At 40.4% G+C, this 144,179-nt stretch overlaps 3 protein-coding genes and 1 long non-coding RNA gene across 5 annotated transcripts; 3 read left to right on the top strand and 1 right to left on the bottom strand.

Annotated features, from left to right (window-relative positions):
* Positions 1 to 41,635: 41,635 nt before the first annotated feature.
* On the bottom strand, positions 41,636 to 137,536 carry LOC137768481 (uncharacterized). Its single transcript, XR_011074753.1, has 4 exons — positions 137,454 to 137,536; positions 130,177 to 130,288; positions 81,461 to 81,584; positions 41,636 to 42,748 (listed from the first exon to the last, which is right to left on the bottom strand). It is a non-coding gene; the product is annotated as an uncharacterized lncRNA (long non-coding RNA).
* Positions 57,430 to 60,727, top strand: NPVF (neuropeptide VF precursor). The gene is made up of 3 exons (XM_068550108.1): positions 57,430 to 57,567; positions 58,750 to 59,156; positions 60,676 to 60,727. The coding sequence occupies exons 1-3, from the start codon at positions 57,430 to 57,432 to the stop codon at positions 60,725 to 60,727; spliced, it is 597 nt and encodes a 198-aa protein (XP_068406209.1).
* SPMIP4 (sperm microtubule inner protein 4) lies at positions 84,564 to 122,067 on the top strand. The gene is made up of 10 exons (XM_068550013.1): positions 84,564 to 84,611; positions 85,303 to 85,460; positions 93,156 to 93,332; positions 101,159 to 101,230; positions 103,247 to 103,276; positions 109,000 to 109,181; positions 111,501 to 111,589; positions 117,929 to 118,103; positions 118,392 to 118,483; positions 121,242 to 122,067. The coding sequence occupies exons 2-10, from the start codon at positions 85,327 to 85,329 to the stop codon at positions 122,043 to 122,045; spliced, it is 1,755 nt and encodes a 584-aa protein (XP_068406114.1). The 5' UTR covers positions 84,564 to 84,611; positions 85,303 to 85,326; the 3' UTR covers positions 122,046 to 122,067.
* Positions 137,537 to 137,633: 97 nt separating the features above from the next.
* CYCS (cytochrome c, somatic) lies at positions 137,634 to 143,798 on the top strand. Of its 2 annotated transcripts, none has more exons than XM_068549173.1 (3): positions 137,634 to 137,766; positions 139,142 to 139,318; positions 139,432 to 143,798. In XM_068549173.1, exons 2-3 carry the CDS (start codon positions 139,150 to 139,152, stop codon positions 139,578 to 139,580), a joined length of 318 nt encoding a protein of 105 aa, XP_068405274.1. In that variant the 5' UTR covers positions 137,634 to 137,766; positions 139,142 to 139,149; the 3' UTR covers positions 139,581 to 143,798. The 2 variants fall into 2 exon arrangements, with proteins under 2 accessions (XP_068405274.1, XP_068405275.1); XM_068549174.1 differs by lacking the exon at positions 137,634 to 137,766 and adding an exon at positions 137,929 to 138,225.
* Positions 143,799 to 144,179: the final 381 nt, after the last annotated feature.

Genomic DNA, 144,179 nt, shown 5'->3' with positions numbered 1-144,179 from the left:
GGGAGAACTTCACAAGAGGGCCGAGTAAGAAGCAAAGAAGCATCAGGTCTGTTGGGCCCACAAGCCCTAGTTTGCGCCACGTATAGATATGGAGTCCAAATGAATACCATCCACATGGTGCTGGAATCTCAAACGGACATATTACTGTGAAAATTCACCCTAGACAAGTGAAATCCTGGGGACACCCAGACAGGACAAATATAAACCATCTCTGTAAACATACTCCCACAACCCAGGGCACATATGACTCATACATTATGATAATAATCCCAGCTGAGGATGAGCCCATAAGCACAAATTAAAACAACATGCGAGAAGAATTCACTACAAGAGGGCATTATCAGGTACCATGAGCAGTGGATTAGCAGGCCCCAGAACACAGGATAACAGAACAATCCCAAGGAGACTATCATTTTATTTAAGCCTCAAAGCAATTTACTAGATAAGAAACCTGAGACTAACAGGTAATTTAAAGATGTGGAAACTGAAGTTCAGAGAGTCTAAGTTCTAATAAGGATTGAGGGCTTAAGTCCAGTCCCAATACTTTTTCTACCACATCACATTATCTGTTGTTAATAAATGTATGACTAACTCATACCCTAGTTGGATCAATTCTTTGATTTGTTTAAAACAGAATAGAGAGAAGTGACTTTCTTAGATTGGGAAGGGAGAATTCTCATTCAGTTAATTTGATCTTAAGCAGTCCTTTTATCACACAACAAAGGAAGGAAGGTAGGTAGGTATCTTTGTATACTCAAGAACTTTTATTGGGGAAAAAGGAAGTGACAGTGTAAGAAGTTTGAGGCAGTTGGACAAAATGGGAGGTAATAGGTAAATATCCATCTGGATTTCCAGAATGTTCAGAAGACAAGGATTTATACCTTGGCAATTGTCTTTATTTTTCTAAGGTAGGATGTCAGGTAATCACTGGAACTTGAGCCAAGATGAGGTTCTGCTTTTACTCAGAGCATCATCATGGTGTCCCTGAAAGGCTTCTTGAAGTTGCAGCTTCTAACTCACAAACCCCCATGAAGGCTGCTAAGGAATTGGTGTATAGCTCAGGCATTACAGCAAAGCCATAATTTCTTATCTCTTACCCCTTTACTAAATTACAATTAAATTCCATCATTCAAAACTGCCTGATCTTGAGCCAGATGCATATATCACAAGAAGGCATTAAAATCTGACCTTTTCCAGTAAGAAATGTCATGAGTCCATCACAGAAATGTAACTCCCTTTCAAATTAGAGCTAAGAAAGATTTGAACTTCAAAGGGGAACTCTTCAATTACAGGTGAATCAGAGGACTTTTCTAGTAACCTCTTAAAATTATGAATTCTAAAGAAAAAATAAGATGACTTTTGTGTTTCAGAGCACAAGTAAAACTGAATGAGTAAATAACAGGTGGGAAAAAATGCTACATACAAAAAGTGAAAAAGGACCGCACTGATCCATGTGTTTGAAGTCAGTTCTAAGTTTACTGGAAACTTGAAAATCAGTAACATTTCAGCAGAGGCCCTAAAACCCAAAACAATTATCCATTGTCTCTTTTACTGGCTAAGATTTACATCTAGTGGCTTCATCAGTATAGATAGCACAGAGACTGCAAAGAGTACTGTGGGGCTTGGTGATTTCAGAGCTTGCTCTTGGAATATTTATCATTTTAGCTCAGTAAATAGCTAGTCCTCTGTCAGCAGGGAGATAAGCAGGCACCCCTATCAGTCTTGGTACTTTCAGAAGCACACTGTGGAACATCCATCTTCCCTCTGATGACCATCCATGCCCAGAAAGTAAGTATTTTAGACCTTTGTAAAGAAGAGTCATTCAAATAAGAAAGAAAAAACTTAACTGAATAGTAACAAGAGGAAAGATGGGGACTGGGAGCAACCAGAGACAGAGATTCAAGAGCAATGGCAGCTGGGCTCTGCCATGGTTGGGGGCTGGGGTGGGGGTGGGGGGGATGGCTATGAGGCAATTCTAATTGAGTGTAGACTGAGGCCATACATAGGCATCTCAACCTCCATCAACACAAAAGCAAACTTGGTGTCCAAGGGAAGCAGGATGGCTTTCCCAACATCCATTTATGTCTCCATTTAATAAATACTTATTGAGTTCCCACTGTGTATACATACATATCAGAGACATATCATGAGTATAAGGAGAAGGAAAAGAGATAATAAAGCATATGATAGGTAGAAAAAACAGGCCAAAATAAAATAATAACTAATTCGAAAGAAGAAGAAACTATGCCAATTGTGGGACTCTGTAGCTTCATGTAGAAAATAGTATTTGAGCTGGGCCTTAAAGAAAAGGTAAGATTTGGACATACAGATACACTATGTGGGACTGGTGTCCCACCCCCAGATATTTTTATTTACTTAATCCAGGGTAAGACCAGGCATGGGTGGTTTTGCTTTTTTGAACACTTCCCAGGTGATTGTTACGTGCAGCCAAGGCTGAGAATCCTGAGCTAGAATAGGGCAGACATGGAGACTGGTAGTTTGTACCCTTGGAAGTTTGTACCAAAACTTTGTAAGAATACCAGCTCCCAGTGTGTCATGACTCATGAATTGACACAATGCCCCACAGATAAGCTATAGGAAGAGAGGCCAAAACAAAATACTGACTTCAACATAATCATAGTCCTTTGGGAAGTTCCATTTATCAGATGAAAGGCAATAACATAGGACATTTATGGACACTGTTTGGTGCTCTGGTGGACTCCCTACCAGAACAGCTCCCACTTGAAGGAACTAAATGAAGAAATGGCCACACGGAATCAGGAGTGGACAAACTCACAGAATGTGCACAATGCTACTTTTGGATCTGTGTTTGAGAATAGAACCAGGAACACCCAATGGTCTCACCATTGTGGTGTTCTCTGTGACAATTCAATAAAGCAAGCATGAGCTTTTCTCAATGAGAAGGCACCTTTCAAAGTCTGAACTTTAGAAGGTATGATATTGTAAGCTTAGGTGGGCCAAATATTTGCACTGGGCAGCAGGGAATCTTCCAAGCGTGAGGCTTGTGATCATGTCTGAAAAGAGTAAACATGGAATCATATGGCTTTAGAGTGGCCTCCTACTATAAGTAAGTAAAGTAACTTGTGCTCCACTTACCTACTGCTGTATGAAAAATGACTCAAAAATGAAGCGGCTTGAAAGAATTTATCATTCTTTCTCATAGTTCTGTGGGTTGCCTGGCTCAGCTGACTGATTCTCCCTTGGTTCTCTCACACAGTTGTGGTCAGACAGTGGCTGGGGTCATCTGAAGGCTCCACAGGACTGGACATCTAAGATGGCACACTCACGTGGCCACTCGCTGTGAGCTCAGCTAGACCGCTGACTGGAATGCCTACATGTAGCCTCTCTCTGTGACTTGGATTTCTCACAGTATGATAGCCAAATTCCAAAAGACAGGAAGTAGAAGCTGCCAGTCTCTCAAAGTCTGGGTCCAGAAACTGGCAAATACCACTTCCACTATATTTTGTTTTTGTTTTGTTTGTTTTTTTACCTGTGACAATGATCAATTTATTGCCTCTCAGCTGTGTAATTTCTTCTTTGTCAGCGGAACTGATGTTAAGCTTTGTCAGTGGAGATGCTGGAGGAGGAAGGGGCTTTCTCTTCCTGGTTCTGATGTGCTCCTGTTACCTCGTAGCTTCTGTAGCTCCTGGCTCTGCAGTGCAAAGCAGCCAGCAGCACGTAGCAGCAAACAGCTTCCCCTGGCATTCCTTTGGTTTGGTTCACAACAAATTCTGAGGAGTGCCACTTCCCCGTGGGAGGTTTCTCCAGGCACCTCAGAGGGCAAGTCTCCAGCAAGTTCCAGAGCAAAGATTTCCAGCTCGTTCTTCTGGCACAGCATCAGAGCAACTTCACAGTCATTTAATGGTCATGGCCATGCCCTGACTGTATTCTGTTGATTAAAGCAGTCACAGAGCCTGCCCAGATTCTAAGAGAGGGGACTTAGACCCTATATCTCGAAAGAGGAATGTCAAAAATACAGCCATCTTTAATCTTCCACAACTTGTGAATAGATTAGCTCTTATTCTCAACACCATATATTTGAGCTTTAAATGGATATTTTTTTCACAGTTCTTTAATAGCAACTCCCACAGCAAATAAAAAAGAGCAATACTACATACAATACAAATATAAAAGAGTAATATTGTGTTATTCTTCACTGCAAGCTCATCACCTAGAAGTCTGAGTTGTTTCTTTCCAGCAGTCAGGATGAGTTAGCACCAAACATCTCTTCTCTCTGCCTAGTTCCCTCAGTGACCAAAAACATTATGTCTACAAAGACAGGGGCAAAGACAGGGTAAGAAGGACAATAAATGGACCAGGACACAGATCAGGCCACACAAAAGGGTCAAATCCATAGCCTGGGTTTTACGGCCACTCTAGAATGTTTCCACAGATCGTGACTGCTGGAATTCGGCCAGCGTCAGCCCCACAGTCCATGATGATCCAGCGCTCAAGAGCTTCTGCATCGCTAAATGCTTGCGGGGCTCAGAAATCAATATCTAATCACACTTAAGCTGGAGCCCGATATTCTGTACACTCAGCAGTGTAGGTTTCTGGTTGCTGGGTACATAAAAGTTAACATGGGAAGCAGAACATTCGTTGGAATGAGCTGCATTAAAAATATCACCACTCTGGTTCAAATCACTGTTAATGACATTATCGAGTGCTCATTTTGCAAGGGTCCCACTTTACCAAGAGCTATAAGATGGTACAAAGGAAACAGAAGACACTTTTTTTTTTTTACCTCAGAAGCTAATGTTACCTTTTTCTTTTCTCGGCCCTTCACTAGGAACATAACAGCTAGATTATGTCTCAAAATCTGTCAGCTTTAAAATCCTGAGTAATGGGAATACCAGAGTAATGGGAACATCAGCTACACCTGGTTTCCTGGTAGGAAATTGCTAGTCTCTTTTCAGTGAGGAGCATATCAAGAAACCAACGAGGCCTTTTAGTAAGCTGTTATAGAGTCCCAGGTGTAGCCAAGTCCCTACCGTCCCTTCTCTGTCCCTAAGCTATATAATTCACACCAAATTCACAACGAAATCCCTAATGAAATTTCTAGTAGCAGCTAGACATCTAGCTGGGAAGTTTGTACATCTAGTGATGTCCCTCCCCTTTTTTATAGGCTGGCTCCCCTATCACCTAAGACACGGATTTGTGTAACACTTCCCAGATAATTGCTTCTCAAACATTAATGTGCACACAAATCTCACCTGGGGATCTTGCTACAATGCAGGTTCCAATTCAGCAGGTCTCAGATGGGGTCCTGAGATGCTGCATTTCTACCAAGTTCCCAGGTAGTGTTCATGCTGCTGGTCCTCAGACCACACTTTGAGGAGCAAGGATAGAGGTCACTATGGAGAGAGCTTTACCTGCTTCCCGCAGTGTTCAAAGGAAGAAAAACAAAACAGAGGTCTCCAGTTCCCTATCTTTTCCTCTCTCTCACTCAAGCACTAGAGACTATATGACAATCAAGCCTCAGGAATAGCCTTGGGAACCTCAAAATTCTCCAAGTTGGATATGAAAATTAAACTCCAACCATGGTCTCAGGTTTAAAATATTAGCCCAGTTTGCGGACACCAACAACCAGAAAACACTGAAAACTTAATTTGAAAGTTTTGAATCTATCCTCACAGTCATGAATATCAGAGAATCACTTTAAATTCACTGTCTTTTTTTGACACCAAAAAAAAAGAGGGTGCATGTTTGCTTGCCTTATAGGTCCTGCAAATTTGTTTCTTGACTGAGAGTTTAAGACAGAAAGTTAGAAACTAAACTTTTTCCTAAAGCATCTATATAGAAGCACAGAGGTTTGGATTTTTAAATTTATTTTGGTTTGAATTATCTAGATATTTGTCCTGACTCCTCAGATCATGCTAAGAACTTATACTGTTGAGGCTTTGTCGTTTTCCCCAAGTCTTTTATGTTCCTTATCCGCATATCATCTTAGGTCACCCTGTCCCTTAAGGTCCATAATATTGGTTCAACCTCCTGTTCGGTACACTCTGGAATGCCTGCCCAGGACCTCTTTGTGTTCCTGGGGGAACTTATGTTCTATGCTTATTTCTATTTCAAATTATACTGAATGTCTGTTCTCTGTTTTGTACTTCTTAGCTTTTTTTTTCCCTCCTAGATTATCCACAACCCAGCCCCTTCCCACCTTCATTTCAAGCTCTTGTGTTTTTTTACTGAAGGTCATAAGTGGAGGATTTTACTGCTGCACTGCAAACAAACAAATTTAAAGCATGTATCACACAGCACTCTTCTTGAAAATTCTGTCAGGCGCCTGCCTTCAGTATATCTCTGGACCTTTGGCCTTCTTGCTGATTATTCCTCTTTCCTTCCTTCGCATTTCTCTCTCTGCACCGCCTCTCTCCCTGATTGCCCCTGAACAGTCCAACTGTGTGTTCACCCCCAGTTATGCAGAGCAGTTTGGCTCTCCACATCCTCTATTCCCAAACTGTGCCAAACTCACTTTTTAGGCAACACGCTAATGAGGTTAAGTCCAACCTTCGGGTGCTAATTTGTTTATTCTTGTTCCACAGATGCTTTAACCCAAAATTCACAGAGCAGTTCCTGTAGTTCAAGTGAAAAAGTGAGAGTGGTTAGTACAAGGGCTCCAAAGCTCTTAGTAAACCTATCCAAAATACATACCACTCGTTTGCATGTATCGATGAAGAGATCGGTGGACACAAACAAACACTCAATTTTGGAAATCACATGGCAAAGCTTTGCCTTTTTCCTCTAACTTAATTCATTCAGAAAAAGAGAAAAGCACCTTTGACATCCAAGAAGCTGACCTAGTACTGTCAGCTGGGCCTTGACATTGTCCTGTTGAACATAAACAGTTTCACAGAAAATCATCATCAGACAAGGCCACTCTGTGACCAGGATGGAATAAGACAAAAACACAGCCACTTAGTAATCGCATCTAAACACAGACAAAGCGTGAACATTGTCCAGACCACAAAATACCAGACAGCCTGGCTAATATGAGCGACTGCTGCTTCTTTCCCAATTACAGCTTTAGCTTTGCCGCACTCCCTATAGATAAGATTTACAGGGATATTCAATAATAGAATTGTCCTTGATTTCAGAGAGTAGCAATCCAGGATGAAAATCTGCTTCCTTGGGTCTTCCCCCAAAGTACTCAATCAAACAAGTTCTATAATAAGTCCTTCCTAACAGCCTCTTGCTGAGACACACCATGGTTGCCCATGGTGTGCATTCCCCCTTTCTGGGATGAGTAATAAGCACACTTGTTCAAATACAGGGGTGTTCCTATGGGTCTTTGACTGGAGGGCATTGACAGGAAGCAGGATGGATTTGAAACAAAGGTTGAAAAAGTAGGACCATGAATGTTTTGCCTCTGGCAGACTGTGGTACAAACAGTGGTGTGGCACAGCTGAAGTAGTGATTGTGTGGCCATTTTCTTCCAGGACGCCATTTTGCGACTACTCAAGGCTTGTCTCCCCTGCCCTCACATTAAGGAAGCCCTGAACCCACTCCCTGACAAGCCTCAGGACTGAGGAACAGGCATTGACAGGACTAGCCGAAGGTGTAGCAGCTTTCAAAGTGCTTTCAGTAAATGATCTCATTTTATCCTCATCACTCTAGGAAAGCAGAAGGGGCAGATAAGCAACCTCCCTTTTTCTCTCCACAGTCTCCTAGTGTCATATAAAAGATAATCTTCCTCACCTTCACTCATGAATTCATGCATCCAGAAACATTTATGGTGCACTTATCGTCTGCCAGCAACTGCTCTAAACCAAGTGTGATCCCCAGGCCAGCAGCAGCAGCAGCAACACCTGAGAACTTGTGAGAAATACAAATTTTCAGCCCTAACCCACACCTACTGAACCAGAAACTCTGGGGACGGGCCAGCAATCTGTGGTTTAACAAGCCCTCCAGGCGATTCTGATGCCTGCTAAAGTTTGAGAACCACTGTTTTAGATAAAAATATGAGCAGTACACATGCCTTGGCTTCAAAAGTTTCTCTAGGTCAGTGGAATAGATGGCCAGGTAAATAAATCATTAAAATATAATGAACGGGGGCTTCTCTGGTGGTGCAGTGGTTAAGAATCTGCCTGCCAATGCAGGGGACACGGGTTTGAGCCCTGGTCCGGGAAGATCCCACATGCCGCGGAGCAACTAAGCCCGTGTGCCACAACTACTGAGCCTGCACTCTAGAGCCCGCGAGCCACAACTACTGAGCCCGCGTGCCACAACTGCTGAAGCTCGTGCACCTAGAGCCCATGCTCCGCAACAAGAGAAGCCACCACAATGAGAAGCCTGTGCACAGCAATGAAGAGCAGCCCCCGCTCGCCTCAACTAAAGAAAGCCCGCGTGCAGCAACAAAGACCCAATGCAACCAAAAATAAATAATAAATAAATTTAAAATATATATATATATATATATTATAATGAACGACATCCAGACTAATAAAAACATAGGAGAAAAGCAAAGTAAGCTGACCAGTAGCATTCAGAGAAGGCCCACTGACTCTAAAGCACTGCACTGTGAAGAATTATGAAAAAAGGAATTAAACAAACAAAAAGTTCTTTAATGAGGTGTGGGATCTCAGGCCTCTGTGCTCATCAAGGGAACAACAACATCAAAAACGCTGAAACCAGTCTAGTCCAAATACAGGATCTCTGATTCTCCTTCCGAATTCTGTGACTCTCTGCTCCCACTCCACAAGGAGATTACAATCAAACTTGAAGTCAGATACTAAGAATTTCAAAAAGGTTGGATTCAGGGGCTGCTGTAGTTCATTTTCTTTGGGGAAAGGTAGTAATCAATTCTCTGAGTGGAAGGGAGGTGAGTGCTAGGCGTGTCTCTTACTTTGTTACCAGCTCCCTTATAACACCAACAACTTCCTACAGAGGAAAATCCAATGACCCATCCCTGTCTTTCTAGCCGTGATGAGAGAACGAGGGGCTTGAGGCGTTTCCTTTAGTGTTTCTCCGTGCAGATCTCTTGATGGGAGCCTATATGCAAACATATCAGCATTATCACTTAGTAACAGCTACCATCTGGATAGCACTTTTCCATTTACAAAGTGATTCATCTGTGTTATCCTATTTACCTTCCTTTGGTCACAATCCTATGACCAAAGGGTCTCTTTCGATTCTTATTAAGAAAAAACTCAAAAAACTTTGTAGGATCAGTGTTATGGGTTTAATTGTGTCCTCTTAAAAGCCAGACGTTCAAGTCTTAACCCCCAGTGTCTCATAACTTGGAAACAAGGTCGTTGCAGATGTACTTAGTTAAGATGAAGTCATACTGGAGTAGGGTGGACTCTAATCCAATATGAACAGTGTCCTTATAAAATGGGGGAATATGGAAACAGACATGCACACACAGAGAGAACACCATGTGAACATGAAGGCAGTGATGAGGGTGACACTTCTATAAGCCAAGGAACACCCAAGATTGCCAGCAAACTACCAGAAGCTAGGAGAGAGGCCTAGAACAGATTCTCCCTTATAATCCTCAGAAGAGACAATCCTGCCAACACCTTGATTTCAGATTTCTAGCCTCCAGAACTTTGAGACAATAAGTTTCTGTTCTTGAAGTCACCCAGGTTGTGGGACTTGTTATATCAGCCCTAACAAACTAATACAAATGGCTTCACCAAAATCTCTGAGGGGTATTGGGCACAAGTGGCTTTAGTGCCACTTCAACAGAGAGGGCACAAAGAGGAGTCAGTATCACCCCACTGTGCCACGAACCTTATGAAGCTCTGGCATCTCACAGGCTTCCTTTCATCAACAGTGGTGCTCAGGGTCGTAACCAAAGGAGCCAGCAGAACTGGCTGGCACGATGGGATGCTTGGGGGACCCAGCAGAATCCCAGAGTAGAAGGAAAGAGGAAAAGCTGAGGCTGCCACTTGTCTGGGAAGGCATGTGCGACATGGACCCCCCATCGCCCCCATCCCATGGGACCCCCATGAACACCTTGGGGGCTATTACCAAGCAGGAGGTACAATTCCCCCACCAACAAGAAGAGCAAAAGTCACTGAAACAACCAGTTTAATCTGATCAGAATTTTAGTTAAGAAAATGACTCATAACTTTGAGTTCTCTTCTGGGATTGCTCTGTTCATCTTGGGAAAAGCAGAAAACTCTCACTTCCCATATCATTAAGGTAGAGATGTTAACCAGAATCATTTTGTGCCTGAAGAACCCTGCAGTTTGGCAAGATTGCAGAGAGGATGGAAGGAAATGGCTTGAAAAATCGTTAACAACTTCAGTCAGGTATGTTGACCACCAGTCAAGTACAACTTATACAACTATTTCAGGATGAAAAATGGGAAGTAAAATGAGAAAAGGAAGAGAGAAAAACATAAAACAAAATTATGATGCAAAAATGTTGAAGTGGTCATTTCCAATTTTCTAGGTACCCTAAATAAAATGTATAACAAGAGAAGGCCTTGTTTAATAATGTAAAATCTTGTTCTTTTTTACTGAGTCCATTAGAGCAGGGCTATGCAAAGTGTACCAGGAACATGCAAAGGGAAGCAATGAGATGGATAATTAACTTGTCGATGAAAATAAATAATTTATACATATTTTAGACCCTCCAAAATCAGTTTGTGATCAGAGAGTCTCATGGAGAACCTAAGAATATTAGCTACAATAGGTACAAGGAAAATGGAGATCCTAGTGGTTTAAAAGATTGTGTCCTCAAATATTATTAAAATTATAAAATTTCATGATGTATTATAATTATATCATTTTAAATATTCTTTAAAATGATATAATTATAACTGTATAATTAATATAACTAGCTTAGAAATAACTATCACAGATATTTTCACAACCCAGAACTGACAACTGTTAATAATTGTAAATTCTAGTTGGCAGAAATATCTGTTAGCTATATTATTCTTTTTCCTTTTCTGTTTTCAAAAATATCTCCAAGAAATCTTTTTAAAGAACTCTTATCTACCAACCTATCTGACTATAGGTCTGACATTTACCAGCATTGTGAGTTTGAGCAAATGTTTTACTCTCTCTGAATTATTTCCTCATTCACAAAGTGAGGTTCATAATAATACAGTTATTTATGAGGATTAGAGGTGATGTATGTAAAGAGGTGATGGTAGACAGTAGGCACCCCCAAAATGGTGACTACTCTTATTCTGAATCTCCTCACTAATGTCCCCAACGTGTGATCATCCAGTCCAGCCATGAGCACTTTAAACTTTGACAAGGAAACCTGACTTCTCAGGCTGGCCTGTTACATTTTTTAATTCTTCATTGTTAGAAAGTCCACTAAATAGTCTTACTGCAAGTCACTATGGTTCTAGTTGGGGCACAACATCCTTCCATTCGGTATTCTTTCAGCACTTTAATTCAGCTAAGAATCTTCCACCCTCCTTCAGCGCCCCCCCCCCATCTTTAATGCTTCTCTTTTCCATGTTTAAATGTCTCAATCTCTCTATCATCTCAGATAGGACTTAATTTTGAGTTCCTGCACCATGATGGTGAACTTCCTCCAAGCATGCTTCCATTGACATTTACCTCTCTAAAAATTGTAATGCCTGGAGTTGAGATTGGAGCTGAACTCTTCTCCCTACCCCAAATCCTTGTTCTAGATCATGGATGGGCAAACATTTTCCATGAAGGGCCGGATAGTAAATATCTTCACCTTTACTAACCATACAGTCTCTGTGCAATCACTCGACTCTGACACCATAGTACAAACGCAGCTATAAATAGTATGTCAAAGAATGGGCATGGCCATTGAAAATGGGAATCTTTCTTTAGTAGAATATCATCTAAAACAGAGGTCAGCAAATTGTGACCCATTGGTCAAACATGGCCTGTTTTTGTAAGAGAGATATTTTACACAGCCATGCCCATTCTTTGACATACTGTTTATAGCTGTGTTTGTACTACAGTGTCAGAGTCGAGTGATTGCACTCTTGGCATAGAGAAAATCTGATTCCCTCATGATGGAAGTTTTCCACAGATACACAGCAGATCTGGAGCTCCCAAGTGGAGAACTTTGCCTTCATCTATATTACATAGCATCTTGATAGATTCAGCTCACCTCGCTAACCTGTTGAGTACTTTCTGGGTAATCATTTTATTATCTAATGTGCAGAGTCACATCCATCCTTTCCTTTGTTTATACATTATTTTCTCCTTTATTCATAAGCTGTTTGAATAATTAAGGTATTTATGTGTAGCAATTAATTAGCAACTAATGAGGCACACACACAAAAAAAAAAAAAAAAAACCACAAAATTCCTTTCACCAGCTGTTCATAATTCAATCCAATTTTTTTTGTTTACTCAGACTCAGGAATGTCCTTAATTAACATTTGCTATCATTTCCTGCCTTGATGATTCAGTGTCTATAGTGTCACCAGCCTATTATTGGCACAGGAATGAAAGGAACACTGGATTTTGAGTCAAAATGCAAATATTATTTCCATTTTTGTTACTTATCAGTTTGAGCACTTAAGCAGGTTAATTAAGTTCTCTCCATCTCTATTTCTTCATGCATAAAATAGAGTAAATAATACTTTCCCTGACTATTTCATAAAGTTAATTTGTCAAACATGGACATAGATTTGAAGGTTATTTTCTCCATGTGTGTAATGTGTTTACTCTATAGAACGATAGTCACAATATACTGTTAGCAGAAAAAGGTAAAAGATCAGTGTTACCTTATCATTTTAATTTTTCTGGAAGAAACCACATCAAAATGTTAATAATGGTCATCTCTGTGTGGCAGAATTACAAGCGACATGTATTTTGCTCTTTTTTGCTTACATGTAGTTTCTATGTTTTCTATAATAAGCAAGTACTACTTGTATAATAATAAAAGGTCAAATTTTAAAATAATTGCTTATTGAATTATAAAATAATCCATGTTAGTTCTAGAACATTTGGAAAATACAGAAGAGTATAAAAATGATTACATATATTAACACGCACTTACTTACTGGGGTGTTACTACAACTCATAAGAGGAGTTGCAGTAAACCATCTTTAAGGTGAGTTCCCACATTCCATGGTTCCTGGTACTCACAGAATTAGCCTAAAAAAGCAGCTGAATAACCTACATGCATCAGGCAACATTTTTAGTATGTAAACCTCCATGGCAATTTAAATAAGGAATTAAAATGGCTATGGCCCATGTAATTAGAGGTGAATCATGGAAAGTCATGGAAAGTCATTTCAGTTGGCAATGCTGAAACTTACCTTGTGATGCTGTCAAAAAGAGCAACATATAAAGAGTTAGCTTGTTTGGGGGACCTTGATTTTAAATAACTGGAAATAAATAAATTTTCTCTAAAAGAATAGATTGAAAAAACAGAGTAAACAAGACTTTTAATTCCTTTAAAGGGCAGTAAAGTAAGGGTGAACTTTGGAAAGGGCTTACATTCTGCACTAGAATTCTTTCAAATGCCTCTTAAGTCTAAAGCACAAAGTCTAGCTGTTCCATCACAGTGACTCTAAATCAGCTCTGAAACTTGGGGAAATACACTAACGCTAATGCAGAATATTAGGAGCTTATATATAGTACAAACAAATTTCGTCCCACTCTTGTATTACCACCAAATGGGAAACAGAATGAAATTCGTGACTGACAACCTATACAGCAAGTACATTTTACATTCTCCCTAAACCTAAAGCCACATATAAGAAGCCCCTGAATAGAATTTCATAGTGATCATAAATATAGTATCCCAGCAATTCTCTTTCATTCTTTTCAGAAGGCTTTCTGCAGTGGCTAAAACTGCTAACTAAAAATAAACCCAGAGGGAGGAAATATTTACAAATTATATATCCAATAACAAACTTCGATCTAGGATGTTTATATGAATAGAACACTTACAACTAAATAATAAAAAGACAAATAACCCAATTTTAAAACAAGCAAAGGATCTGACTAGACATGTCTCCAAAAAAGATATACAAATGGCCAGTAAGCACATGAAAAATGCTCAATATCATTGGTCATCAGGGAAATGCAAATTAAAGTCACAGTGAGATACCACTTCATACCCACTAGAGTGGCTATAATCAAATACATGGAAAATAATATATTGGCAAGGATGTATAGAAATTGGAAGCTTCACATACTGGTAGTTGGAATGTAAAATGGTACAGCTAATTGGGAAATAGTCTGGCAGTTCCTCAAAAGGTTAAACATAGAATTACCATATGATCCAGCAATTCCACTCCTACACATATACGAAGAGAGATGAAAACATAAGTCCACACAAAAATTTGTACACTGTCCATAACAGCATTACTAGCAATACCCAAAAAGTATAAGCAACTCAAATATCCATCAAGTGATGAATGGAAATATATGGTCATACAACAGAAAATTATAAAAAAGAAATGAATACTGACACAAGCTACAACACGGATGAATCTTGGAAACATTATGTTAAGTGAAAGAAGCCAGTCACAGAAGACCACATATTGTATGATTCCATTTTTATATAAAATGTCCAGGGATAAGCTAATCTACAGAGACAGAATGTAGATTAGTTGTTGCCTAGGGCTGGAGGAGAAGGTGACTGGGAGAAAATAGGGGTGACTGCTGAAGGCACACGTTTCTTTTTGGAGTGAAAATGTTTTAAAATTGATTGTGGTAACAGTTGCACAAGCCTGTGATATACTAAAAATCATTGACACTTTAAAATGGGTGAATTGTATAGTATGTGAATTATATCTCAATACAGCTAGTACAAAAATAATAGATAATTAGAAAGATAAATAGGTAGTAGGTAGATAAGATAGATAGATAGGTAGATAGGTAGCCGGCAGAGAGACAGGTAGACGGACCGACCAACCCAGGGCAGAGCTATTGAGGCTGACTTCCAGAGCTGACTGGCTCTCAAAATTGGTCTAGTGAGGATGGCTAAGCCACTGCTAGGTAATGGTGTCTTCTCTTCTTCTACCTTCACAAATAACTCAATCAATGAAAAATAACTGGTGCCTTGGTGGGATGAATTGGGAGATTGGGACTGACATATATACACTAATATGTATAAAATAGATAACTAATAAGAACCTACTGTATAAAAAAATAAATAAAATTAAATTTTAAAAAAAAGAATCAAATTTTTCCCCCTTAGGGGTGATATCATCCCTGTTAAGAATATGTTTCAGGGGGCTTCCCTGGTGGCGCAGTGGTTGAGAATCTGCCTGCCAATGCAGGGGACACGGGTTCGAGCCCTGGTCTGGGAAGATCCCACATGCCACGGAGCAACTAGGCCTGTGAGCCACAATTACTGAGCCTGCGCATCTGGAGCCTGTGCTCCGCAACAAGAGAGGCCGCGATAGTGAGAGGCCCGCGCACCGCGATGAAGAGTGGCCCCCACTTGCCACAACTAGAGAAAGCCCTCGCACAGAAACGAAGACCCAACACAGCCATAAATAAAAATAAATAAATAAATTTAAATAGCACTTGGCAAACAGAGGGAAGAAAAATATAGTTATAAAAAAAAAAGAATGTATGTTTCAGACAAAATCGTGTCATTTTATGCAATGTTAATTAATAAAAATTAATAATTATAAAATTATTTACAATTTTATAATTATAAATTATAATTATATATAATTATAAGTATTTTATAATTATATAATTATTTTATAATTATAAATTATAATTTGTGTTTTATAGTGGCACCTTCACTAAAGTTAGTTCTATCATTTAAATTTTTTTAAAAGATATAAAAGTAATTATTTTAACAAACATCTTTTGACTACTTAAGAGACAGGTACTGTGCAGAAATTTTCTGACTTCTTTTACCTACCTTTACTTCCACTCTCTATAGCAAACATTTCACCCCACTTACCAACTATGGAGTATTTAGGACCCATCCACTGAGCTGGCATCCTGTCAATCCCATTCCAGTCTGGGATTTGATCAAAATAACCCCATTCCTGTCCCCATGGAAATACAGACTCCTTTTTCAGAAAGGAGAATGTCATTTAGATATGAAATTAAGTATTTTGCTTATTCAGACACAGTGATGTAAATCCATCATCTGTACTAATAAGGAAGCCATATTTATGATATAGGAATAAGAAAAAGTAAGATTAAATTTAACAAACACTCTGTTCTGTCATATGTGGCAGATCTTCTCTGTCATATCTCCTGTAAAAATATTCATATTTCCCTAATGACAAATTTGCTAATGACACATGAACTTACCTTTACCCATCTAAAATGTAAAACTCTGTATTTATATGAACATCCATATCAAGATGTGTGTCTATTGCTGTAAATAGTGATAGCTCAGGAATTGCTTTTAAGTACTCATTTAAGGTATTAGTGAACTTATTAGTTTATTAAATTATTATTATTATTTTCTCACCTAGTCCTAAGCCCCTTTCCTTTTTAATACTATAAAAACCACAACACTTCTGGTTTTCAAGATGGCTGTTTTAAAACTGTCAACTCCCTGCTGAAACATTTCACTACAAGCTTAAATTAGAAGTACTCCTGACCTTTCTAAGCCTAAAACAAGACACGGAGCTTTATATTTTCTCCTTCAGTGGCCTTCAGCCCCTCTTCACTGCAGATTCTCATGACCCTGGCCACACCCTAGACTCTTTCCTCTTGCTGCTATGTGTTGGAGGGAGTTGCCTGTGCCATAAAGAAGATATTTGCTAAGAGTCTCTGGTCTTAGCCACCCTTCCCCAAAGGACTCCCTAACCAGGGAAAGTAAACAGTGGGTTGAGCAAGACCATAGGGAGCACCCTTCTCCCATAATCTCGTAAGTCTCAGACTAAAGCAATACATGAAGGCCTCACTGCATCTTGGATTTCTCCAAAAACCAGGTAGCCAAAAGGAAGAAAAAGACAAGGGTATGAGCCCACAGTGCTTATGTATTTAAGCTGCATGGACAAGGAAGGCAGAGGAAGAAAAGATGGACAGTAGTCCTCAGAATAAACCCTGATCAGCTAACCACTTTGGCCACATGGATGAAAGAGAAAAGAGAGTAAGTCATATCCATGAACTGACATCTTTTCTCAAAATGACTTCTCCATGAGTAAACGTGGCCTAATCAATATCCTGGATCTGACCAAGGAGGTCACCACATCTTCTACTTGGAGTAAAGGAAGAAACGTAGGCATAGGGAGCCTCCCCATTCTTTGAGGCCCATGATTTGGAATACTCAAGTTTGAAATCTTAAAATCCAATACATTACCAACCTCCTTTGACCCCTCCATTTTCACTTCAACTATTTGTTGCCAGTACTCTTGCCCCCTTGTCTCTCCACTTGATCTTCTCTGGAACCCCCAAGCTTTGTCTTCCTCGCTCCCCAAATAGGCAACTGAACCATGCTGTAGGAGACCACATTGTCAGACCAGCAACTCAGAGACACGCTGCACCCAATTCTTTTGCATCTTCCAGTTAACACTTTCTTCCATTCCACACAGATGTTTTTCCACATCTCCAGTCCTCTCTGATGCCTCTTTCTTCCTTTCCACCCCACCCCCCTTTTCCCTAGCAGATGTGCTTGACTCCCTCTATATAGAGAAAATACGTTTGTGAAGGCAGGAAGTTGAAGTTCTTGCATCTGAACCAATCCTACTTCCTTCCCTCCAGTCTCATAGAAAAAGATGTTCCTTCTCTTCAAACCATAAGCAATATGCACGTTGTCCCTGAGTAGGATCTACTTGTGTCTTAGTGATATTGCTAGAATTGAAGTCCTTATCTTAGTGTTTGTTTGATTTGCATTTCTCTTAATATGAGGGAAGTTGAGCATCTTTTAAATATTTTTATATACATTGGATCTTCTTTGCCTGTTTTTTCCATCTGTCATTTTTCCTCATTCTTTTTGACCTTCTCCTTATTTCTTCTTATTTTTCTTCTTTTCTTAGTTGATCCTCTATGTCCTTTAATATATTTTAGCAATATCTATTCTTACTGTTTTCTTTCCACTTTTGCCTTCATTTCTATGATGATTTTACCTCTTTTCTTATATTCCTTTCTTGAGCTCTTCTAGTTTACATCTTATCTTCTCCTACATTTCACCATCTCTTCCCTGGGCTCTTACATCTGTTTGAAGCTCTTATTTCATAAAAACAATTGTTATATTGATTCTTTTTAATTCATGCAATATATGTTGTCACAATACTCATCTGCTCCAAGGCAACATTTTTCTCATGAGTATTCTCTAACATTTTTTCCTGTTCCTTCTTCCCTTTCCCTATGGTCTATTTTTATATGGATTCTCACTTTTTGGTTCCTCATTATTGAAAGAGATGAGTTTTTCTGGAACAACTAATTGCAAGTGTATGCTGGGAAGGGGCTGGTGTCATGTTCCAATCCAGGTGGAATTTTCTCATTACCCAGTTTTTTGTGAGTGGTGGTGATTGACAGCAGTGACTCACAAAAGAAACTTTCTCTTCTCCCCTGATGCCATGAGACAGGGAATCTATTTCCTCTATATATAGTCTTTCTGAGTGACTTCTTATTTGGTCCTGCTTCCTCGGATTCTTAAAAGCAAACAAAGTCCCCAAACACCCCTGTCTCCTAGATATGCATCCTGTTGCAATGAGGGTTTGAGGTTTTGTACCTCAAGGAATTTCCACTTTACCTTTGCTGGCTCCTTGAAATCTGCAATCTCTACATTCTCATAAATTCTCCCCTTCTCTATTACCATTGCTCGGGGAATTTACAGTTCCTTAGTTTCATCAAAACTGTTGTTCGGGAGTTTGCAGGGTTTTCTTGTGCTCATTTTTGGGGGGATGATTTCTAGAAAGAGCTAGAGGAAATGCCCAATTTATATTGTAATATTCACAGCAGAAGTCTGTCTCTTTATATTTTCTCTGAAACCTTGCTTCATGTGCATTTTTCAAGCTCTTCTACATTTTTCCTCAAATTTAGTAAAGAAAATAAAAATCTTCCATTGTACTTTATGCCTTTTATCTACCACTGTGCTCTCTTTTCTCACTCACCAAATATTTATTAAATGGCTACTGTTGATGGGGACTGTGCTCAGTACTAAGGTTATAATGTTGACCAAGATCAGTGATGTCCCTACTGCCCCGGGGCTTACAATCTGGGAGCAAGAACTCAGATTTAAATAAGCAACATAAATAATCTGCATTCAATATCCCTACTTTCCCACCCTCCATTCACTTTTCAGCTCTCTGCAATCAAGCTGCCACCCCATACTCCTGCTATTATTTAGGCAACATCACTGGAGAAATTTTCATTGACCAATCCAGTGACCACTTATCGGTCTTCATCCCACCTTTCTTCTCCATGGCACAGTTCACCATTCCTTTCTTATTAAAATGAGCTCTACCCATATTTCTATGACCACTCATGCTCCTCATCTGCCCTTGCCCTCTCTGTCCTCTGACAGTTACTCCTGCTTTTCACTGAGAGCTGGAATTCTCGAGGGCTTTGTCCTTAGCCCTCTTCTCTTGTCACTCTGCATGTTCGCTCTAAATGACTTTACACACACACACACACAGTTTAGCCACTCTTTCTATGATGAACAGCTCTCAGATCTGCATCTTTAGCCCAGACTTCTCTTTTGTGCTCAAAGTTCATAGATCAGCCACCTCCTGGACATCTGCACCTGGATGTCCCTCTTTCAATTCCAAATGGATAGGTCTAAAACTGAATTGATACCTTTATCTACAAACCTATTAGTAAGTCTATATTCCCCAGACTGTTCCAGTGGCTTTACCAAATACTCCATCACCCAATGCTAAAACCAGCCATTTACCCTTCGTCTCTGCCACTTTCTGATACCGTTTATGTGTTGTACTTTAAATCTGCTCCCTTCCCTCCATGCCCACCTTTACTTCCCTAGTTCAAGCCCTCACCATCCCAGGCCCGAACTAGTGCCATAGCCTCTTAGCTGGTCTTCCCATCTCATTGTCCCCCTCTCTAGGCAATACTACCACGAGTGCCAAAGTGATCTTCCAAAAATGCAAACCTAATCATGGTATACTCCCATTTCATTTAAACCTTTTAATTTTTCCTCCTCCCCATGGATAAAATATAAACTCCTTACTATAATATAAAAACCTTTCATGATTTGGCCTCTGCCTACCACCCTGTGTCCTGTTGCTTCCCTCGCTTCCCTGCCCTATACCCTATGGTCTACTGTATCTCTTACTCTCTCAAACCTACCATGCTAGTCAAAGCCCTATATCATCCGACATCATCCTTCCTGGAGTACGCTTCCTGGAACCTTCCTTGTCCTGGAATACACTTCCTCCTTGTTTCCATCTGATGAAGTCTTGCTCATTCTACAAGATTCAACCCAAGGGCTGCCTCCCCACTGAAGCCTTGCCTGCCCCCCGGACCACTCCACAACGTTATCTCCTCTGAGCCCGTCTGATGTCCTAGACGCACCTAAGAACATCTGTTCCATCACGTTCCTATTCTGTGTTTATTCATCAGGACTTTGACTAGGTTGAGAGACCCTTGAGGGAAAGGACAGGGTCTTATTCATTTTTGCACCCCAAGTGGCTTTCCAAGGCCTGACACTTGTGAATGAATGAAGGAGGGAGTGAATGAACCAAGTGTGGCGAGACCACAATGTATGGAACAGTACACCCCAGTCAGTGGGGAAAGGCATTTAACAGCCGTAGTGGTGTTGAAAGACAGGAAATATAGTCCTTCCCCTGGCTATTAAGTGTTTTACATCAGATCCTTTCTGAAGTGTTAAAAGTTAAATCAATTTCCAGGAAAACATGATTGCCGATGTAAAATATGTCCTGAGGGGAATATTTCCCTCCTAATACTTTCCACACACATGAAAGGGCAAAGTGTACCTGCTGCTCATGTCTGATGTTGTCATCTAGAAGCTCATGTCCTCTCCATTCTCCAGGCCCCTGTTCAAAGGCTAGTAAATGAGTATGTTGGCTAGGCAGCAGTCTGTGCACAGGTTCTTTGCAGTGTAACGAGCCATCTCCCCGTCAGTACCTGGTCAGGCCCAGCTGTGAGACAGAGCAGGCCAATCTAACCAGACATGAGGAACAGTGCTCCAAACAGGCAAGGGGTCGTCAACAGAGCAAGGACAGAGAACCCCGTGCACTCTAGAAGACACGTGTTGGATTCTGGGGGTGCCCGAGATGAAGCCAAACGGGGTATTGGGCCACCATTTAAGGAATCCACAAGTATTAAGAAATATTGATAAAATGAGCATCATGTCCTGTCACGGAAGCCCCATGTGAGGGCAGGGGCAGAAGCTAAAGGTACAGCTTCAAACTAGACCCAAGGCAACAAAGAGAAAGCAGCATCACAGTTTCCTTAAGGGACAATCTCACACTGTAAGGCAATGGCAAGATAGTATTACTCCCTGGAGCAGAAGCATTCTTGATGTGTATAGATAAAGACACGTAATGGACATTTTTTGGTGTTGGGTGCCCAGAATCACTTCCCCATATGATTTAGTAATGGAAGCTACCTTTCCTGTGGAAAGCCCATTCCTTGTAGTTTGGGTGGAGCTAACCTCATCCACCCCTGGCTCCAGGGGTGGGCACGTGACCCTGACCTGACTTCACATTCCCTCCCCAGTCTGCTGAGGTCCCTAAGGGGGTCGATTGTAAGTCTCAGGCATCTGGCAGCTATGCTGCCCACTTGGCTAAAGAATGAACAAGTGCAAGTGAAAAATGCAGAGAAGTCCAGTAACATCACTTGATCCCTAAAGAAAGAGGCATCCCTGGAGTTCCTTTTAAAAGAAGTCTGAATTGGGTGTCTGTCACCTGCAGCTGAAGGAGTCCTTCCTCTTAGAGGCCAACATGGACTGCTCCCGAGAGCAAGCAAGACTTGGCAGAATCTGGGGCTGGGTTTGTAGTATGGGCAGAACACCGGGTCTTCTGAGAATTTCTCACAATTCTTTATGTGACTGCCAGATTTTATGTTGAGATTTCTTTTCAAAAAAGAAGATCAGTCTATATTTTTGGTCACTGCTCTTATTTTTTCTACTCCTTTTTGTTTCTCATCTTTTCACACCCACACTCAACCTTCCGGCTGAGGTGAAGGGAGGGGTTGGTCATGTAACAACCCTAGACCACGTGAAGCCACCTATCCATGACATACTAGAAACCATCCTCTGGATACCTAGGGTCCTCCTGTTTAGTGGAAGGGAAGGACGCCTAGACCAGGATTACCTGCCATCTGAGAAGTCAGCATAGGCATGACCTCCCTTGAGGTTTAGCTTCCCCCTAAAATTAAAGCGGAGATGGAACTTTGCTTCATCCTGGTCCCTGCGGGATCCTATAATGGTCCTGTATAATTAGCCTGAAGATATTCCTTGCTCTTTGTTTGTCAAGAAAACAAGTGGAAAGCTCTAAAAAGAAGAGTAGTTGTTCAGAGGTAAATAGCAAGGGAAAGGTGGAAATGTTTGATCTCGTATATAGATATGGCCTTTGTGTTCTCCAAGCAATTACTTTTGGTTTACTTTTTTCTAAAGTGCATCAGACTTGATGGTTGGTAAGAATGAACACTAAAATTATGTACTGAAAACAAACGAGGCTCTCAGGGGATGGAGCCAAATAAGAGAAACGCAAAGCCTTGGCGCTTACACTTAGTTGAAAAAAACAGACATCATGAGTTTGTCAGCCCTTCTGCATCTATCAGACCTTCTCTCCTAACACTAATTAACTAAGAGAGGGAAACTCAAAGTCTGAGGCAAAGCCTTTGATTTTCAGTTAAGAGATCACATCAGCTTTCAGAGGAAATTCCAGATGTCCCTGTATTTCTTCATTATTGAAACTTCTCCTCAGTCTGTATTCCAGAAAAGTTTGAATCATTTTTCTGCAAGGTACAAATTAACAGCCCTGACAAAGACCATGTCAGAGATTTCATTTAAAAACACTATTAAACCAAGAAGGTGGTGGCCAAACTGGAGAGGATGTTTGATCCTCTCCCAATTTTCCACTGCTGCAAAGACAGAAACCAATGGTAAATCATTCTTTATCATTAGTTCTCCTATTTTTTAAGAACAACTCATTTTAGCAGGCATTTCTTTCTTTTTTTTTTCTTGCCAGGGCTTCATAACATTGGGATGCAGCTTGCAACACTAGAAGGAGAAAACCGAAACCACACCCAGAAATAATCATCTCCCAGTCACTGTAATGGATTATAAATGTTAAAGGGGCCGTCAATTAAATTAGCGTGATGGTGTTGCATAAAGTAGGTAAATCTTTTTTTTTTAATAAATTCATTTATTTATTTACTTTTTTTTTTTTAATTTTTTGGCTGCGTTGGGTCTTCATTGCTGCGCGCGGACTTTCTCTAGTTGCGGAAAGTGGGGGCTACTCTTGTTTGTGGCGCACGGGCTTCTCATTGCGGTGGCTTCTCTTGTTGTGGAGCATGGGCTCTAGGCGTGCAGGCTTCAGTAGTTGCAGCATGCAGGCTCAGTAGTTGTGGCGCACGAGCTTAGCTGCTCTGCGGCACATGGGATCTTCCCAGACCTGTGTCCCCTGCATTGGCAGGAGGATTCTTAACCACTGTGCCACCAGGGAAGTCCTAAAGTAGGTAAATCTTAAATGGAGGTAATGCTCTTCTCATTATACTTAGGAATGAGGAGATAGTGAGACCCAAGACCTTACTACAGAACAGTACCTTTGCTTCACTTCTTCTTGTGCCACCAAATTTAACAGACAATTTGAATAAAACTGTGGCCTCGCATACGCACATAAATTGACTTTTATTGCTAACTGGGGCATACTGAAAAGCATGAGACTAATGGAGCCAAACTTCCCATAATTACTTGATCAATTTGCTATCCCTTTATTTTTAAATTTTTTTTAGAAGAGCAAAGTTGCATTTTCCTCAGTCCTTACTCAACCAGTTGATAGTAGAAAGTTCTTATTATTCCTTTTAAACTCGCAAATGGGATTCTTTATCTCAGAGGCCCAATCACCATTTCAAAGAGAAGATTTTTATTTTTAAGAGATTCTGTTTTTAATTGGCTACTTAGAAAGTCTATTTTGGAAAATGTACATTCTCGCTGGAGTTAACTCAATCTATATAGTTCAAAAAAGGGCAAATTCTACCAGAAGGAAAATAGCATGGACATTGGAATGCAGTTATCTGGGATAATAATACTTAACAACTTGGGGAGGTGGAGAAAGTAGTTCCTCTTTAATATCTCAGCTCAGACTTCCTTTTGTTATCACTATGTCAGTCACATTATGCTCAGAAACAATCACATGCATACGACAATTGCTTTTTAAGCACCAAGGAACTAGCTGCAGTAATTTCGTTGTTTCCATCCATTCTCCAAATAAAGATATTCCTTTAACACAAAGGCTCAGAGTTTATGAATTTTTCTTTTTTTTTTTTTTTGAAACTGACAGACACACTTCCATCCACTTGATCACCTTGCACTGAAAGTGTAAGAGAAGCAAAGACTGCAAAGGAGCTGGAAGAAATACAGAAGAGCCCTTTGCAATCTTTTGAAATGCCTGAAATAATAATGCACATGTAATGTATATGCAATAACCCTCCAGTAAAAAAAATAAAGACAAACAGAAAAGAGAGCCCTGCATAAAAGCTTGGGTGATTCTACACTTTAAATAAGCAGGTGAGATGTCAAAGCGTTTTTTTGTAGGTGATATCTGTTTAACTGTAATTCTATATGCCATATTATGTGAGAATCTGAGTTTGAGCAAAGCTGGCTTTTTTTGTCTTTAATCCACCCAGGCATTGTGCCCAGAAATAGGGCTCTAGCTGTTGAGAGACATGAAGGGCCACAGGGAGTGAAAGATGAGGTCAACGCTGAATCCTCTCTGCACCAGGACGATTGCGTTTTCCCTGCAGCCTACGCACCTTGTTGCTCTTTCTTGTAAGTCGAGTCTGCCCCCACGTGGTGAAAGTGAGAGGCTGCCCTCACTTCCCAGGACGCCCTCCTCATTCTTCCTAGGTCAGTGGGAGGGTATTTGGAGCATCTGGTCCCTTCACCATTGTCCTATCCATGAGCTGCTTTTTACTGCTTCTCTCCCCTCTGTCCTCCATCCCCCTTTTCTTCTTTTTCTCCTTCCTTTTGTCTTCTTTCTTTTTCTTCCCCTCTTCTCCCCTCCCCTTGCGTTCCAGAGCTATCCACAGTATTATTATTATGCAGCCCAGCCATGAGGGCTAAAACCAGTACAGACCCCCTGCCAGGGGAGAAGATCTGAACTCTGGTTTAAGGAATTCACACAATACAGTTTCAATAAATCATTAAAGACTAATCACCCTAAGGGGTACTACCATGACATCAAGATCCTAGCAGACACTGAACAAGAAATTGGGAGATGTGGATTTCTCTGGCCTTGGCTCTGTTCCTGGAATATGATATGGATGTAACATGTTTGTATGAAAATCAAGAAACCTGGACATAAGCACAACTTCATAGAGAAGCAGGAGGCAGGAAGGTAAAGTGGGTTCCTCTGCCCTCGGCAAAGAAAAGCAGAAGGGCACCTAGCCAGCTCCTTGGTAAGCCACCCCACACACACACTCTAAATAATCAAAAACAATGCTCATTAGGCAAAGGCAGCCTCAAGATAAAGCTCCTTGTTCCCCTCGTGGCCCTGTTCCAACCAGCCTGCCATCCTTAGGGCCATCCTGGGCAACCAATCCATTTTGGGTATCATTTTCATCATATCACCTCCCCACACAGAAATTTTCAAAGATACCTTCAGAGGTATGAACCTTCAAAGGTATATTGCCTTCAACGTCTGAATACCTCGTGCATTCGGGATCTCTTTCTCACGCACACACACCCCACACACTCAAGTTCTCTACTCTAGCCACACTTCTCTCCTGGGTTTCCTCCCACATCCATCGTTTTCTCACCTTCATGCTTTTTCATTTGCTCTTTTCCAACCCAGATTGGTCTGACTCAAGGACCACAGCCTTTTGTGAAGCTTATGTCAGCAGAAGTCCCTTTTTATTTTGCAAAACTGAAACTGCATTAGTGCACAGAGCAGGACAGGTCACCCTGGGACATGTAAGTTGAGGGCATTTCCATACCCATATGAAAGCCTCATACTGAGGTAAAAATATGTGTATTGTAATACAACTGTAATTTACGGAGTTATTAATCTTCCAAGGCAGGCGTAGGGTGGGGGTGAGGAGGGTGAAATGTTCATAAGCTAACAAGAAAGAACTCAAGTGGCTTATACTATTGCCAGAATCCTGAGATGGAATTATGGCCCCATAACTCAAAGTTGCCAGCTCTTTCCATTCTCTAATGGAGGTGTTGGAGGACTGGGCTCCCGCACTCTTTCCCTGTTTACTCTCTGGCTTCCACTCCCTTCCAGTCACACCAGGAAGCCCCCTAACTACTTCATGATCTACCTCAGAGGCAAAAAGTGTGACAGTTATTTAAGTTGCACCTTTGTTGAGGAAATGCAGAAGGAGGTCCCCATAACCCTCCCAATCCAAGGACTCGGCACAGGATTATGGCGGCAAAACCTCTCTTTCATAGCAGATATAAATACGGTAAAATGTCCATCCATTGCCTCCAGATCTGGCCAGCACTGATCACTCCCAGGAGCAATAATGCATGGTGCACAAAACACTCACAGGAGAGGGAAGACCTAAATACCACTCAAGAATTACACCACATGCTCATTGTTCATCTTTTGGCTATTTCTCTAAGTGTAGTCCATCAGCCCCCTGCATCAGAATCACCAGGAATGATCATTTGCAAATGCAGGTTCCCAGGCAGCATCCCAGACTTATACAGTCAGAATCCTGGAGATAGAGCCTTGGAATATGGATGTGTAATAAGCAATTGAGGGCATTCTTGTCCATTCTTCCAAGTATTTGCTCTGTTTTCCTTCACTGTATTTCAGACAGGGTCTATCTCAGGCAGAAACATGCAGTTACTAAATATGTTCAAATCCCTGCTTTGCGGACCCACTTATGCCCCTGAACCTACTGTCCCAAATGCCTTCTGCAACCCTCGGCCCTGAAGATGTATCCGTGCACTCACGCTGCTCCTGGGCCTCCCCTGAAGTTCCAGCCTGGACTTTTCCTGCCCATATGAGCACTCTGTGAGCATCTAGACCTTTCCATCCACTCTCCTGTCCAACAAAATGTATTTCATCTGTGCCTGATATTCCCAGGCTTTTGCTGTTCATTAGATGACATTCATCAATTTAACCTGATGAGGAATCCATGGTAGAGGGTTAATGGGTAGGTACTTCTTACACTTTGGCAGTTTTAAAGGACGTATTCTGGGACAGACAAGGAAAGCTTTGGCCTTCTCAATCACATCCTTAGGTCTAGACTGAACCATTTGCTAGCAGATCTGAAATTCTCTGCAACTTTATCTCTAAAATGAATTAATAATCCCTATTTATTCCCAAAGCAGGACTTCAAAGCACTTCAGAAACAGAAAAGTAGTATATAAAAAGAATTTGTTATTATGATTCATCTCGACACCAGCCCTGATTCAAAGATATCATGGCCATTGTTTTCCTGATTTCCACTCTCCCGGCAGCAAGCAAAAAATTCTGATTAAGGTCCTTCCAGCCAAGTCTATGTCAAACATGTCCTCTGATTGGTGAGGGTGGCTGGAGCTCCCATAGCTGGCCCTGCCTGCAGCTCATCCTCTTTGTCCTTCTCTCTCCTCAACATTAGACCTGTCACACCATGTGGATGTGGCCTACTGAGGGTCACCCAGGGAGTCGTACCCCCCTACTTGACAAAAGGGAAAACTGTTCCACAGAAGTGACAAAAGGTCCGAGCAGAGCTAAGACTGGATCTTCTCTCAACCCAGTACATCACACTGCCCTAAGGTCAGTTTCCAAATGCACCTGAAGATGGCTTTGGGACAAATTCATAGTCCTTAGGCATGTGCCTGTTACTGGCAAAGCCCATTAACAGTTCCCGGGAAATAAAAATAGAATCTGGGTAATAAAATAAAGTCTAACCTTTTTTCTTCGCCTTGGCTCTTCGTCTAGCTTCACTTGCTCACAGGGAGCCACGGGCAGAGGCCTCACACCAGCCCTTCAGACCAGAGTTCCCGTCGCAGAACCACCCTGCCGACACCTTGACTCGGGACCGTGGGCAGAAGCGCCCGGGCACGGGACGACGCGATTCAAGATGGCGGCAGCGGGCTGTGTGCAGAGAGGCTGCGCCCAGCACCGCGATGATGTGGAGCCTGAGCTGTGCAGCCGCGCCCACCCCTCGAGAGCTCCGCCCCCTCCCTCCCCCTCCCCCCCACCCCCCCAGCTGCCCGGCTCTATAAAGCAGCCCTGCCCGTGGCCTGTCGCGGGGGGGGGGTGTGTGTTCTAGAGTCTGAGCTTTTTTCTCTCTCAGTTCTCCGATCAAAAGAATAAAGCTTTCCTTTGCTTCTGAACCAAACTTCGTCTCGTTCTACTGGCTTGAACGAAAATGGGCAGGAGGACCCTTGTTGGGGCCCGACTCAAAAGGGTCAGTAATAAGCCCACGTTACCGGGCCCAATACCTTGATTTCACCCCTTCTCCTCATTCTGTGCCTTGGACAATATTGCCCTCTAGACAGCTCTTCCCAGAAGGCATTTCTTTCGATGGTAAAAATATCCTGCAGAAGTGACATAATACATCCGGGTGCTGTAGGAACAGAACCCACGCCCTGTGTTTTGCTGGCCGTTATCCGAGTAGATTAGGGCTTTCTCTGGAGTTCGATGCCATGTTGACATTTGGCTGCCGACTCACTGCCAAAAGCCTTTCATGTGGAGGAGTAAGTACTACAAATGCGGAGATGGATGGGTTGTTAGACTGTCATAGAGTCTGCTCCATACTAAGCTAGGATCTCACATGGGCTATGGAAACAGATCTCAAAAGTCATGACTGACACCTCCAGATAGATGGACAAGATAGGCCAACAGGGCGTCATTCAAGGAAGTTCCTTGAACTTGGACATGTTCAAGGAAGTTTTCTAAACCTGTATTTCAAAAAACTGAGCTCAAGCCTTTGACCTTTAGGTTATATTAGAACACTAAAATGGGCCCCATGGACAGCCTCTGTGCATAAATTGCTGGCACACTGGTGTTCTTAGCCTCAGAACTGCCTTGAATTTTGAGAAGTGCTAATTGAAATGCAATGCACATGTTCTTTAGCCTGAGCCAGAGGGAGAAATGTAAGGGCTGGACAAGGCTGTCAAATAAATATGATGCACAATAGCAACAGTGGTCATATGTAACTAGCCTAGTGAATTTGAAAACCAAATCTGAGAACATTTGGTGGCTTGATTTATTTGCTTTGCCTATTCGCCATCTGTTGTTATCTCCAGGAGGCCAGGGTGGGCAGCCCTGCTTGGTTCTGCTGACTTAGGCCAGCTGGAAACTCTCCTTCTATAGGGATTGGGGGGTGGGGTCTGCAAACGAGCAGAGGTCCCTGGTCCCTGCTCTCATCTCACCCTGTGGCTGGGAAATCAGGTTTTGTATAAGCAGCTCCTCCCATATGCTTCAAAACTACTTTTACATCACCTACCTCTGTTTAAAAATTGTGTAAACTCACAGGTTCACCTGTTTTATATCTTCCCCTTGCTGATGACCGAGGAGAAAAGTGAGGTCACCTGGTGACAATCAGGCAACTGTTTCTTTTGAGCTGAGCTGTAGAACCTCACATTTGAATTTTGCCTTTTTTTTTTTGGCTGAATTAGTTCATTCTTTTCACAGCAAAGCTTTTCATCAAAAGCCTTATGTAAACTTGGAGAGCAGGGCCCTAGGTAAGCCAGCTTTGCTTTCTGAATTAGGTAATGAAAGTATCGCTCATCTTCCCCTTGTCCTGCTCCCCCGCATTCATACACTTTACCTGCTTCATTCATTCTTCAACAGAAATATAACGAGTGCTTCATATAGGAGGGGCAGTGAGCTAGATACTAGGGATTCAGAAGTGAAAGCACAGGCCTTGGTCTTCAAGGAGCTCACAGGCTAGTAGGGGAAGATAAATAAATAAATGTATGCTACAAATATTATGATAGAGATTTACACAGGATACTCACGGCAAAGATTTATGTCTGCCCACCAAAATCGATTCCACTCTTCTTCCCCAGTAATAGAGTTTTAGCCGAGTGTAGCGCCAGCTCCCCACCCCCAGAACTCCCTCCTGGGCAACTAAGCATGGTCATGTGACTAAGGTCTCCCCATCAAGAATACAAGTTGGAAATGTCATTTGCCACTTCCACAGCTAGACCTTAAAACATTGCATGTGTGTTCTATGCTTTCTTGCCCTTTCTTATGAGCTGGAACGTGGATTTGCCTGCAAACTAGATTCAACTATGCAGAACAAAACAGTGCCCTAAGGGGTGGGGAGAAACAAGATAGAAGGAGGAACCCTGAAGACCGCACAAAGCAAATGGGCCCACTTATCCATCCTGGACTGTTTCGTGGATGAGAAAAAAAAAGATCTTTGTTCCTTAAGCCACTGTCTTTCTTACGACAGCTTAGTTTTCATTCTAACCAATATAACTCTGTGCTCTACACTTGTAGGACCAAAGCACTGTCTGAAATAGGGGTAAACAATTCATCTGAGATTATATCACACACTGGGTCAACCCACTTCCCCAGCACCTAGCACATGCTCATATCTGCTTATGCAGGCTGACTATGGAAGCACTATTCTTAAAACAACAGGTGCATTGAGTATTAAGGGGCCAGAACCAGAAGGAACATTTGAAATTACCTAGGAAGCACTGTGTAGTGGAAAGGGTATGGGTAGTGGCATCAGAAGAATCTGGGTTTGAATCCTGGGTGTGCTTCTCACTACCTCTGAACCTTGGGCAAGCATCTTAAGGCCTTTAATTTTTAAAGAAATTTTCTAAATAAGAAGATGAGGGAGGAGGAGAAAACGAATATCTGTCTTGCAGCATGATTGAGGATTATAACAGACATAAAAGGCAAGCCCAGTGCCTGGAACATAGTAGCCTTCTATAGGTGATTATTATCATTAGCATTTCGCAGGCCCTGTGAGAAAAGAACTAAATACTCTCTCACTGCAGAGATCATTCTTTCCTGCACTCACTAAGCCTGCTATTGGCTCAGCTAAAAAGTTTGCCTGGGCTGAAGAAATGTAGAATTTGACCTCCTCACCTACAGAAGCAGGTACAAGCATATTTTGCTTTGAACCTTCCTGTACACATCTTCAAATCTAGAATAATGGACCAAACTAACTTACACCAAGAGGACAAATACATTTATTTAAAGCAGAGGAGAAGAGAGTCGACTCCTCGGTAAATTTATTTTAATGCCAAATTTTGAATCACTTTTTCCTAGATGTCCGTTTCACTGGATTATAAATGTGGCAAAAGCAGAAACCATGCATTGTTCATGCCAACTTCCTCCAACTTAAAACATCTCACACCATGGCATGCATTCTGCTAACATTCAATAAATATTAAATGTCATATAATTTTAGAGCTATAAAAGTCTTTAGAGATTATCCAATCTTGCTCTCATCTTTCAGATTAATTTCTTCATCCACTCATTCAGTCAATATATATTTATCTGGCAGCACTATAATGTGCTGACAGATTGGGCTGCACAAGAGATGTGGAACGTGACATCACAACTGGGTAAAATGACTTGCTCAAAGTCAAGCTATTAGAATTAGGAATAGCACGTAGGTCTCCCAACGTCAGTGGTCTTCTTATAGTGTCTTGAGCACACCAAGATCTTGCTCAGTGGGACCTTTGGCCCTTTTAGTTCCCCGCTTCCCCCAGATCTTTACAGGGCTGTCTGGTCATCCTTCAGGGCTCTGGTCAAAGAGACTTTGCTTGATCATCCCAATTAAAGCCTTTTATAGCTTCCTTTCCACAGCTGATGACAAAATCAGGCCATTCGTAATTAAAACAACCCTACGTCGAATATTCTAAAAGTTAAAAACTCTATGAATAAAAATATCCTTAATATTTTAGTCCCTCAAAGTCCTACTCCCCTGAAGGAAGACTAGGAAGACCGTGACCCCCTTTCTTATTAAATTGTGTCCAAATCTTCTTTAAATGTGGATATTTTACCTTGTCTATTGTGATTGCTCATTTCTTTTTAAACTTTTTCCAGGAAATGTTAATGCTTTTCAACATGTATTTATTATGCTGTGTGTATATATGTAACTATGTGTGTGTTTCCCCATGAACAGCTTGTGGGAAAGTTACAGATATAAATATGTGAGTATGTATTTCTTTCAAAAAATCAAGAACATGCTCTCTTATAACCACAGTACAGTATTACTCAAGGATCCAATCCAAGACCATAAATCTCCTTAGTCTTCTTTAGTCTGGAAGAATTCTTCAGTATATCTTTGTCTTTCATGACCTTGACATCTGGAAGAATATAGGTCAATTATTTTGTAGTATGTCTCTCAATTTGGGTTGGTCTTATATTTTCTCAAGATTAGATTCAGATTATATCTTTTTGACAGGAATCTCACAGATACTATGTTCTTCTCAGTGCATCTTTTCAGGTAGCACACAATTTCCATTTATCCCATTCCTGGTGATGTTAATTTTCATTACTTGGTTAAAGGGGCTAGATTTTGCCACTGTAGTTACTATTCTTTTGCTGTGTAATAAAAAGCATTTTGTGGAAATAAAATGAAAAGAAGGAAGAAGTCACCACTTCCAAGCAATTCTGAAATCTGGCAGGGCAAATTCTAATAGGTTTCAATGCATGGGAATAATCCTCTGGGCCTGAGGCTTTGCTCTTGGAGTAATTCCTTCTTTTTCTTGAAAGGTATCACATGTTTGCAGATGAGTAGGGTTAGGGTTAGGGGAATTAAGAGATACAAATGAAAATGTATCAAATAAGCTACAAGGATATATTGTACAGCACAGGGAATATAACCAATATTTTATAGTAACTATAAATGTAGTATAACCTTTAAAAATTGTGAATCAGGGCTTCCCTGGTGGCGGAGAGGTTAAGAATCCGCCTGCCAATGCAGGGGACACGGGTTCGAGCCCTGGTCTGGGAAGCCCTGGTTGCCACATGCCATGGGGCAACTAAGCCCGTGTGCCACAACTACTGACCCTGCGCTCGAGAGCCCACGAGCCACAACTACTGAAGCCTGCCAGCCTAGAACCTGTGCTCCGCAATAAGAGAATCCACCGCAATGAGAAGCCCATGCATGGCAATGAAGACCCAATGCAGCCAAAAATAAAATAAATTAATTTAAAAAAAAATTGTGAATCACTATGTTGTACACCTGAAATTTATATAATATTGTACATCAACTATACCTCAGTAAAAAATAAACAAGCAAAGATACAAATAAATAAATAAAAGAAGAAAAAACCAGAAAAGAAACATAGGCGGCGTCACCAAGTACTTTCAGCCTTAGCCTCCATACAGTGCATAACCCAAGACTGCTCAGGGAGAAGCATGTAAATTTCTATCAGTCAAATTGAAACAAGGTTGTGCCAGGCTGTGTGCCTATAACCATCGATGGCATCAGACACTGCAGAATAGTTCAGAAACAATCATGTCCAAGGTCTCTTTTGCCCAGGCTACTGCCTGCCTGTAAAGCATACCAACCAAGCTGACCTGGGTTTGCTGTTAGAGAAAACAAACACATAACAAACCCAGGAATATCCAGGGTGGAATCCCAAATTTTCGAAATAGGTATATATAACTCTCTACTCCTTTTGTCATGACCACTGACCAGGAGTGGCCAAGAGGAATAAATCCTTCTTCACACAGCCACGTTAAGTGACCAAATTGCCTTACTTAAGTATGTGGACCAGGAAAAGATAAGAGATAAAAAATCAGAAACCTTTTTTAGTTGATTTTTAAGATTGCCATTTCAGCACTCAACAATACTGCTGATGGTAGAGAATATGGAATGTCCATCAAATTCTTTGACTATTAGCCCATTGTTGGATGGTCTTTGCAAATGATCCAGAAAGCCTAACAACACATGACACAGTTTAGTTGTAAAGGCCACAATGATGTGGCTAGAGTTGGCTAATTGGACTGGAATAGCAATACCATACCCTGACAAAATGTCAAAGCAGAGAAGCAACATCAGTAGTCCCAAAATGGGGTCAAAGATTCAATGTAGTCAATCTGCCAGGAACAGACAGAGCTAATATTCCATGTAATGTGGCCTCCATCACCACAGAACAAATAGGCCAAATTTTTGCAGGAGTCACTAGTCTGGTATGCAGTGGAAGCTTCTGCATCCATGAGAAACATCCTTTACAGTGTGCCCAGTCTGTGACGGTGGATGTGTTACCATGCCCAGTACAATGATGAAACCAGATGGCAATGGTGGCGATCTTGATCAATAGCCTAATTCTAGTTCATCGGAGCAAAAAACAGACCTTTACCATCACCCAAGTGATGTCTGATGGGCAGACATGATGTGTTTACCCAGTTCATGACACAAAGAGGAATATCTTTAATCTACCAGTCTTAGTCTTCCAAGTGGCAGACCAACTGGCTAGGCCATTGGTAAACAACCCAAAAGTCATTAGGGGTCCTTAAGAGCGTTGTCCAAGGCAAGGGTGGTTTAGCACATTGTGCTGCATTTGGTCTTCCAGAATTGTCATTGGGGTTGGATGGCTGCTGCCACCTAGTGAACACCATCAACTTTCAACTTTGCTGAACCATCAGTGAGCTAGATAACTCTAGTGAGACCACAGGCTTGATTATTCACAGCACAGCAAGCATCATGAGTGTTAGCATGCTTACCGGCTTCCCCTTGCCCCCAAATCCCATGAGAGCAATGTGAAGGACCGAGATAGGTACCCACATATGAAGCCACAATACATGCATATAAAGCATCATTACCAATTAGACATTCAGCAGTGGAAACCACAAAAGTACACTGAATTGACCCAGGAGTCCCACCCAGTAGGCCACTTTAGCTACCCTTCCCCGCTTCGAATAGTGCCCAAATAATGAAGTGTGCTGCGTTATGGGAGAGAAACACTTACCTTCAAAAATCTACCAATTTTATAGCAAGTAGTAAGCAAGTTCACTTTTTGTCCCAGAGGGACACGTTACCTCGTCCCTCAAAGTTGTTCACTGAAGATACAACCCTAAGAAATAGCCTGGGTTAAGAGAGGTCAGAGTCTTCCATTCTTGGCATACTCAGCAAGATGCGTAGAAGCAGGAGAGACCTATGGTGGTGTTTCTCCCAACAACAACCACCCCTCTGGAGAAAAGTAATAATTTTAAAAGGTCTGCACTGTAGCATTCATTTACCGATTTCCTGGTTTAAATACTCCCACCATGGCTGACTTCAAGCTACCACTGTGACATCATTCAAGTCAGGGTTGGGAAGAGATGAATCACCACTTGCTAAACCTCCCATTGGTAATTCTTACTTGAATCAATTATTACTGTGATTATTGCCCTTGACTTTGAAGTACATATCTGAATCTTTTATTAGTTCTGTACACGATTTCACATACTATTATTTCCCCTTTTTTCGAAATGTATTCCTGCTTAGCTTTTCAAGTGTATATTATCAACTTTATATAGTTTGTTTACATGTAGTACAAGAGCCTCCCTCCTCTGAGGATCCTAAAATAATTTCTGGAGAAGTCCAGGGGGGAAATATTGGGTTATACTCATAGATTAAAAAGAACCCATAAAATTGAAATGTTGAGAAGTGGGGTGTGAAAGTTCAGACCTCTGGCTGGTAGTCAATCCCTTGCATTTCTTTAGTAAACCATCAAACCCGTGTTTATAAATTTCTGAGTCTGTGGTCATTTTCTCCAACATTACCTGGTTTTAATTTTCTTCCTAGTATTTATTACTCTCTTAAATTTCCTGCCATTTTTTTACTTTGTTGATGACCTTACTGCCTTTAGAATGCAAAAACAAGAATTTTGTCCATCTTGTTTACCACTTTATCCCCACACCTAGAATAGTGCCTAGCGTGTGAAAGATAATAAATATACAATCAGCAAATGAATTCTGCTTCCTGTCCTAGTACCTATTCCACCTCATTAGGCTGCCTCTACATTCAGTCACTTTTTTGCATGGTGCTCACTGCAGATAGCAATCAAGATGCCAAATAGAAGTTCCAAGTGTTTCCTTCATAATTAAACCTTGATTGGGTTTCAGGAGATCTGATATCTCAGTGCTGCCACTCATACACTAAGTCAAATTAAACAAGTCATCAAACCTTTCCGTGTCTCAGTTTCCCCATCTAGAATGCTCAAGGATCTCTGAAAGCATCGCTTCAGTTTTCATTGTTGTCTCTGGGACCACGCAGTGCTGAGTATGTTATCAGTGGGTTTTCATCTCATTCTGATAATATCTTTGCCTCTGGACGGTGGTGGGAGAAGAGATGAACAGCTGTAGTCTTGCTTTACTGTCACCAATGGAGTGATTCAGAAATTCTGAAGATTCTTTGAAGGCAATTTCTCAACTTCTCTTTAACCAGGATTCAAACCATTCTTCTGACATGTATCCCAAACTCATCCATTATTTCTTCTATAAAGTGGGGCCGATAACACCTACATCACAGGGTTGTGGTGACGGTTAAATTAGATAACCTAAATCAGTGGTTCTCAAAGTGGGGTCCCTGGACCAGCGGCACCAGCATCACCTGCCAACTGCTTAGAAATGCATATCCTTGGGCCCCACCCCATACTGAAGCAGAAACTCTGGGGCTGCCCAGCTGCATTGGTTAAAAAGCCTTGCAGGTGATTCTGATTTACATTAAAATTTGAGAACCACTGACAGAGATGAAATCAGTTGACACTTGTTTGACCTTCAAGTGTCTGCTTTTCACTTATTCATTCAGATTTATTAGCCACCCAAACCAATACCAGATAAGCTGCAGAATTATTTGTCCTCACCCCACTTGGCAGATGTGAACAGTGGGTGGGAGACATGGGAGTAGACCCTGCTCTAAAACCCAATTATAAACACTTTGGGCCGCTTTTGCTCTTGTCCACAATTATTGCAATTTGACAAAATTTTACCTTCACGTTTATATTTTTCTTCCTCCTATCTTTTTAGTTGTCAAGGAGTTGGTTCAATAGACATTTTGTGCTTCCATGAGTAGCTAGATGGTTGCCTGCACGGCAGATTTTAGCACCTGGTGGGACACAAAGAGCACAGGCCTCAGAATCAAACAGCCCTCAGTTCACACCATCTGGATGGCACTGGACAAGTTAGTCTTGGGGAAGCCCGAGTTTTTCAAATGAAAAATGGGGTTAACCACAAGAAAAGCCTCCATTTATTGAGTATCTCCTAGGTGCCGGGCACTATGCTAGGCATTTCACATTTGATGTATATTACCTCATTTAAACCAAAACCAGGAGTTATGGGGTTTTTTCTTTAAATGTATCTTATTTAAATACTTCTAACATTTTCAACATGATTTTGCAACATTCAGGGCCCATCATTTCCTTTTTCAACGTAATTAAATGATAGTAAAGACACTTGGTGGGAAAACAGCACCTAATTAATAACTAGCTTTTTGGCAAACTCTGCTAGAATGCTTCAATTCCATTAAGTGAGTGATATCAGTTGGAAAAATGAGGCTAATTTTGCAGCCATTTTAAAGAAAGAGGAAATAACCTTTAAATAGTGGTATATCTGTGCTTTGCAGTAGAAGTTCTTAGTTCATACTTAATTAAAAAGCAAGTTGCTCTTGAATGTTGAAAATCCTGGAAGAGTTTTTTAAAGTAATTTAATGTAGCATTTTATGGTTGCTTTTGCAGTTTAGAATTTGCGATGGATATCGAGGGATGTATATGCCTTCTGATCCCTTAGATTTAATCAGACTTCTCACTTGCTTGCTTGCATAATGGTTTATGGTACCTTTGATGATTTGCCGCCAACCTAGCACTTTTAATAATTTACTGTAAAAGCATTTAATTTTTAAGGGACAAGAATGGGTAAGAGGTAACTTTTGCATTGGTAAATGCTCTCCTGAAGACTGGAAAAAAGGAACAGTATGTTTAAATTCCAAACACTATTGAAAAACATGAGTCTTTTATTACCAAAATCAAATGCATAATTGAAAAACATACCTAACCCAAAATTATTGTTCATGCCTTATTTAACCAGAAGATAGCATTGCTTTCATGATGCTATCATGAGGACATTTTTTTCAAATTCTCATTTTTTTCTTATCTTCCATGCTGTTTTCAATATTCTGTTCCACTAGACAAAGCGTACCTGCCACAGGGTGAGAATATACGTCATTTTATTACACCTTGCTAATCAAGAAAAGCCCAACAAAAGAATAGTTGGTAACATCTGCTTCATAAAAGAAATATCACTTTATATTCATTTTCTTTAAAAGTTTTTCTAAGATCTCCATGTAATGTGCATACCTAGGAATGATTTCACAACTAGTCTTAAAAATATCAGTTTCCATGTGGAAAGAAAAATGGGAAGATGCCAGGGTAAATATTTTTTAAGACTTGATGGAGGACAAAACATATCTTGCCTTCAGAGGCACATAAAACAAAAAATGTTGCAATTTCCAGATAATCCCTTTTCCAGATATGCCATGTGTAAAAATAAGAATGGCTTCACAGGACTGCTTTCTGGGGAATCAACTAACAGCCTACAGCCCTGGAAACTTATTCTACCCTTCTAACATTCCACAGCTGACTGTCCCCAGGCTTACCCTGAAATGGGCTACAGGGAGAACTCTGATGGTCAAGGGACCAAGTCTGAGCTCTGTTTCTGGAATGCCTTTGGAATTCAGACATCAGAGCAGTTGCGTGAGAATGTGAAACTCATTCTCTTTGTTTTGGCCTTCAAATAGTCTCGAGTCTAAACCCTGCTACAGAGGATTGGTTCCCAGGAACCCCTGGTACTTAGCCAAGGAGTTTGTGCCCTGTCAAAATTACCCCATCTAAAGATGAGGGTTTGAAGATCCAATCACTATTTCCATGCTTGGTTTCCTGGGATGAAGCAGCAGGTGCCAGACTTAACTGATAAACAAGGACTCTATCTATTGCCCACCATCTTTTGGCTTCCTGGCAGGGGTTATATATAAAACAGCTCCTTTCTTTGTAAGCCAGATATTCATCTCCACCCCAGCTAATGAACAGAAACTTCTAGGTCTAATCAGGTGTTCCCCAGATTTGAGAAAGCAGGAATTGCTCCTGAGCAAATTCAGGTGCACCTGAGTTGGGTGGCTTTAACAATCCTGTGCACACATATCTTTTTCTTCTCTCCAGCTCTCTTAAATTCTTTATCTCACATCACCAACGTAAACTTTCAGAGGCAGAGAGCCCTTAGAGATCATCAGCAATCCACAAACTTTTCACCTGAAGAAACTCTGAGCTAGCTAACTTGCCAAGGTTACAGGGAAGCTGGGAAACCAGAGTTTACTAAATTGAGTGCTTTTCCCGTTACATCACATGGTCTCCCTCTCCTCTTCCTCTGTCTCTTTCTTCCTCCTCCCTTCCCTCCCCAACTACGGTCATCCCTTTTGGTTTTGTTTTAGGCCTCCCGTGGTGCCAACAGTACCTATGAGTGTCACTTAGCTGCAGTGGTAGTCTTCATTGATAAAAACATTAAGTGGGGAGGTGGGGAGACAGCAGATGTTCCTGACCCCAGTCTAACATCCTTTCTGGCTTAACCCTATTTTTCCTCCTCCTCTTCCAATCAGGTGTGCTGCCTCTTTTTTTACATTCTGACAACACTTCACAGTGAGCTTCTTAACCCCAGCTAATTTGCCAGCCTAGTATCTATGACAGAAACATAATTAAGTTTCCTGGGCATATTCATTCCTCTTAATGTCCTTAGTAGGTTGAGGCTTTGTGAAACATCTTCAAAAGAGAACAGGGTAGTGTAGAAAAGACTGTTATAAGTGTAGCCTTCTGGGTCCTTACACCCTCCAAAACTTATGCCAACCAAATATACGAAGTGATACACCAAAGGGTTAACATTGGCATTGAACTAGAGCAGGGTAGAGTCAGGGAGGGAGATTATTATCTTTATTCTAGCCCATCTTTATCTTTTCAAAGATGGAAAAAAAAAAAAACAGAAAGGAAGGAAGAACAAAGGAAGGAAGGAAGGAGGGGAGGAAAATATGCCTAAACCACAATAAAATTTATAAGCTTGAAACTTAAGAGTATATCAGAAAAATGTTTTAAATATTATAAATAAAAGGGCTAAAATCATAATATAGCCTAATCTGAAATTCTCTTAATCTATAATGCTAGGTTTTTGAGGAAAAGTAAAAGGGTCTATAAATGTCATTTTTTTTTCCTTTAGCAGTTAAATAAAGGAAAATTCTGAGTTATGGACTGATAGTGAGTATAGATATGAAAAATATCTCTGCTATGAATGGGTACTAGAATTTTTCATATATAGTAGACTACTCATGTCTATACAAGGGGGAAAAACAGACTAAATAACAGTCAATCTTGTATTTTTGGCAGACTAAATGATTAACCATTTCACATCAGAGTCAATCTCAATCTAATCAACTGTATGGGAATTAGTCACTATAATGGAAAAAGTACTTAACTCAGAAGGATTCATTCATTAATCACATATCAACACCCCAGAGAGATAATTTTTCTGCTTAAGTTCCCAAGCTTTACTTACTCATTCATTCCTTCAGCAGTTATTTGTTGAACTCTTACAATGAGCCAGGTGTTCTGTAGGACACTAAGAGTAAAAACACACTCCTTCAAATAAAGGAAATTGTAGACTAGAAGGGGGAAATTAAAAATAAATAACTCATGACCTAAACACTGATATGGACTTGAAAAAAATGCTATGGGGGTAGGGGGCGAAGGGAAGAACTACATATTCATTCTAGGGCAAGTGGAGAAATCTTCACGGAGGAAGTAACATCTGAGTCAGAACTTAAAGGATGAATTGGAGTTCATCTCAAAGTTCCCAGTGAAAACCAAAGCTTAAAAATCGAGGAGGGGGGCTTCCCTGGTGGCGCAGTGGTTAAGAATCCACCTGTCAAGGCAGGGGACAAGGGTTTGAGCCCTGGTCCAGGAAAATCCCACATGCCACGGAGTAACTAAGCCCGTGCACCACAACTACTGAGCCTGCGCTCTAGAGCCCGCGAGCCACAACTACTGAAGCCCGCGCTCCTAGAGCCTGTGCTCCACAACAAGAGAAGCCGCCGCAATGAGAAGCCCGTGCGCCACAACGAAGAGTAGCCCCGGCTGGATGCAACTAAGAGAAAGCCCGCGTGCAGCAACGAAGACCCAACGCAGCCAAAAAAAAAAAAAAAATAGAGGAGGCCCAGTTTATGAACACCTCCACTAGGCCAGCATTTCCAAATGTGTTTATAGATCTTATTTGAAAATAGGGATTTCATGGTCACAAGAAAGTTAGGAATGCTAGAGTCTACCCATTAAATAATTTTCTTTACAATAGGACTTCTCAGAACCTTTATGCCCCAAAATGGATACCAACTACATACAGGAAATGATACCCCAAATGTTGACATTGGTTACTCCATGAGCGGAGAACTGGAATAGAATGAAACCAATGCACATCACGAATTTAAAGACATAGTGCAGTGATTCCAGGCTTAAGGAAAGCCCCCTCTTCCTTATAGAACTTGAGGGTCTACTTGTCTGTGTACACAATTTATGTCTGTATTCGTAGTCTGTACTTATGAATTTATTTTCATGCGCGTTTTGGGCTAAGGTAAGAAAAGGTGATTATATGCTCCACTAATGAATATTTGAATTTCTGCTGAAAAAAGCAGCAGATGAATCTTAACATTTATTATTACTGGCATTTATTATATTGGTATCAACACTGCAATCATTCTCATTCCAAAAAGATTGTCATTGTCTTATAGGATTCTAGAGAGACTCAGCCACCATTTTGTGGGGTGTCAGTGTTAGAAGACTAGGAAACCCGGAGTAAGATGAACAATACACATGCATATGGTTGATAATTATGTACTAGATAACTAAATCAAATAGCAACCCAGAAATCACTTTTTTCCTTATATAATGATCAACGAATAGATTAAGAATCAGATCTTCCCTTCATACTCACTGCATGTATGAAATAGTATGTGTTGAATTATGCTTTTTCTATTTGTGAAAAAAAGTGCGATGGAAGTATATTTTAAGGAACACTAAATATTAATAAAAAGGGGAAAATGCAAATGGTCTAGATGACGTAATTAAAGATGGATGACCCGGTGGGTCACTATTCCTGTGAACAAAACTTCGGAAACTGCAGATAAAGAAAGACTTCAAGTCTCCCACATGACACTATTTAAAGCATGTGCTGCCTGTATAATAGGCTGGAAAGGGACTATTCATTTGATGAAGGGAGACTTAGATCTATGACTTACATTATCATGATGAATCCTATATTAATATTAAAGTTCTATCCATCACATTGGAAATTTCCCTAGAGGGTTTTTAACATTTCCCTGGTGACTGCCTTAATATGTATATCAATGCCATCCTGAGAGGCCAGAGCAGAATCTCTGCTTATAACTTTTTCTACATTACATTTTTTCCCACTTTATTTCTATGCAAATTGAGTCCTTTTTAGTTTTAGAAAAAAGTTGCCCTCTCTTCAGATAATCCGAGTTCATACTGCTCTCACAAATGCTCTCATTCAGCCATCCCATACGGTTTCCTATTTCCCTTTTCTTTGCTGATAGTAAAATTAGCAGCAGTAAGAGGTCTTCTCTGTAGGCTTAGGAAACTTGACTCAAGCTGTTAGTACAAGCAATAAATGCTGGCCAGCTTATGTTTTGTAGCCTGTAAAATGTTGGATACTGTAGTTCAGATTCTTTGGTCAGTGGCCACAGTCTTCAAAGGTCACATTTCATCAAAATCACTTCAGCAACTGCTGTTCAACATGCCTGTCCAAAGAGAGAGAGAGAGGGTGATGCAATCAGATCACGTGGGAAAGGAGTTAGTCTCTTGGTACTAATTTGCAGTGTATTAGGAACAATGCTGCCCCAGGTTCCCAGGTGTAACAATAATCTCGGGATCTCCTTGACCCTAATTATAAGACGCTCCAAGTTGAACTGCATTTGAGATTTGGAGTGGGGGTGAAGGAGAAGAATAACAGGCCAAGAATCATTCACTAGGCCTGATTCCTTCTTCTGTGCCAGAAAGAAAACCTAGAAGATAAAAGTCCATCTTCTACCAACCTTCCAGTTATGCTCTCCTCCCTCCCAGGCTGCACCCCACCTTCTCATCCTCCAGCCCACAGTGAACTCTAGAAGATAGTAAGAATAATAGCAGCAGTGGTAGCAGCAACTAGTACCCAACCCTTCGGGGGAACTTTCTGGGCTGATGACTCAGCCAGTCCTGCAGAGCATTTGCTCAACTTTTTCTCCAAATGGGCTGGTCAGAACCTTTGACTGGACCACTGAACAGAGAGCACGTGGACACCAAGAGGCTACCCTTCACCCCACAGCTTAATTGTGTTCCAGACGTAGCCAACCGACATCACCCTCCCCAACTCCCTTTTCACAATTTACACCTCAGAATGCTTCCCGGAGGAGGGTGTATGCCCTCTGCCCAGGCTCTCTCCCGAGGGAGAGGGGTCAGCATAATGCAGAGGATCCTGAACTCTCTTTACTGTTATGTAGTTTGAGGAGAGGGCTGTGGAACCAAACACTCAGACTCTTAGATGGAGAGCATCTACTGCCAGCAATGGAAGGGAGAAATTACCAGGCAGATTTTTCATTTGAAAAACTTTATAAATTTTTAAATCTTACTCTTTCAGAATGAACCATAAATGGGTCAAATGATACAGAATAGTAAAATGGATGTGATATGAATTCTTTATAATTATGGAAATGGCAGCTTCCTTATTGGTTACGAGTCACGTAACATGTAATCCCCATCTTGGGTTATTAATAATGGATACACAGTTATCAAATTGTTTTAATGAACACTTCTGAAATACTTTCTGTCACTAAAAGCAAATATTTTATTGTAGACAGATATGGTTGTAGGATTGAACTAGGATATCCCATTATTACTACTTCTAATTTAGTGTAAATACTGTCAAAAAAAAAAAACAGAGAAAAATGAAGCTAATTACCAAAAGAATATATGCCTATATTTGGAATTATACACGAGTCTTATTTTTACTGTCTCCAAGATAAACACTCCTTGCTGATCTCTACATAGTTCATTATATAAGGAGAGGAAATTTTGGAGTGTTTCCAAGGAAGACTACCCAAGGATCAGGCAAAGAATGGTAAATCTGCCTAACTTAATAGAAAACTAAACTTTCTTGCTCAGAGGGCAATGAACCATTCTACTCTGGGTCACAGAACTCACCTGACCTTAGTAAACTCAGTGCAAAGAAATGAAGCAAGCCAGTATCACACAGCAGCATAAAGGGTGTGAAACATTTAGGAAAGAGGACCATTTAGGGACCAAACCACCTGGTCCTGAAATTCTCAGGACAGTACTTCATATCTGGCGCTGAGCATAATGCTGGAATCAGGAGTGCCTCCAAATGCCAAAGAGGAACACTTGAGCCAGGGCTCTCACCTGCCAGGGGAGAAAGGGAATCTTACAGGCTCTCGAAGTTGGCACCGCTTTTCATGGATATATGGAGAAATAGCTGGGAATTGTGCCCTCGGCTGCCCCTGGGGAAGGAAGATCTAGAATTTATTTTGTTTTGTTTTGTTTTTATCATCAAAGCCCCACACGAGCCACAGAAATATCACACAAGAACACCTGCTTGCAAAAACAAAGATCCAGATGGCACTGATGAAAGCACTGTCTGCTGGTATCACTGGGCTAGGATAAAGACCTCCTCAGCACCTTTAGAGAGAAACAGAAATAGGCACACCATCGCAGGATGGTTAAGATGCCCTCTGACTGCATGTCAGAACTAGTTTTTCGTCAGCTTGGGAAGTAGCTTTCCTCTGCAAAGTGAATTGGATTTAGGGAGAGAAGAGTCCAGATTCTCCCTTATACTCTGTCTTTCCTGCTCTTTTGAACACCTACTGTACTGTCTTCCCAGTAGCACCACCCACCCCCAGCTCTTCCACAGGTTTGCAGTTGGATCTTCTATGTTAGTGCAGTGTGACCCACCCTGGCCACAAATGACTGGTTCAGGAAGGGGTACCTTATCTAGACCGGGCCAATCATAATCTTTCCCTGGCATGTTGAATCTGGAACTCAGACAAGGCAGTTTCTCATAGGGTGGCTGAAACTGAGGATGTGTAAACTCAGAAGTTATTGGCAAACAGATAGAGAAGCAGAAAGATCAAGATGGAGCGGTAGGAGGGAATAATGAAGCTGATGCACAGAGAGAAGAAATGAGGATGCAGGAGAAAGTCCTGATGGTGATTTGAGTCCTAGGCTCCAGATGTTCTATAGGCCCCAGTCTCATTCATAAGACATCCCAGTATCCTTATAATAAATTCCCCATTTTGTTTAAACACATTAGAAATTTTAGTAATATGCAACAAAGGATTTGAGTAGTCTCTCAGGTAAAGGAGAGCCTAGTTTTGCAGCTGTCCTCAATAATGAAAGCCTCAACTACAAAACATTTACACAAACAGGAAACCACTCAAGAGGCAGGGAGGTCCAAAGTGAGCCCACAGTGAGTTTTCTTCTATTCTATCTCTCACCACGCCCTGCTTAGCCTGTGTATCAGGGACTGCCTAGGATTATAGGACTCCTTCCCCCCTGGATATTTTAATCCAAATGAGATCAGGTCAAGATATTCATTAAGGAGAGTTTTAAAGAGATGAATTTAAATAAACTTCAGCCTAAAGTATATGAAAACATAGGAAGGGCTATTCTACTGCTCTTGACGTAGAGGTTGGGGAATGGGGCACAGACAGAGGGGGTATTTACCGGAAGATCCACATTGATGCTTCTAGACCATGGATCATTGGCTACTGCTATCATTAAATCAGAAGGGGCTCCACCAGGGCCCATCAGCCAAAGCCCACTATTCTTAAACTGCTCTGGGTCATTCAAGCCTGTGTTTATAGTCGGCTATTGTCCCTAGAGATGGTATGCCTGCTTGTGCATCTAAATATATTCTGAAACCTTTATTAGCTTTGTCTATTTTCTTTACTATAGGTACTCAAAAAGGAAATATCTGATTTCTTAAATTCACCTGGTACAAAACCCAGTATAGAATTAAATCCAGTTGATATTTAATAGGATTAGGTTAACACTTATTTAGTTCATTTAACCTCCATAAGTACAGAATTTTCTGTCTAGATCTCACCTTTTACAATGAGATTACCAGAAAATCTTCTCCTTTAATTAAATTTATACCCAAAGTCACTGTAGGTTTAAAAGTATGTTTTTAAGTGCCCCTCCAAATACAACTATTTGGCCGAGGGTTTTTCTATTTGCTTGCTCAGAATTGGTTGCATTTTATATGTCATGGACCTGCCTGAGTTTAGCCAGCAAAACTGCCATGCTGTAATTCCTGGCTATGTCATGGACACATCCCTTTGGGGGTCCAATAAAACCAGTGTTGAAGAGAAGTGTAACCCCCTTCTCAGTGATGAAGTCCAGCCAGTGTAATCCAGGGGCCCACTGGTATGAGGTACTCACATGACCTCAGACCTAGAGCAAAGAGGCAGGAAGTATGGCCAAAGCCAAAGCACTGGTAACAGAAAAGAATAAAGTCCAAATGCCCGTGTGTTAGTGCAAGTGTGGTCAGAGCCAGGCCAGCTTCTGCTCAGAACCAAGGAAATCGCGTGGCTCCTGCAGACCTTGTGGGAGCTCTCACCAAGAGCCCACGGGAGCACAGAAACCACGTGACCCCCAATCAGGAAGAAAAAAATAAACGAACAACAACCCATTCACATGCATATTTCAATTCACCCCCTTCTCATTTTTTTCCATCAGAGATGAAAGAGCATCTAGGAGGGTCCATTTGAATGATGATGCTAATTTTTATTGGTCACCCATCTGTCCTTATTCTGCTTGAGATGAGAAACAGTTGTCTTTTTAAATACCCTCCAAAACCCACATCGGTGTAGGTTTAAGCAACAGATTTCCTCCCCATTGAAGGTGTGGCCAGGATAGTGGAAAAAGTCAGTCTAAGGATTAGGCTAGGTCCTTCCTAAACTATTCAAAGTCTCACACTTTCTTTTTATTAAAGCAAATTATTATTTGAAGAACACATTCCACATTTTGGAGCAGAATCCTTCAAAACAAAGATAAAACAAAAAAACCCAAGATACTGAAAAAGCACACACTTTGTAAGAAACTAAATTCTTCTGCTCAGGTTAGAAAAACAAGATGGCTGCTTGCTTATTTTAAAAATATCAAAAGACAAGATTGGCCAAAAACAGAGAAAAAAAGAAATCCCAGTAAAGGTCTTGGTTTCCATTACCTATATTTGTATAAACGCTATGTGTTGTTTTAACTTAACATCTGGCCTTTGTCCCTCATGTAGAGAATTCGTAGTTTTCTTGACACTTTGGCAAGAGGTACCACAACCCCCTGCCAGGCTAGTAAAAATCACACATTTTTTCTGCAAGGGAAAAAATGTCAATAAAAATGAAACATTAAAAATCATAAAAGCTCGAGTTGGAAGGCCTTGCTGAGGAGAGTCTGCTTCCTAATCAGCCTTGCACAATTGCTCTAAATTTTTTTTAAACAGTACCACACCATATTGTTTGAAAGATCTAATACTGATACTGCAAGTTTGTTCAATGTATTGTTCTAAAATACGTCCTTTAGATATAGCGACCTTGCCATTTAATCAACCTTCTAGAATAAATCATGTGAATTAATTTTTATAAATATTTAATGTTTATTCTTGTATTCTACAATTTGACTCTTTAAGTTATTTCAACCAGAATTGAATTTCAGGGCTTCCCTGGTGGCGCAGTGGTTGAGAGTCTGCCTGCCAATGCAGGGGACACAGGTTCGAGCCCTGGTCTGGGAGGATCCCACATGCCGCGGAGCAACTGAGCCCGTGAGCCACAATTACTGAGCCTGCGCGTCTGGAGCCTGTGCTCCGCAATAGGAGAGGCCGCGACAGTGAGAGACCCGCGCACCGCGATGAAGAGCGGCCCCCGCTCGCCGCAACTGGAGAAAGCCCTCGCACGGAAACGAAGACCCAACACAGCCAAAAATAAATAAATAAAAAATAAAAAAAAAAAAAGAATTGAATTTCAACTGCTTTTACTACATAAAGGAGTAATCTTTGTCTCACATTCACATCGGCACCTTCCAAGGCCCTGGCATTGTAATCTGTCATCATAAACAGGGAAGTAAATACAACCCTGCTACCAAAATATGACAAGCTCATTATAACAAGCCACTCATAAATCTTGAAACAAAGGCACCACCCCACATTTTAAAAATAATAATTTTACATAATTTGCATAGGGATATTTTTGTTTGGAACCAAGGCAGGTATTTCTTTCTCTTTGCACACATAATACTGAAATAAATTATACAGTAATACCACCACCCACCTCTAAAGAGGGCCAGATATTAGTTAACAAATGGTTGCAAAATACTTTGCAAACATGAAATGCAAAATAAGACTATAATGGCCATCAATTCTTCTGCATAGCATAACAATTGGATTATGCTTAGAGAGAAAGGAAGAAATAAACAGTGTAAAAAGGCAAGTGCCTGGAAAGTAAATGGCTGGGTTGAGGGTAAGAAGAAGGGCTCTATAATGAGGTTCCTCTGGATATTAAAATTCATCACCTCTTTGGTAGATCTTGCCATGGCCTCAGGGGGCCTGGGTCAATGTGTGGAGTGAGCTGGCCCTTCTATATAAAGATTTAAATAAAAACATACAGCCCATGGCACAAAAACAGTATCTTATTTGAAATGTTTTACTAGGAGTTTAGATAAACCAGAGCCTTACAAAGTCCTAAACCCAGAACAAGTCAGCTCACTTCCTGATTGATGGAAATGATTTGTCCCCAACTCTAACTACCTGCCAGAGGTTAGGGTGCAGCTAGTGGGTGTGGACAAATAATAAGCAAACAGAGAACACTTTTCTGTGCTCAGCCCGTGGGCCTAAGAAGTCTGCCTAGTGAGAGACCCTGAAGCATCATCAGGAAGCCCTCCTTGGGGCTGTGCAGTCCCCTTTCACACCCTTCCTGGTGTTTTGGCCCATCAACACAGCAGGATCCATCAGGACATATTGAACTTATCAAGTTGTATGCTCCGCTACAACAGAATAAACCTAAATTCACATTCAACCTACCTATCCCTGACTGTCCATGTAGAGGTCTCAGTCTGGGAAAGCCCTCGATGCGAATCCTCAGCAAAAGAATGTTAAGATGTTATGATTTCAGAATAAGCCACAAACTTAAGGTCTAAAAATATATGTCTCAGTAAAGAGAAAACTCTGGTCGGTGGCCAAGACCGGGAAAAATAATTAACAAGCAACTTCAGTTTTAACTCCTATTCCCAATACTAATGAAAAATGTATTCATTTATTTAGAAATAAAATTTTCTGAGCATCTGTGAGATAGACAATAGAAATACTCCTATGATCTGCACAAGCAAGGTCCCGCCCTCACACAATTTACAGAGCAGCAGAAGAGGAGACAAGAAACAGGGCAAGTCAGTGAAAGGAGCCATTGACGGAACGCGAAGTCACAAGAGTCTTCCCCCAACGTAGGATGCCTCAGCTGAGACCCAAACAATGAATCGGTGTAAGAAGGACAGAGGGGAGTGGATACATACCCCATGCACAGGAAATTCATGGGCAGAGGTCTGGAGGCAAGAGAAACCTCATCCATTTGGAAGAACAGAAAGAAGTTAATCATAAAACAGAGTTGGTAGGGAGTGGTGAGAGAGAATGCTGGAGAAATAAGCAGAGAACAGGTCCTAAAGAGTGGGCTTAGGAATTCTGAGGGAAGTGGGAAACCATTGGAAGATATTAAGGAAGAAATCATAAATATATTGTATTATAAAAATTTTTCTGATTGTGTGGTGGAGGAAGAACTGGAGAGGACAAAGACAAAGGTCTAGGCGAGAAAAAACGATGAAGTGAGTAAAAGCAATGGGGATGAAGACAAATGAACAGCTGTAAGAGCTATCTAGAAGTTAGGAGATAACAGGCTTGATTGGGCAGACCAGCATAGGGAGTAAGTGTTCAGACTGCTTGCATTCAAATCCTGGATCTGCCACCTATAGGGAAAGTTACTTACTCTTTCTGTGTCTTAGTTTCCCTTTCCGTAGAATAGGAACAATAATGGTACCTGCTCATGGGATTATTATGAAAGATAAACAAGCTAATTCACAAAGTGCTTAACAGCACTTTAACAGAACAGTTCCTGGCACATGACAAGTGGTCAAAAAATATAGGCCATTATTATTGAGTGCAATAGCTCAAAACTAGAAACAACACAATTAACTGTAGACCATGATGCAGAAGACAAGGAGAGGAAATAGTCAAGGATCTCACAAAGGATTTTAGCTTGGATAAATGGGTGGATGATTGTAACTGTGCCAGTTATCTACTGCCTCTCCGCACCAAATCCACCCTTTATTCCTTCACTGATCATGGAGATGGACCCAGTAAGCGTTTCCCCTTTGCAGCTGGCACAATTTTAAGCTTTGTCAGTAGAAGGCACTAGAGGGATACTGCAGGAGGAAGGGACTTCTCTTCCTCGTTCAGGTTTGCTTCTTTGCGCTCCTACACATGGCTGCCAGCAATCCATACAGGGGACATCCATTAGCACTCACCCCCATCGAGTTTCAGTGGCAGATTCTCAGCAAGTTTCAGGAATATCCCAAAAGTTGCCTCCCCAGCACTGGCCCATCTGCACCGCAGAAGCATGTCTCACACCTGTGATTATGGACAAGGCTCTGACCTGGGGTGACCCAGCAGACTTCTCTACTATCCACACCTTCTCCAATACAGGCTGAATTCCAGTCAGTTTGTCCTTCCCTTGGATACTCTCCCTTGGCCCTCGAGTATTCTTTACCCCTTTATAGCTAATCTCCTGTTATAACTAGTAATTCCCTATATTAACCATTTCCTATTCAAATTACTGTGTGTTTTCTGTCTTCTGATTGGACCCTGACCAATACAGTAACTATTCATTGAAATGGAAAACAGGAGGAGAGACAGGTATTGAACGGATAAATTCCATTTTGGACATACTGGACTTGAGATGCTTGTGGGACATCCCAACGGCACTGTCTGGTAGGAAGCTAAGTATCTGGGGTTTCCAAAGCTCAGAAGTGTCCAGGATGGAGAGAAAAGCTTAGAAGGGAGTAGCCTTAAGTTCTCTAAAGTCTTAGTAAACGAAGCATGTGTGTAAATGCCACACGTCAGGGAGATAGATTTTATTTTTGTATGCTCATATGTCTCATCAAGAATCTCTAAATGTGCTATGTATATGGCAGCACATTTCATCAAAAGATTTATGGTGATTTCATATTGTGTATGTTAGGTAATGTTCTCTTATACTTGTTAACATTTTCAAAGCTAACGGAAGATGTAGTTGAAAAAAGCCAAGCCCTATATTAATAAGATTAGAACTCTAATTACACTCTAAACTTGGAAGTTTAAACCCAGTCGAGGCAAGGGAGTAATTAGTCACATCAGCTACTCTGGATACTGACTGCAGTGAGAATAATTAATTGATGTGCCAAAACCCCAAGTAGCAGCACTGAAAACTGGTGAATTGCTAAAGTTTGAAACAACTACATACAAGCATGTTCTGAAAGAGACCCAGGCTGATCCATTCCACTTTTTCCAGAGTCTGAACTCAGCCAACATAACTTGCTCTTTGCTTCACCCATTTCTCAAAAGTTTGGATCTACTGACCACAATAAACAGGAAGTTCCATCAGCAGTTTGCAAAGGAACAATTTGGAAGAGAAATGTATTAAATCCTCAGGGAAATTAAACCCAAATAATCCAATAACAACATTACAAAATTAACATTAGACTATGAATTGAATTAATTGCCTCCTACTGTGGGGATTCTTGGCTACCAGAGTCCAAAATAAATGAGACCAATGATGTCAACTGCCTTAAGAGAGGCCACAGGCAAGTGTGACCTTGGGGTACCCAAGAGTTTACCCACAATTGTTTTGCAACTTTCTGATTTATTCTGTAGATCTTTAATAGAGAGAAAGGTCTTCACTTCTGCCCATCTCATACCTCAAATTATGGTAGGTTGGTGAGAGAAGCTGGAGGTGGTACAATTCTTGACATGAAAGGTGCAATTTTATGACTTGCTCTTTTGTGAATTCACCTCTAAGTGCCTATATCTAGAAGTAGCTGGAGTGTTAGAAATTGATCAGTGCAAGGTCTTTTTCTCCTGAGAGGGTTGAATGGAGAGGTGGGAACAAGTAATGATTTCTCCAGAACCTAGGCAGTCTAGTGATAAAGGAGGTCTTTAAGAATACCAGTCAGGGACTTCCCTGGTGGTGCAGCGGTTAAGAATCCGCCTGCCAATGCAGGGGACATGGGTTCAAGCCCTGGTCTGGGAAGATCCTACATGCTGCGGAGCAACAAAGCCTGTGAGCCACAACTACTGAGCCTGCGCGCCTAGAGCCTGTGCTCCACGACAAGAGAAGCCACCGCAATGAGAAGCCCACGCACCGCAACCAAGAGTAGCCCCCACTCGCCACAACTAGAGAAAGACCGGGTGTAGCAACAAAGACGCAAGACAGCCAAATAAATAAATAAATAAGCAAATAAATAAATAAATAGAATACCAGTCAGCTGCTCCAAAAGAGACCTGCTTTGGCATTTCAGTAAATAAGCATTTATTTCTGTAAATTCTTTTCTTATGCCATGATGTCCGTGCGCCTGTGGCAATGCAAGATTACCTGTTGTGGTCCAAGCGCAGGTTGGAAAAGAACTTCCAGACACAAGGCAGAATGTAAGGAAGACAGAGTTTATTAAAGAGAAGGGTCACTGCAAGAACAGCGGGCCGACTTCCTGGTAGCCAGGGAAAGTCGACCCCCTTTGTGGGCTAGTAGCCAACTTTTATAGCCTCAAGACAAGGAAAATTCCTGCTGGCAGGATGGCATTAGGTGATTGGTCAGGATGCTATAAGGTTGCTACATGGTGAATATTTTACCTAATATGGAGTCGGGGGGCTGTCCAGTTTAGATCAGGAGAGCCCATGGCAACAGTTGTTATGGGGGCTTCGTTAATTCCAGAGTTTTTGTCCTGTGTCCTTGATGTAGGCTGTCCTTGATGCAGGGCTCCACATTCTCCCCTCTTTTTATTTATGGGCCAAATCTTTGGCCCCTTAACACCCCGCTCATGGCTGACTATCTACCTATCCCCATCTCCAGCCAGAGGAACCCAGGTTATCGGGGAAAGGGGCGATGACCGTTCCTAGCTTCTTCCTGCTGGACGGGGCGTCGTCGTAGGGGCCCTGGGTTCCCGATGCCTGCTCTCTGTCAGGGTGTATTTACGGAGGGAGATGAGAGCCCGCGGAATGATAAGGCGGCCTGTTCCAACGTAGTCCGTGTGCCAACTGGCTGGTATCCTTGTTGTAGCACCATCTGGAATTGAATCTTTTGAACCTCTTGGGAGATGAACTTAGATAATGTGTTAATATGCAGGGGCCAAACAACAAAACAAAGGCTAACAGGATTAATGGTCCCAGCAAGGGAAATAGCCATGTCCATATCTGGATCCCCATAGAGGAGAGGAGGCTGGAAAGCCACCTGGGGCTCTGTTCTGCTCTCTCTTTTAAATCTTCTGTTAATTTGATCTTTTTCTTTAGAATCTGAAGGTCTTCTTCAACCTGGCCGGAAGTATTAAAATAGAAGCAGCATGTCTCATTTAGTAGGGCACGGACACCCCCGTCTCAGCTGTTATAACATTCAGGGCCCTCCTGTTTTGTAAAACCACCTCGGCCAGAGAGCCTAGGGCTGACTGCTGTTCTTCAGTGGCTGCTACCATAGCCTTCCAAGGTTCCTGGACCATGATGGTGAGATGGAGAACGCTCCTCTCTAAGAGGGGTATGCCTGCAAACCAGGAGAGCCCTCTAAAGATACTACATATTATTTCGGGCTGATCAAGAATTGGGTTATCATAAGCATGTCCCCCCAGTCAGTGGTTCGTTTTTGTCTCTCCCAGACAGGTCTGAAGGCCTCCTCGAGGAAGGACCCAAGGTTGGGAATGCCTCCTAAGGAAGCTAATGTAGTCATAATGGTCGCCTCCGGGACCACCACGGTAATTGCGCAGGAGCCCCTCCAAAGTATGGGAAGATCCACACAGACCCTGTTACTGCACAGAAATGAAAATCTGGTGCCCCTCAAGGATACCCCTGTTGTGGGTCCCCAGAGCCAGGCCCTGACGTTTCGGGAGTTTTCCTCTGGAAATAGACTGGGGTCCCATGGCCTGGGATTACATTGGGAAGACCAAACACCGAGGAAATAATCATCTATACATAAAGGGGAGAAGCCAGGCTCTGACTGATTATGAGTGTGATGGGGGGATTGGCATAACAAATTTCTAAATATTAGTTGTATTATGTTATATTTTGGAGGAAAGTCTTGTCGGGAGGTTAAACTAAGTAAGTGTCGGGTGGTCACACCGATCCCCACATATTTAGTTCCCAGGGCCGAGCGATTTATGGGTATATGGTCTTCATTAATATATTTCTTAGTCTCATTTTTCCTTGAATTTCCCCAATACAAAGTGAAATTACCCTCATGTACATCATATTTATTTTCCTCTGACCAGGGATTCCACTCCAGGCTAGTCTGATTACAATTGAGGGTGTAGTTACAAAGAGAGTCATTTAGCTAGCCCAAAATGCGTCCCCATCCATCCAGGTTTTGGAAACAGAGCTGTGCCTCGTCTGCCCAAGCTTGGGCTAATGCCCATATCCTGTTTTTCTCTTCGTGAGTACAACAAGTGGTCAGGACTACGTGAATGGCTTGCCAGGTCAGGTCAAAGGCTATAGTGAGGGACTGAAATTCCTTAATAAAAGTGGTGGGATCCTGACTGAAGGAACCTAACTTGTTTTGAATTTGGGAAAATGTCAGACATGGGAAAGGGAACATGGACTCTAATAATGCCCACGTCTCCATTTGCTACTTCCCTTAGGGGAAGCATATTAGAATCTGTTTCCTGGCATTGGGCAGTTCTTGATCTTGTGTGGGGAGAGGGGGCTTTCGCCCCGATAAGGGGGTGGCTGTTGGGGAGCTGTGGGTTGAGGTGGGGGCAGGGGCTGAAGCAAAGGGGATTGATGGGGTGGGGGACAGGAAAGGTCGAGTAGAGGGTCGTCTAGGAGATGTGATGGAGAGGGAGACAGAGGGGGTCGGGGGGATGACGCAGCAACAGAAAGACACATGCGGCATGAGTCCCTCAGATCCAGATTCTCACTAAGGGCCATAAAGGTCTGGACATAAGGAACCTCTGAGTCCTTTCCTTGTTTCCGGCAAAAGAGATCAAGTTGGAGGATGGTGTTATAATTTAGTGTGCCATTAAGAGGCCATTGTTCTTGGTCCCCCAGTTTATACTGGGGCCAAGCCATATTACAAAAGAAAATGAGCCTCGTCTTTTTGAGATTTTCAGGGTCAAATTTTTCCAGTTCCTAAGGATACAGCGAAGGGGTGAGTCTGAGGGAGGCTCCCGAGACGTACCAGAACCCATTCTTAGCCTGTATGCCGTACAATGGGGGTATTGAGAGTCACCGGGTGACAGAAGGGCATCCCCTTTGTCCCAGTGATCTCTCCATGCGACTAAGGCATGAAATGGGCCGACCGTCCCAACAATCACGTCTGACCGTGAGAGGTGACCCCTGAGCGTGCGGCTAAGGCACAAACCATGCAACTGAGGTATGAACCGTGCGACTGAGGCACCACGCGACTTGGGCAGGGAAAGAAAGAAAGGAGAGATTCCTGGGACCCACCGGGTGACTCACCGTTTGGCAATCCCCTGAAACGTGAAAAGGCACTCTTGGGATGGCTCAGAGACAACACCTAGGCTCCTGTAAGTCAATCCGGACCGAGAAAAAGGTGAAAGTAACAGAGAAGACAGGCTGAGGAATCCGCCTCGTAGTCCTGCCGGGAAGGCAGCGGCCAAGGGGAGGGGGCTCAGTGTTTTTTGCTTGAACCAATATGTGCCTCACGGTACATGGAAGTTGTCTTGCTGGGGGCAGACGCTCTAACAGCCTGGTCTATTCCGTGACCCCCTTATCCTTTCACGGGAGTCTTCAAGCGGCCAGTGCCCTGATGGCTTTTAAATGCCTGACCCGTGCCCGCACAATATCAATCGGCCTAGCCCTCAGTCAGAAGGAAGACAGAGGGACCCTCACCTGTTCTGGGCGGCAGTTACTGGGGCCAAGTGAGCCATGGAGACTTCGGAACACACCAGGGTGTAGCCCTGGCCAGAGTCCTCTGTTGCTTCCATGGCAACTTGCCTGTTCACAGAGGGTCCCAAGGCATGAGGAGAGGAGGTTGGGGAGGAGATCTCCCCAAGAGATATCCCCGTACGGGCCACCAAAATGTTGTAGTCCATGCGCGGGTTGGAAGAAGAATTTCCAGACACGAAGTATTTTAGAAAAGAGTGAGTTTACTGAGAACAGAGAGCAGAATTAGTGAGGGCCGCTGCCAACACAGCGGGCCGACTTCCTGCCAGACCAGGGAGAGCCGACTGGCTGTATCTGCAGTGCCCGTCACTAACTCTGCTCTTCGTTCTCAATAAACTCACTCTTTTCTAAAATACTTCGTGTCTGGAAATTCTTCTTCCAACCCGTGCACGGACCACAACATTACCTAAATAATATGGGCCAGGGGAGCAACAAAATTAGCACATGCGTGATTTACCAATCCTCTGCCAGGGTTCTTAAGGGGTTTGAGGTGGAAGGTAGGATGCGTCATCGTCATAGAAATAAAATCCCGGTGATTTATACAGTTTTGCCAAATAAGGCCCACAGGGCAAATACAAAAAGCCTTGAGCTGCCTCCAGCTTCTCCTGAGACAGCCAGTTTGTCAAAATGCCAATCGCTGGGTCTTATGCACACCCTTCACATTACAGTTGACATTTACTCCTGAAGCTTTTTAATAACCAAACAGCATTTTACAAAAAGTTAATTAATGGCATTTTATTTGGGTCTTATGTGATTTGGAATTCTTTTCACACTTGTAATTTTGTCTGACATTTTGAAAATACTACGCCTAACTCTTTTGTGTGAAGAAAACCACTTTTTTTTAACAGAGCTAGCATGTATTGAATACTTTTTTCCCCTTCTCCCAAGAATTGACGTAAACACCAAAAAGAAAATACTTCTTGTTTGAGCTCAGAGAAATGAAGCATTCTGTTTGGAATCTTAATGATGATGGCCCCAAACTTATCTAATTAAATGCTCCTTCATAATGAAGAAAATTATTTTCAAAGTTAATGAATTTGCAAGCAGAAACATTGCTGTCTTCCTAGAATGAATTACCCACATTCCTTACATACATATTTCAGTTAAACACTAATTAATGTTGGTGCTTAAAACACGTGGGATTGAGTTCTCTGTGAAAGTGAACTTTCCTTTGTTTTTGGACAGGATAAAAAGACCACAATTTCGCTTCATGTAGACATCGGGCTGCACATATAAACTTAATTCTAGATTTTGGACAAAATGGAAATTATTTCATCAAAACAATTCATTTTACTGACTTTAGCCACTTCAAGCTTATTAACATCAAACATCTTCTGTTCAGATGAATCAAGGATGCCCAATCTTCACAGCAAAAAGAATTATGACAAATATTCTGAGGTAAGTTTTTTAACTCTATCTAACATGACTAGCATTAACTACTGAACATTTGTCCTGAGTCCAGTGCTTTTGTAAAGAGTAAGGAAGAAGTTTGTGCTTTGTTTTTTGTCACACTTCAGCCTTCCCATGGCAGTGTATGGTTCTAACTTGTATTTGGTAGCACAACAGCACACAGCCTGGCCTCTCATGACCATTTTAGTGCAGAGTTTGATACTTTGCAAGCATAAGGCACATTAATTTTCGATTGACTCAGAAGTGCACAGTTGTAATAAGTAGTTGCAGAAATAAGTACTGGATACATTTCAGCCGGACGTTTGAATTGTCTTTCTATATCAAAGCAAAATATTTATCCCTAGATGATAGAATTCCACGTTATTTTTATTTTCTTCTCTATGCCTTTATATAATTTCCCAAATTTGTTGAAATGAGTAGGTATTACTTTTTACAATCAGAAAACAGTTATTTAAAAATCTTCATATGGACAAACTTTCATGGTAAAATTAAATCCAATTAAATATTTGCTGTATTTTAAGTGGTTGCTTTAAAGTTGGTACAGTAGTGGTGTAGTAACCCACAAACCAATCAGTGTTTTACTAATATAATTTACATACTGACAAAAATACAATCAATTTCTTGAGAAATGCTTTTAGAGTGGAACTCTGAATATGAGCAGGTAAAAAAGAAGTCTCCTCCAGCTGTACCCCAAAATGTGGCTAGCATCTCTGCTTTCATGAGTCCACCACTTTGGCTTTTAAAGAGGAGGGAAACAAGAGACATGGAGAGGCAGTGGGTGGTGTCTCTAAAAGCAAAATATAAAAATCTATGAAATATTTCATAAACAACATGAATCAAAACTGAAGGAGAATAACTGCAGTAAAATAAACTTTTGCCTCATTTCAATACTTCATTATGTTCTTGCTGCTCGAACACATTGCTGCATGCACTGTATATATTTTATTAATATTTTACAGTTGTCTTACAATAGTCCAGGGACGGTGAAACTAGATTGCTTTAAGAAGCTTAATACAAATTATTTATTTTAAAAATTCTGCACATGAAAGCACGAACTTTGTTCATAGCTTTAACAATTCTACAGATTAAAGTCTGGATTTAACTTAATTTGGGGTTTAAATCTATTGCTTATAATAATAATGTTATTTTAATGGTTATTTCTAATTATAGCCTAGAGGAGATCTACGCTGGGAAAAAGAAAGAAGTCTCAATTTTGAAGAATTAAAAGATTGGGGTCCAAAAAACGTCATTAAGATGAGTACACCTGCAGTCAACAAAATGCCACCCTCAGTAGCCAACTTGCCACTGAGATTTGGGAGGACCGTGGAAGAAGAAAGAAGCACTGGGGCAATGGCCAACCCGCCTCTGAGATTTGGAAGCAATACAGAGGACGGCATCTCGAGACGTGTTCCTAACCTGCCCCAAAGGTTTGGGAGAACAGCAATAGCCAAAAGTGTCACCAAGACACTGAGTGATTTGCTCCAACAATCCATGCATTCACCATCTGCCAATGGGTTACTTTACTCCGTGACCTGCCAGCCCCAAGAAATCCAGAATCCTGATCAAAAGAACCTAAGGTAAATACTTGAATACCAATTAAAATGCATAGGCAGTTATGTAGAGCTAATCCAGAAAGTTTAAGAAGGCTTACATGTTTTCAAAAGAAGTTTCTAAGGAAGTTAAGTTTCTTGGAAGGAAAAAGGAAAAGGCACAGGGAAATAAACACCTGTAAATTGAGAGCTATAGAAGGTCAGTTATAAACATGACTACAGGTATGAAATAATGAGATAGCGTCCCCTAAGCCACATATGGGCATCCCTCTCATTACTCTACAGCCACTCACTAAGTAGCAACAGGTGATGACAGAATTGGGAGTTCATGCCTATGACGTATTGTCCAACATTTGACCTCTCTAGCATAAAAGGTCCTGCATGAGGGAGTTGCCTGCAGGTACAAAGGACACCATCTCAATAACCCAGGTCTCAAATTCAGAAGATCTTTTTCCTCAACTTTAAATCAAAATTTCTTTTTCCAGGATCTCATTTTATAAGTAATTCCTGTTATTATAATCATTCTTTATATTGGCATATATTTATTGAATTATCTACTAGTACAAATCAGAGCACAAGCTACCACAAGAGGTTCAAAAATTTAATAAGCTACCTACCTATTACGTTCTAGTACAGAGCATATGTTAAAAAAAATTTTATATAAAATTGAGCCTGACCCTTTAGTTTAAGACCTGAAGGAAATAAGGAGGCAGGTTGTGACATCTTATCAGTGAGAGCTTCTCAGAGCACTCCTGATTTATTTTTACCATGGTACTTATCCTCATCTGACATATTATATATTTAGGGTCCATCCTTTTTACTAGAACTTCAGTTCTATAAATCCCATAATTTTTGTCCATTGTCATATTCCCAACGCCTAGAACTGTCTGGCAGGTAGTAAGCCCTCAATATTTGATAGGATAAATGAAATGATCTGAGAGGCACTAATAAGGTCTTACAGAGATTCAAAAAAAAAGAATGTTTCTTCATGTGGGAATCCAGGGATGTTTCATGAGTTGGACTTTGAGTGGTGACTCTATTTTGAACATTCAGAGACTAGAGGGAAGAGAGAGGGTATTTTCAGGCAGACAGGAGTATGAGCAAAGGCACTAAAGCAAGGTGAGGCAAGAAGAGCTGGGGCTCAGTTTGGTGAGAAGAGGAAAGAAGACAAGAAGGGTGGGGTAAGAGCAGAGGGTGCAGATATTCAGAGCCACATAAAATATTCTGAATGTTGTTTATCAGGAAAAGGAGAACCACTGATGTTTCTGCTGCGGTCCTGAGATATTGTACAGGTAGAGGTTGGCAACTCATCAGATGTTGGGAGTGGGGTGGCGGTGAGGGAGAGAGATGAGTCAACGGTAATACTGTCATTCTAAGTGCCCATGACAAATTCAGGATCCCGTCAACATCTCACTCATTTCAAGTGCGACACAATTCAATTCAGGTATAATTAGGCAATTAGGATCATGACCTGCATTTGCATATGCTTTCTTTTACATGCTATTGTTGTGATGGATGAGAATATTTTGTACTGCTTACATTTTAGGAGACTGGGATTGAAGAAAATAGATGATGCAGAATTGAAACAAGAAAAATAAGAAATCTGGAGCCTGTTCCTAAAGACGACACAAAGCTGTAACAACTCTGAGGTGAAGACAACAGGGAATGAAGTCATTGCCCTCTCTTAATAGATCATCATTCACAGCAATTTTTCCCTCTCAGCACAGCTAATATATTGAAAGTTTTAAAAAAATGTAAAGAATATTATAATGTAAAGATGAAATGAAAGATGAAATAATTTTGTCTAAATAAAAAGAGCATTGAATATACTTAAGAAGCCTCTAGTAATGGGGAGAAGAGGAGAGAGAGACTGATTGCCACATCACTATCGTATGAACACAGTCACACTTAAGTAAAAAATTAAATAGAGGAGTAGCCTGGCAACTTTTATGATGAATATTAAATAATTTAACAGAATAACGATTGACAAATAAATGAACATGAATAATAAATTATTTACAAATATTTTTATACACCTATTTCTGCCATTGCATCAACTGTTAGTGAATCCGTGATAGATTGAAAAATTTTTTTAAAAGAAAGATAAAAGAAAAAGGCAGTTATTAGATACTTCTCTAAGTGTCTCTTCTATCTATATCTGGAAATTTGCCTTCTGGTGTGTCTCTTTTCTCCTCACTTAATATTTCAAGTTTTTGATTTGCAGAGAAAATCTAATCACACTCTTAAAACTAACAATTTATAAACACAGTACACCACCACGCGAATGCACAGTGATTCAACTTCTGTCATAGAATGAGAAGTCCTTAGTCAGATATTAATCAGTTTATTGAGCAACCTCAATTCCTTAGGGTGCAAGCCAGAAATGGTATTAATTCTCTCCCATCCTGCCCCCAGTTGGGCTGTGTTGAATCTCCTTTTCCTGCTGGGTAGAGACCGCCTTAATGATACCCTGGACAGACTCTAAAACTTCCTCGTCACTTCTTGATATTAAAAAACTCAGTCAAGTCCAGCTGAAGATGGCAGCCTCATATCCAAAGCAAAGTTTCTCCTCCCCCATTGCTGGCAGGGCTGGGAGCTGGAAGGATGTGAAGTGGGAAAGGAGCAAGGCTGCTCTTTTTCTCTTCCGCCCCTTTCTCACCCCCGAGGTAGGGTGGTGGGAGGGAAAACGGTAGGCCTCTGGAAAAAAATCTCCTATCTTCTCCAGGGTGTTGGGTGGGCAAGGGAGGGGGTTGGGCAGGATGGGGATGGGGAATCAAGGCTCCCTGTCTCATCCTCTCCATACAATGTTGCTTCTTCTATAAGGGAGTTCTTCGGGAAGCACTGAGGGAACCTCACACTGCCTAGGTCAGTGACCTAAGAGACCTGGATGCTCCTTGATCTCTTCCAACCACCCTCATCCCACCTGTACTCTCCATGGCTTCTTATTGCCAGAAAGAAAGGTTCAAGACAGCTACCTTCTCAGCATCCACTTCATCTACAGAAAAGGCAGATGGCCTTGTCATGCCAAGGCAGGACTGAAACTGCTCCTCGGCTGCCCCACCACTGCCCCCATTTGTCTCCAACCCCCTTTGCCCTGCTTAGGAGGGGCAGAGGCAGATCAGCAAGCCTACGCCTATACAAACTACCCATCGGAAATGAACCGCCAGTACCTACTTCATGATCCCGCTCTGTACGAGTGATTTTCTAGGAACCTCTCTTGCTTGGTTTCGGGGTGAGGGGCAGCTGCAGCAGCCCCCTCCCAGTCAACCTCTCATACATCGCTGGGAGGGGGATGGGCCACGGCAGGGGCTGATGTGGCTCTGCCATCTCTTCGTAAACCCAGAAGGGGTGTCTGGCCCCTGCCATCCATGGTTTCCATTACAATGTCAAGTATTTAGAGCCTCTGTACTTCCAGATTTGGTCCCCAGTTGCCCATCCTGAGCAAAATGAAAAGTATGCAACATCCTGCTGCACTAATAAATAAACAAAAAGGCCATTCGATCCCTTGATACTACATGACACAAGGAAATTTCTTGTCGTAGAACATGGGTTCTTTACCTAAACCTTTGAAATTTATGGAAAACGTTAGGTGAATAACCAGGTGTCAGCTGTCCCCTTAACCAGGTAGCTTACTCTGTTTCAGCCACTTGCCACCCCCTTCACCAGCTTCTACAAGAAATCCATTCGCATAAGGAAGTTTGCGATCTCTCTGCAGATTTGTGGGATCTCAAGGAGGCGATCACATTGCACATCATTACACTGAAAAAGTCTTGACTAGACAAGCCTCTTGTCCCATCTCTCTTTACCTGGACCCCTAGCAGGGTCTCCTCCTCTTCTAACCTCTGATGCTCACTGGGGTGGCTTTATGGGTATGTGACCCATGCAGGTGCACAGGGCCCCACATTTGGTTAAATGCTTTATTGTCACTGCCCTAAAATTCTTAATAATTTTGATTGAGTGCTGCATTTTTTATTTTCCATCGGGCCCCACAAATTACGTAGTCTGTCCTGCTCCCCCCGATCTCAGCCCTGCTGGCTCCTCTGCCTACTCTCCCAAAATCCAGTGCCCCCCCACCCCGCCACCAATTTATTAATCAGAGCAGCTTTCGTTTTCTACATGAAACACAAGGGCCAGGCTGTCACACAGGCCTGAGAGGTCTACTTACATCCCACAGTGGGTAAAAAATATAACTGCACAATTCATGAAATGTAGTCAAAATGCAATTTTTTGTGTGTGTCTCACTACCCCCTTTAAAATGTAAAGGGTGGGGAAGGAGATGTGCAGAAATCTTCCCCTGGCCCTGGATGGAAACTTGGCCAGATGCCAAGAAAGTCCCTGATGCTCTTAGCTGTTCTTTGGCCTAAGTCAAAATGCACAGTCTCAATTCCACTGTAATCATCGTTTCAATCTACATTCTTTCATTCATCTTCAACACTTCCCATGTGAGGTCTGAGTTGGGGGACAGGAATGAGATTGACTTCCGCTCTCTTTTCCAACCTCAACTGCTTCCTCACTCTCTGGCTCTGTTGGACTCTTCTGGGATGGAAGAGAATTTGAGATGAGAGGCAAGGAGTTATAGAACAGTCCTTGCCAGGGTGTATGGATTCACTCTCAGGACCCAGAGGATGGTACCACCCATCATGGCTGGCCTCAGCCCTCGCCCTGGGACACGGTCTTCTAGGGGTCCTCTCGAGTAGGACTCGAAACAGCTTCTGCAAATCTCTCTTCCCTGTAGCTCATACCTGGTTATCCACAGATCGCCCTCCACATTGGGTGTGATCCCAACATGGCTCTTCTATCTTATTGCCCCCAGACTCTTTAGCTTTTTGACCTGGAGTTAAGCACCAATTTTTTGTTTCTCTCAACCACATGGAACACGTTTCCTCATCGTATAGAAGCCCCTCCCTGAAGGGTAATGGACTCAGTAATCCCCAGCACGTGGGCATGGGTGGGGGGCATTCGCAGTAGGGTAACAATGCTCTCCAAAGAAATCTCTTCATAAACCCAAATCATATCCTTTCATGGTCTCCACGTGGGTGAGAAAATTGAGGACTTAGTGGAATCACTTTCCAACCATTTCCTTTAAAAAGTCTGCACACAGTGATCTGGCTTTGGAATTTTACATCTGTCAGATTTTGGTGTTTTGATTAAAACTTCACTTTTGATATTCTTTGCAACAAAGATGGATCTCTACTTGTAAGGAATGCTTACAGCTGCTAAAAATGACATTGTCGGGCTTCCCTAGTGGCGCAGTGGTTGAGAGTCTGCCTGCCGATGCAGGGGACACGGGTTCGCGCCCTGGTCTGGGAGGATCCCGCATGCCGCGGAGCGACTGGGCCCGTGAGCCACGGCTGCTGAGACTGCGCGTCTGGAGCCTGTGCTCCGCAGCGGGAGAGGCCGCGGCGGTGAGAGGCCTGCGCGCCGCGATGAGGAGTGGCCACCGCTCGCTGCAACTGGAGGGAGTCCTCGCACAGAAACGAAGACCCAACGCAGCCATAAAAATAAAATAAAAAAATAAATAAATTAAAAAAAAATCTGTTAAAAAAAAAAATGACATTGTCTCTGCGTCATTACACATATATGTGCATTTTTCTGGGGGAAGAGTTCAGAGTTCTAGGGTAAATTCTCAGTAGAGTTTGTAACCCATAAAGTTTAAGAATTACTGCCACAGAAGATTTTTATTTCTAGAATTATTTTAAATTAACATCTAATTCAGTTTATAAATGAATATTGTTATCTGACTGGCCATTTAAGTGCTGAGAACATAACGTGCCAAAACAATCAGAATCACTCAAGTGGTTTAGCCTGACCTTCCTCCAAATACTGGCTTTTTATAGTAGCAGAAAATAGAAGCGAGGTGGTAATTGTGCTCTTTTCCTTAGTGTGCTTTCCCAGGCACCTCCTCCCAAATACTTCATTCTCCACCCCTCCTCCTCTCTTCCAACACTTCACTTCCTCAAGGAAATTCCATCTGGATTGGGCCTAACCTAAACCTCGGCCAGTCTGTAAAGGTGAGCAAAGTGTGGAGCTTCAGGGGAAAGTTGGGGATGACACACGCTATACGTCAATGATTTTCAGGGAAGGGAACTTCCATGTGCTCTCAAGTCCACATTTCATACATCATACTGTGACAATGACCTTGAGAAATACAAAAAGGAAAAAAAAATGTACTGGCTCTGGGACCAATTTCTCAGTGAGAAAAATGAAAGGTCCAACAAAATGAAATAGTCAAGAAAGAGGAAAGCGTTGGCCTCTACTTACTTCATGTGTGTTTTTTTTCATTTTTTTCCCTAAAGATCATCCTGCAAACATTACGTGACACTCTTCCTATGCAACTTATCATTTTATTTAATAAGCATACCAAACTACATGTTATTCCCTAGAAACATGCACTTTCACATTTCTGTGCCTTTGTTCATGCTAATTCCTTCGGCTCAAAGGCCCCTTTTATACTTATTAAAAATCTGCTCCATCATCCTAAGCACAAGGTTCCCACCAGGCCATCTCGCAGCAAAAACAAAGGGGCAAAGCACAGGCGTGCTCTTTTTTCCAAAGGGCCCCATCCAACAACTTCCTCTTTCATGTCACTGGCTGCCCCAATCTGCAAGGGAAGTTGGGAAATGTAGTTTCTCCTTTGGGCACATTGCCTCAACCACGATGATGATAGAAAAATAGAGCATGGGTATCGGATAGGCAACCAGAAGGGTCTGCCCAGCCTCTCCTCAAGCTCACTTCCTTGTTATATAATTTTTTTTCCTTCACTAGACCAAGGTCAACGCTACTGACATTTTGGGCTGGACAATTCTTTGTTGTGGGGCTGCCCCATGCATCATAGGATGGTTAGCAGCACCTGTAGTCTCTACCCACCAGATGCCACCCTGCAAATGGGACAACTAAAAATGTCTCCAGACATTGCCAAATGTTCCCTGGGGGGCCAAAATCATCCCTAATTAGGAGCCCCTGCACTAGACTGTCCTAATCTTCTTTGTATCCCATCCCCAGCTAAATAATAATGACTGTTGATTGTTATGATAACTCTGTTTTAACATTTAATGCTGTTTTAACCACTCCTGTTATGCTCATTTTTACACATGAGAACTGAGCTCACAGAGAACATTCTAAAAAACGGGAGCTAACAAATGGGCTCCACCGAGGTCTGTTTCACGTCAAAGTTTACACTCTTCCTCCTCCGTCCACTATCCTATCCACCACCCCGTCAACCACCTCCCATCCAGCCCTCAAATACTGTAAGCATTCAGGAAACATTTGTTGAATGAAGCTTTAAATAGAAAATATGAGTGCACTGGAGCCCAGGAAGAAAGTCTCACTGTTTTAAACATTATATACAGATTTTAGAAAGAAGGAAGGAAGGAAGGAAGGAAGGAAGGAAGGAAGGGAAGAAGGGAAGGAGGGAGGGAGGAAGAAAGGAAGAGAGAGAGAAAAAAAGACCTTAGATTCCTAGACAGCTTTAACCTAGCCACTCCTTAAGGTATCTACCTTAAGAGCGGGTAGGGAGGTGCCTACCTTATCAGAATGAATGACCATAAAGGGTAAAAACATCACAGAAGAAACGCTGTACCATTTTTAACTTAGACTCTAAAGAAGCAACTAATGATTTTTTTTCCTTACAGCAAACAAAGTGCTATTGTTGTTGATGAATCTGAAATATCAGTTTCTGCTTCAGTGGGAGAACCGTACAGGTCAAGAGAGCCGCTGAATTACACAGTCACTGGCAAGTGGAGTGGGAGAAAGGCATCAGTAAGTACGCTCCTGCCGGGTTAGGTCTCTCACTCCCTGGGTTGTCTGCAGTTTCTTACCAATCCCATTAATGAAGTGGGACAAAGCAATAAGGGAATTAAAATAAATCCGAAGTAAGCCTGTCCCAGCCCGATGACATGAACTGTGGGAGTACTCGGGTGCTGCAGCCTTTCCCTGCTTCTCACAGATTGATGTTTGTTACTGAAAGCCCTGTGGAAAATATAATCACTTTGCTGTTTGGAGTCAGACTGAATTAGGAAAATATTACCTGGTGAACATTATACCCAATGTTTATTTTATCTTACTACTTATTAAGTGGCCTTGAGTTCCTAAAATGTTTATTAGACGTTGCACATTTTATTCACTGTTAGAAGTATTAACATTAAAAAATCAGGGAGATTTCATTTGCCTTTTTTTATGTATTCTATTTTGCTATGGTAAAATATACGTAACATAAAATTTACCATTTTAACCATTTTTAAGTGTACCATTCAGTGGTATTAAGTCCATTTCACTTACTTTTTACATAGTCGGGCACTATTCTCTAATTATACTCATATTATTAATATTTAAGTAACCACACCCAAAGCTCTAACATTATTTTGCTTGCCAGGAAATGCCTCTGACAACAATAAGGTTGATGCTTTTTAGAGATGCTCTGATTCTGACAGACTTATTTAGGAATATTAGATTTTTTCACCAGAACATTAAATTTTTCCTAAATTCCCTTGAAGCTTATTTTGAAAGGAAGTAATTGTTGTTAATTTTTTTTTCTCCTGAAGTATTTTATCATCTCACTAGTTCATACTATTTTGTATTCACCTGGGGCAGAAGCTAGTGCTTCTTTAGAAATACCTGGGACAGCAAAGGTTCTGTTACCAGTCAGATATGAGAACACATTTATTTCAGAACAGTAATGAAAATGAAGCATTTGATTAGTTTAATTTCCCTGAGAAATGGAGGATGGACAACAGCCATTCACCTACTGTGTTATAGCACTTCTCTTTGAACTTTGGGGCTCTATCACATTCTTCCTAATAGCCCATTTTTGTTTTTCATATATCATGAAGTTTTCCTCTCACAATGTAACACAAAGGTAATACATATTATCATATTTGTAGCTTAGGAAATGGGAAGTATTATCACCCATTATTCTCTTCCTAAATATAGGAACTAATGTATTACAGGAGTCAACAGGAAAATCACTATTAGAATGAGGAGTGGCATAATATTATAATGAGATTAATGTGGAATTAATACTCTCTTTGTAGAGATAGAGAAATATTATTTTAATCATGAAGAAAAACTGTCTCAAAATTTATTTTACCTCTTGGCAGATTTCCAGGCATTGGTATATTGTGGTTAATAAAACATAAAACTATTGTTTCACTTTCTTAAAATATGCAGCAATACTAATTAGCTACGGCAATGCACCTACATAATTTTCAAACTGCTTTTAAAATATCACATCGCTTTTCCCTTGTAATTTAAAGCACTGAATTGTAACCGATATTGCAAAGTTATTTTTAACCACTAGAGGGAAGAAAATGCTCCACATTTGTACGTAACTAATTTTAAATTCTTAGACCAAAACAATAATAACCACACCACCACCACAACAACAAAAAGTCTTTAAGATCCTGTTTTATACTGTACAATATACTGCACACTAAAGGCTCAGTTAACAACTTTAAAATTTTAAACCAATGCACAATCATCTCAATTCAACAGCTTATAGTAGGCAAAAGTAAACATTTTTGCAGCCTGAGCCTACCTATGAGTTAAGGATTATTAGCATTAGGGAATCAGCACATCCTTAAGGAAAGGCAGAATACTTAAACAAACAAAACAGACAGTACCCATTAAGAATCAGCAAGGTTCTTTCTACATTAAAATATCTACAATGGAATGCAAAGGTCGTATTTATCACAAAATTGAAATATTAACTGAAGTCACAAATTGATCAAATGCTAAAATATTTACATTTGACTCTTGAATTTCTATATATACTTTCTTTTACCACAAACCAACTGCAGATCTAACTGTGACAGAGATGCTTTAAGTTTCCTCTTAATATAACTTTTTGACCTGATTAATTTTTGTTAATTATTTCTCTTAATTTTTGTTCCTCCCAATTAAGCCATTTGCATTTCAGTAACTAAAGCATTACTTCCTTTGATTAGAAACCACAACCTCTTTACTTTTTCACTCTCATTGATTAAAACGTAACACGGTGAATTAAGCCATTTGGATTTCAGTCTGTGTGGGTGACATTTTAACAACTGTCCCGGGACTTCCCTGGTGGCGCAGTGGTGAAGAATCCGCCTGCCAATGCATGGGACACGGGTTCAATCCCTCGTCCGGGAGGATCCCACATGCCGTGGAGCAACTAAGCCCACAAGCCACAACTACTGAGCCTGCACTCTAGAGCCCGTGAGCCACAACTACTGAGCCCATGTGCCACAACTACTGAAGCCCGCACACCTAGAGCCCGTGCTCCGCAACAAGAGAAGCCACAGCAATGAGAAGCCCGCGCACCGCAACGAAGAGTAGCCCCTGCTCACTGCAACTAGAGAAAGCCAGCGCACAGCAACAAAGACCCAATGCAGCCAAAAATAAATAAATAAATAAACTTATTAAAAAACAAAAAAACAAAAAAACAACTGTCCCTTCAACCTTCTCTCTGTGTCAATCTTGGCCATGTCCTACATCATAGAGGACAGCAGGAGGGCAATGGTGGCAGCCTGATAGAAGAATGGAGCAGGCATGGAGCCAGGGGTTACACAACAACGAAGTCAGCGATTTCTCTGATGCATGAGCCTTTCACTTGCCAATCAAACCTGATAAGGCTTTTACCTTGTAGAGTTATTCCTGACCTTACCCAAGACACTAAATCATTTCTGAAGTCTTGTTTCTTAGCCTAAGCAAACCTGCTCTCCCCACTTTTCAGGTCTGTGTGCACTGTTCACTCTAATACTAATAAATACAGCACAGTGGTGCAGAAAAGCTGAGGAGGTGTCACTTCTTTTGGACTAATGAAAGTGATGCACATCTAAAACCAGAGCTAGTCAGAAAGCCTTCTGTATTATGACCTATTGGCAAAAGTTATAAACTAGCAGTTTTGAAATAAGCTCCTAACAATTATAGTTGCCCAGGAATAGATCTGACCCACACGTGCAACGGAAAGGCGTTTGAGCAGAGACTGGATAGTTATACAACAGATAGGAATATCAAAAATGAGTTATCACAGATGTCATTTCTGCAAGTGTGAAGCTGTACTAATTGACTTCCAAAACCTTATCAATGTTCTTTTAAGATTAATTTTATGTTTAGCAAAGAAATACACGCGCAAGTTTAAAAAGTCAAAAGAATTCTGCAAGGCTTATAGTTAGGGTGACTGCATCCCAGTTTTCCAGGGACAGTTCTGATTTATGCCTCTTATCCCAGTATAATTATTAATAGTGCCCCCTCTTTCACTCTCAAAAGTGTTCCAGTTGGATGAAAAACCACTGTCTCAAGTCCCAACCACATTACCCCCAATTTCTATTTCCCAGAAGCAATTACTTTTAATACGTTAAGGATTTTTTTCTGTATGGGTTCAAATTTCTAAGAAAAAACAAAAAACATGATTATACTACTTGCATCAGTTTAAACTGCATTAGAATTCAAAGACCGGGGGTAAAATCATTGACTTAAACAGGTAGAAAGAGGTGCCTGGAAGGTACATTGTTTGAAGACTTATTCACCTGAAAATGACTTTTCCTCCTTCATATATTGTTGGGATTTTACATCCATCCAAATTCTCACAAAGTGTACAGGTAGCAAAAGTAATGACATTGCTGAGACACACTACCTCGATCTCCCTTCAAAATAAGATTTGCTACCCAAGATGTCAGCTCTGTCAGGGACTGCCTCAGCTGCAGAGAGCTACCTGACCCCACCATAACGCCCTTCCCAGATCAGAGGCATCCAATGCCTGACTGAGGCAGGGGTAAAAAAGACCCTTTCCACCCAACCTAGGACTGCTCTGAGAGGCCATCAGTGCTCCAGAGCTCCCCAGAGGTTAGCCAAGGTTTTTGTCAGGCTTATATAACAGATGGACTTGTCCCTCTGCCCAATCCTGCTTCCTTTCCTTCTTTCCACAGGTGTTGATCTTTAATAAACAGCTTGTACCCCAAACTCCATCTCAGCATCTGCTTCCAGAAAACCCAATCTGCAACAAATAGATACTATGGTTCAAAATTCAAAAGGTGCAAAAAAGGAATATGGTGAAACACCTCCCTCCCTCCACTGAGATCCAGTTATCAGTTCCCCTTCTCAAAGTCAACCAACGTGGCCAGGTTCTTGTGCATATTTCTAGAAATAGTATGCATATATAAGAAATGTTTTATATATATATATATATGTATATATATATACACACATAATTTATAAGGAAACATATTTCTTTCATTTGCTACACAAATGGTAGCATACTCCACAACTGTTCAGTACTTTTTTTTTTTTTTTTTTTTTTAATGGCTGTGTTGGGTCTTCGTTTCTGTGCGAGGGCTTTCTCTAGTTGCGGCAAGTGGGGGCCACTCTTCATCGCGGTGCGCGGGCCTCTCATTATCGCGGCCTCTCTTGTAGCGGAGCACAGGCTCCAGACGCGCAGGCTCAGTAATTGTGGCTCACGGGCCTAGTTGCTCCGCGGCATACGGGATCCCCCCAGACCAGGGCTCGAACCCGTGTCCCTTGCACCGGCAGGCAGACTCTCAACCACTGCGCCACCAGGGAAGCCCCAGTACTTTTTTTTTTACCTTAAAATATAACTCAGAGGTTGTTACAAGACAATATATAAAAAGTATCATCATTCTTTTTAATGGCTGCCTGGTATCCCATTGCATAGAAATAACAATTTATTTGGTGAACATTTAAGTTATGTCAAATCTTTTCCTATTACATACAGTGTTACACTGAATAATCTGTGTGTGCATTAGAGCCCAGTTGTGCATATTTTCAAGCCCTATGTGTGCATGCATGTAGGAAAAATTCCTAGAAGAGGGATTCCTAGGCCATAATGCTCTAGTCATAATTTTGATAGATGTTGGTAAACTGCCTTCTTTTTATACTGTACCAATTTATACTCCCTTGAAAAATATATGAGTGCCTATGTCCTCATACTCTTCCTTTATTGTATCACTGAATTAATAGAGTCCAGTATAAAATATAACAAAAACAGACATTATAAATGTTGGGCTAAAAATGTATAGAAGTTCTAAAATTTTTTCCATGCTCTATTGAATCATCTTGTGTCACCTTGGTGATGGTTCACCCCACTTCGGAAGGCAATGGTTTACTAAACAGGAGAATTTTTCTGAAATCAGGGAGCAGACATTTTCAACTTTCCATCCCCTGTGTTGGACACACAGTAGTTGTTCAATTAATATTTATGGAATAAATGAATGGAAAAAAATGAAGAAACTTGGTTAGTAGCATATATAAACATATAAAATGTCTCTTTTTAAATTTTTTATTGGAGTATAGTTGATTTACAATGTTGTGTTAGTTTTAGGTGCACAGCAAGGTCAATCAGTCAATAATACATATGCATATATCCATTCTCTTTTAGATTCTTTTCCCATATGGGTTATTACAGAATATCGAGTTGAGTTCCCTGTGTTATACAGTAGGTCCTTATTAGTTATCTCTTTTATATAGAGTAGTGTGTATATGTCAATCCCAGTCTCCTAACTTATCCCTCCTCCTCTTTCCCCTTTGGTAACCATAAGTTTGTAAAACGTCTCACTTTAATGTGCATATTTTAACAACAATATGTGTAGCAGTTGTGTACATATTTATGATATATATTGATAAAGTGATATGTGTGTAACTAAAATACACACACAAGAGTTGATGCTTAAATTCCTTTTACTAATTCCACTTTATATATACTTACCACATTTTCTTTAACCATTCATCAATCAATGGACACTTAGGTTGTTTCCATCTCTTGGCAATTGTAAATACTGCTCCAATGAACATGGGGTACAGAGATCTCTTCAAGATAGTGACTTCAGTTGCTCTGGATACATATATACTCAGAAGTGAAAACGCTGTACCATAGGGTAGCTGTTTTTAATCTTTGAAGAACCTCCATACTGTTTTCCATAGTGGCTGCACCAATTTACATTCCCACCAGCAGTGCACAAGGGTTGCCTTTTCCCCACATCCTCACCAACACTTGTTATCTCTTGTATTTTTCATAATAACCATTCTAACTGGTATAAGGTGATATCTCATTTTAGTTTTAATTTGCATTTTCTTGACAATTTGTGATGTTGAGCACCGTTTCATGCACCGTGAACATCTTTTTTGGAAAAAATGTCTATTCAGGTGCCTTGCAAGTTTTTAAATCAGATTATTTGGGGTTCTTTGCTATTGAGTTGTATGAGTTCTTTATATATACACTGGATATTTACCCCTTATCAGATATATTGTTTGCAAATATTATATTTTCTCCCATTCCATAGGTTGCCTTTTCATTTTGTTGATCATTTCTTTTGCTGTGCAGAAGCTTTTTAGTGTGATGTAGTTCCACTTATTTTTGCTTTTGTTGCTTGTGCTTTTGGTGTTATCCAAAATTGTTTCCAAGACCAATGTCAAGGAGCTTTGCGCTGTAGGCTGGGCTCTGTTGTGGGGTCCTCTCAGTGTGGCACTGTGCCAGACAGGGAGGGGCAACGTGGTCAGAGTGTAGTTGCTCCTCTTACCCTTCTAATATGATTCTTCTCAGTCTCTGTGGACACAGGGGTGCTTCAGCCTCACCCCCAGGTTCTGGGTATCTTCACAACAGTGTCTTATCTATGGATAGTTGTAGTAGTTGGGCTTCTTGTGAAGGGAATTGATGTTGGGAATGACCAATGTCACTATCTTGATTATAACAGTCTTTCTGCCTGTGTTTAATTTAAGTAAATGATATGGTGCTTTAGATCTCATTCTGTTTCTTACTTTTCAACATTTTTTTTCTTTTCTAACTATGCATGGTATGATATGTATAGTTAGGAAAGCAGAAACCAAACTAGGCATTTCAGCAGAGGGAATTTAATGTAGGAAATTGATTACACAGATGTTAGAGGCCTCAATGAGCTAAAGGAGACTAGAAAAAAAAAAAAAACAATGACAGTGAGCAGTTACACCCCTAGGGCTGGGGAAACAGAGGAAAAAAGTAAGAGTATCAAATACTGGAAGCTCAAAGGAAACCCACAGATCTTGGACTCAGAACACTAGCAGGCGGGAGTTGTGGGTGGGGGCGGGGGGTCTCAGCCATATAGCAAGACTCTAGGAGGCCTAGAAGAGGACAGCTGCTAGGAGCATGAGAGCTGAAGAGAGATTCTGGACATTGAACTGTGCTGGCGAGACACTGGCGTTCAGGCCCAGCTAGAGTGGACAGATTCTGGTAAACATTCTGGCCATTCAGTTGAGACCCTTTTTTAAAAGGCCACGCTCTAGGAGTGGGGACAAAACTGGAAAAGGCTCACCCTAACAAAGTCTAAAACCAAGCCTCAAAAAATTTAAGGTAATATGCTGGTAATTTAATAAAGCAGATGTGGAAATGACTCATAAATTAGAGCCAATGGGTATAAAATAAACTGTGGTCAAGATGTTTTAAAATAAACTAGACTTCTAGTTTCAACTCTGACATGTAAAGACCTTAGAAGTTCCTACTCCTGTCCTTACAAAAAAAAAGTCTGAACTAAAAACGAATGACTTTTCTTGGACCCATCAGAGAATTGAGGTCACAGGGCAAACCATCATCCTAAAACCTGAAGACACAGACAAATACAAAAAACTATAGCTGAGTTCTGCTTACCTGGAGCAGAAGCTATTGGCACCATAAACTGGTGGTAATACTTAAACAATAATTTTGATGAGTTTCTGGAAGCTGAGTGTGGATTAGCAAGAGAGTGAAAAACTTCTTGAGGCTGCAGTCTTAGAGGGTTTTATCTTTTGTGAATTTTGTCTCTAGGAACCCCACCAGGTTTTCATGATAAAGAGTCAAGAAAGATTCCCTCCTGGCTCTGACCAGGGTAGGGGAAAAGTAGTCATTTAAAAATATGCCCAGGGTGTTCTCCATAACAAATGCTTACTACTCCTTAGGAGGAAAGAATTTACCAGAGCCTTATCCCACCTGGGGTAGGGGGGTGGGGGGGAGGGGACTTGTAAAGGCCACAGTCCAGGAACACAAGCCCACTATAAGACTGAGATTTTATCATAATATTATAGAACACTTCCCCTCCTCCACACCTTACCACCACATCAACAAGTTCTAGTATAATAATAGCAGATAACATCTGAAAGAGCTGCAAGGTGTAGATTCTACTTAAGAAGGAGTTCTTAGGGAAACCCAAAGTCAATAGGGGAGACAAAATCAAGGACACTAGAGGAATTTGAAGCCTCTAGTACCTACAGCTATAGCACAGAGGACTCCAGCTAAGGTCTGGTTATTGATAAATCCATTAGCTGGAATTTCCTGATTGACCTTTTCAAGCCAGGGATACAAGGAATTGGGATAACATTCTGTGAAGGTCCATCCCATCCTAAAAGGGTCTTTTCTAAAAGCCTTGCAAAGAGGAGTCAGCCCGTTTGTATTTCCCTTGGGTGCATGGGGATAGATCGTATTTAGAAAAGAATGTGGGGGAGTGAAGACTGTACAGTTGACCAAGGTAGAGGTGTTTAGTATGACTGGGGAAAGATTGAAATAAAGTATGGGAACACTTGGTCATAATAGCCTGATAGGTAACAAACATAGGCTTATGGGTATAGTCAGCAATAACACTTGCGATTAAAGAGAAATTGGTTACAGATAAGACCAAGGGATGTTCAACCTCATGAACAGATCAGAGTTTCTGGTGACAGATCCAACAGTCAGAAAGGTTTCTCCTTTTTGCAGTAGATTGGGAAATGCATTGGAATAAGAGCATTATCTTTCTCTAAGAAAGAGAGGGAGAAAATAAGGTAAGAAGCAATGGTGAGAAAAGGATGTACAGGCCTGGTCCAGTCATCTTGTGAAAGCTGTTTCCTTCAGCTCTTGTCTGCTTTGATTCTTGGAAACCTTCAGTTTGAGCTCATCAGTTGGTGTGCAGGTCCAGTCAGGGTTTAGGGCTTTCTTTTGGGTGGTGGTGGGCAGGGGGGCGGGGGGTCAGCTTTCTTTGGATGAGACACATGGATCCAGGAGTCAACTCCTTGAAGTTTGGCAGCACAAGAATTGATCAGTAACACTTGATAAGACCCTTTCCACTGTGGCTGAAAAGAGTCTTTTTTTTTTTTTTTTAACATCTTTATTGGAGTATATTGAAGAGAGTCTTAATGGATATGTCTTTTCCAAGAAACAAAATCTCCAGGCCACAAAGTATGGTGTTTCGAGGTCTTCATCTCCTGGGAGCACACCATGGAAAGATTGCTCTACTAAAGCATGGTAATTTTCAATGGACGAAATACTGCAGTATATACTTTGTAATACTGAAGTATACCTCCTTTTATTAGTTGTGGATCAAAGGAAGCAGGAGCTAGATGCATGAGGCACCCAGCAATTATCTCACCCATGGCCAGTCAGGGTGGGTCTGAGATTTAGAAGAATCAACAGCAACACTTTTGCCTGAGGTAGTTGGAGCGTTCCCACAAATTTTGCCAATTGAGTACTGATGGTGCCATTTGTTCCTTCGACTGGTCCTGAAGACTGAGGAGGATATGCACTGGGAAAATGCTATAGGACTGGCTAAAGAGCACAGACTTGCTGTAATATTTAACTAGTAAAATAGGTTCCCCAGTTGCTATGGAGTTCAGGAGGGGTTCCCCAGGTAGAGGTAAACTTCTCTAATAGTATTTTAGCCACTAAGAGGCAGTAGCTTATTTACATGGAAAGGCTTTGACCCACTGGGAAAACAAACAAACCATGACTAAAACATATTTATACCCATGAGACAGGGAAAGTTGTATAAAATCCATCTGCCAAAACTCGAATAGTCTATTGGGCAATTTAAAGTGTTTGGGGGCAGTGCAGACAGTTCCCCAGGAATGTATTTTGGACAGATGGGACAAGAAAAGTAGACACTTTGTGCAGCCTTATTAATATTTCCTCACCAGTATTGATTCATAAACATTATTATTTTATCCACAGACCAATGGTTTAATGCATGTAAAGTTATCAGTAATGGGAATTTTAGAGTCTCTGGTAAGACCAGATTATTTGGCCCAAACCAGAGTTCTCTCTTTTTATAGAGCCAAGTTATTAGATTTCCAGTATTGTTTTTTCCTTTTCTGAGGCCAATTGTTGGGCACCTCTAGTCAATTTTTCTAGATTATTATTTGGGGGAAACACCACTTTGGACCATGTCAGAGGTTTGATTGTTGGTCTTTTGAGAGCAGCATTCTTGGCAGAAATATCAGTGGCATGGTTTCCTTTTGCCTCCAGGGAGTTGAGTTTGGAATGCCCAGGGACCTTAATAATAGCCAAAGCAGCTGGTAGGAGTATGGCATCTAATAAATTTTGGACACAAGAGCCATTTTAAATTTTATCCTCATTAGAAGTAAGGAAACCTTGCTGTTTCCATAGCATTCCAAAGTCATGGGCAAGTCCAAAGGCATACTATCAGTATAAATGTTTGCAGTTTTGCCCTTAGCTAAATTGCAAACCCGAATAAGAGCATATAATTCAGCCTATTGGGCCAAGGTAGCCAAAGGCAAAGATGCTGCCTCAATAACTTCAAAAGGAGTTGCGATTGCATATCCAGCACAAAATTTACCATTTTCATCCTTTGAATAAGAACCATCAGTAAACCATGAAAACTCAGCCTTAGGGGAGTTTCCTGTAAATCATCACGAGGGGTCAAAATGTTATCTATCAAACAGTCATGAGGTGTATCGTCTGCAGAGGAGGGAAGAAGGGTGGCAGAGTTAAAGCTATTACAGCAAGAAAGAGTTATGTGGGGTACAGTTAGCAAATGGATTTTTGTAGAAGGTGAGATAACTGGCTGAAAGGTGTTAAGGGTGATGAAAATTCAGAAGGGTTTCTACTGTATGGAGTACAAAGATCAAGATCGTTAGAGGGGATCCCATGACTATACTTCAGTGGCCTTAACTAAAAGGATGGGGCTGGAATGGCTCTGAGGCCAGGGGTATCCACATGCCACAGAGTCTACTGTAGTACCCTATGGGGCAACGGTGATACTCATGTTTGGGGGTAAGTACTCCAAGAGTGTTTCCCTCCTCATATATGAAGAGGAAATAGTGAAGTTGATGATTAGGGTGTCCAAGGAAAGAAGGATTATCAAGCTTTCCCTTAAGGTATTAAAAGCTAGGTCGGGCTTCCCTGGTGGTGCAGTGGTTGAGAATCTGCCTGCCAATGCAGGGGACACGGGTTCGAGCCCTGGTCTGGGAAGATCCCACATGCCGCGGAGCGACTGGGCCCGTGAGCCACAACTACTGAGCCTGTGCGTCTGGAGCCTGTGCTCCGCAACAAGAGAGGCTGCGATAGTGAGAGGCCCGCGCACCGCGATGAAGAGTGGCCCCCGCTTGCCACAACTAGAGAAAGCCCTCGCACAGAAACGAAGACCCAACACAGCCATAAATAAATAAACAAATAAACAAATAAAAAATTTTTAAAAGCTAGGTCATCCTGATTTTCCCAAGTAATCGGGTCAGGTTTGGTGTTCCTTAGTAAGGCATAAAAAGACTGGGTCATGAGAGAAAAGCTCAGAAACCAGTTCCCATAATAGCCAGCCAACCCAAGAAAACCTTGTAGTTGACATCCAATTTGGGGTTTTGGTAAGTTCCAGATGCCATGAAGCCTATCTGGATCCAGGTGCAGCCCTTGTTCTGAGATCAGGTGCCTGAAATAACTTGGGTTGGAACAAACTGCAGTTTCTCCTTAGAAAGGTTATGCCCCTTTGAGGCTAAAAGCTTTAACAGGTGGATGCTGTCTTCCTGTGAGGAGACCTGAGAAGGGGAGCAGAGAAGCAAGTCTATATATTGCAATAAAATAGTCTCTAGGAAATTTTATATTATCTAAATCGGTTTTTAAGGTTTGTGAGAAGTTAAGAACGACTCTCAGTAAAACCCTAGTGCATTACTGTCCAGGTGTATTGTTGTTCTTCCCAAATAAAGGCAAATAGATATTGACTAGCTTTATCCACAGGGATGCTAAAGAAGATGCTACATAAATCAATCATGGTAAAAAAAAAATTTGCTTTCGATGGGTATGGAGGCTAATAAAATATGGGGATTAGGAACAATAGGGTGACAAGGGAAGACAACACTGTTTATGACTCAGAAGTTTTGGACCAATCTGCACCCTCCACAACTGGATGTCTTTGCAGGTAAAATAGGGATGTTGAAGGGCCTAGTACAGAAAATAACGAGGCCCTGGGTCTTTTAGTCTTCTATTATCAACTTAATGCCCTGGAGGGTCTCTTTATTTACAGAGTATTGACGGATTCTGGGGAGAGGCTTTGAGGAATCTATTTGTATCCTAATGGGAGGGGCACTGGGGATTCTGAAAATATCAGTTGAAGATTTTGCCCATAAGGAGGGTGGTAGCTGATCCATTAGGGACAAATGATTAGTGTCCTTAGAATTAGCTCTAGTGCTACCAGAGACAGAGCAAATAAAAGATGTTAAAGGGTCAACTGATTCACCCAGTCAGCTATTTTGGCTGTTATTAAATTCTAGAATTATTTCCTTCTTTTAGGAGAAAGAAATTCCAGGATGATATTCTTCTAAGAAATCTTGGCCCAATAAATGAATAGGGGCAGAGGAACTAAGGAGAAAGGGGTGATTATCATTTAGAGGGCTTAAACAAAAGGGGATGGGTTTAGTAACAGAAATCTGTTGAGATTTATTTGAGATCCCCACTATTTGAACCATTTTAGTATTCCAAGGTAGGGGCTGTTTAATAACAGTGGGGTTGAGCACCAAGGGTGTAGCTCCAGTGTCAATAAGGACAGAGAGAGATTCATTCCTAATCTGGAGAGTAGTTTCTCCAAGTCAATTAAGGGGGAAAATTGAGAGGAAAAACCTGTAATTCCTCGCAGTCCCATCATTGGGAGTTAAGAGAGCACGGGAAAGGCTGGTTAGAGGGTTGAAGGTACCTGGAGTGCTTAAGCTTCTAAGTCTTTCTTCCAATGTCCTGGCTTTTTGCAATAATGGCAAAGACTGGGAAGGTTTTGTTTTTGTTTACAAGCCTCCATTTGCTGGAGTTGAAAATTGAGGATTTTAGTGGTCTTCCTTTTAGTTGAATCATCAAGGGTGTGGGCAAGCTAGTTTGCTAAATTAACTAAATCTGGAATGGACATAGTTTCTCATTCCATCCTGGTCCTTTCAACTAGAAGTGAAAGATCCTGGATCAGCCCATTACTGAACACAGAGTTAAAGGCTACCCAAGTGGGTTCAACATTCAAAGGAAGACCAGAATTTTCTTTAAAGACAATTTAGAGCCAGGTATGATAGTCATACACAGGCTCACTGGGCTTCTGGGTACAAGCCTGAACTTTATTCCAATCGACTGGCTTTGGGAAAGCCCTAGGAATTGCCAAATGGAGTCACCTGGTGATTCCCTGAGCCTGATCATATGATAAAACAGCAACAGCAAGGGTTTGTCTCCAGGTCTCGGGACCATCCCAATTAGTAGTTTCATCCAGTGTTGGGCCTGGCCTTCGCCAACAAGCATCTGAACTAGCTGATATAAGTCAGAGAAACTAGAAACCAAAAGTAAGTTTGAATGACTATATTACATTCCTCAGCAATCCTGTGGGGATCCTCACTTACTCTGAGAAAAATCTTTGACTATGGCACATAGTTCAGCTTTAGTCCAGGGAACATAACAAATTAAGGGTTTAGCATTTGGATCCTCAGAGGGTCTGATTTTAAAGGGGCAGGTTTTAATAGGTTCAGGAGAGGGGGAGAGAGGCAGAGGTTCAGAGAAAAAGGGAAGTTCAGTGAGAGAATTAGAATGAGGAAACAAAGGTATAGAGGAGGGGGATGGTGCAGAAGGAAAAGAAGAATATGGTGCTGAAGACGAAGAGGAGGAGTAAAAGAGGCCTCAAAAGACTTTTTCATTTTTTTGCAATTGTTTGTTTGCCTTAATTTAGAAATGATATTTTGTGAAGAGGCAATTTTACAGTATCGAATGCATTTGGAAGCCTCCAGGTACCAATTAAAATACACATCCTATTCGGTTTGTTTAATTTTAGAGCCATGGTCTTCTATTTAGTTCTGAGAAAAACAAGTTTGAAGAGGTCGAAAGTTTCCAAAAGTGACCCCTGGAGTTATAAACTATTTTTGGTTAAGTTGGTCCACTTAGTTAAAAATATGCAAAAGAAAGGACCATAGTTCTTGAACATACAATCAGCCGTGGTCCCAGAAGGAGGACTCTTGCGAGAATTTAGAGAATTGGGATCCCATACTTCAAAACCAGAGGTCCAGAAAACAAATGAGTACTCACCAAAAGGGCAATGCCTTCACAAAAACAAAAACAGATCCCAAATAAAGTTGGAGAGCTCAATCAAAAGGAGGGAGTTTGAATCTGAGAGGAGACTTACCAAACCAAAAGGAAGTGGGGAGCACAAGAGGATCAAGTGGGTACCGTGCATGATTCCAGGGATCATTAATTCTTCAGGGGTTCATCTCCTTCGGATTCCCCTTCTGACACCAAGTAATGTTAACCTTTAAAATAAAAAGGTAATGGTTTAGCCAGCAAAATCAAGTTTATTTGGGAACAGCACGTGATTGCAGTTTGGGCCATGGAAACTATGGCAAACCACAGTTTGGAGAACAAAGGAAGGAGTGCTCTTTTATAGAGGAAAATAGGAAGTTGGGAGGGGTTGTTTGTTTAAAAGCTCACTGGAGGAGAGAGATTTCAGGGTTGTAGCAGTTTCTCATCGGCTAGGTTATTTCTAGGCAAGAAGAAAATCTTCCTTCTTCCTGCTGTAAATTAAGCTTCTTCTGGCTGGGATGTGTAAACTAAGCTGTGATGAGAGGTATGTGTGTGAAAGCTTCCCCTTATGGCTTCCCAACTCCATTTTGAATGAGGTTTTCCTTTATTCATTTTCAAAATATATATATATATCAAGTCATTATGCTGTACACCTTAAACTTATACAGTACTATATGTCAATTACATAATAAAACTGGAAAAAAGATCAAAATAAAAATATTCATATCTGGGACTTCCCTGGTGGTCCTGTGGTTAAGACTGTGCCTTCCAATGCAGGGGGTGCAGGTTTGATCCCTGGTCAGGGAGCTAAGATCCCACATACCTCGTGGCCAAAAAACCAAGACACAAAACAGAAGCAATATTGTAACAAATTCAATAAAGACTTTAAAAATGGTCCACATTAAAAAGAAAAAAATACATATCTGCCAATAGGTACTAAGTCCCTCAAAACCTTATTTTATTCATTATCAAATTCCACTTGGTTAACTTTTAAAAAGGTTATAGACTATAATTCATGCTTTATGTTATTATATATTTCCTGCATATTCCTTTCTTAAAGGTTAAAGGTCTGGCTTTAGTAGTTTGGGATTTCTGTCAACTCAAACACAATATTCTATGCATACATTTTTTTTCATTTCCAAATTTCATCTTCCGTGCTGTAAGGATTACTAGTGATGCAAAAAAGCAAACAAGAAATACATTAAGGTAAATGAGGTAGTGAAAGAGAGGTCAACATGGCAGGAGAAGTGTCAATAGAAAGGGGATTTGAGCCTACTGACCCCAATGGTGGCCACGACATATATAAGAAGTCAATCATTTTGAGCACACCTGGATAGGAGGCTACTATGTGTTGCTGGGGGGTCACATACACATCACCTGATGGCTGAGGCAGTGTGAATTGAATCATAAAAGCCTACATTAAGGAGTGTTGGTCAAATAGAACCAACCCTGACATCCCTAAGCATCTTCCAGATGTAGAAGCATTTCCAAAGAAAACAATTGTTTTACAAAGATCTGGCAACAAATATTTTCTTGCCTGTAAATTTTATCTGAAAATAACTACATTTTCCTACCCTTTACACTCACTTGACTGAAAATAAAATTTCAAACGCACTACAACCTGGAGGCTATCACCACATATCCTGGTCAGTCAACCTGAAGTTGCCTCAACTTCCCTCGTATCACAACCATCCACATTCATACTAACAAGTGGCTAGTGACGCAGCTTCATCAGATATCCCCGACTGAATCTATTACACTGAGTTATTACCTTCCAGGAAGAATCAAGCCATGAGGAAACTGGACGAAGGTCAAGCATGGGAAAAGGTGGAGTATGGAAAGTACTGGGAGGCTAGGTATATAAAATGGGCTGGGCTGGCAAGATAATTTCATGGGAGACCTTGAAAACACAAAGCAGCAAAAAGGTTAGGGTGAACTTCTAGGAGAAATTTTTGAAAACCAAAAAAAATATGTTAAAGGGGTCAAAGAGAAAGTCAAACTTCGCCTAATTCACAAGTCTACCTCCAGAAAAACCTACTCTTCCAGGCTTAGTGGCTGATAAGTACAGGAGTCGGGGAGAGGTGCAGGGACTAAGAAACAGACCAGAAATACAAAATTACCACTTTGCGTCCTCTAACATACCTCTCTCTCTCACGTCAGCTAACACTCACCTAGAAGGCACAGCACAAAATCGATACTCACTGGCGGGCTGATTTAAAACAGGCAGAGAACGGCTCTGTTACACCTCTCTTCTCAGAAGGAGTCACTCTTGCCCCCAGCTTTTCCTGCGTTCCCTCAGGATCAGTGCCAGCCTCTCACCAAAAGGTAACCTTCCCACACCCGGGTCCTCCTCAAGGGCCCTGTTCTCGGCCATCACAGAATCTCAGGGTCCTGTAGGTGCAGGAAGGTGGTGCGCATTCGTTTCGTTGGAGAGGATCTGGCAGGGGGGTGGGGGTAACTGAGGTAATGGGCGAGGTCTTTGGGGCTTGGGTAGGGCAACCGCAGGCCAACTGCCCGTCTGCCCTGTCCGCACCCAACCAGGGGAGGAAGAGCCATGGCTCTGCCTGGCGCAATCCAGGGGCTGCACGTGCTCAGTCCTGCGGAAGCCACCCTCGATTAGGCCGCACTGTTCCCCACCGGGGGGGTGTGGGTAAGGAACACGGATGAGTCAGAGGCTCCCACCTCACCAGAGTCTCCCTGGCCCTGCACTTGTCCACCACCCAGTGCACAGGAGAGAACGCCCCGGCCGGGAGCAGCGCTGGGACAATGAGCCCTCGAAGGAGCGCTTGACGCGGCCTGCAGAGGGCGCCGGGGGGCGGGGCAGGGCCAGGGGCGATGCAAGGGGCGGGGCCCAGGGCCTGCAGAAGCCGAAGAGCCCGTTTCTCCCTGGACTGGGAGTCTAGTTCTCTTTCCCCACCTTCCGTCCGGCTTCCAGTTCCTACGGGTCCCAGAGCTCGTGGGCTGGCTTCTTCCGAAACCTCTAAGAGCCAACCGCTGCCCCTGCTCGCCTCCCCGAAGCCCGCCGCCCCGCAAGAATGCATTACCTAATGCCACGGTCACGGTTGCCGTCACAGGCACCCTCAACCCCACCCCTGGCCTGCCTGCGGTCCCCCTCTCTCCTTCACCCGCACGTTCACGCAAGCTCCCCCGGGCCGCAGGTGCGGACGACGGCGTAATTCCACGCCCCGCAGAGGCCCGCCAACTCGGGAGGGGAAGAGGAGGCGCGGTCGCCTGCCGTTCCCAGGCTGATGTCCCAGGTGCGTCCGAACCCCCGAGGCACCGCTGGGCGGGGCGCTGATGATTGGCCCTGGAGGCTAGGCCTCAGCGGTCCTAGCCAAGGTGCATCTTTGGCTTTCCCCGTCCAAGTCCCAGGAAGGGGTGGGATTCTCACTTTGGGGTCCCGCTCATACTGCACCACTGATTCTCCACCTCTCTGCAAAGAACTTCTCGTTCAGAATCCCTGAAGGCTTTAGAAGCACAGCTGTTGATTCCGTTGGATGATGAGTTTCCCTGCTTTTTAAAAAGACCTGGGCGGGCGGGGGGGTGGGGTGGGGGGGATCAGCTGAATTTTCTTGAATAGTTATGCTTAAACTTGAGGCAAGACTGGAATGTCAGTCGATGTCTGCGAGGTAGAAGCCTTATATGGGCCCACATATCATCCACCTAGTGTTGAGACTCTACTTTAGAACATCTTCCACTTTGTGGATTTGTTTCAGTTGAAACTCATTTCCATAGAACTTAAGTTGCTATTGATTACTGCCATGACACCCCACGGTCCACAGATAGGGCCCTCCCTGAGGAAGGAAGCCCATGATTTCTATGCAGCGTTGGGTTGAACAATTTAGCAGTACAAAGCTCATTTCCTGCCTGCCCTGAGGGAAGGTCAGTGTGATAGCAACCAAGTCAGTTGACTCCCTAACCAAGTGTGCCCTCCTTTTCTTTTTCCAGATTGTGCCTTTTTAGCCAAGAAGCATGGAGGTGTTTCATGGCAGGCCCTACTGCTGCAGGGAGCTTGAAGGAGCTGACATACCGTCAGACACCTTTTACTCTAATGAATTGCACACCCCACTACAAACAGCTGCTCGCCCAACTGCCTCAGAGGACAGGTAAAACAAAAACCAGAGAAAGCAAACAACTAAGAAGGGTTTTAATATATTACTGTATTTTTGTTATGTGAGAAAAAGCATTTAAGGTTATGGGTCTCTTCTGTTTATCACATCATAGGGAAGGCATAACCTGACAATTAACTAAAAACCTTGAAGTGTCCACATCTGTTAGGAACTTGGCAAGAAGTAAAAAGTTAGTGTGTATTTTTAAAAGGCAAACATCAAATTCATCTACCACGTTCTAGAACTCTAGAATGATCAGTTCTTTCATTTGTAAATTAATGTTTTAATCAAACTTTTTTAATTTTATAAAGAGTAGTAGAGTGGGTTCTTATCATCTGTTAATATCATTTGCTCAGAAATACTCCTAGAATCTGTTATTCAGAGTTGCTGTCTAAACTTCTGCTTTACCAAATTTCCTGTAACACATTAATTGCAGATTATGTTTAAAATTGCATCTAACATATACTGAGTGATTGCTGTGTGTTGGCACTGTACCAAATGCTTTGTATGTAGTAATTCTTTTAATCCTCACAACAGCCCTATAAGTACTATTCTTACCCCCATTTTACATATGGAGGAACAGGTACAAACAAGTAATTTTCCAAGATCTTAGTGCCAGCTTTTTTGTCTTGGATTTATTTGAATCATTTTAAGAAAAAAAAAAAAAATCTCAAAATCCTTGGTGAAAAATATAGCCTGTGTAATTGTTTTCTTGCTTTTGCTTGTTTGTCTGTTTTGTAATTTCACTTGTTCAAATCTCTCATCTAAGAAGTCTTTCTCACTTAAGAAAGTGGTCAAAAGGTACGAACACCCAGTTATGAAATAAATGTTATGGGGAGGTAACATACAGCATGGTGACTATAGTTAATAATACTGCATTGTATATTTGAGAGTTGCTAAGAGAAAAGATCTTAAAAGTTCTCATCATTAGAAAAAACTCTATGTATAGTGATGGATGGACTTATTGTGGTGATCATTTTGCAATATATAAATATTGGATCATTATGTTGTACACCTGAAATTAATATAATGTTATACATCAATTATATTTCAATTGTTTTTTAAAAAACAATTCGTTTCTTAACAAATCAGACAAGTCACCTGGCTTCAGTTTAAACACTTCCAAAATGGGACATCACTACCACATTAATGCACCTGATTGTTAGGTCATTTTCTTTCTACTAAGAATATTTCCTCCTTCCATCTGCTGACCCTGGTTCTTCCCTCTAAAGCCATGCAAAATAAGAATAATCTGTTATCTTCAGGATAGCAGCCCTCAAGAGTTTAAAGATTCTTTTGGCTGTCTCTAAGTTCTCTTTGCCAGACGAACACTGGTTCTCAACAGACTTTACTCTTTCTTCTTGCATCGAGGCTTTCACTGTCTTGATCAGACTTCCATGGATCTATTCCAATTTGTAAACATACTCTTTATATGAAAAAATAAAAAGATAGCTTTTCCCCCTAATCAAAAACTAACACATTTCCATGTAAATAATATAGAAATCATGGAAATCCACAAAGAAAACAAATTTTCCATTTTTCCAACTAAAGGAAAAATTATGAAATTAAAGCACAAGGAAGAAAACCTCTGTACTTCCTTTATCCAGAAACAATAACCGTTGTTAATATCTCAATATGTGTCCTCTCAGTTTTTAAATTTAAAGATCATATTCAACATATTTTTTGTAAACTGCTATTTTCACTTAATGAAAAGAAATATTTTCATATTTGTGGGAAAGAGGGCTCAGCTCACTTCTACTGACTCAGTCCCTGCTGCACCTGCTGTTACCTGATTCCCAAAAGTGGCTGTGAGCCCTAAATTCCTACTCAGCTCCAAGGACCATCAGATTAGACAGGGCTTCCCTGGAATCAGAGGAGACCCTTAGCAGATCGTGTGTGATCTGGGGATGGGCAGTTGTCCCTGGATCAAAAGCAGCAATGTGAGGTTTTATATTTGGCCAAAAGGGATCTGAGTAGGAATTTAGCGCTGCCATGTCTGATTGAACTCACTATGCCCTCAAAAGCACTCGTATAGGCGTTTCACTGAAATTTTGATCCCCTCTACCTAAGTGGTCCTATGGTTGGTTAGTAATTGGCTCCAAAACCCTTTAACTGGCATGAAATCTAAGAGAAACATCTTTGAGAAAATATTGCTTTTCATTAACTGACTACAAAATTAAACACAGCATATATTCAATTACCTATAAACTATAATAAGGTATTATTCGAAGCAATATCTAGGTACAACCATGTTCCTAGCTCCTAATAAATAAAATTTGCTTTCCATTTTATTCCATGTGAACTTTTTCCTTTCATAGTCCCCAGATGGGAAAGCCAGGATGATCATGTATTCTCAGAACCCCTCCATTAACTTCCTTTTAAAAAGCAGCTGGGCAGCTTACAGAAATAGAAGTTCTCTTTTCTCTCAGTGGTATTCCTCTGAACTGCTCTGGAAAATGTCATCAGGGTAATATTGGCAACTCTGCCCTATCAATGCTGAGGCTTACTTCTTACAGACCAGGTTCAGGGTCTGTAGCTCCCAGCTCAAACCTCAGGGTATCTCAAAAACAAAACAAAACAATGAAAAACAAAATCTCCTGGCTTTTAGGGATTACCTTCATAATGGTAAGGATGAACGTGAGTCCTAGAATGTGTTAGCTCTCAGCAGCTTTATTTTCTAAACATGGATGTACTTATTAAAAGGATGATTTTTTAAAATATTATAATGTATTTTGAACTAACTTGGCAATTTTACAGAGATGCAAAATTATTTCCTCACATCCACCTTTTTTTTTTTCTTTCCAGAATAGGCAACACAGTCTAACTCCATTGTTACCCAGCATTGGTCTGACAACTGGGCACATCAAAATCACATGAGGAGTGTTCTGAAAATACAGATTCCCAAGCTCTATCTGTAGATATTATGATTCACTGGGTCTGAGTTGGGTCTAGGGAATCTGCATTTTTAGAAGTTTTTCAGCTTATTTTGAGAACCGCTGGGCTAGCAGAAAGCACTGTAAACAAGAAGAAAACCAGGATTGCAGTTCTGGCTTACCCAGTGACCGAGGGCAAATTAATCTTTGTACTTCAGTTACTTTCTTCACTGGTATATTTTGGAACAATTATATTAGTCACTATTATGTATAATTACTTGCTCTCCTGTAAAAATATTAATAAGCAGGTGGTATTCTTTTATATTTCTTCCATTGAAAATTTAAGAATGGCAGGTACAGATACTCAAAATCACAGACACCTATCTCCTTTTTCCATTCAGTTGACATCTCCTTACCTCTAGCAAGTTCCCTAGTCCATTAGGAAAATAAACATCAATTAAGGAAGTGTCTTGAGCATTGCTTAAGATTTAAATATAAGTTCCCATTTTTGTTTCTGGCTTCATCCCATTGCTTTCTGATTCCTGAATTTTTTTTTTTTTTGACTGTTAGCTTCCTGTCTAAAAATGTTTGTTCTAGGCTTTCCTTTAATCATGCCTTCCAATAATTACTGGCCAAATTCAGCCCCCCTGAGTCAAAATTCTGTACAGTCACTCCAAAGCACGATATTGGTTCATCCATAGGGAATGTATCTTTCTCAAAAACAAGTAAACATTAATTTTATGTGGCTAAAGATTGCAGCACTAATAATTTATTGTTATTTGCTTTGGAGACATGTATCATTTAAGCTATGAAGTTATTTAATCCTAAAACTTCAATATTTAATTTAATTAATTCCTTCTATAAATTCGGTTAATATTAAAGCTGGGGCTGGGCAGGGAATGTAAGACCCTAAAATGAAAGAGAAATATGACTTATTTTTGCTTTGCCTTTTATTTTAAATGGTTTCCTGCAACTTACTGGCTGTAGATGAATGCCAACCCAAATGACTGATTAACATATGCTACTGGCTCATCTTCCTAGGCTAGTGTAATATATGAGGGTCAGATGCTGAGAAATTAACTCATCTAATTTAAATGTAACTTTTAAAAACTTAGATATTAAAGCTTAGGTTGTCATTAATCAAATGTGTTTAAATATTTTTCGCTTGTCATGCCCCCCAAACTGTGGCTGTTGATCACAGTCATAGATCATACCTCAGAGGTCTGAGAACTGAATACCTGCATCCCTTCTACAGCACCCCAAATCAGTGGTCACCAGATTCTCCTTCACTAGCTAATGCAGCGGTTGACAGACTTCTTCTGTAAAGGACCAGATAGTAAATATTTCAGGCGCTATAGTCTCCGTCAAACTACTCAGCTCTGCTGTTGTAGGGTGAAAACAGCCATAGACAATAGCCAGTATATAAATGAATGGTCATGGCTGCATTCCAATAAAATTTTACTTACAAAAATGGCAGTAGGTTGGATTTGGCCTGTGGGCCATAATTTGCCAATGCCTATCTAGTGCAACCCCTGTCTAGTGACTTTATGAGCTAATGCATTCCACGTATAAGACAGTCCCAAGTGTTACTCCTTCATTTCATTCAGCAAATATGTACGGGGGATTACATTAAGCCAAGCGCTATCCTGGTACAAAGAAGAAAGCAGCTCTACAGTCCACACCTCTCTCTCTGAGCTCCCTTCCCATGTTTATAACTGGCTCCCCATTGCTCAGACGGTGTAGTCCAAAGGGCCCCTAAGGCTGTGCAGGATATTGTCCTTGTCTTCCTCTCTTGCTTCCCCTCTCACACAGCTCTACTGATATAACCCAAAATTCAACTCTGTCTTCTCAGCCCTTAAGATCCAGATAAGTTCCACTCAAATCTTTATTCCGTGACTTCTGGAAATCCAAAGCCTTCCTCAAAATTTATCCAAATTCCCAGGATGGGGGTGGGGGGTTGGTCATTACTGACTTTGGGTTCCTGGTTCCACCTATACTGATTCTGTTCAACAACGTTTTGACCCAGGTGTGAAACTCAGTCATTTTTTAGGTTCCTCCAAAGACCCCATCCACACAGAGCACTTGTGAGCCTGGTAAATTTCACTAATCAGTTAGGGGTCAAAAGGAAGAATCATATCACACCATACAATACATAACTAAAAGCCCCTTATTAGCCATAGCTTCTGTATTTTTAAAATTTCTTTAGCCCAGCTGTCACCAGAGTTCTCTCACTGGCTTTTCACCCAATGCAATCCCTTACCATCCTGCTGGCTTCTTTTCTTCCTCTCCCTTTACTTCCCTTTCCTCTCATCCTCCTCTCTCGAGAGCAAAAAACCAAATCCCTTCCACTGCAGAGCAGCTTAACAAATCTTGGGTTGCTTGAGTCCTTAGCAACACCCGTACTTGCAGAGTCTCTGTCTCTTTACCAAGCGACCTAACAAAATATTTTATAAAACAAGCAAGTCCTTCCCCAAGAAGGATTCTGGAGCCAACACTGTCAGGAATTTTCAATTCCATAACCTTTCTAACTTCTAGGCCTTTTTACATGTTATTCCCCCCTGCCTAGGGTATTCCCTCTCTTGCACCTAGATAAGTCCTACTCATCCTTTAGAACTCATCCTAGACAATGATTCCCAAAAGAAACCTTCCTCCAGAAGGGAATCCTGTTGGTCTTGCATATATATGTACAGGAGGTATCCCAGACCACTTAAATCTAAGTTCAAGTCATGGACAGGTGCAAACTTGGGCAGAAGACGAGAGAGCTGGTTTATTCCTGACTCACTTTTAACATGAGAGGGAAGCCTTTTAAGGTCCCAGCTTATTGCGGAGATGGTGTCCTTTCAGTTCCTCACCTGGCTGATTTCTGTGCTCCTCAACCTGCAAAACCCTTAAAACAAAAATTCGCCAGAATCGGCACTGCCCTAAGGGCAAAAGTGGCTTCTGTGCTTGTTTACCTCTCTGGATTCCTGTTTTTCCTCTTATGGAGCCCTGGTATCCCTTTCTGTCTTATTAACAATGAGTTCGGGCTTCCCTGGTGGCGCAGTGGTTGAGAATCTGCCTGCCAATGCAGGGGACACGGGTTCGAGCCCTGGTCTGGGAAGATCCCACATGCCACGGAGCAACTGGGCCCGTGAGCCACAACTACTGAGCCTGCGCGTCTGGAGCCTGTGCTCTGCAACAAGAGAGGCTGCGATAGTGAGAGGCCCGCGCACCGCGATGAAGAGTGGCCCCCACTTGCCGCAACTAGAGAAAGCCCTCGCACAGAAACGAAGACCCAACACAGCCATAAATAAATAAATAAATAAAAATTAAAAAAAGAATATGATTCCCCCTACAATAAACATAATAGTAACGACCATTGAACTAAGCATCTACTATCTGAGTCCTCTAAAAACAAAACAAAACAAAAAAAAACAATGAGTTGTTTTTAAGAAGATGCTTTTCTTTTTTTTCTTTTCAGCATTTTGTTTTGTTTTGTCTTCTTCCAGCAAATCAAAACAGTCTAATAAAAAGAGAATTCAACTTCTCCAAGAAAATTTAACCCAAAGTACAATTGGTTCCCTTTCTAAGATTATCATGTCATTGTCTGCTCTCTAGGAAAACCACCTAGTCAATGAATATTTGTTGAGCACCATATATTTGCAAGGTACTATACTATATCCTGGGGATTCCGTGGTGAGTGTGCCAGAGTCCTTGTCTACAATGACTTGTCCTCTTTTTGCTGTGCTGTGGAAACTGTGATGAATCAATGTTCTCTGTTCTCTAGAACACTGTACTGTTGATCTTTTGGTGATAGATTGCCGGTGTATTATAGAAGGATATAACTTTAAGAACAGCCAGATGGAAGAGATGCATAGGGCAAGGTATGTGGGAAGGGGTTCAGAACTTACATGAGGTCTGAGGGCTCCACTGCCCCCCCCATCTCCACATGTTCACCAACCCCAAAGCTGCTTTTTTAGCATTTTTAGTTATTTTCAGTGGGAAGGTTAGTCCAAATATTTCAGACTGCCATTAGTGGAAACTGGAAGACATTAAATCCTTCCTAATTAGGATGCAGATCTTTAGCCAGATATTCTTAAGAGTTTTGTGAGGCCTTCTCCCTAGCCTGAAGCTTTCATTCTGTGTCATAAGTTGCAGTCCAGGAAACAAATCAGTCTCTTTGGCCTTGCTCATTCACTCAGGCATGCATTCATTTAACAGACATCCACTGAGTACTTCCTGTAAAACATGGTTACAACAGTGAGTAAGTATCCTTGCCGTTTACTCCCTTGTTAAGAAAGAACAGAGAAAGTCATCTGAACTACCAGTTTTCAACATCAAAGTAGCCCTACCAACCAAATTTAGGAAACTTCTATGTCTCCAACCTACTGAATGGTACAGTTGTAAAGGGTGGGACTATTGGAGACCTGTTTTCTATGGAAGGTAACTGTTGAACAGAGCAGTGCATCTAAAACTTTAGCATGCAAAAGAATCATCTGGAGGGCTTGTTTAAAACAGATTACAGGGCTCCACCCCCTCCCCCCAAATTCTGATTCCTAGGTCTGGGATGGAGCCTGAGAATATGTATTTCTGACCAGCTCCTTCTCACTGTATCCTCACACGGTAGAAGGGCCTAGCAAGCCCTTGGGAGTCTCTCTTACAAGAGCATTAGTCCCATTCATGAGGTCTCCTCATGACCTAGGCACTTCCTGAAGGTCCCACCTTCTTATACCATCACACTGGGCATTAGGATTTAAACATATAAATTTGGGGGGACACAAACATTCAGACCATAGCATTCCACGCTGAAGCTATTTCAAAAGTCTCTCTTTTTTCCCAGGTATCAGGAATTAAGGGAGTCACTCCAACGATGTAGGCTTCCGTGGGGCACTGAAAGGGAATATGGTGGCATAATACCCGTTTCACTCCCTGAGGAACACAGGCCAAAATGTGAACCTCCTTGTGTCATGGGCAAAGGACACCAGCGTTATGGATTTGGTGGAGAAACCTGGCCAACGTAAATAAACTTTCAGTCCCTCACACAGAGGTCATTATTATTCGATTATCTATATTTCTATTGTGAGTCCTTTGTTAACTTAAATCTACTTCCAAATTTTTACTATTTATGAAAAGACACAGATGGGAACACTAATTATAAAATTTCTAATTGTGAAGTCAGTAAAAAGTATCTGTTATAAATGTCTTTGCTTTCCTTAGAGATGTTTAAGTATGTGATCAGAAATTTTGATTAATTTAATTCCCTTGCTAATCACATTTTATCTAAAACTAAATAGGAAGGCTCCTGAGAGAGATTAAATTAATTTTTTTTTTTGGCTTGAGCAAATAGCTGGCCTAATTTTACAGATGTTCTTGACTTTCTTTTTTTTTTAATATTTTTTATTAATTAATTTATGTATTTGGCTGCATCGGGTCTTAGTTGTGGCTCGCGGGCTCAGTAGTTGCCCCGCAGCATGTGGGATCTTAGTTCCCCGACCAGGGATGGAACCCATGTCCCCTGCATTGGAAGGCAGATTCTTAACCACTGGACCACCAGGGAAGTCACCCAGATGTTCTTAACTTTTGATTTCTAATTTGTTTATCAATTAGAATCTACTGGGCATTGTTTTCAAGTATTAAAATATTTCAGTCATCATTTATAAGTCTTAAAGTTACCCTTTCAGCAACTTTATTCAAAGTACAGGTTAAAACTGAAGAGAAAGCACAAAAAAAATTTGAGCAGTAAATTAGATGTCACATTTACTACTAAGAAGTATGAAATTTACTCAAAGCAAAATCCATCGAAACTTCTCCACACAGAGCCTGGTTATTCCTGCTTTATCCAATCCTGGTTACCCAGTGTACTAACAATCTAGCTAACTAGATTAAAAGAAATAAATCAGGAAAGACAAGCCGCAGCTAGAGAGAAAAACAGTAACAATAGGGACATGTGGCAGCCTTATGAAAGCCTCAATAAACCAATAAAAAGTAGACAAATGAAAAGTCCAATTGGAAAGATGCAAATATTGACACATTATAGATAGGACTTCAAGTTCATTAATTCATCCAACAGATTTGTTTAAGCCCCCACTCTCATGGAACTTACTTTCTAATATAATATAGATTTATGATATCTTTGTAAAGCAGATATTGTTATCCTGGTTTTACAATAAATAGAGACCCAAGAGATTCATTACCTCTCCTTGCGTCAGACAACTATGAAGTTTCAGAATAGGGATTTGAGTCCAGATTTATTTAACTCCAAATCCCACATTCTTTTCATCTATGCATTCATTCGCTTATTCTAGCTATTCATTTATTCAGTAATTTGAGTATAGCAAGCATTGGTCTAGAGATTAGGGGTATAGCTCCTTATACCCCCTAAGGGTATAAGGACAGCCCTGGTCCCCAAAATTTGTATATTAAAAAAATGCACAATATTCTAAAAGAATTAGAAGTATACTCACAGAATTCCAGTGTGTAAAAAGAAAGCAAAAGACTAGCTTCTTAAGGGAAACCCAGATTGAAAGCAGAGGTTTGTGTTTAGTATCTTATTGAATGCAGCCCTAGGATACTGGGAGAGAAAATATTTGTTCCAATTAAAATGTCAGCCATCCCTGATTCAGAAATGCAGGTTAATGTATTCGGATTCTCTTCACACCCTTTTATGTTAAATGTTATCATTTTGGCATATTTATCTCTTAAAAATATATTTAAGACAAAGTATAAATATCGTCTGATACAATGTAACTCACTTGGCAAACAACCACACAATAGGTTTTATCTTATTTCCTAACAGGGAATAACTTCTATCACAATATTTTTCTTTTTCCCCAAGAAGAGCCTTTTAAACAAACTAACAGAGTATTTTTCAGTTCTCTGATGGGTCAAGCCTCATCTGGCCCATGTAAAAGCTTGTTCTCATAACCACACCCTGTCACCTTCCCCGGAGGAGATTTTTAGTGGGTGTTGTGATACAACTCACCCCACTACCCGTGGGGAATAGGATCACAGAATATCCCACTCCTATTGCCTAAAAAATGAAACAAATACAAAATTTACCAGCAGCCCCCGAACAATAAAAGGATGCCATAAAATTATGCCATTAATTTTAATGTGCCAAGGAAAGATAATTCTGTGTAGTTTATTCCAGTTCCTAAGTGTTTCTCAAGATGGCATTTTGGGCAGGGCAGTTCTTTGTCCCACACATTGCAAGATATTTAGCATCTTTGGCCCTTTACCTATAAATACCGGTAGCATCTTGCATTCATTGTGACAACCAAAATGAAACCACCCACACATATTTTCAAACTCTCCCTGTAAGTGTTGGGAGTACAGGGGGAAGCCACACTATTGGCTGAGAGGCATTATACCTAACCCCACCCCTACATTCCAAATGCATATTGAGGCAAGGTAAGTCTACAAAATATGCTAATTCTCCAATTTGAAGAGATTAAAAGATTGAGTAGATAATCCTATTAGAAAAGACAAAAAGCCTCAAGAGTAGAAGCCCCTATTTTAAAACAGCAGGATTTCAAGAGAGATGAAGTTCTGCAGAACGTGTGCTCTTCCGGAATGCAGTGATGACTTCAGGGAATGAGCAGAAGCCCTGGGTATGGGCACTTCCCTGACTAGAAGGAGTGGGGATTTTCCCCCGTAGAGGGAAAATTATTATTGTAGAACCAGTGTTCTACAATAATGTTATAAACCCTGGCAAAGTACAGATTATATAAACAACCAAAATGGGGAGATCAGGGAAAGGAAACAGAAGCAAGTGAAACTGGGTTTATCATCTTATCTTTCATGCCTGAGAGTCAATATTATCTAAAAAATGATGATTCCAATATCCTAAATGTTTCAAAAACTTTTTCTTAAATTTCTAAAATATCTGTATAAAATTATATCTATGTAATAAAGAGATATTTATCTATAGTTCGGGAATTCCTTCAGGTTTACCTTTTCATCTGTTAGATGCTAATAAAATTAAAAATTTTTAGGAAATTCCCTGGTGGTCCAGTGGTTAGGACTCCACGCTGTCACTGCTGAGGGCCCAAGTTCAATCCCTGTCGGGGAACTAATATCCTGTAATCCACATGGCACGGCCAGAAAACAAACAAAAAATAATTTTCTTTTAGAAATTGCATGAACTTTGATCCAATTCTTGAAACTTTAGTTCTGACTAGAGCTGTCCATCTCTCTGTTCTTTACTTCTTTACGTCTATTTTTTAGAGAGATATCTAGAATCATGTTCTACATGAGGTTACTTGTGCTTTTTTTGTACTTACTGAAATGTTTATAATAAGGATGTGCCATTTCCATAAAAATAAGAAAATATCTTTTTTAAACAGCAGCATTAATCCAGAACTTTTATATACCACACATTGTGCTAAGTGTTTTATAGACATTATCTCATTTAGACCAAATTACATTTGCTTTTTTTAAAGTTCATGTTTCTAATAAAACTACTTTTGTTCTTTTTTTTAAATATTTTTTTCTGCCCCTTTCTCTCACTCCTTTTTTTTAAATGAATTTTTTAAATTAATTAATTAATTAATTTATTTTTGGCTGCGTTGGGTGTTCGTTGCTGCTTGCGGGCTTTCTCTAGCGGCGAGCAAGGGCTACTCTTTGTTGCGGTGCGCGGGCTTCTCATTTTGGTGACTTCTCTTGTTGCAGAGCATGAGCTCTAGGCATGCGGGCTTCAGTAGTTGTGGCATGCGGGCTCAGTAGTTGTGGCTCGTGAGCTCTAGAGCGCAGGCTCAGTAGTTGTGGTGCACAAGCTTAGTTGCTCCGCGGCATGTGGGATCTTCCCAGACCAGGGCTCGAACCTGTGTCCCCTGCATTGGCAGGCAGATTCTTAACCACTGCACCACCGGAGAAGTCCCTTTTTTTAATTAAATTTTAATTGTACAACTTATTCATTTGTATGCATTAGGATTTTTAGTTGCAAATAACAGAATCAATTCTGGCTCTTTTAAGAAGAGGTTATTAGAGGATAATAGGTTAACTCACAAAACTGTAGGAGGGCTAGATAAATAGGCTAATTGCTAAGCTTCCAGAAATAATAGCCAGACTCATTCCCAGGACTGGCCTCATCCAGGGAAGTGCCTCTGCTAAAAGTGGACACCTGTGATTCTACCTTATGAGCAATATGGATGCCCCACTTGAAGCCTGTGTTCTGAGGCTACTCACATTCAAATCAAAGTCTAGTGCAGGTGTGGATGACAGCAGAACTTAGGGTACACATTTGCACCCTGGTTGCTAGGGAGGCTGGGAAGTGGATTTTCTGGATGCTACCTAGGGAAGTGGGGTGTTCAAAATGTGGGAAACTAGCAAAATGTACAGAGGATATGGTAAAGATGTTAGATAGCCATCAGTGCCAGCTGACTGTCACTTTAAACAACAGCAGCAACAACAGTAACGTGCTTTTCTATTGAACAAGTGGCCCATGGACCAGCAGCATTAGCATCACCTAGGAAATGGTGAATGCAAAATCTAGGACCCCACCCCAGATTTACTGAAACAGAATATGCATTTTAATAAAATCCCTCAGGTAATTCTAACGTGCAGCAAAGTTTGAGAATTGCTGCTCCAGTGTAAGAAAATGCAACATTTTTCATACAAATGAAAATGCACTCACCTCCCCAAAAGGGGAGATCCAAAGTCTCATCAGTTCCTGCATCCATTTCCAAGTCCAGGATCACTTGGTGATGGTCACTCCTCTCTATTTCAGTCATAATATTGTCCTGATAGTCCACATTTAGGCATTAAATAAAGTAAACCATCGCCAACACACCCTATATGAAATAATAAGGAAAAGGGAGAGGAAATAAAGAAAAGTTTTATATATATATGTATATACATATATATATGTATGTATACAGGACATAGCAAGGAAGGAAATATGGGAAGTGACTGCAGTCTACAGCTGGTCATGAGGCTATTATTGGTGTTATAATTTCCTTCCTCCACTACCCATTTCAAGTTCCCTTGCCCTTAGCTGGTAGGAATTCATTACCTTGTGGGGCAGCCCCAAATTTGTTCCTGAGAGATCTAAGCTCTTAGTGGTTCTGCCTGTGTGCAGTAATAGAATACTACAGTATTCTATTAATTTTATGCCACTGGAAGCTATGCTAGGAGGTGTCCAAAAGATGCTTTAGGTTCTAGAAATACTCCTTTCCCCCAGCATGGTATAGCAGCAATCCTCTTACCCTTGATATTTAGGATCAATCATCCCAGCCTACTTGGAATAATTCTTTCTTGGCTGTTTTCTCCAGAATCTTAAGGAGCCCCAGATTACGACCTCATCAGTTCAGCTTCCAGTTCAATGGGACCATTGTTGTGTCGTCTGATGCAAGCATTTCTCCCTTGACCTCTAAACCAGCAAAGCCCAAGGTGGCTGGGGAGGAAGTAAAGATTTCCTCGAGTGTAATAATAAGAGTGAGAGGCATCACTCCCACTTCCCCCATTGCTTTTTAGACCATGCATTCTGGCTATGGGGGAAACTATTTATTGGTCACTGCTTCACAGCATGTGCCACACTCCAGGATAACATTCAGCCATAGCTGAATTGTCAATAGGCTATGCTACCATTCTGTAAATATGACAAGGCCAGTGAACCCTTAAATTCAACCACTGCCTTATTTCTTTTGGTGATAAATTGAGTTCCTTAGTCAAGAGTAATATTGTTTAAGATGGCATGCAGTGAATAAGGCATTCAGTTACATTCCACTGATGATGTAACTAGCAGAAGTGAAGTGAGGAGGAAAGGGAAATCCATAATTAGAAGTGTCCTGTGAGGATAAATCATCTTTCAAGATGGAAGGGGTTCAATGTAATCAGCCTCCCACCAGCTGGCTGACCAGTACACCCAGAGAGATTTTTCTCTATGAATTACTTAGGGTTGGTAACTTCTGCTGGTAAACTCACATGTGGCCAGGTCAGTTTTGATGAGGTCATGTTGCTGAGTCCATAAATAAGAACTTCTGCCCCTGCCCCCATGATAATTTAGTTTATGAAGCCACTGAGCAAGCACCAGGGTGACTGGAGAAAGCCTGGCTGATGCCCACAGACTTGATCATATTATCCACCTAATTACGAACGTCCTCAATGTGGGGTTCTGTTGCTGAGCGTTCTCGTGGGGTATGAATAACCCTCATACTTTAGGGCCAATCTCAAAGGCTGAGAAAGCAAGTTTTTTGGAATCTACATTGGGTAGACGAGATGCAGTGTGGGTGTTCAAAAGATATTGAGCAGCGAGGAACAGTTCAGCACTACAATATATATTAAAACATCAGAAGCACCAAGAGTGAAGGCTAATGTAAACTATGGACTTCAGGTGATAATGATGTGTCAGTGGAGGTTCATCAGTCCTAGCAAAGGTACCACTCTGGTGGGAGATGTTGATAATGGGGGAGGCTAAGCATGTGCAGGGTAAAGGGTGTTTGGGAATCTCTCTACCTTCCTCTCAACTTTGTTGTGAACCTAAAACTGCAATCTAAAGATTGTAAATACAATCTATCTCATTCTTTTTAATTTCTCACAGTGTTCCACATTATGGATGCATCAGATTATTTAGCCATTCTTGTATTTTCTTTTTCTTTTTTTCTTTTGTATTAACTGAATGTAATAAATATCTTTGTACAGGCCTCCTTGAGTTCAATACACAAATGAATGTTTCTCTAGGGAAAATCCTAAGTCGAAGTTATGGGTCACAATATATGAATATTTTTAATTTTAGTAGATATAGCCCAAATACTTTATATTCTCATGGTAGTATCTAAAAGTATCCATTTCACCATACTATTGGCCAATTGTATTATATTATCAAACTGTATAATTTTTGCCTATCTAATGAATAAAAATGTTATCATGGTTATCAGAATGCATTTCTATGATTAGGTTAAGTACTTTTTTTCTTACGTTTATGTTTTCTTATGTATGACCGTTTATATTTCCTTTTCTGTTCTTATTCTTTGCCCATTTTTATTCTTTGTCTTTTAGTTATAGATTCTTATTGGTTCTTTATGTTCTGAATATTAATCCCTTATGTATCTTTATTGTAAACATGTCTTCCAATCTTTGTTTTATTTGAGCTTTTTTATGCTGTCTCGTCTTGAGAAGTTTTTCACTTGATGTTATCAAACTTCCTTTTGATTTTTGACTTTTTTTAAATCTTATTTAAAATGTTTTCCCTACCACCAAGAAAAAAACATATTCTTGTATATTTTCTTTTAATATTTGTATGCTTTTCCCTAATTCTTTAGATTTTTAATCCATCTGAAATTATCTCTGTGAGTAATATGAAATAAAAATCTTTTTTTCCAAATGGCTAGTGAATTTTTCCTGCATTGTTTATTTATTTTTTTATAAAGAGATTTCTTATTTTGATTAATTAATTAATTTATTTATTTTTGGCTGTGTTGGGTCTTCCTTTCTGTGCGAGGGCTTTCTCTAGTTGTGGCAAGCAGGGGCCACTCTTCATCGCGGTGTGCGGGCCTCTCACTATCGCGGCCTCTCTTGTTGCGGAGCACAGGCTCCAGACGCGCAGGCTCAGTAGTTGTGGCTCACGGGCCCAGTTGCTCCGCGGCATGTGGGATCTTCCCAGACCAGGGCTCGAACCCGTGTCCCCTGCATTGGCAGGCAGATTCTCAACCACTGCGCCACCAGGGAAGCCCCTGCATTGTTTATTGAAAAGTAAACTCTTTCCACTGATTTAAAATGCCTCCTGTTCATACACTGAATTACCATATATACATGGTTGTATTAGTCTATTTTTATCTTTTACTATCTCACCATTACACTGTGTTATTAAAAAGATGTTCAATTTAATCTTTTCTTTCTTTTCAGAAAGCTTCCTCTTGAACAATTTTATTATTTGTCACAGAACAAAAAAAGTGACGTCTATGGAAATGATTCTTTGTAAGTTTGAGGTTTCTTTTCCTTATATGAGATCAAATAACATTTTCAAGTGGAAATGAGTTATATGCAAAATAAAAAAGCTCCTAAGTGGGAACTTATAGAAAAACAAGTGTTCCTTTTTTTTCAATAGAGATAATTGAATATAGAAACCAAGACCAAAACAACAAAAATAAAACAAATAGACTAAAATCCACTAACAGTTTGTTGCATTTAAGCAAAGAAAAAAGTAGGAAATATGGAATAGTAATGTTTGAAAAGATTCACACAGATCATCTTGGCCCATTTCCCTGCCTTTGACCTAGTTATTCAATCTAATAAGAATCTGTTACGTTTCTTAAAAGGTTCATAGAAAAAGCCCCAGTGCCCTCAACAAAATTTTTAATCAGAATTTTATGAGAGAGGTTTGTTATGACAATCTACAAATAACTCTTAATAAAATTACTCCCTAAGTCTCTTTTTTGGATAAGGAATACTTAATTTACCCTTTGTTTAGAGGAATTATTTTCTACTATATTGTTTTTTGCTCTTTGAAATAGTTTGTTGTATATATTACAAAGGCATACTTTTAAATTTTCAGATAAAAATAAAACACCAACAGCACTGAAGTAAAAATGAAAACATTAGTTTTTACCTTTGTTAGAATTGTTAGGAATCTGTTTGTAGGTAAGAAGTTAATATAGAGTTCAGCCACAAGAGGGAGCCAAAAAGACATGAAATTTGTGGTTGCTGGGCCTTGTATATCCCTTTGGGATTAGTAAACTGAAAAGTATTAGAGTGGCAGTAAAATCATGGGTAGGTTCAGGTCAAGGAATTGCTGTCTCTGAGCATTTTTTATTTTCATTTTATCCTTTCAAACTTTGAATTTTTAAGAAAGCTTTTCTTTTTTAATTTTTATTCTTATTTTTCCATTTTTAAAAATTATAGTTCATTTACAATGTTGTATTAGTTTCAAGTGTACAGCAAAGTGATTCAGTTATACATATATATATGTGTATATATGTATAATTTTATCCATGTTGAATCAAGTCAATTTTAGGCATGTACTTGTCAATATCAGCTAAATTTGTCACATGAGAAAAAATTTAGATGCTGATTTAATGTTTCATATATAATAGCCAATCCGGTAACTCTAGATCTCATAGATTCTTATAGTCATTGCTTCCCATTCCCCTACTCAACCAGAAATATAACTGGAAAATATGCTTTTTTTTTTTTTTTTAGTTCCAACAAACTTAGAGTCCAAATAAAGAAAGATATAAACCTTTTAAGGTTCACATGAATTGTCTGTTTATAATACATTATGGATTAATAAAATTACATGGCTTATGTACCACTTTCTAAACAGAGAAACATATAAAAAAGCAAACAGTATATTCAATTTTACTGCCTTTACTATTAACTGATAACAGTCAGTTCATTTTTCATAACTGAAATATTTCAGAAATATTTGCATAGGCTGAAACTAATTGCTGAAATCCATTGAAAGCAGATGACAATCCTTCTCTAGTGTGGACTTTGTCCCTGGGCTGCGTTGTTATTTCTTGGCATGTAGGGCTCAGAGTAATTAGTAAGTACACAACCTTCGAATGAAGTGATTCAGAAAAGGCATGCCTCTCGGAACTTGTTAATTTTTGTTCTAGCCTCTCTGCAACTGGGCAACATTTACTATCATGAGAGATGAGCAATCCTGGGCAAAGGGACAAAGCACACACCGTACGTATATATTTTCTCCAACCAGGCCACACTCAGATCACTTTAGGTCGTGTAATTGTACCCCATGCATGGTGTCAGGCTACCTCAGAACACTTAATGGTGCTCTGCCTATGAGAGTGAACGTCAGTAAGAACCAGAGCTCTATTATCATTAGAAGAAGTTAGAAATGCAAAATCATTATCTTAAAGACACTGTAGTTTGCAAATGGGATACATCTTTATTCTTAAGCAAGTTTCTAACAGGAATGTAATCTTTAAAAAGTCCTTAATATAAATTAGGGTTTGTTTCCTGTTTTTATTCTAGGATGCCCACACCATCTAATTCAACAGTAGGGTAAGTAGACAACTATATTTTCCTTCCCTGTTATAATCAAGAAAAAAATATTGGCCATCTGTATATCTCAGACAGCGTGAGGACAAGTGAGACTTTTCACAGAAGTTTTTTTTTTTTTTTTTAAACAAGCAGGAGAAGAGGCTGGTACAAGTCCAAAGTAACAGTATTACTGATTTCCCCCAATTATATTCCCTGCTAATCTTTTTTTTAATAAACTTTTAAATTTAGTACTATTTTCGATTTACACAATTACTGGGAAAATAGTACAGAGTTCCTATTTACCTCATATCCAGTTTCCCCTATTATTAACATCTTACATTAGTATGGTACCTTTGTCACATTAATGAGCCAGTACTCATGCATTAGTATTATTCAGATTTCCTCAGGTTTTCCCTAATATCCTTTTTCTGTTCTGGGATCCATCCAGGACACCACATTACATTTAGTAGTCATGTCTCCTTAGGCTCCTTTTGGCTGTGACAGTTTATCAGACTTTCCTTTCCTTTTTTTTTTTTTTTTTTAATGACCTCAATAGTCTGAGGATTATCTGTCAGATATTTTGTAGAATGTCCCCCAATTAGGATTTGTCTGGTGTTTTTCTCATGATTAGACTGGAGTAGTGTGTTTGGGGGATGAAGACCACAGAGGTCAACTACCATTTTCATCACATCCTATCAAAAGTATACATGCTATCAACATAACATCACTGTTGACACTAACCTTGATTACCTAGCCGAGGTAGTGTTTACCAGTTTCCCCCAGTGTGCAGTTAACCTTTTTTTCTCCTTTATCCATCCTGTACTCTTTAGAAGAAAGTCACTGTGTGCAGCCCACACTTAAAAGTCTGGAATTATACTCCACCTTCTTGAGGGCAGAGTACCAACATAAATTATTTGGTATTCTTTTGTAAGGGAAATGTGTGTGTTCTCCCTCATTTATTTATTTAATCACTTATTTATATCAGTATGGACTCATGGATTTTATTTTGTACTTTGACACTTTAGTAGTAGTCCTGTACTACTTTGTTAATTTTGTCACTCAAATTGGCCACTGAGAGCTCTTTCAGTTGGCTCCTATATCCACACCCCTATCATTGTGGGGTTTTGTGTATAAGGGATTATTTTTGGTTTTTTGTTTGTTTGTTTTTGAGTACTTCATCACTTATCACTGTGGGGTTTTTTTCTTTCTTTCTTTCTTTTTTCCTTTTAGCACTTCCTTACTTTCTTGCACTACAAGATGCTCCAGGCTCATCTTATATATGTCCTGCCCCAGCCCTAGAACCAGCCATTTCTCCAAGGAGCGCAGCTCCTTCCACTGGAGAATGGTATGAGAATCCACAATCTGAGTACTAGGTGTGCCTGATACTACTGGAGTCCCTGTCAATCTTAACCAGAAATACTAAGCTGGCATTTAAAAACTGTGTTTCAATTAAAGCAAAGATCTGCTCAAAAGGCTATTAAAATTAAAGTCTAGGTTGTTTGGGGTTCTTTTTTAAAAAGCAACTATGTGAAGACCTTTGTTTTGGACTTTTCAAATTCTCTTTGTAGAGACATGAAAAGTAAAGCCCTTTTTGTTGTTTCTTTTTTTTTTCTCGGATCACATTTCTGCTTGTAGCCTGATAAGTTCCAAAGTCTCTTCCTTTGACCTCAAGTCCTCAAACATCCCCTTGGAAGAGCTGTGTAAGATTTTGATAAAAATCTTGGTAGACCTGCTCAACAGGGAAGATTGAGTTCAGAGACAGCCCATGCCTCTAACTGAATGATTCAAAGAGAAACTGAATTCCTTTTAAATGTGTATGTAGTTAAGTGAGTGTTTGATATTCTGCCTTTTCCTTATTATTTCTTCTCTATTTAGGGACTCAAAATGAAAAGTAATATGTATAAATCATTTAATACAACAGGAATATAATATAATTATTTTCTACACAGTCTTAATTTAAAGGAATAAATATACATTCTGGTCATTGTACTCAAAACTTGAATGGGTTACAACTTGAAAATTTAGTTGAAGGTATAATTTGCAATTTTTTTAACAAACAAAAATAACCTTTGCAATATATACAGGATATTAAATTAAATTTCATAATGTAATAGACACAAGACACGCGGAGTCCATAGCTTTCAGGTCTTAAAAGTAAAAAACATTTTCGTAAATCATTACCAGCTATAACTTAATGCTATTTGCTAGGAAATATACATTTCTGGAATCTGAGGGGAAAAATATTTTGGCCTCACTCCCAAGTGATAAGAATTAATTGGGGCCTCTCCCTACCTTCCTAACTCCCACCTTTACCCCTTCTACACAAAGTGAAAATCCAGGACACAGACAAAACCAGAAGATCCCAAGAACTACCGATATACATTTTGCAGATTTACTTCCTATCAAGGGGACCAATCCCCAGAAAGAAATAGCTTATCGAATCCTCATGGTTCTTTTTTTGTGATTTAACATGCTCTTGGCCTTTAGAACTTATTTTCTAAATTAACAAGTTAATCTCTACTTTTTGGTGTCTCTGTAACAAAAACAAGATATAATGGAAACAAGTGTAATGGCTTTTGTTCAGGAAGTTCTTACCAACATCAAATTAGTAAAACATGGGGTCACCTTGCCCTGGACTCTGGCCTGGGGCTAAATGCATATCAGCAGGTTATTCTCTGTAGATAAAGCAGTTAGCACAGGGCCTGGCACATAAGTGCTTTATTAGCATCATAGTTACTGTTGTAGTTAACATTTAAAGGCAATGTCCTCTGAGTATAATTCCTGCCCATGCAGCAGTTACAATGTCTGAGGACCTTCCCAGATTACCTACTGAGATATTTTCTAGGGACAGTGGGCAGACATGACCGTTTTGTGAAGTACTCATACCACATTTCCTTAAACCGCATCAAGCCCATGGGAAAAGGTATCAGAAGTTCAAAATTTAATCCCACTGATTTCACATAACTACTGATTCTTACACCTTAGCTCAACCTGGCACATACTGGGAAGAACCCAAGAGAATCAAAATGAATTTTCTGCCCAGAAAAAGTTAATTAGCACTAAGACAATCTTCGCATTCGATTTACTCCATTAGCCATTCTTTCTAGTGTGTCTTATGACTCAGTGTTTCCTGGCTATTGGACAATATTGGAAGCCCAGCCTTTCTCATTCATTCCTCACCGTCCCTAGGGTTTCTTTCTTCCCTGCTTCCTGACTGCTCTACCTGAAGGTGAATGAGGCAAGCCTCCAAGGCTTTGCACGTGCAAGACCTCCCTTAGAAGATGGGTTTTACTAGACCACAGGAAACTCCATCCTTTCCTGACTCAAGTAGACTGGACACTCTCCATGAGCACAGACATGTTCGTTCCTGCTTTATTCACACAAACAGTTTGTTCAAACTATAAAAATGCTCACTTATTTTCAAACAGATTGTTAAGAGGAAATAATTTCCTCTCACAAAGGGGGGTTAGTTCACCATATAATCCATTGAATTGGACACTGGAAATATTTATTTAGAACAAATGAAAATCATTGTGTAGCATATAAAATGAAGTACAGCCAGTATTGCTTCAATGAAAGAGCAGTCACTACACCAGTGTTTTCATGATTCCCGGGGACATCAGTCAGTTGGAATTCAGGAATGCCCTGATTCTGTGTTCTCCTGTCATCACAGAATTGACAACCTTATATTCAATACCTTGTACCAAGCTGTCTAGTACTTGATGTGGCACTTTTTAAGCAAAGTAAATAAACTGGAAAAGTGTTTAGTGACTAGTGGTAAAATAATGCTATACCCAATTCAAAAATGTGTTCAAGTGACAAGAGCAAGAAAACCGAATCACTTTACACAAAAACAAAAAGAGCTGACTGGCCTCAGAAATGACTTTTGCCTGGAGTCCAGGCTTTTTCTCTTACAAATCAATCTTAACTTGTGGCGTCTGTAAGAGACCAGGAACTTGCTAAGAATCTTGAACTGCGAGGTATTTCAGAGAGCCCACCAAGATGCCAAGGCTGCTAAATTCAGTACAGATTTGCATCAGCGTCATGAGAACACATGGCCAAACCAACCAAAAATGACTGGGATTGAAAAATATCATATGATGGAAAAGCAATGAGACATTTAAAAATATGTTTCTTATAGAAATTATTCTCATTATTTCATAGTCACACCATCCATAGTGACTTGTAGAAGCTATTATATAAACTCTGCCAATACCTAGATGGGTAATAGTGAAAGAAAAATTTCTGTAACAAGACCCTAACATGAACATTTACGGCATAACCTGTACATTTATTTTGGCCTGGTAAATACAGACATTACACAGCTTTCCCATAGCTTCTGTGGGCTCTTATTGTGAGCACTAGGAATGCAGTTCATCTTTGAAACCCTTTCTCTAGCTCTTCTCCTTTAAGAGCCCAGAGCACCTGTACTCCTGGAGTGTGTTTCCTGTTCACTGCTTGCATGTGCTCTGTTGGAAGTCTGAATTCTCTCTGGTTGTATTTGCTGGGGGAAAAAAAACACACAGAAATTTACTGTCTCACAGTTCTGGAGGCTAGAAATTCAAGATGAAGGTTTCAGCCAAGTTGGTTCGTTCTGAGAGCTGTGAGACACCCTGTTTCATGCCTCTCCCCTGACTTCTAGCAGTTTGCTGGTAATCTTGGGTGTTCCTTGGCTCACAGATGCATCACCCTGATCTACCTTCATCTTCACATGGCATTCTCCCTGTGTGCATGTCTGTGTCCAAATTTCTCTTTCTTATAAGGATACCAGTCATATTGGATTAGGGGTTCACCTTATTCCAGTATGACCTCATACTAACTAATTACATCTGCAATCACCCTCTTTCCACATAAGGTCACATTTTGAGGTACTGTATGTTACAACTTCAACATATACATTTTTTTGGTGGAGGGACATAATTCACCCACTAACACTGGTCTTGGATTTTTTACTTTATTTTCTAATTATATATAACATTTCTCTATTCCATGGACTTCCTAATCTTGATTCTCTTCTAATTTAGACAGCTCTCACACAGTTTTTTTTTAAACCTCTCCTAGTTCTTTTTAAGAACTCTGCTAGTTCTTCAAATGATAGGAAAATTGTATCCCCATGGCCTTTTTAAATCGTTGGGGTTTTTTTCCTTTCAGTATATGAGCTATTTTTGGCTTTTTGACTTCTAAACAGTACTTACTGTGTACACTGTGTACATAAACAGGTGGCATATTTTGTTGATTGAGTGCTTAAAGAAACAGATGGCCTGGTTGAAAGTTTAGTCCAAGATGGTAAGGGATCATTTTGCACACTGAAATTGAATGCCTAACAGGATTCCATAAAATAAAGTACTGGGATCCTCTAAAAACAAGGGGCAGGAATGGAAAGCAACTAGAAATTCTTCCTGTAATGTTCCAAAAACTACAAAATTCATATATCTTCCACTTCATATTTTTATATCAGTTGCAAAAGTTATGCACTGATAAAGAATTCAGTATGATTTATTTTAAAAATAAAACTTATTTTTTATTTATCTAGAAAAATTAAGAAAATTTCATATGTTTTATGGTATATATTCCACCAGAATGCTAATTCCATGAGTATAGGGACTTTGACTCACTGTCATATCTCAGGGATTAGAACAATACCTGCCACAAAGAAAGGGTCCCAATAAATATTTGATGATTAAGTTGTTTCAATTGTACTTCTTTGTATTCTGTTTTGTTTTGTTGGCTGAACTAAATCTCAGAGAAATCTGCTGCCCGTACCCGCCTGAACACCTCTACCACACACATAGCTCTAGCGGAGCCACGTTCCCGATGTCTCCATCACCTGAGGGTCTCTACACTGGCGTTAAAGCCCAAAGCCAACAGCCAGTTCCTCCCACTGTGCCAGCAAGGCCTTATGGTGCAGCAGTTTTGAAGACAAGAGGTAAAATGTGATTTGAAATCAGAACAGCATTAATTCTTTTTATATTTGGAGTTTATTCAATAATAAAATTAAAGAAAGGACCCCGTCACAGACCAATGAAATCAGATTCTCTGCAGATGCCCTTTTCTTCTTTAGACAGAGCTTCCCATGATAGAACCAGAAACCAAATGTTGTAGAATTAGTTGTTTTTATTCCACTTGTATTTTCAATTTTTATTTCCTTACCATTCTCTCTATGGTTTAGCTTTTAAAAATTCCATCCTAGCTCAAGTGATCAGCACAAAGATCAATGTTTGGTTCAGAGCATCAGAGTCTAGACATGGGTGTAGCTGTTGTGATAAAACTGAAAAGATCATCATTGAAATAAGACTCAGGAAGTAATGAGAACAATTTGATCAATTCCTCTTAACACCTTGGAGTGTCTTCGTGGATGCGAACCTTGGGGTCTTCCCAGGTATGTTTCATTAGAGAGGATGGTAAGCTCATACACTAGCCATCAATTCCATCGCACACTAGACACCTCAAAACAGAGAAGAAACCAATGGAGAAAGACAAGATACTAGAGGGAAGATAACTGAAGGTGACAGAAGAGGTACATGGTAGACAGAGATAAATATTTGTTGAATGAATTTAGGCTGTGAGGCAGGTTAGACACAAGAACTGTGCTATATAATGCAGCTCCTCTGTACATGAATATTTGAACCCAAATATAGAAACACAGTAATGCCATCATCAATATCAACATAAGCATCCTATTAGGAGGCAATAACTTTTGAGAGATATTATGGTGGAGTGTTTAAGAGCATGGACTAGGGAGTCCAACTGCATGGGTAGCATTCTGGCTCTGCCACTTACTCACCATGGACCATGGGAAAGTTCCTTAACTTCTCCGCCTCTACTTCCCAATCTGTAAAATGGGAATATTTGTACCTACTTCACAGATAACAGAGATTAAGTGTTAGCAGCTACTATTTTTATTATATACTCTGTTACCATATAATGATTCTGTATGTGTGCAGCATGCTGAACCTTTCCATTGATAAAGGTAGTGAAAGCTGTATCAAATATATGTATATATAGATACATACATATATAGGTATGACACTAAATGATACATACATATATATACATGTATGTATATATGTATAGGATGTATACAAGATAGGATATCTAAGCAGTTGAAATTTTTATGATCTTATTAGGTAAATCATCAAAGTAAACTAATATTTTTCAAGCCCTAAATTAGATAATTTCTGAAATTACATGAAGTGCATACAGTTAGGAAGAAATCACAGAAATGTGTGTTGAGTTTATAAAAACACTTTTCAGTGCAGTTGTAGACCAGGGACTGAAGAAGTAAGTTACCACCTTAATCTTCTGTTTCAGGCAACTGCCTGTCCTTGACCAGTTAGTCACCTTCAGGGGATTTTAAAAAGATGAGTATATTCTAATAAGCCTTATAAAGGAGCTTTCCAGGAACTAGTACAACATTGGGTTTTCTACTCTTCCACTTCTTTTAACTCTTTATTAGAAATAAGTAGCATACAGGTTAACAGTGCAGGCTGTAGAACCAGATTGCCTGAGTTTGAATTATTCCACTTATTAGTTGTGTGACCTTGGGAAAATTGCTTATTTTCTTTGTGCCTCAGTTTCCTCATTTGTTAAGTGGAAATAATGTACATTCCTCATAGTAATGTTACAAAAAATGCATGTGATGATATATATAAAGCACTTACTACAATACTGGCTCATAGTAAATGTTCAATAAATGCCAGCCTTTGTTCTTATTACATATGGGGATGGGTGTTCAGAGCATACTTTAATGTGGAACTTATCATAGCACCAGAGGAAGCCAGGCTGTGTTTGGTAAAGTTTATCCAACTACCACCAATACCTAAAAAGCTGTATTCTTTAAATGTTCTTTTTCAATACCTTTTTGGTAAGCAAGTACTAACTCTATATCTTGATATTTAAACAGAGAAAACCCCAAACAGGTAGTAGTATAGAAATATATTTGCTGAGCCTTCAGAGACCAGAAAGAGGATCTAGGAACATTTATAACTTACCTAAGAATTCCTTTCATTAACAAGAAAGGTGCAGTACTGGTGCCCCCTAGGTCTGCTGAAGGCACTAGGGTTAGAGACTCATTCTCACTCTGTGTGGCCCACACGCTGCTCATTAAGGGCAAGAATTCAAACAAAGCTATAAATTTATAGCTAAAGTGTGTACCCAAATTCCTCTCTACCTCCTATTGTCTTGTTTTTATTTATTGCACTCATAAATCCCATTAATTAGAAGACTGCTTTCCGGAAAATTTCAGGTAATCCTTACAGATACGAACTGCTTGATTTTCCCATGGATTCAAAGAAGAAAGCCTTGGCTTGGCCAGGTCAGGGTGTATATTATGACGTAAGTATCTTTTAAAATGTGTGTTTAAAATGTAAAGTAAAATGTTTTTACTTTATATGTTTATAAAAATCCAAAAGATAGATTGCTTTTATTTTCTATCCGGATGGAAAATTTGAGATTTTTGACCATGAATCACATTTTTTTGTTTTCTTAGCTGATTTCATATACTTTTGGCTTTATGTTACATTTCCATAGGTACAAAAAGTTCCCTCCAAAAGAAGGTAGAGGAGGACTGTAGATCACTCACTGTTTCCCCCAACTCTATTCTTATGATTCATAATATATCTAACTCCAAATATGAACAGAGTAAATGGGAGGTTTACAGAAAGATCTGCAGTTTACTGTCCCAACTATTACATTTGTGCAGAATCAAAAATAAAACAATAGACACCATTTATTAAGAAATTGCTACACACTAACTCCTTTATATATAGGGTATCATTCAGTGCTTACAATACCCTCAAAAGGTTAATATCATCATTCCCATTTTATAGATGAGGCTTAGGGAGTTTGTGACTATCTCACAATCACAGAACTCAGGCTCATGAGACTCCAGTCTCTGTTCTTAACCTCTGTACCATGAATCTACATAGTAAAAAGAGAACATTTTTAAATCATGAAGGAAAATATCTATACATTTGAAAATAATAGTAGCTAACATTCACTGGCCAGTTAGTTTGTGAGAGGCAGTGCCAAGTGTTTTCCATATATTATTTCCTTGCATCTAACAATCCATGAGGTAGGCAAGAAATAATGATGGAAGGCTGGAAACACTTGAATTTTTCTTGGAAAGACCACTGTGGCAAGTCACAGTATGGTGGTCATTTCAATGTCACTCAGTCATCTATGAAGTAAGCAATTTCCTGTTTGTTTTTTATAAAGTTATATGTCAAGAAAAATCCTTTAAAAATCATCTATTCGACTGGATCTCTTTCATTCTTTCAAGCAAAATCTATATCCAAGCAACCCAGAAATAAGAGAAGTTATTCTTTCAATTCCCCTCATTTCTACCTGATTATTAGAATGCTGCTGTCCTCATGTCACCCCCCCTTGGCAATTTTGATTAGCTCCCCTTTACCTAAGTGTGAATCCCAGTGCTTTTACTGGGCTACGAAAAACCTTCGGTTCTGGCCTTCCTTCCTCTCTTCCTTCCTACAGCCTGGCTCTGCTCGCTGGTCCCTGACCAGGTTCACGGCCACTTCCTGTTCCTAGAATGCTGTCTTCTCGGGCCCATCTGCCTATCTCAGACTTGCTCTTTCTTCAAGACTCAGCTCAACCCTCATTGTTTCTGTTGCACAGCAGAAAGTGAACCAAATTAGGAGGCCTGTGTTCTAGTTCCTGCTGTATCTGCCATTTGTTCTCTAAGTGGTATTAGACATATGGTTTCTCTTCTCTGAGCTTTAATAAGATGTATCTGTATCATTTCAGTAAGATCTGTCCTACAAACTTCACAGGATAAGAGGATCATAGGAAAGATAGGAAAGCACCCTGGAAAACAGAGAGTGCTATCATTTATAAAGCATTGTTGCTCCAACAGAAGTGATTTCTCTCTTCTGCCTCTACAACACTTATAACCAGTAACTTTTCACGTGTATTTTATATCTCCTGACCTAAATTACAAGCTCTTTGAAAACAGAATATAATATGCATATTCCCCACAATACTTTGTATGTAAATATTTTTGACTGATTTATTTGACCCTTCTTCTAATGATTAATCCCACTTTTTTAATCTATTCTAATTGATCTTAATTTTCAAACTTTCAGTCATTCCTCTGGCTCATCCCTAATCCTAATCAAGTTTTGTACTTCCCTGGAAAAAGAAATAAAAATCAAATTGATACTGAGCTTGAAGGGAGTACCTATTAACTCATCATGGCTCTAAAACTTATCAGCTGTATAACCCTGGATAATATACTTAACCCTTCTATAACTCAGTTTCCTCATAGATAAAACAGGAATAATAATAAAATCTACTGATAGGGCTGTCTTGAAAATGAAATGCATGTAAAAGCACTCAGTACCATATTAGCACATAGTAGGCACATACTAAATGTTAGCAGCTCTAAGTATTTTTATTCCAATGATTGTAACACTTTGTTGACCTATGACATTAAGAAATGGGTAGTCTTGGAAACGAGAATATCCTAAATAAAAGGGTTTAACCTTTTAAAAATTAAGTGCTGGGGCTTCATTTTGACAGAGTATTTTAAATGTCATTTTGCCCTCATCCTTTTTACATTACATGTATGTGAAGCCTGTGCTTCTCGTTGGCCTGGCCCAGTTTTCCCCACCAGTCATCACTGATCACTGCGCTCATCAGTCTAACCTGCGCCTCTCCTGCTACCACTCTCTTCCCCTGGCCATCTCTTCCCATTGGCCATTTCCAACCATTACGAAGCCAATCAGAACATTCCTTTTCCTTTTATAACTGGCAAACAAATAGGTGATAATATTTGACTCTTCTGTGCTGTTTTTGGTCATTACTTGCTCAAGTGGCCAAAGACTCCCATCCTCTCTATTTCTCAAGAAATTAAGTATCTGGTCTTAGTTCTGCAATATGAAAATATTCTTTAGGATGAAATCTACCTTGTAATCATTTTTTGAGTAAAATGAGACATAATCTCAGAGGGCAAGTGCCATAAATCTCCCTAATCTTGGACTATTTGAAATATTTTAACCATTTTCTAAGTCTAATTGAGTCTACTACCAATTTTCCTTAACTCTAAGTATTTGGAAAGATCTTTGGCTTCCCTTGGAAAGAGCATTCACTTGTGTCACCCTTACAAAGGAGTGTGGTTTTCCTTCTTAAACCAGCTGCCATCTTCCAATCTAAAGTGTCTTTCCTCCTCATAGAGATACATTCCTCACTCCTAGGACGATTCCGTCTCTCCACAATAGCGCTCATAATCCACACTCATCCTCAAATACCAATAATGAATTGGGCAAGCACACAGGCACCTCCTTTAGGAACATGTCATCTTATCAAATAACTGGTTGCCCACAGTACACCTCTCCATCGCCACCCTCCCACCTGCTCGTCCCCAACAACAACCAGCGTATCCGGAAGAGGAAACAAATGAGCACACTCTTCCCTGCCATGCATGCTCCCTATCCACTGTCTTACCGCCTTTGCTTTTCCTCCATTCTGTCCCAGGCAGCCTTCCTCCCACTGTACATCCTCTAATGCCTTTAACTCTCTCTCTTCCAAAGTCCTAACTAGATACCAAAGAAACATATCTCTGCCAGTCTCTTATTTGCTCTCCCTCCTCTACTCATTTCATATGCAAATGACAAAGTTCCTAATCATGACTTCTTAATGTGAAAATGGTGCTGATACAATACAATTAAGTGAAATATGATCCAATAAAGATTCAATGTGTCCCCAATGCTAACGTCTCTCCAAAGGGCAAAGTGGTCTCCACAATAAACCTTTTCTTGCTCCCCATTAAACCTCATTAAGCCCCATCACTCAAGACTAAAACAAAACACTACATTTAATTTTTTGTTTTATTTAACACGTTATAGCTGTATTAATTTATGTTATTTTATGGCAATTTATGAAGTTTTGGTGCCTAGCCCAGGGCCCTCAAAAGCTTGCACATAGTTTTGCATGTATTAGGTATTCAGTAAATGCTTATTAAATAATTTATCAGTTACACAGATTTTATGGGCTATGCTAGGAATGTAACAACCATTTATATAGCACTACTCCTCTGAGAATGTATTCCAAATTCAAAACAACTAACATCACTCCTTTGTAGACTAGAGTGTCTGCTGAGATACTAACATCTCAAGAATCGGAATTCCTTCCTGCTTTGTACTTACCTTGCATATCAGATATTAACCTTACCCTGTGAATAGTATATTTAACCAATGAATACCTATTGAGTGGATGATCACCAGCAGCCCCTCTTCTCACTGTCCTCTCAGTATAACATTACCTTAACATACTGAAAATTGACCAGCTCTCCACTCTCAAATATTTCCTGGCTCTTCCCAAGACACCTTAGGCTACGATAAAATTTCACATTCCCTATTTTCTTCCTCTGTGCCTTTTTGACTGCGTATCAGTAGATCACTGCTGTTAGACCAGATGAAGACACAAAATTAATCCAGCCCCTCAGAACAATATTTGAAAAAAGTCCTTTTTATTTCTAAGTAAGCTGGCTTTGCAAATCATGATAAAGATAAGGAAAGTAAAGAGGGCTTTCTTTACCCCTGAGTAAGCAGGCCACATATTTATGAAGGGTTTATAGAGGTGGTTATTTAACACTTTTTGAGACAGTTTTTTACCAAGTGCCTTTTATCATGACTACTCTATGTATGTAAAATGGGGTTCCCTCCAACCTCACAGGGTTGCTATAAGCAGCAGCCTCCTTAGGCCCAGGAACTTAAGAAGGCCCCATGCTGTATAAGTCACAGCTCTGGCCTTCCTCTGTGCCCTCCCTATTGGGCAGGAAGTTTATGGGGACAAGAGGATATGTCCATATGGAGCCCATGCTCCCCAGTCTCCTGCCCCGGACTGATGTTGGACTGCAGATTCCCTGACAAATGGCTTTGAACCCAGTTTCAGGGCCTTCACGGGGTCTCTTCCTCAGGTCCATTCTCGTTGACAATGCTGCCAAGCTAGTATATACCTCCAGGCCAAACGGGTGGCCAAGAGACGGCTGTTTGCTGGAAGCAGAGGTAATAGGTATATGGAGCTTGAACTTGAGGGGTAGGGTACCCTCATGTACAAGGCACCTCATAGTTTGGGATGGAACTGGGGGTAGGAAGAAAGCAGTAAGGGGTGCTGAGGCCAGGGGCCAGTGGTTGGCTCTTCCTTTTTCTTTTTTTTGGCTGCGTTGGGTCTTCGTTGCTTGCACGCGGGCTTTCTCTAGTTGCAGCAAGCGGGGGCTACTCTTTGTTGCAGTGCGCAGGCTTCTCATTGCAGTGGCTTCTCTTGTTGCGGAGCATGGGCTCTAGGCACGCGGGCTTCAGTAGTTGTGGCACACGGGCTTAGTTGTTCCATGGCATGTGGGATCTTCCTGGACCAGGGCTCAAACCCGTGTCCCCTGCTTTGGCAGGCGGATTCTTAACCACTGCACCACCAGGGAAGCCCGTGGTTGGCTCTTTCTGAACCACCATGTCCCAGTGCAGAACTCAGGATAGTCTAAGAAGACTAAATTTGAACCTGGTCTTCCAGGTTGTTATGAAGGTATTTTGTCAAGGTAGGAGAATGAAACATATTTACTTAACAGTTTATCTGCTTGATTTATAAATTGAACTATTTAGACTAATGGAATATGGGCTCTCATTGTACTAAAGCCCCAGGACCTGCAAATGTTAAGGGTAGGCCTGACTGTGAGGACAACAAGTTCAGAAGGTTCAAGAAATATTCATTCCATACTTTCTACCACCATCCATACCTCTGCTCTTACTGTTCCTTTGGCCTCCCCATTTCTGCATGCCATTCAAGGCCTACTTTCTGTGGTATAACCTAACATGGCCTCTTCTCTCCTCCCACCCTCTGTGCTCCCAGCTCCACTTCCCTGTTCAGTTGGAATCAATCTCTCCCTCCTCTGATCTTCCAGATTATTTTGTCTTAACCTCTCTTATAGCAAAGAGTTACTTTTCATCTTATAGTCATTTGCGTTCACACCTCATCGCCTCTTCTAGCCAATACACTCCTAGATGGCAAGATTTGTTTCTGATCCATCCTTGTTTCTGCCACTACCTTACACATGTAGGTGCTCAGTAAATATTTATTGAGAATCATCAATCTGAGAAAAAGTGAATTTCTAAGTAACTAAAAAGAAAGACTACAATGAAACTCATTCATTCACTTTTATGCTCATACCTCCTTTTGAAAATACAAAACAAACTCTATTTGTAAAGCAGTTATGTCTACAGAATGAAATTTTTTATTTGAATTTGAGTGACTTAACCTTCGTCAGAAATCCATAAAAGATATCATATGGTGTCATTTCAGGCAGGGAAGGAGAAGTGGGAGGCACACAATTTTGGCTAAGCTGAACCAAAGGAGTACCTCAGAGACCTTTATATCTCTAATAAAATTTCACTGGAGGTAGAGGATTTCCAGCGACATTTCTCCAAAGTATATTTTCAGACTCCCTGCTAAAGCAAAAGACTTTTAGAAAAGACCTCCTTTGATAAAATATTGTGTTTAACTCTAAATACGCTTACAGGTGCAGAATATTAGTAATTAATGAAGGAAAAAGTAGTATCTGACTTCAGCCTGGAATTTCCTTTGCCCTCTTTCCTGCTGAGACAGTGAACTAGCCCTCATTTTACTAGATGACATCAACAGCAATGATCTTTTATATTCATATTCTAGCTTCCTAAATGTGTTGAGAAAAACAAGCCAGTATTCTACCCAAAACCACCTAAAACCTTCGCTCCTAACACTTCTTTAAATTTGTGGGACCCTATTAACTCTCTAAAAGAAGCCAACATACAAAGAAATCTTGAGAGGTCCCACTGGATCACTTCATACAATCATGATTTTACAGGTATGAGTTCACTTTAATATGAGTAAAAAGAACGAAATTGGAATTTTGACTAGAGCTGTTACAGCTTTTATCTTCTACTATTTCCCCCTGTTTCTTAATCTAAGTACTAATAGAAAGAAGGTGGGTGGTAAGTTCCTCGTAGCGGGTAATTGGGAGGTTAAGTTGGTTTTCATTTTATCGGTTCTAATTATAAAGGGGAACAGGTAAGTTTTTCTATAAAAGGTCTAAATTTAAGTACCATTCTTCACTTACTCTAACAAAATAATAAGGTGTGATGTTTCCATTAAGGTCTGGGGCCCATGAATCCCCTTGAACTGGATGATTACCATGAAAAGGAGGTAGCAGAGTTAACTGGACAGATAGGATTTGACCCAGAGCCTGTAAGTAATTGCAGTCAACTCTCAGTTATTTAGGGGGAAAGTATCCAGGTATTGAGGTCCTTCTTGCTTTGCCCACTTCTTATTTGCTTCCTGAGTATTGGTGACCAAGCCAGCAAAGGGAAAATTTAACTCAATTCAGAAGTTAATTCTGAATTGATTCAAACTTCACTATTTTGAAGAACAAGCAAGGTTTCTTTTCTTCATCACAGTGCTGGTTTTGTTTTTTGTTTGTTTTGTTTTTTTACAGATTTTCTACTATGCTACTGTTGCTAAAATTTACAAAGGAATTGGTTTATGAAACTTTACCTAGTAATGTAATGTGATTCTTAATAAATTCTGTGAATCTTTGCATATTTTATATCTTGCACATTATCACTGCTTTTGAAGAGATAAAGGCTTCTTCCTGATATCCACAATAATTGAGTTGGCTGAATTACAATCAAAAGCCAATAAATTCTCTGCAAATATCAAGAGATTTCTTACTAGATTATGTGAAATGGCCTGAAAGAAATGATCAAGCCCTTTAGTGATAGAAGTTATAATCTCTTGGCTTAATTATGTAAATGAAAAAAATGACCTAATAGTATTTATGTTGTTTTATTTGGGACCTAAATATTATCCTCTAAAACTCAGTTTTTTAAACAAGATTAATATTTTCAAAGATGTAGATTGTGTAAAGATACCTAAAAAACAACTATAAGGTATTTCAATATGAACTCTTCTTAGACTGAACACATTTATTTTACATTAGCTTCAGTATTTCCCAAGGCGATATAAATCGTTAACACCAAGGGTAGTTCCACAGACTGTGCTTTATCATTCACTAAAGGGTTTTTAATTTTCTTTATTTTTCACTTGCAACAAGCAGTCTCTAAGGCTAGAAAAGACTATACGTATGCTCTAACATTGTCAGGTGTGTTCAGCAACTGTCCAGATTTCCACAAATTTGACCCTGTAGAGTCCACCCCTCAGGAAGCAGCTTTGTCATTTTTACAAGGAAATACATGTACAGTTATACAAAGGATGCTTGTCAAGTATGTTACATGCAAAATTACCATGCAAGTAAATCAACACCTAAATTTTTATCAATAACAAGATAAAATATGCCTAAAATAGTTGCACGTTTAAAAGAAAGTTTCAGTGAATCTTGCTGGTTTCTAATTAAAACATAAATAATGGACCCTGGGAAGGCATGTTTTCATGGTAATAAATATGTGTATGAAATATTTTGTTGTAGTAGAATACAATAAAGGTACTAAAGACTGCTTCTTGCATACAGGGATACTAATCAAAGTAGGATATGATATACTATATACTTTTTTGTTCGTGACAGATTTAACAATGCATTCCAAAGAGCTAGAATTTTTTTCTTTTTTTCAAAGTATCTACTCAAACCTGATTAGCTAAAAGATATAAAAAATTTGTTGATAACCGTATGGAAACTCCTCCAACTATGAACAGATTAGGTTCCAAAAGGATGTTCCTAAATCCATTTTATTTTCTAAGTCCAAACTAGAGTTATTATTTTCTCACCATTCTTATTTTTATTATCTTTGCTATCGATTCCATCACTGTCATACATCCATTCTTTTTTTTTCTTAAACATATTATAAAAATGTTCAAACATACAGAAAAGTCTAAATAATTTTACAGTTAAGACCTATATACCCATCATCTAGATTCTACCATTAGCATTTTACTATACTTATTTTATCACATACTTACCCATCTCTCTATCACGCCAAAGACCCATAAAAACACTTTATTTTTTCTGCCTTTCAGTGTAAATGGCAGACATTCGTATACTTGAACCCTAAACATTCAGTATGCAAATCATTAATCAGAGTTCAGTTAGTCTTTTAAGGTGAAATATACATTCAATACAATTGTACAAATCTTAACATTCGATGAGTTTTGACAAATGCATACACTTTCGTAACCCGAACCCCTATCAATATATTGAACGTTACCATCATCCCAGAAAGTTCCCTCATGCCCCTTCCAAGTCAACTCTTCCCTCTTCCTCCTCCCCCCGCCCACAGACATATATCTATTAATAGCTCTTTAAATACACTCACTGCTTTTGCAGTTACCAGACATGATTGAGTTCAAAATATTTATAAAACATCTCAAAAAGAAGCCCAGATAGGACAAACCCCCCTCAGACCAGTGTTTCTCCAAGCATAACACATCACTGGCCTTAGCATCACCCAAGATGCTTGTTAAGAAAGCAGATTCCTGAGCCCTACTGCAGACCCTCTGAATCACAATCTCAGAGGACCAAGCTTGGGAATCCCATTTTCTGCCAGCTCCAAAGCTGATTCTGATTCAACCGAGGTTTAAGAACCCTTGCCTTGGCCTAATAAAGAAGGCTTTGGCTGAGATTTAAATAACTGCACGTAACTTTTAACATCATCTGTTGGTGATGGGCATCATCATCATAAAACATCATCTGGTTTATTCCAGTAGTTCTTTTATATCTTGGAAAGTTTGAAAGCAAAGAGTTCCTACGTGGAGGAATTTCTCTATAGCGAAGTAAAAATGTGCCCTTTCCTTATAAAAACATGTGTTTATTAGGATCCAAATTTCAATGTCTTTAAATAAACATCAAAGAACATTGCAATGTATGCTCGTACCCATCATATGTTTACTCAGACAGTGAAAATGGGTATGACTTTTGACCTGCCATTTGTGGCAGTATCCTGACTATGCCAGATCTATTAATTAATTGATTTTCTCTTTTATCCCGCCACCACAGCAAGAAAAATTCCATCCTGCCTTAAAGCCCACCAGACCCTTGGAAGGACGAATTGCCCGACTGATTCAGAACCGACGTCCTCTGGAGGCTATTGTCCAGCAAAGACCACCTTCCTGTCCAGATTGTACTCCTAGAGTTTTGTGTGCTTTTCATACCTTTGTATCCAGTTCTACAGAAATGATGGCTCTGAGTGATAACATACCTGCGGGTGTGACTCATAAAAACCAGGAAATTGAAGACAAGATTAAGGAAGAACAAAGCTTGCTATCTACCTATGCACTCCCATCTTGTTATCCAACAAAAGATCTGGCTAATACTTATGACATAAAACCATTTCCAAAAATCACAGATACTGAAAAGACAGAAGATTTGTACTGGAGACAGCTGTCATTAAAACCCCAACCTATACCTTACTGCAACCCAGACCATTACATTCCCTATGAACATTTAAATCAGTATAATATGTGCCAAAACCCCGTTAGCCTTAGTAAGCCTAGCATTTTACAAAATAAACCAGACTCAGGAGCTTCCGATTTAGAACATTTTTTAAGTAAGCCAGAACAGTTGACCTTGAATATGGAAAACGGTGAAGAAACAAGACCTATTCTGTGTTGGATTCCTAGAGCTGGAGTGGCCAAGCCTCAGACCGACCTGCTGGAGCTTAAGAACACTTTGTCAAAAACTGGTGCACAAAAATGTTTCCATAAATCAATTCTAGAAGACTATAAAGACCTCAGGGATAAAGAGCATTCAGGGAAGAAACACCAATTCTATGGCCATAATTCCTATTATTTCTATAATTGAGATATTCATCCTTCCCTTCAAAACCCAGCTTCTTGCAAGGAAAGAAAAAAATATAACAATTTCTTCCTCATTGCTGGATTCTGTTTTCTGGAGAAGCCATAATGAGCTTGTTAATGAGGTTTATGTTTTCAGGAACTTAAGATCTGGTCAGAAGAACCCAGAAAAGGTGATGTTCTGACTTCTTCAAAAGTTTAACCATTTGGCAATAAAATATTAGAACCAGAAAAATTTATAGTCTTTAATCTCATTTCAAATTATACACCAAGGAATTTTTCCAAAATCATGATAAACAATGTGTATGACAAAGTTTTACAAAAAATATTTGAAAAAAACTCAAATTCCCAATAATTGACAAATGTCTATACAAACTATAGTGCCTTAATAAAATAAATATATGAACACTGTCCCTATATGTAAATGTTTGTACAAAATAACATTAGGTACAAAGACAAAACCTAGTTAATTGAGGGACAGGCTGCTCTACAAACTACATTACCTTAATAAAGTAAATGTGTGGGCCCTATTCCTTTATGTAAACATGTGGACAAAATAAGTTAGTAGAAAAGACGAAACCCAAAATGCTCTGCATGCACGCATTCTAAGTTGGATGTTTGTTTTCCTTTAACCTTCTGATAGAGAAACATAACCATTTCTTTTATGAAGAAAAAAATGATTTCATTGTGAAGACGTAGCAATGGCTTTAATTAGTAACTGATGAACTCTGTGGCAAGAAAGGATGGTGTCTTAGTCTGTTTGGGCTGCTATGATGAAATACCATAAACCAGGTGGCTTATAAACAACAAACATTATTCTCACAGTTCTGGAGGTGGGTAAGTCCAGGTCATAGCACTGGCAGATTTGGTGTCTGGTGAGGGTCTACTTCCTCATTGACAGGTGTATTCTCACCACAACCTCACATGGTAGAAGGGGCAAGGGATCTCTCTGGGCCTCTTTTATAATGCCACTAATCCCATTTGTGAGGGCTCGGCCTCCGTGAACTAATCACCTCCCAAAGACCCCTACCTCCTAATAATCTTGGGGGTTAGGATTTCAATATATAAATTAGGGGGGACACAAACATTCAGACCATAGCAGATGGTTTGATATCAATTATTCTAAAGCCAAATATCATGATTTTTTTTTTTTAATTTTTGGCCACACTGCGCAGCATGCGGGATCTTAGTTCCCTGACCAGGGATGGAACCTGCGCCCCCTGCAGTGGAAGCGTGGAGGCTTAACCACTGGATTGCCAGGGAAGTCCCTAAATATCATGATTTTTAGAAAGTGTCCACCAAGAGTTTAGTTAACCCCTAAATGTGAGTCAACTCATTTACTATGCCAAGAGGTACATTTTAGACACAGTTTACCATGGAAAGTTCATGAGGAATTTCTATGAGTGTTCTGTTGAGATTTTTTCTAAATTTTTGGTTTTGTTTCATGACCAACATGTCGTTTGGTTACACCCTCTTTACAACTATTCTGGGCTAAAATTATGGAATTTTTTCCAAATTTTATTCTACAGCACTAGTTATATTAGTTATATTAGGTATTGTGGGAAGTAAAAAGTTACATGATAAAATAACATTGGGGAAAACTGGGGGCAAGAAAGCCAATCACATGACTTAATCACAGGATTCTCCATAGCCTTTAACATGTAAACATATTTGCAAATGTCTAAAGTGAGGGGGATAGAGTGCACATGTTTCTCAAACTAATCTGATCCTTTTATCACAGAGCATATCATCAGACTAGACTCCCAAAGAAAAAACTTTGGAAGATGCAACTCTGCAGTATAGGAATTTGGAATTTTAACTGAACATTTTTCCCTGGATTGCACTGGGGCACAGGGTTGCAGAACTGCATTCTGACTACGGGTATTCACTCCATCCACCTCTATGCAGAAGAGATGCAACCTTCTCTTCAGACATCTGTCCTAGACATCCTCCTCAACTCTCATAAGAGGTTGTCAGCTCTCCTCCTAACTCTGCTGGTTGTTAAAGCTAATGGATCTGGCCTCATTTGGCGGCAGAGAATATCTACACTCCAAGTCTTGCTCATCATAAACTCAATTTTGAAAAATCTTTATGGAGGCTTCCAGATTTAGATTGACTCCATGCGTCTAATTTCACTCACTCCAAAGAGCACATTAAAACTACAGGAAAGTTTTTTGGCTTCGTTTTTCGTTTGTTTGGTTTTTGTTGTTTGTTTTTACTGTATTTTGTTTTTGTTTTATCCAAAGCATAAACTAGCCAGGTCAGTTGGGGGAGCAGAGCTGGGACACTAGGAACATTTTAGAAAGGAGATGATGAAAGATAGATCCTTGCTGGCTAAAGACACTAGAACCCTATACTGGCAGTGGGCAAAACAGCCCGGTTTATACAGCAGAATCCTCAAAAGGCTCTGGAGCTCAGTATCAGGAGTGACCGTGTCTGGGAGTAAAGGCAGGGGGTAGGGCAGGGATAGAGGGTTGTTAAATTAAGGAAGATTGGGTGAAAGCTAAGACACAATTGATTCTTAGAATCTCTCCCTGCCCCACCCTACCCCACTCCCCAGTGCTAGACAAGTGCCCACCCTGATAGAAGTCTGGAGGGATTATTTTCCAAAGAAAGGTAAAAAAGAGTATTCCTGGTGTGGAGAACACCAGGCATAGCTGAGGACTGGATACTGTTCTGAAAACAGGGGAGTGAGTATTTGTATCAGTCAGGGTCCCAGCAGGAAACAGACCCTCAAAGGATTTCACTGAGGGGAGTTTAGCAAAAGGACCCCTTACAAGATGTGGGCAGGGTTAAGGGAGACTCCAATGAGGTTCCCAGAACTAGCAATTGTAAGACCACTCCCATCCCTTCAGGAAAAGGGAAGGGCCCACTGTTACAGTGCCTCCCACTAGCCAAATACAACCAGAAGTCAGAAAGCAAGGGGACCCAGGTGATGCAGTCCTTAGATAACAATGTCCTAAGGCAAAGAAGGGGGAAATGGATCTAGAGAGGCAAAAAGAGGACAACCAGCACAGTGACTCCTGAGGGCTGAGAGGTGCAGCTCCCTTCCCCGCTAGGCTACCAGAAAACTGACAGACATCAGCTCTCCAGGAGAAAGAGTTACCAGCTAAGGTTGAACAAGGCAATGCTCTCCCTTCTTGTCTCAGCTCTCATATTGTAAACATGTGTCCTTTTTGCAGTCTACTTCTTGCCACGTTTTTTACATTTTGTGCCCTTTGTTGGTGATTTTGCTGTGTAAAATGGCCCAAGATAGTGCATGTGCACTATTCCTAAGTGCAGGAAGTCTGTGATGTACCTTACTGAGAAAATATGTCTGTGCTTCATTCAGGCTTGAGTTCTTAGACTTGACACAAAAAACATGATCGATAAAAGAAAAAACTGACAAATTGAACTTCATCAAAATTTAAAACTTCGGCTGGTGAAAGGATGAAAAGATATGCTATAGACTGGGAGAAAATATTTTGCAAGCCATATATATAACAAAGGACTAATATCTGCAATTTATAAAGAACTCTAAACATTCAACAGTAAAATAACAAACAATCCCGTTAGAAAATGGGCAAAAGACATAAAGAATCATTTCACCAAAGAGGATACAATGGCAAATAATCACAAGAGAAGACATTCAACATCATTCATTAACCATTAGAGAAATGCAAATTAAAACCACAATGAGATATCATGACACATCTATGAGAATGGCTAAAATAAATAGTGAAAACACCAAGGGCTGGTGAGGATATGGAGAAACTGAATCATTCAAACATTGCTAGCAAGTGCTGGAAAATAGTTTGCCAATTTCCTAAAAACTAAACATGCAACTTCCATATGATCCATAAATTGTACTAATGGACATTTATCCCAAAGAAATGAAGACTATGTTCACACCAAAACCTGTACATGAATATTCATGGTAGCTTTATTTGTAATAGTCCCAATTGGAAACAACCCAGATATCATTTAATGGATGAATGGATAAACAAATTGTGGTATATCAATACAATGGAATATTATTTGGCCATAAAAAGGAATTAAGTTCTAATATATGCTACCACATGAAGGAACCTTGAAAACATTATACGAAGTGAAAGAAGCCACAAAAGACCACATACTACATGATTCCATTGATACAAAAATCCAGGATTTAGTAAGCTATAGAGACAGAAAATAGATTAATGGTTGCTTAGGGCTGGGGGATTGGGGTGATATGAATGGGGGGATAGAGGGGCAGAGGAGTAATAATTAAATATATGAGGTTTTCTCCTTGATGTAATAAAAATGTTCTGAAATTGACTGTTGTGGTGATTACTCATATCTCTGACTATATTAAAAATCACTGAATTATATAATTTAAATTGTATGGAATGTGAATTACAGCTTAATAAATTATAAGGTTAAAAAATAAATTTGTGAAGGGATTACAAACTTCTTTGAAACACAATGAAGTATCTGTTAACTGAAGGGAGAATACTGAATTGAAATGGGTTCCCTGATTTTAAAGGGGATAATAGAATCCCTGGTTAGCAAAAGCCAAGCTTACCACTAACTTTCAGAGGCAAAATAGGAATGGCTACTGTAATAGGCAGCAGGATGGGAGGGTAATCAGAGCAGTTTGATACAGAAGGATGTTGGGCACTGGTCAATTGCTCTTGGGTTACTCAGGATTGAAACAGACAAGCAGCACAGTAAGGTCTATGTGCTGTGTATAACAAAAAAACATTAAAAGTAAAAAGGATCCAACTTGAGTCACCAAAACAGAGTCATAATCCCTTGCCAAAACTCAGGTCAGAATTAGTTCACAATTCCTGGGCATGATTAATGAGGGTGAAACTGATTAATGAGATGAGGAAAGACCCAGCAAATAACAAGTATCTATTCTAAATCTTCTACCTAACCTTTCACAAAGATCCAAGGGATAACTGTGCACTGCAAAAAAGGAAATACCTATTCATTTCAAGACTATTAAGCAATGGCTCTTACTAATCCCTTTAGACCCAGAAGACCACTGTGAGCCACCAGTCAGAGGAGGGAGGCCAAGTTTACTTCTTGATGGAGCTGATAAGAACCAAATTGTAATTATTTCCCCAGTTCTTGAGTGTGTCTTTGGAACAGATAAACTCAGCAACTGGCAGAATCCCTTCTTTGGCTCCCTAACCCATAAAGAAAGAAAAGGTCAGTGGAAGTATCATTGTAATAAGGAAGAACAAATCTGACTCCATATTGGATCTGTTTCTTTTACTTTAAGCTTTGAATTCTATTGCCATTGCTACAAGTTAATCACAAAAGGGATGTTGCCTATAAGCTTAAATTATACATGATGGCATACATCTGAGAATCCTGCCTCCCATGTAATGAGCGTTAAGCTAAAATTTTTTAGTGTAACAACAAATTGTTTTGCTCACAGGAAACATCCTGACCAGGCCTATCTGTGAATGGCTGCAGGCAGGAAGAAATTAACACATCCCCTCCGGAGTCTGACCAGAACCAGGACTTTACCCCCTTCCCTTTTAGTATAAAAGAAGCCTGAATTCTAACTCAGGGAAGATGGTTCTTTGGGATACTAGTCCACCATTTTCTCTGTCTGCTGGCTTTCTGAATAAAGTCGCTATTTCTTGCCCCAGCAACTCGTCTCATGATTTATTGGCCTATCATGCAGTGAGCAGTATGAACTTGGACTCAGTAACATATTGAGCACCCTCTCTCCCCAAAATAAAGTTAATGTCAAATCTTGCGGAAGGGGGTGAGGAAGGCACACTAGTATCAGTGCCACCATCCAAGACTTGAAAAATGCAGGGGTAATTATTCCTGTCACATCCCATTTAAATCACCTATGTGGCATATTCACAAGACAGATGGATTTAGGAGAATGAGAATATATTATTTTTAATTTAATAAGGCTATAATGCTAACTGAAGCTGCAGTTCCATATATATATGTAAGTATACTCTTTTTCTGTCCTCCAAAAGAATTTATTAGTTACTGGGATTATTTCTTCCTTAAATGTTTGGTACAATTTATCACTGGGGCCATCTGGGCCTAGAGTTTTCCTTGTGGGAAGACTTTAAATTATGGATTCAATTTCTTTAATTTTAAAGAATTTTTTCTTTTCTGTTCTTTTTTTAAAATATTTATTTATTTGGTTGCACCAGGTCTTAGTTGCAGCAGGCGGGCTCCTTAGCTGTGGCTCGCTGGCTCCTCAGTTGCAGCATGTGGGCTCCTTAGTTGTGGTATGAGAACTCTTAGTTGCGGCATGCATGTGGAATCTAGTTCTCTGACCAGGGATCGAACCCAGGCCCCCTGCATTGGGAGCGTGGAGTCTTATCCACTGCACCACCAGCGAAGTCCCCTCTTTTATTTTTTTAAATAGTATTATTTGTTTGCTCTTTATTCCTATGTCAGTTTTGATAAATTCTACTTTTCAAGGAATTTTCATTTGATCTAAATCTTCAATAAAATAATGCTTATTTTTTTTCAGTGTCTACATGATTTGTCATTTTTCACATGAATTTTTAGTGCCTTTTTTCTTCATCTTTCTTACCAGACATTTATCTGTTATATTAGTCCATTCTTTTACTTTCAAACATTCTTATGCTTTAGATACACTTTTGTAAAGAGCAAATATTTATTTTTGGAAAAAAAAATTTTTTGGAAATCGTTTGTCTTAAAACTATAGAATTAGACTTCCCTGGTGGCACAGTGGTTAAGAATCCACATTGCCGATGCAGGGGACACGGGTTCGATCCCTGGTCTGGGAAGATCCCACATGCAGCGAAGCAACTAAACCTGTGCGCCACAACTACCAAGCCTGCGCTCTGGAGCCCATGAGCCACAACTACTGAGCCCACGTGCCACAACTACTGAAGCCCGTGCACCTAGAGCCTGTGCTCCACAACAAGAGAAGCCACCACAATGAGAAGCCCGCGCACCGCAACAAAGAGTAGCCCCCACCCGACACAACTAGAGAAAGCCCGTGAGCATCAACAAAGACCCAATGCAGCCATGAATAAATAAATAAATGCTTAAAAGAAAAATAAAACTACAGAATTTAGGGAGTTCCCTGGTGGTCTAGTGGTTAGGATTTGGCGCTTTCAGTGCCATGGCCCGGGTTCAATCCCTGGTCAGGGAACTGAGATCCTGCAAGCCGTGTGGCCTGGCCAAGATTTTAAAAAACAAGCAAAACAAAACAAAACAACAACAACAAAAAACTACAGAATTAAGTTCATTTAATATAACAACTTATCTAATTGGGTTCTACTTTACCATCTTACAATATGGTGGGGGTTTTTTCCTGCCTGTTTAAGTTATTTTTCTCTTTTTCTTGTCTTTTTTAAAAAAATTAAACACCATTTTATTTTTCCCATTACTTTGAAAATATACGATTTTAATATGATATATTACCTTATTAGTTTCCCTAGAAAATAGGGAATTCCCTGGCAGTCCAGTGGTTAGGACTCATCGCTCTCACTGCCAGGGGCCCAGGTTTGGTCCCTGGTCAGGGAACTGAGATCCCACAAGCCGCATGGCCCAAAAAAAAATGAAAGAAAGAAAGAAAATATACCCTCTTCCTGGATAATGCAAGGATCTTAGAATATTTCAATTCTATTTACTTTTCTATTGACTTATATGCTATTGCTGTCATGTATATATTTCAACTACAAAGGACATTACTATTTGACCAGTGTTCATTTGGATTCAACCACATATTTACCTATTTTATTGCTGTTAAACACATTATTGACTGGAGACATATTAATACATCTTTAGAGAGTGATACAATTAACATCACCATGCGAAGTTGTTAGAGCTTAACATTTATCAAGGGTTCATTATACAACTTGTGACTGTCGTTATCATTCACATTTTGCCCCATTAGGTTTTTGTTCCAACCTTGTGTATATTATAAAATAAATTTTTCAAAAATGACACATCACAAAATTTTGAGTGAAGAAGAAGTTTTCAGTGAATTTTATGCAGATACTTTCTCTGATTGTCTGAGCAACATATATACTAATGTCTCAGAAGATGATAGTTCTTCAGAATATAGTTCTGATTCCGACGATGTGAATATTAGGCCAAGAAAAAGACAAAAAACCTTAGTGATTGATTCTGATGTGGAAAGTGAAAATGAAACTCACGGTGCTAGAGAATGCTCCTTTGCTTCCACAGAAGAGTGGACTGAAGACAACATTTCACGAAAATTAGAAGACTTTACAGGTGTGTCAGGTGTAACTATTGAATGTAAATAACCTGCAAAGTGATAGTGAAATAACAGAATTAATTTTTGGCCGGCCAAAATAAAAATCGCCGGTCATGGGCATTAGTTTATGCAAAAATCCCCTGGTCAATAATGAGTTAATCTCGGGACTTCCCTGATGGCGCAGTGGTTAAGAATCCACCTGCCAATGCAGGGGACATGGGTTTGAGCCCTGGTCTGGGAAGATCCCACATGTTGCGGAGCAACTAAACCCGTGCGCCACAACTACTGAGCCTGCGCTCTAGAGCCCGCAAGCCACAACTATTGAGCCCACATGCCACAACTACTGAAGCCCGCGCACTTAGGGCCTCTGCTCCGAAACAAGAGAAGCCACTGCAATGAGAAAGCTGTGCACCACAAAGAAGAGTAGCCCCCGCTCACTGCACTAAAGAAAGCCCACGTGCAGCAATGAAGACCCAACACAGCCAATAAATAAATAAATAAATTTATAAAAATAAATAAATAAAATGCCAATACGATCATGTATTAAAAAAAATGAGTTAATCTCTAACTTTGTCTCTGATCTCTCAATCTGGAATCATTCTCCTTTTGTCTAAAGAACACCTTTCAGAATTTCCTTCAGTGTGGATATGCTGGTTGCAAGCTCAGTTTTTGTTTGAAATGTCTTTATTTTTCTTTCATTCTTAAGAGATATGTTTGCCAGATAAAGAATTTAATTTGACAGTTATTTTCTTTCAGTACGTTGAAGCTATCCATATACTGTCTTCTGGCTTCTATTGTTGCTGTAGAAAACTTAACTGTCTAAAAGGTCTTCGAATGTGTTTTTCTCATTTTGCTTTAAGTTATTATCTTTGTCTTTGGTGTTTTACGGATTTGGGAATCACAGGGTTTCTTGAATCTCTGGACTTACATCTTTCAAATATTGCTTCTACCCCATTCTCTCTTCTCTCCTTCTGGGACCCCACGAAAAGTACATTATACATGATCACTGTATCCTCTTAAAATTTTTTTTCTTTTTTTTGTATTATATTTTTAATCTTGTATTCTCTTTTGTTTTTTATCAGTTCCAAAATTTCTATTTGATTCTTTTTCACATTTGTTATGTCATATTTTTTGAAAATATACTTTCCAGTTCCCTTCTAAAATTTTCAGGCCTGGCTTTTATCTCTAGAACATAATAAACAAATGTTTTATAGTCTGTCTGATAATTCCAAAATCTGGAGTCCCTATAATCTCTTCCTTGCTTCTGCTGGCTCTCACTCATATTATGTATCTAGTTATCTTTCTTTCTTTGCTGAGCACTTTATTTTAAAACTTTATCGTAGAAATAATTTGAGATCTAGTCTGATTTTATCTTCTTCCAGAGAGAATTTTCATTTGGTTCTGCCAGGTGGCTGAAGGCAACAGAATTCCTTATTCCAAATTCAAAATTTTAGGTTTCCCTTGGCCAACCAGAAAAGAAGTCAGGCTACAGACCTCGTAAGAACTGTTTTCCTTCCAGTTCACCCTCACACCCAGGGTGTAGCCCTTTGAAATGCTGACCTAATGCAAGAGTTGTTTACCAGGTACCAGGTTCCACAACCTCTGCAAGAGCTGAATTGATATTATAGAGATATAGGTAGATTTCTAGATAAATAAGCATGTGGCTATATCACCCACTGTGCCCAGTGATCTCTGCATCATAGTATTTACACACTTGGGAAGGTCCCTCCTACATTGTACCAGGGTTAGTCTCTGTGACCAATGGTAGAAGTGATGGTATATCATAAGATTATAAAAGGTTATAAAAGACTGGCCTCTGTCTTGGGGTCTCTATCTCTCAGTCTGGGGGAAGCAAGCTTCTACAGTGTAAGCAGTCCCATCCAGAGGGCTTCAGCCAAGAGCCGACAAGGAACTGAGGCCTGACAACCATACAAATGAGCTTGGAATTGGATTCTCCAGTCCTATTTGAGCTCTCTATCCAACAGTTTGTGACTACAAACTCCTGAGACCCTGAGCCAGAATCAGAACACAGCTGAGCTGCTTCCAGATTCCTGACCCACAGAAATTGTAAGATGATAAATATGTTTGTGTTTTAAGCTGCTGAGTTTTAGGGTGACTTGTTATGCAGTAGATAACTAAAACACCCAGCTTTTCAAATTGTCTTCAGCAAAGAGTTCGTCTGCATTAACTACTTTGTTGTTCCTGGAAGCAGAACTTTTGACATTCTGTTTATTTTTCTCCTTCCCTAACATCTTCAAGATTGGGTAAATTTTTAAATTCCATTTTACCTTTAAGTGTTTCAGAAGTTATACACTCTATTCCTATCCATTTAGTGGTTATGCTTAAAGTTTTAACATGACTACTTCAAGAACAATATACTGAACTTAAAACTAAACTCTGATCATACTCTCCCATCTTAAATGTTATAGTGAATATTTTAACTACTTTGGCTTTTACTTTCCAAATTAGACATTTTTATTTTTTATACAGTTAATGTTTTCATTAGATTTATCCACGTATTTACTTTTTTCACCCTTCCTTCTTGAATTTCAGGCTTCCTTTGGGATAATTTTCTACCTTTTTTGAAGTACATTCTTCAGAGGTTTTTCTAGTAAGAATCTGTTGGTGATAAACTCTCTGCTTTTCTGCAAATATTTTTGCCTTCATTCTTGAATAGAAGTTTAGCTAGATACATAATTCTGGCTTTACACCTATTTTTTCAATCAGTTGGGATGTTAAGGACTTCTATTTTTTACTCTACTGTTTTACTTTACTGTTCAGCTACTCTACTGACTTCTGGTTTTCATCGTTGCTATTGAGAAACCTGTTATACGTCTATTTGCGATTTTTTAAGTAGATAGTATTTTACATCTGATTTTTTTTTTTTTTTTTAATTTTTTGGCCGCACCGCATGTGGGATCTTAATTCCCTGACCAGGGATCAAACCTGTGCCCCCTGCAGTGGAAGCACAGAGTCTTAACCACTGGACCTCCAGGGAAGTCTCTATACCTGATTATTTTAAACACTTCTCTTTGTCTTGAGGGTTCTGATGTTCCACCAACATGTGTCTTAATGTTGATTTTGTTTATCCTGCTTGCATTCATGTGCTTCCTGAATCTGAGACTCATGTCTTAATCAGTTTTGGAAAATTCTCAGACACTATATTGTCAAACATAGGTCTCTCCCCAGTTTTCTCCACTTTATTGTTCTGGAACTCTAAATAGACCTCCTTGTTCTATCTTTCCTATGTCTTAACTTCTCTAATTTCTCTTTTCTATAGTCTACCATTTGTTTTCTATATTACCTGTAGTAATTTCTTTATATCTACCTTCCAGTTCATTATTTCTTTCATTTGTGTCTTTTTTTAACCTGTTTTTAAAATGTGCTTTGTGGCCCATTCTTTTGAGTTTTTAATGTGGGATGGCTGGCCATATTTATTTATTTTATATTTTTTAAAAACCAATTAATCTATAATCCAATCACTCAAATATTATCTAAAACCTCTACCTATATACTCCTCCTCATTCCATTCCCTGGCCTGCTCTCTCAGAATTACATTATGTATTTGTGTTTATCATTTCCTTTAGTTGTAGCTATGGCTTAGATTTGCTTGTCCTTGAATTTTCTATAAAGCTTATCATACTATATTAAGTTTATTTCAATGATTATAACTTTCATTTATCGAAATTATCTTTGGCTCTTTTTAAAATCTGCCACATTATTTTTGATAGTCCCTTGTTTGTTGCACATGTTTTTGTTTCCTTCTTTTGTTTATCTAAATGTTTTCAATGTCATTTCATACTATACATTGTAAAGATAAATAAAAATTATTTTTTCTGTTTATACAGGAAAAAGAAACCATTTCCGCTCTCTCCCTCCTTCTAAGAGTGTTTCCTAGGAAAATCTAAAGAGCCTAAATTCTCACTCTAACCTTTTGGAATGTAAATAAGTCTCTCTGAAGGCCTGGGCTTCAGCTGTTTTGAAATGTAAACACCTAGGAAGATACAGCTTCACCTTGGGAGCTTAAAGTAGATGTAACCATTTGTTTCTCAGTAAAATAAAAGTTTTATTTTTCTTTTGGATGAGGACAACTAATTAAACAAATGGCTACCACAAATTCCAAGTGAACTTAGGGTGAAGGAATGTGAAAAAATAAAAACTTAACTAAGAAGGATCTGGCCACAAACTGTGATGTCAAATCCTCCTATGGAAAACAGGTTACCATTAATCCAAATAGTAAGTGATAATTGTGCTGCCAAATGAAAAATAGGGTACTACTGATCCCAAAGCCTCATGTTATATGCTAGCTAAAAATAGCGTGAGAGAAAAGGATTATAACTAGCTTAGCTGTATAAATTGTGTGAGGTCTTATTCTGATTTGGTAGTTTCTTGTGGATTATCTATATACAGCTATTTTATAATGTGTTTATTCAACAATAAATGTGTTTGCTTTCTTTCCACGGTGATGTGAAGAGGTCTCTCTTTGTTGGTAAGCTTTTTACTTCCCCAACAATATCTAATAATTCCAACACCTATGGACTGTAATTTTTCTCTTTGTTGTTTCTCATCATCATCTCATGCTTGGCATTTCTTAAGAGTGTGGGAATTCAGGGGGCCTGGGTTGAGACATTCCTGTGGAAATTTGAGTTTGTTTTTGCCAGACACCAGAATACACTGCCCATACACAACTACTTTGCTCATTTTTCTGCTAGAGGTTCCTCAGACCATGCAGGTAAAATAAAATCAAACCCTAAACCTGCATGAGGGCAGACCTGTGGTTATGAATTATCAGGGGATACTTTTTCTTCCCACCCAGTACAAGGCCAAGCTAGACAAGACTAACTTGCTTCTTCCCTTTGCCAGTAAGCAGACTATATTTTATCCTTTAGATTCAAGTGTTCCAGCGTTATGCAGGGGTCTCAGCCAACCTTCCCCTCCCCTCTCCCCCACTCCTCCCTTGTATAAGCTTTACTTCTATTCCTCAGAGCTGCTCTTAAAGCCTAAGGCTATTTCACTTCAGCAAACGTCCATAAAGTGGCTCTAGAAATCAGCTTATGCTTATCACAGTTTTCAGTTCTTATTCCCTGCCTCACCCCTGCCCCCAACCAGATTTCCCTCACTTTCTTGCAACCTCATTATATTTTGATTTGAGGGGGTGGTATTTCACTCGATTTTTTTCATCACGAAGGTTTTTAAAAATATGTCACCCATTGTGTTGCTGGAAGGAGAAATCTAAGGCATTTGTTTTATAATGGTTATACCTCTTACCAGCCACTACTCTAGGAAAAGATGGAGGTAGAGAGAACAGATATATGAATATGAAACACAGCAACTTGCAGAATATTACTGTTCTCCTCAACTAATTCTCTCAGGTATCTTGAATACACTGTAAGCACTATGAATCTCTTTAGAACCTGAATACACGGCTACTAAGCACAAATTTTATGGTATCTGCTTTACTACAGGAATGTGCCAAGTGTTCATTTTTGCTCTTGTTCTCTTTCTCCTCATTTTCCCATTACTTTCAATAACAAGACTCTTAATCCACAATTCCCTTAGTTAAAAGTATTAGGAACTTCTGGTTTTCTATTCTCCCCCTCATAGGAATAAACTTGAAATGTCAATCAATTCACTAGGCCAGTTGATTAATTGCTACTTCTACATGACCTGCAGTACCAGCACTATGCTGTTACTCCCCATCAGTCCATTGAACAAAGACTAGTAACTTCTGATACCACAAACACAGAAGATTTTAATAGGACAATTACCTATTTAAGGACCAAGTATTCCTTGAAGGGATATGGGCGGCAATATCAGGACTTGGCTTCAGAATTATAGGCTGAATTTGCAAAGTGTTGCTAAGCTTGGTCTTTCAAAAACTTGGGTACCTAGCCAAATGAGCCTACTTCAGTAGTACACTTAAACACTATCTTGGTCCCCTCCAAAAGGCACAAAACGTCTTGAATATTCAAGTTGTGATTTCTGCTCTGTTTTATAGCACACTTCTGTGGCAGCAGTGTGTGAGATTAGAGAGAGGGAAATGGGAAATCGGGACACAGTTAGAAAACAATAAAAATAATCTAGTCATATGGGGAAATAAACGGTCTGGAGCAAAAATTATAGGAACTGTGGTTTAAGGGGGATCTGAGACAATCTAGGTTAACCTCCTGGTATCTATTGCTTAATCTGGAGGCGAGAGGAAGATGGTAGACTGTTAGCTCCACGACAGAAGAAGTCCCCGCTGATTTACTCCACGTTTCTAGACAGTGCCTGGCACATAATATGCATTCAATAAACACTTGACTGAATGAATACGGCAGCGTTAGACAGAATATGGGAAAGGAGGAAAAATGCATTCGAACTCGGGGGGAACTTAATTTGAGGGAGAAGGGAGTCGAGAAATTTCCCACTGACAAAACGGAGCATGTCAGGAAGGGGAGCTAGTTCTGGAGGAAAAGTATGATTACTGGAAGTTGTAGTGATCAAAACTGCATTTCTAATATTAGAATTAGAATTTCTAATATTAGTTACCCAACCAGGGGTTATTTATCTAAAGGCCAACCACATTAGCTTACTTGAACATGACCTTCGCCTAGGTTAGCTGGGATGCAAATTCTCTCTACATTTCCAAGAATTCTCTAACCACGTAAAAATGTTTCTTCCTGGAAGCTGTTCGCACACACTCCTCGCTTTCTGCACACAAACGCGAGAAGCAGGTGTTGGCAGAAAAGACGCCGGCAGCTGAAGAACCAGAGCTATAATCCAGTCTCTGCCTCAACTGCCGCACCTGCCCCAGTCTTCTGGGCTCCATCAAGGGGAGATTTGGAAGAAGATGACTTAAAGTCACAGGGTGGAAGCAAAACAAGAACAAGGTCAGGAGCTCGTGTCCAACTCTTTAACTCCTGGTTCCGGATTATTTCTCCGGGGTGCAGCTGGCGCCAGCCGCGGAAATACGACCGAGTCTGGGTAAAGGTCGCCAGGTAGGGATGATAGCCAGGAGACCTCTAGGTTTGTCAGAGTCGACCGTCTCCCTCTAAGCAGGCAAAACGTGCGGCTCAAACAGCATTACGTCAACCAGCAGGAGACCCGTTACCTTACAGGCTTATGCCCTCGATCCACCCCTCGACTCCGCTCCACCCTCCCAGTCGGCACGCGCATGCACCCTGAGGCCCGAGGTTGATGTCAGCCCCTCCCGGCACAACCTCGGTGTCGTACCTCTAATGGCCTGTCGTAACTGCCGGGAAGGAAAGGCCGGGAGAGGAGGGGCATTCACGCTGTTCCCCTCACGGTGCTAGCCGGCAGCGCGCGCGCAGGGTCCTGACTCAGCCCCGCAGACCCGAGCCAATGGGGGGCGGCGACGTCACTACGTATCAGTTCGCCGGGCCGCACGTCAGGAGGGCAGAGGGCGGAGCGAGTTTGGTTGCATTTTCACCCATACATAGGCGCGGACCGGCGTGTCCTTGGGATTAGAGAGTGGGACGTTCGGCTTGCGAGCGGGAACGGCTTAGTCGTACACAGAGAAAGAACGGTGGGCGCGGGGCGCGGAGGCCACGGCGGGCGAGAAACCTAGCCATGAGGCCGCGCGCCTGCGTGGGGGGCGCGCGGGTGGACTGAGGCCCGTGGGCGGGGGCCGGGTGGGGGACAGGGAGTGGGGGACCCCGGACTGCGCCCAGCCCGGCGGGCTACGGCGTGAGGTGGGGCGGGACCCTACCTAGGTTGTGGCGTGGTCTCGGTCAAGGTCCTGAAAGCTCGGAGGCGGCTTGTTCGCGGTTCTCTCCGAGACGCGGGCCCTACGTTGTCGGGACTGCGGGGCTATGGCAATGATAGACAAGATTTTCTCCGGAGTGAGGGCGGGAGTTGGGGGACGGTGCGCAGCGCTTCACGTCCTCTTTCTAAGAGAGCAAAAGCTCCTGCTCTTCCAATAAGTCATTACTTTTCCTGGCCACCTGTCGCTTCCCCCCTTAACCTGCTCAGGCACCTCGGAGAGGTAGGTTTCATCACAGTCTCCTTGAAACTGGCTTGGATGGATGACCTCGTGGTCTCCGCCGGCGATCCCAGAGCCCATTCTTGGAGAATGGGCATTCCCGGGGAGACGTCAAAAGCCTGCTGCTGGCCTCCCACCCACAGCAAGGCAATTTAGAGGGACCTGAACAGGCTGAATCAACCATTATTTCCCTTTTTGTAAAAATGTATTTTGCCTTATCTTCAGAGAGAGGTGACTTTAAATTGTAGTATGAATAATTAGACCGCCTTAAAAGTTGGAATTTTGGTGGTTTGGGTTTAATATATTCACAGTTCAGCTTATTCAGATTTGTGACTTTTTGTGACCTTGATGTCATCTTTTGAAATGGTTTTGAAGTAGGTTCCTAATTTGCTTTCATCACTTATGTCAACTGGAAAAAAATGCACAACGTAAGAGTTGTAAGTTCTATTTGGGGCAAAATGAGGACAAGAGACTGGGAGACAGCATTTCTTTTTTTTTTTTTTTTCTCGGCCCCAGCATGCGCTTGTGGGATCTTGGTTCCCCAACCAGGGGTTATTTATCTAAAGGCCTGTTTTGCCAGTTTTTCCCAGACCACAGAGTGCCTCATTCCTGATCTCTACCCTGAACTCTTCAGGATGTGTTGAAGGTCAAAAGCTGCAGTGGCTTGTGCCTTAATGCTTGTAGAGGCAGATGTCAAGTGCCAATTTTTAGTTGACACACACACACAGACGTGTTTTTAAGGAAGTTCTTCCAGATAGTGTTTTTTGTATTAAAGAATCTTTTGCAAGTGAACTAAGTAAAACAAAATTCAACCTGGTATATAATGTCATAAGTTTGCAGTGAGTTAGTGGCTGGAGTTGATCATTGGTTTACACTTTTTTTACTTGGAGAAAAAATTAATTGAGTCTTTCATTTTTAGATTTAAAAATGTGTGATGTTGAGAAGGGCAAGAAGATTTTTGTTCAGAAGTGTGCCCAGTGCCATACTGTGGAAAAGGGAGGCAAGCACAAGACTGGGCCAAATCTCCATGGTCTGTTTGGGCGAAAGACAGGTCAGGCTGTCGGATTCTCTTACACAGATGCCAACAAGAACAAAGGTAAGAGGGGGACCATTGTTAACTAACACAAGCACAAATTGCATGAGTGTAACCTTTGGTAAACACTTTTTCAGGAGTGTGACATACTTAACAATACATCCCTCCTTGTTTAGGCATCACCTGGGGAGAGGAGACGCTGATGGAGTATTTGGAGAATCCCAAGAAGTACATCCCTGGAACAAAAATGATCTTCGCTGGCATTAAGAAGAAGGGAGAAAGGGCAGACTTGATAGCTTATCTCAAAAAAGCTACTAATGAGTAATAGTTGGCCACTGCCTTATTTATTATGAAACAAATGTCTCATGACTTTTTATGTGTACCATATTTAAATTGATCTCATACACTAGAATTCAGATCATGAATAGCTGATGTAATATTTCTGTCCTGATTTAAATAAGATTGGCTTGTGGCTAAATGAATATGGTCAGCTTTTTGAATTTTGATAGTAATTCTGGTTCAGCAAGTACTATCACTGTTTTCCCCTTCTAAAGAGATGATTAAACTTGAATACGGAATGTTAAACTTTTCAGGGATATGGTGAATGCCTTCTCAAACCCTATAGGAGATTGGTTTTATATTTAGATTTCTATAACTGGTTATATTAATATATTTAAATATTGAGAAGCTCCCTTCATTGTCTCATAGACCAGCAAGATTCACCTGTGTTTCAAGTTGTGTTCATTCACCTGTTAAGGCAAGGGCTGAAGATACGCTGACAATGTCCACTTTATCTTTTTGGTCCTAACTATGCCAATTTAATTAAAATTCTCCATCTAAAATATTGCGTTTTACTTAATGAAGGGCATTTTAGTGTGGTTTATGTATAGCATCAGATAAAGAATATTTAGTACTTCTCACATTTTATAGATGATCTTTAAGATCAGATGCTTTTAAAATTCACTGTGACATGATAGGTTGGGAAATTTGCTTGTGAATTCTTTACAAAGTCAGACTAAGTTAAAATTCAGGATTGTCTTTTAAACAGGTATTCAGAAACACAACTAGAACTACTATAGATGTGTGATTGGTAATGGTGCTTTTGCCAACTCAGAAGGGTTAAGGTAGAGGAGCTGTACCATTAGCACAGATTTGTAAATTATCTGATCATAAGGCTTGAGAATTAAAAACAAAGTCACAGATCATGATTTTTCTAATGTGCTTGATTTACTGACATACCAAAATGGTTGAAAAATATAATACCTCAAAATACGCAGCATTGTTACTAGTCATAGTACTAGATTGTGTTTACTTGGTCTTCTAGGACAGCCTGCACTAGAACACTTCAGTAATCCACCCAGTTTCTTTGGCCAGAATGAGCACTGCAGCATTTATGCCAAATGTAGAAAGAAGAATGTGTTTCTGGCCATAGTTTTGTGGTATGTACAGTACATGGTTGTAGTATATGTACAAAATTATTTCATACACAGTTTGTGCTGTACCTGTTTAGAGTAGTCCCTAGAAATTTTATGGAATGGTGAGCTTGAACTAAGCCATGAAGAATGCTGAGAGAAATTCTCAGTGGGGGAAGTAAGTCTGTGCCGGTGGTGAGAGCCATCTCTTTGTGTGACAGTGAGGAAACCAGGAAGAAGCCTTATCAAAGGTGATGGGGATGAGTAGGTAGGCCTGTAAGGCCTGACAAAGCACTTTGTAACTTGTGACTCTTATTTTCAGTCATTGGAGAAATGTGAGAAAGCAGTCAGTCTGGAAACATGTGCAGAAACAGTTTGGGGAAGCAAAAGAAAGCCTGCTGTAATTCAGGTGATATCCAGAGACGGTGTAGCAATTAGCTTCTGAGAGAGTTCTGGACCAATATGGGAAGACATGGAGACCAGGGAACTGATTTATTTCTGTGTTTCCCAAGTCAACTAAGGCCTATGCTGGCAGAGGATTGCTGAGTCCCTGCTGCTTTCTAGGCCAGTTGTACTCAATAAGTGCCTCTAGTGATTTATAAGTTCCTATAGTTAATTCAAAAGAAGGGACATTCCTAGCTGTAAGGGGTGTGTGCTCTCTTAGAAATAAAGAAACCCAAAAAGCTAGCACCGTATAACCCACATGTCTTCATTCCTAGTGTCTCTTCAGAGGTGGCTTGGTGAGTAGTATCAAAAGTGAGAGCCAGGTGTATTTAAGAAGTGTTTCTTCCAGGTGCCCCCTATATTCTGGATTTTGTCTAGAATAGCACTATCCAATACAGCTTTCTGTGGTGACAGACTGAATATGTGCTGTCCAGTTAGCCACCAACCAGGTGTAGTTATGGAATTTGGGTAGTGTGGCTACAGAACTGAATTTTTATTTTATTCAACTTTAATCAGTTTAGGTTTGCATAGCCACAGATGACGAGGGTGTTTACAGCACAGGTCTAGAACTAGAACCATGCGTGGTCTATAACAAAAGTGCTTCCTCTGAACTCTTTGTTTTCCTAATCTAGGATTCTTACAAGTACACTAAGTGCCCTTGAACACTGATTCCAATTCCTGTCTCTAAATCTGATATGCTCACCTTTATAATTTTACTATACATTCTACATATTCCATTCATAAGTTGGCAATTTATTTTAGTTAGGTGTTATTCTCATGGTATGTAGCGATACACCTTTTATATATATATTTTTTTTTTTAATTAATTTATTTATTTATTTTTGGCTGTGTTGGGTCTTCGTTTCTGTGCGAGAGCTTTCTCTAGTTGCGGCAAGCGGGGCCGCTCTTCATCGCAGTGCACGGGCCTCTCACTGTCGCAGCCTCTCTTGTTGTGGAGCACAGGCTCCAGAGGCGCAGGCTCAGAAGTTGTGGCTCACGGGCCTAGTCGCTCCGCGGCATGTGGGATCTTCCCAGACCAGGGCTCGAACCTGTGTCCCCTGCATTGGCAGGCAGATTCTCAACCACTGCGCCACCAGGGAAGCCCAGTGATACACCTTTTTGTCATCCTTTTCCTCAAACTTTTCTTCAGTTTCGTTATAGACATTATATTGTACATTTTCGCTTTAACCCCTAAAGATTGTTGTAAATTGAAAAGGGTGTCATGAAATTCACATGCTGTCTATGAAGAGGCCTTACCAGTGGCTCACCCTCCCCAGTTGACTAGGCTAAAGCTGTTTCATATCAGTCAAGGTCACACAAGAGTAAACCAAAACCAACTTAGCTACAGCTTAGCTTCATTTCTAGTGATGAGGTCTTTTGGCTCTTCATATTAGAGTACCTTGAGATACCAAGTAAGATTGCTGAGCACAGAATAAGAGTGGCTATTAAGGTACAGTTCATACAGGCAAGGCTGATGCCTATATGAACTAAAGTTGGCTATTTTAGTCACATTAGAGGTCTCAGTATTGGAACTGGAAGAGATCTTAGAGACTCTTAGAATCCAACTGCACTATTATACAGATGAGAGGTGAAATTAACCTTATTTAGGCTCAGGGAACTATGGGAACTACTCAGTTGAGCTGGACCACCAACAGGACCTGGTAGTCCATCCTAGCAAATCACAGAGCAGGGGAACTGAGGCATATGGCAGATACCTGGGTTTGGAGAGGGATAGGGTTAGTAACACCTATTAGTAACTCAGTCCTGAAACACCCCTACAGTGAGCTGTGACGCCTTCCTCTTGAGGGGCTGAGGTATGCTGTGGGCAGGAGGCAAGTAGCCTGGGGTGGGACATAGCCCATACCCTTTTCCAGAGTGTTGCTCCCTTCCCACATGTGAGGAGCCCTCCTGCCTGGGAGCTCACTTGAGGGGTTCTGGACCCAAAGTGGCCATAGTCAGGTGCTCTTGCTCCAGTGACCTGGTTATAAAGTCCTCAGGGGAGGGGAGCATGCACTGCCTCCTTTTCCATCCCTCTGGATTTGTTACCATTTTTCTTGCACTCAACACCTGCCAATAAAGATTGTCTACACTGTAAAATAGATAGCTAGTGGGAAGCAGCCGCATAGCACAGGGAGACCAGCTCGGTGCTTTGTGACCACCTAGAGGGGTGGGAGGGAGACGCAAGAGGGAGGGGATATGGGGATATATATATACGTATAGCTGATTCACTTTGTTATACAGCAGAAACTAATAAAACAATGTAAAGCAATTATACTCCAATAAAGATGTTAAAATGTATACTAAGAAAGATTAAAGAAGTTAAAAAAAAACAGATTGTCCACACTGGAAAAAACTAGGTGAGTGACATAGCTGAAACCACCACCAAGATACTTTGACCACAGTTTGGTCTTAGTCTAACCCAGTTTTACCAGACATTTTAATGGGCTGCTTCATTTTTGCTCTTTCTTTATTCATTAGAAATGTGCCTGTGTTCACATTGGTACCATTAAATATGTGTCTATAGCTGGAACAGTGTCCTTTGAAAAACGACCATTGGACTAGTTAATTTTATTTGTGGTGTAACAAAGAATGCTGGGTTTGGGATTGGAAAATATGTGTTTAGAGTAGGGGTTAGTAAGCAGCCCATTGTCCCAAAGTTTTCGTAAATAAAACTTTATTGGAACATGGCCACATTTATTCATTTATGTCTTAACTAGGGCTGCTTTTGTGCTACAACATCAGAATTGAGTAGTTGCAACAGAGACTGTATGGCCCACAAAGCCTAAAATCGTGACTGGCGCTCACAGAAAGAAGTTCTCGGCCCCTGGTTTAGAGCTTTGCAGTTACTTTTTTTTCTGCCATCTGGAGAATAGGAATAACCTATACCTCATAAGATTGCTGTTGATTGTTCACTGAGTGGCCTCTGAAAGCTCTTAACTGGTAAGCACTGGAATAATTTGTTTATTTTATATCCTCATCAAATTCCTTGAAAGTCACATAGTGGAAAATTAGGTTAACAGTTACCTAATTGTCGTGTCTGGCTTTCTTTTCTATTCTCAAATGGCTCT

The sequence above is a fragment of the Eschrichtius robustus genome, chromosome 8 (genome assembly GCF_028021215.1).
Source record: "Eschrichtius robustus isolate mEscRob2 chromosome 8, mEscRob2.pri, whole genome shotgun sequence".
NCBI lineage: Eukaryota > Metazoa > Chordata > Mammalia > Artiodactyla > Eschrichtiidae > Eschrichtius > Eschrichtius robustus.
The sequence above is the reverse complement of the archived record's forward strand: the minus strand, read 5'-3'. Positions and strand labels throughout refer to the sequence as shown.

Coding starts and splice junctions, on each gene's coding strand:
- NPVF (XM_068550108.1), top strand. CDS start 57,430: ATGGAAATTATTTCATCAAAACAATTCATTTTACTGACTTTAGCCACT. Junction 57,568..58,749: donor ATTATGACAAATATTCTGAG/GTAAGTTTTTTA, acceptor TTCTAATTATAG/CCTAGAGGAGATCTACGCTG. Junction 59,157..60,675: donor CCTGATCAAAAGAACCTAAG/GTAAATACTTGA, acceptor CTTACATTTTAG/GAGACTGGGATTGAAGAAAA.
- SPMIP4 (XM_068550013.1), top strand. CDS start 85,327: ATGGAGGTGTTTCATGGCAGGCCCTACTGCTGCAGGGAGCTTGAAGGA. Junction 101,231..103,246: donor GTCTATGGAAATGATTCTTT/GTAAGTTTGAGG, acceptor TTTTTATTCTAG/GATGCCCACACCATCTAATT. Junction 103,277..108,999: donor CCATCTAATTCAACAGTAGG/GTAAGTAGACAA, acceptor ACTAAATCTCAG/AGAAATCTGCTGCCCGTACC.
- CYCS (XM_068549173.1), top strand. CDS start 139,150: ATGTGTGATGTTGAGAAGGGCAAGAAGATTTTTGTTCAGAAGTGTGCC. Junction 139,319..139,431: donor AGATGCCAACAAGAACAAAG/GTAAGAGGGGGA, acceptor CTCCTTGTTTAG/GCATCACCTGGGGAGAGGAG.